This window comes from Sarcophilus harrisii, chromosome 6 (genome assembly GCF_902635505.1).
Source record: "Sarcophilus harrisii chromosome 6, mSarHar1.11, whole genome shotgun sequence".
Classification (NCBI taxonomy): Eukaryota; Metazoa; Chordata; class Mammalia; order Dasyuromorphia; family Dasyuridae; genus Sarcophilus; species Sarcophilus harrisii.
Window position 1 is genome coordinate 245,311,689 of NC_045431.1, and position 141,297 is coordinate 245,452,985.

Below are 141,297 nucleotides of genomic sequence, written 5' to 3' on the forward strand. Positions count from 1 at the left end.
CAGATGGGGAAACTGAGGCTCGGTGAGGTCGAGGGATTTTCCCAAAGTGATGATCTCTAAGGGCCCACTTCTGATATTCTATTCTGTGAGAAAGGAGAATGGAAGAAGGAAAAGGGGAGAAAACACCTGCCTCGGGGTTGTAAGAAAAGTGCCCTAGAAGCCTCCGAACACTGGAGAAATGGGGGTTATTCTTAGAAAAAAGAAAGAAATGGCATCTTCTGGACTAATTTCTCTTTTGATAATATTTTCCCCTAATTATATGTCAAAGACAATTTTTGGCATTCAGTTTTACAAGATTTGGAGTTCCAAAGTTTTCTTCCTCCCTCCGCTCTTATCTTCCAAAAACAGCAATTTGATATGGGTAACACGTGCTATCGTGTGAAGGATATTTCCGTTTAGTCACGTGTGAGAAGAAACAGATAAAAAAAAAAAACAACTCGGGCAAAAGAACAAGGTAGTGAAGTAAGTACACTTTGATCTGCTTTTAACATCCATCAGATCTTTCTCTTTTCCTTTGGACTAATTTTTTTTTTTACTAGTTTTCTATTTTCCCAGCAGTTTTTGTCGAATGGTGAATTCTTGTCCCAAAGCTGGGGTCTTTGGGTTTGTTAAACACTGGATTACTATGGTCATTGATTATTTTGGACTAATTTTTTAAAAGGTTTTTTTTGAAGCCTTTAGTTTTTTTTTTTAACAACATAATTATTTTCTGATATATTTCCCCTCAACTCCATTGAATTCTCCCTTTTAACTAAAGAAAACTGCCAGAAAACAGAATCACAAAATGCCCGTGTGTGAGAGTTGACAGTTCCCCATTCTCTTGTCCCCGACCTCTCTCAAATAAGAGCAATGAGGATCATCGGGTGTTCTCTGGGTTCTGGTTTTCTTATAGTGAGAATGGCAGGATGGAAAGGGTTACTTTCGTTCAGGAGTATGAGCTTCTGGTCGTACACAGGACATAGATGACACATTGAGAGAACCAAGAACTGGATCTTCCAAGGGAGAATCTTTAAATCCTTCCCTTTCCTCTCCCTGGTTTCTCTCCAGTTTGCACCAAAGAACACGTGCCAGTGTATGTCCCCATTGGGTAAAACCAATACGTTCACAGACAAAAATCGGCAAAGTGGTTTGGGAAGCCCTGAGGAGAAGGGGATTCAGGAAGGGACCTGATGCTCAAAGCGAGCCCTGAGAGGAGCACGGGGCTCCAGGAGGCAGAGGGGCAAGAGCTTCCAAGCCTCGGGGTGATCCAAAGGTGGGAAATGGAAAGTGGTCTCTGGGGAGCCTCCATAGAGCAGTGTACTGTGATAAAGACTGTGAAAGGGGTGCTGGAAGATCACTCTGGAGAGATACACAATCTGGCACATCCCTATATACCAGGGAGCTAATTGTCTTTGTGCCAATTCATTGACGTTTCTTGAGCACGCAGGCAATATTGGCTTGGCCGTTCTGTGGATGATGACCTTTGGAAATGAGGGGACACTGGAGGGAGGGAGGGAGATGGGCTGCTAGGGGGTATCCAGGGTCAGGGATTCACAAGCTCGGACTAGTTTCAGACACTCACTAGTGTGACCTGGACCACATGCTGGAAGGGAAGTGGTTGATGAAAGGCTCCAGGATATCATTTTGGGCAAGATAAAAGAATTGTTTGCCTGTTCCCTTGACTTGTGCAGTCTGCAAAAACCCATAACGGCTTCTCGCAGCGACTGAAATTGTGGCTGGTCACCACATTGATGAGAGTTCTGAAGTTTTTCCAAATTGCCTTTACAATATTATTATATTCTCACTTTCCTCTACATCAGTTCTTGCAAATCTTCCCAGATTTCTCTAAAGCCATCATTTTCATCATTTCTTATGGTGCAATAATTTTCAATTCTTTTCTATGACAAGTCACCTAACCCTGTTTTCCTCAGTTTACTCACCTGCAAAATGAGCCGGAGAAGGAAATGACAAACCATTCCAATGTTTTTGCCTAGAAAACCCTAATGGGGGTCACAAAGAATCAGACATGACTAAAATAACTCAACAACAACTTGTTTAAGCATTGTACTAAGTCTTGTCCTGATGGGAGGACAGATTGACAAGATTTGGCAACTACTTGGATACATGAAGTGAGGAAGAGTGAAAAGTTGGAATAACTCCAAAATTATGAACTAACTGCCAAGATGAACTAACTCAATAGAATTAGGAAACTTAGAAGGAATGGGAAGCTTAAGAGAAGAGATAATGAACAGCTTTGAGGCGAATTGAATTTTAAATGTCATAAGACACCCAGGGGGAGATTTCCAGAAGACTTTTGAGTCCGGGGGGTGAGGAGAAAACTGGCTAAGTGGATTTGAGCTCCATTTGCACAGAGATAATAATTAAACTGATTATGAGATTGTCAAGAGGGAGAGTGTTGAAGAAGAAAGGCTCTGAGACAGACCCAGATGTAGGTGTGGGAGATGAATGATGATGCTACAAAGGAGACTGAGAAGGAAGAACCCACACAATCAGGAATGTAGTCATTAAGTCCAGCCTACAGACTAACAGAATCCCCACCGTAAAATAACCCTTATTAGGGGCCATCCAGCCCCTGCCTCAAAACTTCCAAGGAAGGAGTCAGCCCAACATCATCTACTTTTTTCCTTACTTCCAACCTATTTCTGCCTCTGAGATCTTTGTCACATGAAGATGGACTTTGGAAACAAACCACTTTTCCCTAGACATTAGCGAGAAGAAATGATTTACTTAAGACCACTGGGCCAGGCAGTGGCAGGGCTGGGACCCGACCTTCCCCTTCCTTCTGTCCCAGCTCCTTCCTCTTTCCCTCCTTCCCTTCCTCTCTTTCATGTCTAGTCCTCCCAGCAAACACAGTATTTTGGTTTCATTTAAGTTTCTAGAGTGTACCCTGAATAACCAGGACCACATGCTGGAAGGGGAGTGGTTGATGAAGGGTTCCAGGATGTCATTTTGGACAAGATAAAAGAACTGTTTGTCTGTTACAGTCTGCAAAGACCCCTAAAGGCTTCTTGCAGTGAATGAAATTGTGGCTGGCAACTACATTGATGAGAATTTTTAAGTTTTCTTTTTAAGCTTTTGCAAACTGTCTTTACAATATTATTGTAAGTTCTTTTCACTTCCCTCTACATCAGTTTTTGCATGTCTTCCCAGGTTTTTCTGAAACCATCACTTATTTCTTTTGGTGCAATAGTTGCCAGTTCTTTTCTATAACAAAAAGAGCTGCGATAAATATTTTTATTTACATGAATAATCCTTTTCCTCTTTCTTTGATCTTTTTCAGAGAGTTCAAGTGACTTGCTCAAATCATCTTGCCTCCTTTTCAGGAGAAACATTATATGTATATGTGAATACTGCATCTCCTCCCTAGCACTGAGGCTCTGACACTTGCTAGCTACAGGAGCTTGTACAGGTCCTCTTTCCCTTTGCCTCAGTTGCCAAATAAGAGGATGTTGGGCTGGGTGACTCCTAAGATCCCTTCCAACCCTACAGCCTTCGGCTTTTCCAAATCTCATCCATCCTTCGGGCAACAGTCCCCACTTTACATCCTCCCCGGTGCCTATTTCAAACTCCCATGTTTCTTCTTTATATTCTTCTTTTCCTATTTAATTCTTCTCCAAGCAAAATGGGTCATGTTTGTATCTTTTCTCCCTAGAGGGACTTTGAATTCCTCAAGAAGAGCATTCATCTCATCTCTTATCTCTGGGTTTCTCCCACAGTGCTCAAGTGCTTAATAAATATTTATCTTTTGATGAACTATAAATCTCTGGCCAAGAGAGTCTAGGACAGTGGGGTCATCTGGGTACTGTGTGAATGGAGACAGTAGAAGGTCTGGCATGGGGAGGACCTAGCCATGTGAACCAAGACAGTCTCTCTTGTCATCTTCCATGTCAGTGAAAGGAGAGGGCTTGGACTAAAGACCCTTTCCAGAGCTGATCTTCCCTCCCCTCCAATTCCAAAGAACTCTCATTGTTATGAAAAAGTTTTCTAAAAACCAAAATTTGTATTGTATGGCTTATATATGTAATTGCTATGCTATTGTTTGCCTTCTTAAGGGATGGGGAAGGACTGGAAGAAGGGAGAGAGTTTGGAATCCCAAAATTTGAAAAATGAATGTTAAAAAAATGAAGCTCACATGGGCTTCTTTGCGATTCTACTTTTGGTTCTGTCCTTGGACGCCAAACAAAACTAGCCCATTTCTTCTTCTACGTGGTAGTTCTTCAAAGACTGGAAGACGGCTACCTTTGAGTCATCTCTAGGCTGGGGTCCTCTTGTTCCTTTAACCCCTCCCTCTTTCTTTGCTATGGAACCAAGGGTCTTCATCAACATGGCTGCCCTCTCCTGGAATACTAACTCTCTAGGGGATATGGTCTTCAGAGGTCCTCCTCTAAGCCCAAGCCCAAAGGAGACACCATGTTCTCCCTTTTATTGGGGGAAACCTTAAGACAAGAGGGTCCCGTGGAGAGAAGCTCATTGTTTGAGGTTCTAGGCTCTGGAGATTTCTCCATCCAAACCCCAATGGGATGGAGGGGTGGGGGATAGAAGGAGTCTGGTAAGGGAACCAACCCCAGCATTTTATCTTGGATTTGCTATTATTTATGCCAGGAAGACTTTGTCTCCTCTCATACCCGTTATGGGGAATTTGCACCGTGGGGTCGTGAAGGTTTCCTAGGGTTGGCAGCCAGCCCTATTAGAAATGAGCCCAGTCCCCCCCCCCACCATGGTGGCAGCTGAGGTGCTAGGGTCTCCGGTATCATTCCAGAGTCAGAAAAGGGAGAAGGCAAGGTGAGGGGCACCTTTCTGTCTCCCGTTCCTGCTGGGGAATCTCCTGAACTTGGCAGCTCTGAGCTAAAGCGGATCGGGCATCTTCACCACGTCCCATGATGGAGGAGGAGGGGGGCAGCCTACCTAGGGAAGGGGGGCTGACCCGGGGCAGAAATGGAGCAGACTGAAGCTTCCGGATCCACTGTGGTGCGGGGAGCGAGATGGGGAAGTCAAGGGTCCAAAAAACCAAAGAACAAAGGGGAGAAGTGAGGAGATGGAAGGAGACAGCTGGGTTTTGGGGGCCAGGGCCCAGGACTTAGAGTTTATACTTGGAATAAACTAAGTTACACAGCTCTTCAAGCTCTTTACCACCCTTCCCATTTCTTCCGATATTCGGACGGGGCTTCCTCACCAACCAACACAAGGGGCACTGAGTGGGGCCAGCCTCTTGTGCGTGGTCAGTCAGGGATCTGCCGTTTCTGTCTTGTTTTCAAAAATCACCGCTTCGTAAGGTGGAGGAGGGGAAGCCGGCTCAGCAGGGTACTCTGGGGGCGCTATGTCCATGGGGAAGTTGGCCATCATCTAAGGAAGATAGGAGACGAGGAGTGAATCACGGCTCCCATTCATGGGTGGGGATGCCATGGAGGGGAAGAAAGCAGATGGGGATGGAGGATCGGTGATTTAGAGCTGGTGGTACTGCCGAGGCCGGCTGCTCCAACCATTCCTTTTACAGAATAGGAAACTGAGGCCCAGGGATAGTGGGGGAATTGCTCAAGATTACGTGTCTCAGAGGGAAGGATTTGAACTCAGGTCCTTGTTTTTCTAAAAATCAGAACTATTCCATAGTAGAACGGATTCTCCCTCACAAGATGTCTTCCAACAGACACTGGGATGTTGACTCAATCAACCAATTGGCAAACATGAACTAAGTAGGCTAGATAAGTAGACTAGCTAAGACAACTAACTTGTAGAAAGGATTCTTGTTCAGGTACAAATTGGACTGATATCACAGAAAAGGAAACTGAGGTTCAAAACCCCACAGGTAATAAATAAGTAGCAGAGCTAGAATTGGAACTCAGGCCCTCTGCCCAGAGATGGAGGTTCTTTCTACTATGTGGTGCTTCCCTCAAGAGGACAGAATTCTCCTTCAAATTCTGCCACCGATGAGAAGCCTAATCTTGGGCAAGCAGCCTAATCTTCTGTCCCCTGAACCTCTGTTTTCTTCTTTGTGAAATGAGGAAACTGGACCGGATGGCCACAGTTACTCCGGAGGGAGCCCTTGAGGTGATGTTAGGAATTACTGACACTGAGTTTCTTCAGGCTTGGAAGGCGTCTGTGAGTCAGTGTCTCTGTCCCCAGGGCTTTCCTTCCATCTTCCTCCCAATTATCTCCTGTCAAGTCTTCCATCCCTAAAGTAAACATGACACTCGAACCCAGAGCATCTGTCTAGAGGGCTACCGAAGTAATCAGTGATTTGGGGTCATGGTATTGAGGGAAGGATAGTTCTAGTCTTTTTTGGACAAGGTGTGATAGGTCTAGAACTGAAGTTATCATACTTATCAGATCTAGAACTGCCAAAGTTATCGTAGATCTAGAACTGAAAGGGACCTCAGAGGTCACTGAATCGACCCTCTCCTTTTACAGACGAAGAAGCGGAGGCAGACAGGGTATGTGAATTGTCCAGAGTCACATTGCTAGTAAATCAAATGGGATCACAGATCTAACCTTAGAGTACTCTATCGATACTAGTTATTCTTCTTTCTTTCTTTCTTTCTTTCTTTCTTTCTTTCTTTCTTTCTTTCTTTCTTTCTTTCTTTCTTTCTTTCTTTCTTTCTTTCCTTCCTTCCTTCCTTCCTTCCTTCCTTCCTTCCTTCCTTCCTTCCTTCCTTCCTTCCTTCCTTCCTTCCTTCCTCTAGTAATTGGGGTTAAATGACTTTCCCAGGGTCCCACAGTTAGGAAGTGTTAAGTATCTGAGGTCAGATTTGAACTCAGGTCCTCCTGACTTAAGAGCTGGTGCTCCATCCACTGCACCACCCAGCTGCCCCCATTACTGTTAATTCAGGGCTAGCTATGATTATTGTTGTCTAAGGTGGGACTTGAATCTACATCTTCTGCCTCTCTTTCCCGTTCCTTACCCCCTGGGCCCCAGGATACCTCCCATTACACCCTTAGCCCTGCTGGCTTTTTGTTTGCAGTTTCCCATCACAAACTTTCCATGTTTCCCCCCCCCACACAATCTCCCGTGGAATCCTGCTTCAGGGGCCCTCACCTTCGATGACAGGTTGGTCCTGTACAACAAAGTCATGGCGCAGATTAGTGTGATGAACTCAAGGCTCGAGCAGATCAGCAATCCGAATTCAAGCCTCTGCAGGTGCACCTGCAACGAGAAGCAGCAGCCTTGCTCTCCTTCCTAGGGACCTCCCAAGTGCTCCCCCACATAACTCCAAGGGTGATGTCGTGGAGGTCGGTGTCACCCCCTTTCCTGGATGAAAAAACTGAGGCAAGGAGGTGACTTGGCCAGGATCACACAGGCAGCCCATCTTGGGGTTCCCGCCTTTCTGAGAGGTAGCATCTGGGTCTGCCGGACGCCAGCGGCACAGCTGTGACCCACCCCAGGAGGGGTTCAGTCACAAAGGGAGGACATGGCTCAGTGCTCTTACACCTGGGGAGGTAGGGACGCAGAGAAGCAGGAACTCTTCCTGCCTATTTTGGTTCCATGGAACGTTTCTAAGGAAAATTAAGCAAATCCTAGCGAATTCTCCCAAAGGGACGTGGAGCAGAACATCTTTTCTTGCTGGCTCATCTTTGTCAAGGATTCGGGGTCCCCATATGGCTTTGCTCTTGGTTTGTGAGTGTTTGCTCGTTGATAAAAAGTGGAGGGAGTTTAAGGCAGGCTACAGGCTAGCCAGTCGGGACTCCCCAGAAGCCCCAAACTCGTACCGAGCTCATGAGACAAAGGGTCTTGCTGCTGGTTATCACGGTGGTCAGACCTAGAACTGTCTAAGCTGTCACAGACCCATCACAGACAGGGTGACGAAGCACATGGCCAGGGGACTGAGCCGAGCTCCTGAGGGTGCTGGGGAAGAGTCGGGAGGGCAGCTGAGAAACCGAGGGAGTGCACTCACCGTGGCCGTGGGATAGGGCCTCCAGATGGGGAAGTCAAAGGGACATTCCCAGAATAAATCCTTCAGGAAAACAAAGAGCCCACCCAGTGTGCAGAAGCAGCCAATGGCGTTCACAGTCATGGTCAAGATCTTCTGCAGGGGAAAAATCAAGGGAGCCGACGTTAGGAAGTCGGAGGTGGACCTTGGCTTCTGCTCCAGGTCCTGCCTGGATCCTTAGTCCCTGGTCTATAGAGGGAAGGTGTTGGGCCAAGAGATCCCTGAGGTCTCTCCCAGCTCTGCCGGCCCTGACAGCCTCAGCCTCAGATCCTCAGCTACTGAAATCTCCTTTTCCAAGATGATGGGCCTGGCAGCTCCTGTGATGGGTGAGGGGAAAAGGGCAAGTCTCAGCATCCCTAAACTCTGTGTTCACCGATTCCTGGCCCCGTGCTCCTAGCCAACTCATCGATGGTCCAGATGAGTTTGGGCCCCTTGGAAGGTGTTCGGCAAACCGGAACCCCTTCACGAGCACACGGCCTGCTCGGGGCTTGGATTTACCCGGAGACCCCGCAGAAAAATGGAAATTACCTTCCCTCTCCCCAAAAGAGTGCACTCTCCAGCCTGCTTTACCACCTCTGTTGGGGGGACCCTCCAGGGCTGAGCCCTGCTGCAAGGACCATAAAGACAAAAAGCCCCAGTCTTCATTTAGACCTTGCCACTTTAGGGGGGCCAGGTCCCTCACTTTTCCACAAGGACACAGGAAGGGGAGGCCGGGTCCTGAGATGCCCAGGGGACCCGCCATATTCTTTAGGGTTTTGCCCAGGGCACTTTCCTCAGGCAAGACAGACAGTGGTCTGGTGGACTGGCGCCTCTGGCCTCCTTCCACTCTGCCCATTTTAGGGAACTGGACCCAGGAAGGAGGCAAAGCTGAAGCAAACCAAACAATTTCTGGGCCAGACTAAATAGAGGAGATCTTCCTGTACTCTGTGGCCACTTGGGACTCATCCTTTTTTGGAAATCCTTTCTGAGCATCACCACCGCTCTGGGACTGGGAAGGAACTCACCAGCTTCCTGTGCCTTTCCACGATGATCAATAAGATTCCTGAACAGAAGAACTGTGGACAACGTTGGAAATCAGAAGAGAAGTCATCAGAGATTGTAGGGCTGAACTTGTCCCTCTCCACCCCGGGGACAGAGCCTGGGGCCACGTCAGCTGTAAGGCTGCATTGCCATTGGCTCTATGTATCCCCCCAGACTGGGAGAGACCCCAATGGCAAGCCCCCTGGATTTGGATTAGAGCTCTGCTTCTCCCTTTGCTCCATAAATCTAGTCACTCGTGGTGACTGGGATCCCCTTTAGTAGAACTGGAAATAAACCAGCATTTGCCCAGAATTCACCAGAGAAGACTCCATGGTTCATTTGCCTTACAGTTTCTCCCATGGTATAACTCTTTTTTGGGTAGCATGGGCAAGATGTCTGCTTGGCAACACTAGGATGCAGATTTAAGCATAACTAATGTATTAATAATAATTGAATGAAAGTTTAACAATGTGAAGCTCCACAGTGAAATGATTCAAGGGCTGGGCTAGCTGGTGATCCCTGGGCACTTCAAGTCATTATTCATGTTCTCTCTAAAATTATAAATTACGAAAAAGTTGCTGATCCGCCTCCACAAAGGGAATTTTCACATTAAAAATGAAATCGAAGCCCCCTCTGCTCTTCTTCACGCAGGTCCCTTGGACACAGGAGTAGAGAGATAACAGGATATAAGTACCACCTATTTCCCCCCACCCCCACTCTTTCATTTTACAGAAGAGGAAACAGCCAGCCGGCCCTTCCCTCCAGAGCACTCACTAAGCATCCTCCCCAGAATGGGTACCCAGACTTTATCGCAACTACATGAAGATTTTTCCCAGCAGTTGCCAAGTAGATTCCTGTGAAAATGTGGAAGAAGGCGTTCATGATCTGAAAGGCCTGGGGACAAAGAAAGGGACAGTCAGCGCGACGTTTGCAAGGGGACTAAGGAGTCTGAACCGATAACTATGAGACGTAACAAGATGCAGTCCTGTCTGAGAGGAAGTCCTGGGGTCCCAGAGATCCTTATTTACTCTTCTCTCCCTACTGGCTCATTGAAACAAGTCACATTGACTAGGAAAACATATAGCAGATTGGATCTTCTGCCAATCCTCCGTGCCCTGCGTCCAACCCATCCAGTTCTTGTTGAGAAGGAACATCCTCTCAAGGGGTCTTTAAGTCTCCTTGGAAGATATCTGCCACTTCTGAAGGCATCTGTCTCGAGACTGGACGCCTCTGATTTTGGGAAGTTGGTCTTCACCTTAAGCCGAGACCTACCTCCTGTACTACCTGGACTACCCTCTAGAGCCAAGTGGGGTGAGGGTGCTCTTTCATGGGACCCCCTCTGAAGTTTGGAAGATAGCTCTTGGCTTCCCCTCAGCCTACCCCTTGTTAGGATCCCTTTCCCTCAGCTGAAACCTACTGCTCTGTTCTAAGAATTATATATATATATATATATATATATATATATAACATACATATAATATTACATATATTATATAACACACATATAATTATATACAATATAATAATATATAAATATAATTATATTTTGTATATAATCATATATATTCTATATAACATGATATATTGAATATAAGAATATCAAAGATATGAGATGATAAAGAAAGCCAATTATAGCAAAATACGGTGATTAACTTTTTTTAAAGCCAGATTCCTGGAGCGCAGGTTAAGAACCCTCAAGCATTCTGACTTCTGGACTAACTACTGTCATTCCCCAAGGAATGGTACGGTCCCCCAGGAATCATCACCAGAAGAAAACGTTACTTACTCCCAGCTGTACGAGGAGCCCTGACTTCCTCCATGTTCCTCTAAGGAGGGATCCAGAGTAAGGGATCCCCAGCGCCGGCTTCTGATCCAGGACTCTCTGTGTTTGGTGTATCAGGTCCGCAGGGACCACCAGGCCTCTGCTGTCACCAGTAGCCACGTAAAAGTTCTCTCCGGCAGCTGCCATTGTCCTGGGGCCCCGGATGCTGCTCTACTCTGGGGAAGAAATCCAATTAGTGCTCGCTATCCTTCTGAGGGCCAAGACTGCATTTGGGATGTGAATTAGAATTAGAATAGAATTAATGCTGAAGTCTTATCCTTTTATACCAAGGGTTGTATGAAGAACTTCCAGCTCTTACAGTAGTTTTTGCTTGTGCCTGATGTGTGTGTGTGTGTGTGTGTGTGTGTGTGTGTGTGTGTGGAGGGTCAACTCCAATTCAAATGGACTCCAGTCCTGACCCTGTTCTGGGGAAAAATCTGGAAAAAGACATTGGAGCATTTTCAGCAGAAATAATCATAATAATCAAAATAATCAGAAAAAATCATAGCCTCTAGGGAGCTTCTAGAAATGTATTTCTTTTGTTTTTTCCTTTTTCAATTTGTTTCTGGTTATACATGTATATTAACTTTTTATTAAGGTTTTTTATTTTCAAAACATGTGCATGAATAATTTTCAGCATTCACCCTTCCATAATCTTGTGTTTAAAATTTTTCCCTCCCTTTCCCCCATTCCCTCCCCTAGATGGCAAGTAATCTATGTTAAACATGTGCAGTTCTTCTATACATATTTCTACAATTATCATGCTGCATAGACATATCAGATCAAAAAGGAAAAAAAATGAGAAAGAAAATAAAATGCAAGCAAACAACAACAAAAAGAGTGAGAATGTTATGTTGTGATCCACCCTTAGTTCCCACAGTCTTTCTCTGGATTTAGATGGCTCTCTTCATCATGAGATCATCGGAACTGGCCTGAATCATCTCATTGTTGAAAAGAGCCACATCCATCAGAATTGATCATTGTATAGTCTTGTTGTTGCCATGCATAATGATCTGGTTCTACTCAATAAACTTAGCATCATTTCCTGAAAGTCTTCCTAGGTCTTTCTGAAATTATCCTGCTGATCCTTTCTTGTAGAACATTAATATTCCATAACATTCATACACCATAACTTATTCAACTGTTCTCCAGCTGTTGGGCATCCCCTCAAGTTTCCAGTTTCTGGCCATTCCAAAAAAGAGCTGCCACAAACATTTTTGCACATGTGGGTCCCTTTCCCTCCTTTATGATCTCTTTGGGGATATAAACCCAGTAGAAACACTGCTGGGTAAAAGGATATGTATGTGTATGTATGTATATATATATATATATATATATATATATATATATGCTTTTTAAATACACATTGTTTTTATGAATCATGTTGGGAGAGAAAAATCAGAACAAAAGGAAAAAAACATGAGAGAGAAAAGAATAACAGGAAAAAAGTGAGCATAGCAAGTGTAGATTTACATTCAATCTCCATAGTTCTTTTTCTGGATGCAGATGGCATTTTCTGTCCAAAATCTGTTGGGATTGCTTTGGATCACTGAACCACTGGGAAGAACCAAGTCTGTCGTAGCTGATCACACATTTTTGCTGTTACTGTGTACAATGTATTCCTGGTTCTGCCTGTTTCTCTCAGCATCAGTTCATGTAAATCTTTCCAGACCTTTCTAAAATCACCTTATTTTTTAAATAGAATAATAATATTCCATTTCCAATTGATGGCCATCCACTCCTTTTCCAGTTCTCTGCTACCACATAAAGATCTGCAACAAACATTTTTGCTGATATGGATCCTTTTCTCTCCTTTATGATTTCCTTGGGATACGGAGCCAGTAGGAACACTGCTGGATCAAAGGGTATGCACAGTTTTATAGCGTTTGGGGCATTGTTCCAAATTGTTCTCCAGAATGTTTGATCATTTTACAATTGCACCAACAATGCATCAGTGTCCCAGTTTTCCCACATCTCCTCCAATATTCATCATTATCTTTTCCTGTCATTTTAGTCAGTCTGAGAGATGTAAGGGGGTACTTCAGAGTTGTTTTGATTTTCATTAGAGCATTTTTATATGACTATAGATGGCTTTAATTTCGACACGTGAAAACTATTCATATCCTTTGACCATTTATCAATTGGGTAATGACTTGTATAATATGTTTCTTTTATAAGGGGAAAAACTGCCCCATTCTAGAGAGTTCTCAGGAACTCCATCCTGAGAAAGGGAGGACAACCCTGTCAAAATGAACCTCACTCCATTTGTTGAGCAGTAGCTCAGAAAGACTACTCCCCAACTCCACGATGATTTGGTCAATTTGCAGCAACTTTGAAAATAATCTTTTCCCTACTGGGGCAAGAATTGGTGTCAGCTCAATATGGAGTTAGGAAGACTGCTTTTGTCAGTTGGATCTTCTGTGGGAGGAAGACAACCGCTGGTAAGACTTTATATTGTCTGGATGGGCTGGTTTGGTGTGCTGTATTTGCAAACAGATAGTGCTTTTGTTGATTGATCATTTAAAGATATCCAGACATAGGAGAGACAGCCCCGCCAAGTCCCCAGCTCCTTGCTGTGTCTGGTTTTTCAGTCATGTCTGAGTCTCTGTGACCCCTTTTGGGAGTTTTCTTGGCAAGACACTGGAGTGGTTTGCCATTTCTTTCTTCAGCTCATTTTACAGATGAGGAAACTGAGGCACACAGGGTTAGGATCACTCAGTTACTAAGTGTCTGAAGCTGGATTTGGAGTCAAGAAGTTATATCTAGGTGCTACCTCTCTGCCTGGCATAGAGTCTAAAGCAAACAGGTTGCTTCCTTGGCCACCTGAAGAATGCCTTTTGAAGCATCATGGGGCATTCAGGTCTTGTAGTAAGGAAGCCTTGGGTTCAAAATCCAACTCTGATATCTTACTCTAAAGACATAGAAGAAATAACTCATCTCTCTGGATGATAGTTTCCTTATCTGCAAAACAGAGATAATCTTGCCAGTGAGATTCTATTTATTTTATAGGAAGGCATAATGAAGTTCAAGGATTAATCTTTTTTTCTTTATAATAAAACAAGTAAACAGAATAAGAAAAAAAAGAATAGAAAAGGAATACAAAACAAAATAAAACATTGCCATATTCCCAGCAGAACATTAGGGAGGATTCAAAACCAACAAATTACCAGCTCAAGAAGATATATATATATAATATGTGTATATATATATATATATATATATAATTATATTGATGAATGCCTATTTTTCTTTATTTCCTTGTAAGCTGTTCTTTTTTTTTTCTGTGCTGCTCAGCTTATTTACTTTATTCTTTCCCTTCCTTTCATCCCCTTTGCCTCCACGCAAAGAAAAGATATATTTATGTATACATATATGTAAAAGTTATGTTTATGTATATATGTCTACACTTCCCAATACATATACACATATATCTTTTCTCTTAAAGAATTAATCTTATAAAGTGTTTTGCATCCCTTAAAGAGTTTTAAAAGCATTATTATTATTTCATGTGAGGAAATAAGAATCATAGAATTTGAACTGGAAAAGACCATGGAGAGCTAGTTCAGCCCCTTCACTGAACAGCAGAGAATGAAGAACTTGGGTCTCTTGAGACTCAGATCTCTTCATTGTACCAGCAGGAAACTGGTGTATTTGGGGTTGAGGTGAGTATAGTGAGTGTGCAGCTTGAAGAGGGATGGACTAAAGAGTTTTAGTCTTGAAGGCATCAGTAATTCAGGGGGACCCTCGGTGATCTCCTTCAGACAGGAGTAACATGCTCCCTTGGGGAATCATGGAAGGAGCTTCGGACTGGGACCTGAGACTAGGTTTGAAGCTACTCGAGTCACTATCGCCTCTTCCCCAGAGCCTTAGTTCCTTTATCTGTAGAAGACCCTGCTGTGGGACCAGAGCACTTTGTAAATATGATGGTCAGTATACCCCTCATCATCCTCAGACCGTGACTTAGGACTGCCCCAACATGCAGGAGATGGAGGCGACTGAGGCAGGAAGACCATGCAGAAAGCCCAGACAACGATTGCAGTGAGAGCTACTGTGAGCAGACTGAATGCAAATCCCAGCTACGTCCTGGACCCCTACTGACACCCCGGCCCACGGGCCCTGAGGAGACCACCATGAAGCCATCCCTTGGAGTTTTGAAAAGGGGCTACTCACTTGGCTGGCAGGTTGCTCTGCTCTCAGGCGTTCTTCTCCCTCCTCTTGCCTGCTGAAATCAAAACAAGAAGGACTTTGGATCCTCCTCAGTTATAACTTTTGATTACGGTGCTGTACCAAAGTCCCCTTTGGTATAAATTACTCTGGGTGATCATCCAGCAGCATCACTTCTGTCTCCTTATCCTTATCTGGTGACGTTTCTCTCTCTAGATCAGATTGGATAGGAAAGCTCCCTTGGATTCTGGAGGGTGTGAGTAGGTTTGAGGGAGGAACCGTGGGATATCAGGACCTTATAGACTGATGATGTCTTGTTTACTTTTTTTTTTTCATTTTTAATCCCTTCAATATCTTTTTCTCCTCTTATTGCTATGGCTATCATTTCCAGTACAATATTGAATAATAATGGTGATCGTAGACATCCTTGTTTCACCCCTGGTCTTATTGGGACGGCTTCTAGCTTATCCCCATTACAGATAATGCTTGCTGATTCTTTAAAAATTATTTTTGTATTATACCCCAAAGAGATCATAAAGAAGGGAAAGGGACCTGTATGTGCACGAATGTTTGTGGCAGCCCTCTTTGTAGTGGCCAGAAACTGGAACCTGAGTGGATGCCCATCAGTTGGAAAATGACTGAATAAATTGTGGTTTATGAATATTATTGTTCTGTAAGAAATGACCCAACAGGATAATTTCAGAAAGGCCTGGAGAGACTGACAGGAACTGATGCTGAGGGAAATGAGCAGGACCAGGAGATCATGATATACTTCAACAACAATACTAGATGATGACCAGTTCTGATGGACCTGGCCATCCTCAGCAATGAGATCAACCAAATCATTTCTAATGGAGCAGTAATGAACTGAACCAGCTACGCCCAGAGAAAGAACTCTGGGTGATGACTAAAAACCATTACATTGAATTCCCAATCCCTATATTTATGCCCACCTGCATTTTTGATTTCCTTCACAGGCTCATTGTACAATATTTCAGAGTCTGATTCTTTTTGTACAGCAAAATAACGGTTTGGTCATGTATACTTATTGTGTATCTAATTTATACTTTAATATACTTAACATCTACTGGTCATCCTGCCATCTGGGGGAGGGGGTAGGGGGGTAAGAGGTGAAAAATTGGAACAAGAGGTTTGGCAATTGTTAACGCTGTAAAGTTACCCATGCATATAACCTGGAAATAAAAGGCTATTAAAAAAAAATTTTTTTTTTGTAAAATATACTTTATTTTTATTTCTAGTTTATTTCCTATTAGAATGTAGGTCCCTTTTCAGCTCTGAGCAAAATATGTACTGGTTGCTTAAGTAACAGCCCACTTCTTTTCTTACTTTATGGTGTGTGTGAGGTGGTTAGTGCAGACATTCTCCAATACCCATCTTATAGATGAGAAAGCCGAGGTTTAGAGTCACCTAACTATTAAGTACTAGAATTAGGACTAGAATTCAGGTCTTCTGGCTTCAAGTTGTTTATTCTTGCTGAGTGTTTTGCCTGCTGCCTACTCTGGGTCAGAGCCAACACATGCTTGTTGCTTTATTAGCTGTGGGATCCGATCCCCAATATCTGCCCCCAGCTCTGTTTCTAACACATCGCCCCTCATCTCCCTCATCCTGTAGGAGCCTAGATTCAGATTTAGATTTCTAAGGTTATTTCTACTCATTTTACGGATGAGGAGCCCAGAGAGGGATTCGCCAGCCAGCGTGGGATTTGCACCCGGCTCTCTGACATTAATACCAAGTCTTCTATCCATTCCATCCAGAAGAAAATGCCTTTGTCGGAGACGGTGACAAGGAGGGACTTTGCTAAGCTCCCAGTGGGGACCCCTGCATCCAGCAGGGCTAGCTAGCCCGACTTAAGCTTCCTCTCTGCGATCTGGCAGCAGAAAGCCCCCCAGGAGCTATTAGTGACTATTGCCAAGAAAGCAATTATCTCCTACTGTTGGTGTATTTTGTTATACTTATAAACCTTCTGCGACAGAGAGCATGGGCTTCTGCTTTACATCCGTGGAAAGGAGACCACAGAATTTGGAAGGGATATAACCCCCAGAGATCACCCAGTCGAGTTCCCTCATTATTTGGATGACAGTACTGGCAGGCCACAACAGGGTGAGCAAGTCTTATTATCTTTTATTTATCTATCTATCTCTCTATTTATTCGTTTGTTTATTCATTCATGCATTTATTTATAATACACATTGCTTTATGAGTCATGCTGGGAGAGAAAATCAGAGCAAAAGGGAAAAACCATGGGAGAGAAAAGAAAACAGAAAAAAAAAAAGTGAACAGAGCATGTGTTGATTTCTATTCAGTGTCATAGTTTTGTTTTGTTTTTTTCTGGTTGCAGATGCCATTTTCCGTCCAAGGTCTATTGGGATTACTTTGGATCACCGAGAAGAACCGAGCCTTTCATAGTTTATCATCACACGTTCCTGCTGTTACTATGAACAGTATATTCCTGGTTCTGCTTGTTTCGCTCAGCGTCAGTTCATGTAAACCTTTCCAGACCTTTCTAATCAGCTTGTTCATCATTTTTTATAGAATAATATTCCATGACCTTCACGTACCACAGCTTGTTCAGCCATTCCCCAATTGATGGGCATCCATTCATTTTCCAATTCTTTGAACTGCTACAGATATTTTTCCACATGTGGCTCCTTTTCCCTCCTTTATGATTCCTTTGGGATTCAGGGAGTCTGTTATTATAAATGCAATTAATAACTTGATGTTGTGAAATAATGTTGTTCTTCAAACTGGAGAGATTTTCAAGACCCTTTAAATTTTTTTCTTTTATTTTCTTCTCTAGCTGATATAATTTTAAGAAGTTTTTTGTTCCTTCCCCTCTGATTGGGCATCTGAAAGATACTCCTTTTCAGATATTCTTATTGTCTTTAAAGACACAAGTAGACTAAGAGAAATAATAGGTAACACAGTACCTACTATGAGCTAAACACTATAAAATCTTGAAGCAGTCCTGGGAGAGAGGTGAAGTTATCCCCATTTTACAGATGGGGAAACTGAGACCAGCAAGTGCTCAGGGTCACATAGCTCATGAATATCTGAGGCCAGATTTAATGCATGTCTTCCCGAGGCCAGGCCCCGTGCTTTATTCACTGTACTATCTCGTTAGCATTTTCTCCAAAGACCAATTGGTTGTTCCAGTAGCTGGCCAGTGAATGAGGAGAACTGATTTTTTATTATGGCAGCCAGATGGCTCAGTGAATGGAGCATTGGACCTGGAACCAGGAAGAGCTGAATTCAAATCTGACTTTTCTCAGCCTCAGCTTCCTCATCTGTAAAATGGGGGTATTAATAACACCTGCCTCCCAGGATTGTTGTGAGGATCAAATGGGATCTTATTTGTAAAGTGATTTGTAAACCTTCAAACACTATATAAATGCATTTGTTGTTGTTATTGCTAATACTATTACCACTAACTCCTCTGCAGCTTTCCCAAAGAGACTCTTTATCAGTTTCTATCTTCCAGAAGCCTGAGGGTCCCAGACCGAGTAATCAGTACTGCTCTGGATGGTGGGAGCAGAGGGAATAGAGGCTGATGGGGGTTAAGAAGGTCTAGAGTACTTGTCATTATCTGAGAAATGGGAGAGTAAAGCCATGTTCTCCCAAGGAGAACAGAAGAAATTGGGACAACTGGGTGGTACAGTGGACCCAAGCCAGCCCCAGACACTGTAGGATCTGGGAAGTCCCTTCACCAGTTTTGTCTCAGTTTCCTCATCTGTAAAATGAGCTGGAGAAGGAAATAGCAGATCATCCCAGGATCTTTTCCAAGAGAACCCCAAAGGACTTGGACACAACTGAACAACAATCCCATTGTGAGATCTGAGCTCACAGTTTGAGGGCTTGAAGGAGCTTAGAGGGTTTTGTTTTACAGAAGAGGGAAAACAAGGCCGAAATGTGAGTTAATTAAGCTCTCACAGGCAGTGAGCCACAGAGGCAGCATTTGAACTCAGTCCCGATTCCAAGTCTCCATTCGGCTCTGCAGAATCCGAGTTCTAGTCACTGTTTGAGAGATCCGAGCCCCGGGTGTTCCATGGCCACACTCCAGGCCTTCTGCATTCGGGTCTAGGTTCTTTTCTCATCGTAGCAGCCAGGCTCCTCCTCAGGCCGACCGCCTGCCCACCGCCCGAGTCGTGGACCGCGAGATGTAGGACCTCATCAGCCAGAGCACAGAAGTGACTTCTCAGGGCAGGTAGGTGGTAAGCGACCCACGGAGGCAGGGGTTGGATCTCAGGCCCGGATTCCAGAGGTAACGCTCTTTCTTCCTTTTATTAAAATTGTATTTTCTCCCTCATTTAGCAGGTGTTTTATTTTCTCTTCCCCACAAAGAAATAAAGCCCTAGTAACAAACAGGCATTGTCGGGGGAAAAAAATCTGTTCTTGTGTAACTGAGAGTGAACTGGAAGGGACCTTGAGATCATGTGTCTGGCCCTGCCGTTTTACAACTGGGGAAACTGAGTCACAGGGCAGGGATGTGATGCTACATAAATGGGTCAGTGGATATCTAGACCATGTCCCACTTAACTCGACTTCGAAATCCAGTATTCCTTGTTTTATGTCTTCCCTCAAATCATCAAGTTCATGCTCAGGGTGAGTCGCTATCAGTGCTCTCCTAGAAGTGGGATCCTTGGAGGTTCTCCTTGGAGACGAGGCGGCCATTCGTCAGGGCTGTGAGAGTGGAAGGTTCGCCATCCAGGGAGATAAACTTCCACGAGAAATTCCAACTTTAGAGAACATGGGGGTCCTTTCTGGTCCTCCTGGACACCCCGAGTCTCCTTTCCCAGGAGGGCCAGCCCTTCCCCCTTCCCCCCCGCTAGCTGGCAAGGAGCTTTCCTTTCAGCGGGCTTCCTGGCCCAGGCTGTCCTGCCCAGCCCAGATTGAGGGACTGGGGGCTGGGAAGCTAAATCAGAACCAAAGGGACTGCTCGGGTCAGTCAGCGCCGGAGGCAGCGGGACCACGGAAAGGGTGACGGATTTTGGAGGCAGCCGCCGGAGAGAGGAGCTTATTTCTAGTTTCCTCCACATTGAAGTCCCGTCACGCTAACCCAGGAGCTGAGGAAACCAGTCAGATGAGGAGCCCAGTCAGGTTAGGGCCTCTGTCCCTAGAGGTCACTGAGAAGGAAGACCAGGGGAGGGAAAGGAACGGGGATGTCCGTGGGAGAAAGGCGAGGGTCAGGGAGAAGGTCCGGGGGGCAGGGAGCGCTGGAGAGACTCCCACTGGCCGGGTGGCTGCGGTCCAAGGTCTCCCCCTCACGCCTCCGGCTGGCAGGGCGAAGGCCGGCGACCCCGGAGCTTATGTGCCATGGAGAGTCACATGCCATGTGACTGCCATGGGAGGGGGAGGAAGGAGGGAGAAGCTGGGATGATGGCCCCGGGCTGGCTGACGGTAATTCTGGTCACGGCTGGGAGTTCCTGTCACTGATACAGGGACGTGCAGACACAGACAGACACACAGCGCCCTCGCACCCGCCAGCAGCCAGGACTGGCCTGCGAGGGCCCCGGCCCAGCTGCCCGAGCCGGACCGTGCTGGTGCCCTGCCACCCCGGGCCTGTCAGGGAGCTTCCCAGTCACCCCGGGCCTCTGGCTCTTCCTTTGTCCGAGCTCTTCAGAGCAGGGTCCGGATCCCGAGGGGAAACTCTCTCTGGAGAAGATCTAGTTTAACCTCCCGCGCTCTTTCCCATTTCACAGAAGGGAAAACCGAGGCTCGGAGAGAGGAAGTCGCTCGCCCGCCACCGAACAAGTTTTATTTCTCAGACTGGGGACACGGGGCCGGGGCAGGAGCGGTTCCTCCGGGGCTGGAGGAGGATCAGGCTGTGCGAGGCGCGCTGTGAGGGTCTCCCAGGGGCCCAGCGCAGCATCGGCCGCCAGAAACAGGGCGCGGCTGGGGAGGGGAGGGAGGAGGCGGGACGGGGGCGGACCGGAAGCCGGGGGGTCCTGGGGTGACTCGCGCTCCCGGAACTCCGGGCGGAGGAACCTTGGGGCCAGAGGACGCCAGCCTTGGTGCAGCGCCCGAGCCCCTCAAAGCTTCTCACGGCGCCGACTCGTGGGTCCCGCCTTGTAATGGGGAACCCGAGGCTGGGAGAGCCTCCCCGACAGCTGCAGGCCTGGGGGCAGGTTCTGGTCTCGGCGTCTGATTCTGAGGCCGCGCTGCGCGCCCCAAGCGGAGATGCCCTGGAGGGGGGGGGGTCAAAGGGGGGGGCGCTTAGCCTGGGGGAGGTCAGAGAGTTCGGGTCCCAGAGTGTCAAAGCCGGGCCGCGGAGCCACGGCAGGGATGAGCCGGACAGGGCCTTCCTTCCCAGCCACCGTACTGGAGACAAACTGGACAGGACCTTCCGAGCCACCGTATGGGGAAAAGGGGACAGGGCCTTCCGAGCCACCATCCGGGGGATGAGCCGGACAGGGCCTTCCGAGCCACCGTAGTGGGGAAAAGGGGACAGGGCCTTCGGAGCCACCGTCCTGGGGGACGAGACGGACAGGGCCTTCCGAGCCACCGTACGGGCATGAGCCGGACAGGGCCTTCCGAGCCACCGTAGTGGGGAAAAGGGGACAGGGCCTTCGGAGCCACCGTCCTGGGGGACGAGACGGACAGGGCCTTCCGAGCCACCGTACGGGCATGAGCCGGACAGGGCCTTCCGAGCCACCGTAGTGGGGATAAGGGGACAGGGCCTTCCGAGCCACCGTACGGGGATGAGCGGGACAGGACTTCCAAGTCACTGTAGTGGGGATAAGGGGCAGGGCCTTCCGAGCCACCGTCCTGGGGGATGAGCCATTATATGGGAGATGAGCCGGACAGGACTTTCCCAGGTAGCTACAGAAGCTCTTCTCTGAACCATCCGTTCCTTTCAGAGGAGGGATCGGGGTCCAATAATCCGCCCCGGATTTTATTAAGCTGGATTGGCGGCTGCAGGGCTGGGACCTTGGAAGCCCCGGAGCCCCGGGCGGAATCACGTGACTCCTCCCCCCCCCCCCCCCCCGGGAGTCTCTAGGGAAAGGAGTGACTGGAGGAGCAGGACGCCGGTCCCGGCCCCCGGGGAGGCCCTTGCCCTCCCAACGGGGACCTCGGCCCCGGGCCTGCTGAGCGGGGGGCCGGGGAGGAGGGCCGGGGGCTTCTCCGGGCTGGGGGGGGGGCGGCGCCTACTGGGGCCTTGAGGTGTAGGCCACGTTGTCGTAGGCGGGGGGCGGGGTGGCGGCCGGGCTGGGGATGTTGAAGTCGGTGCTGAAGGCGCTGGGCAGGAAAACCATGGACCGCTGGAAGGGGGAAAATACGTCAGAGCGCCTTCCCGGGAGTCAGCCGGGCTCCCCTGGGGCCACGGGCTCACGCCGAAACCGAGGGGTTGGAGTCCCAGCCGACCTTGTACCAGATGGGGAAACTGAGGCACAGAGAGCCCCCCCCCCCCCAGGCCCTCCCCCGAGACCTGCTGGTCCTCCCTGACTGCAAGTCCGGGCTGTGCCCCGGGAGGACTTTTTTCCCTTTTCCCCCTTTCCCCACCCCTTCTTTTCTCTGTCCTCCCACCCTTTTTTCTCTTTTTCTCCCTTCTTTCTTCCTTTTCTTTCTTTCTTCTCTCTCCTCCCCCTCTTTTCTCTCTCCTTTTTTCTCTCTCCCTCCTCCCCCCTTTTCTCTCTCCTCCCCTTCTCTTCTCTCCCCTTTTCTTTCTTTCTTTTCTTCCCTCCTCCCTTTTTCTTCTTCTTCTCCCCTACCCCCTTCTCTCTCTCTCCCCCCTTTCTCTCTCCCTTTTCTTTCTTTCTTTCTGTCTCTCACCCTCCCCCCCCTCTCTGTTTCTCTCTCTCTCTCTCTCTCCCCTTCTCTTTCTCTCTCCCTTTTCTTTCTTTCTCTCTCTCCCCCCCCCTCTGTTTCTCTCTCTCTCTCACTCCCCTTCTCTCTCTCTCCCTTCTTTTTTTCCCCTTTTTTTTCTTTCTCTGTCTCTACCCCCTTGCCCTTCCCCTTCTCCCCTTTTGTTTTCCCTTTCCGTGTCTCCGTCCCTTATCCCTTCTCCTTTTTTTGTTTCTGTATCTGTTCCTCTGTCCATCTCCCTCCCTCCTCTCTCGCATCCAGCCCCCCTAAAACACCGATTTGAGGACTGAGCACTTTCCCACACCAGGCCCCGCGTTAGTCTCTGGGAATCTGAAAATAAAAAGGTTTAAGAATCGCGAGCTTTCATTGTGGGCTGGAGAAGCAACCCCGGGCACGGATAAACCGGGCACATCTGCCTGTTTGGGCCACACAGGACTTCCCGCAAGGCATTTTTTACAAAAATCCCATAAAAGGGGACCCTTTGGGGCCGGAGGGGACCAGGAGGTCGGGGGGGCCAAGGGGATCAAGGAGATTGGGGACCAGCTACTGATGCCGAATGTCAGCAGCGCACACCCGGCCCACTGGATCTTCCCCCACGTGATGAAGGCCCTAAGGGCAACGGAAGGCCCGTTTCACGGGGAGGAACACTGAGGCTGAGAGATGCCATGGCCGGCCCACAGCCACACTCATCTGAAGGGCATTTGAAGCCAGGTCTTGCCTGATTCTAAATCCAGAAAGGAACTTTTTGTTAAGTGTAAACTGATTGAGGCCAAAGTGACTGGGATCCCCTGTCCCACGTCCCGTTGGGGATTGGGGGGCCCCCATGTTCAACCCCTGAAACAGTTCCCCTTTTTTGGCGAAGGGCCTTGGGGGCCCCTGGGGGGATGGGGAAAGGGGAAAGGGGGCCCCTGAAAGAGTTCTGACCCCAACGGGGGGGTTTGCCAAGGGGGAAGCGTAAGAGAATGAGACTTGGGGGGATGAGCCTGAGGGTGGGAACCTGGCCATGAACCCCGCCAGCAGAGTCTGGGGGGAAGGAAGTTTTCCGAGCTTTTATTTGGATGCCTTCGACCATTTGTTTCTCATTTGTTTAGAGAAAGTAGAAGAGACCACTTGGCGTAATAGGAAGAACACTGGGTTTTGAGGAAGAGGAAGAGGGTTCCAATCCTGGCTGTGGTTCTTATGGCGCCTCCCCCCCTCCCCCCCATGGGTCTTTGCTGAGTCGCTGGGATGGTTGTTTGAGTTTTCAATTTAAAAGTGCATCGTTGGACTCCATGGTCTCTGGGATCTCCCTGCTCCGGGCGCAGCAGAGACGCCATCCAGAGCCCAGGCCTGTCCCTGAACGCTGCCTCCCTGGAGTCCTTCTGGCCACCAGGTGGGGCTCACATCCCAGGGGCGTTTCTCCTGGCCACTGCAGCTGTCCCGAAGGAAGGGGCAGGAATTGTCCCAGAGTGCCCTCTGCCCCAAAGCCCGACAGACCCCCAAAGGGCTGGAGGACTCACTGTATTGGTGCTGGAACGGGTCGCCTGGCACCCGAAATAGGTGGCAATGACAGCAATGAAGAACTCCAGGATGGTGAAGATGGTGAGCACGGCCAGGTAACCCCGGCCCACGTCCTGCAAACGCAGAGCCACGGTCACTAAAACCGTTAAGTCAAAGGTGGTTCGGAACTGTGAGGAGCCCTAGAACTTAGCATGTGGAGTGTCAGAGCTGGCGGGGGCCTTAGAACATGAGATAAAGTGTCAGAGCTGGTGGGGATGTTAGAACAGAACATGCAGTGTCAGAGCTGGCAGGGGCCGTAGAACACGAAATAAAAGTGTCAGAGCTGGCGGGGATGTTAGAACGTAGAACATTGGATGTCCACAGCTGGGAGGAACCTTAGAATGTAGAACATTATAGCTGGAAGGAACCTTCAAACACAGAATATGATACTTCAGAGCTAAAATCTCAGGATTGGCAGGGACCTCATCTCCTGCCCCTTACAATGGCCATTTAGCACCTGTGGAGATCCCCAATGGCTGGGCCACCTCCACGTGCAGTCATCTGGAGCAGAAGGCAGCCTCCTCCGACCCCCCCACCCCCACCCCCCTGACCGGAGGCAGCAAGAGCACAGGGAAAGTTTCGGATCCCTTTCTCTCCAGGCCTTTTTATACTATAAGGGCCCCAAACTCCAACTGGACCACACAAAAGCTTGCGTTTCCAGCCTATTTGGGTAGCCTGCTGAACGTGGAGTCAGGAAGACCTGAATTCAAAGCCTTCCTCAGACACTCAGTAGCTGTGTGAGGCTGGGCAGGTCAGTTAATTTCTTTCAGCCTCAGTTTCCTCATCTGTAAAATGGGGCTAACAGTAGCACCCAGATCCCAGGGTGGTCGCAAGGACTGAAGTCCCCCGGGTAAAGGGCTCTGCAAACCTGAGAGCGCCTTATAAACACCGACTGTTGTCATTATTCGCTCACCTGCCCCTGGAGCCCTCGCCTAGTGTGGGAGCCGGGGCCGGGAAAGGAGAGAGAAATTGGGGGCGAGGAAAGCTGCCTGCCAGTCGTCCATAACCCAAATCCCACCTCCCCGGCACCGGCAAATTACAAATAGATCAATATGAGAAGGTTAAGGAAGGAGAGAGCTTTTAGGGCTGAAGTTGGGGCAAAGGCTTCTGGGAGGAGGTGGCAGCCGAGGCTGGACCTTGGAGGTCAACAAAGGGATGTGGGAGTGTTCTCGGTGAAGGGGAAGGAAAAGGGAAGGAGACAGGAGGGGGAGGGTGGAGGATATCCCGAGACAACTTCTGAGTCTTCGCTCAGAAAGGCTCGCACAGCTTTCCTGCGGAGCGGGTTCTTTTGGGGTGGGGAATGAGTCCCCAAGGTTCTAGCTCTGATAGATTACATTCTGGGTTAGAAGGTTCCTAATCTGTAATGTTGTGTGTTCTACATTATCAGGCTCCTCACAGCTATGGGCATCCTGTACTCTGTCTTCTAACATCCCTCCCACTTCTGCCATTCTGTGTTCTAGGGTCCTTCTCAGCTCTGCCATTCCATGTTCTCTATGTCCCAACACTGACTGGAGGTAGGGTGTTTGTGTGTGTGTGTGTGTGTGTGTGTGTGTGTGTGTGTTTGCATCCCAGGCCCAGGGCTTTCAGGATTCAGGCCTCCCGGTTTCGCTTGGCCACTCACTCACCCAGTTAGTCACCCCAAAGTCCATCAGCAGGATGGCCGTGGCAGCAAAGGAAGCGATGATGTTGAGGATGTTCATCCCCAGGCTGCTTTTGACCTGAAGGGGAGAGAAGTGATGAGGGGCCTCTCTCTGGGACCCAGAAGGAGTCCTGTGGCCCTCACTGAGCTCCTCGAGCCCCCCAAGAAAGGCCAAGCTGCCTGGGCAGGGCCTCGCTTTCCAGGCAATGTCCGTCCCTCAGCCACATGCCCTGCTCCATCATCTCCCACTTCTGGCACTGTCCGTTGCTGCCCCCTCCGGGCCCGCCTTCAATGTCCCCCTCCAGGCCCGCCCTCGGTGCCCCCTCTAGGCCCCTCTGGGCACTCACCAGACAGCTGGTATGATGCTTCTCTGCAGCCACCGAGAGGGATCCAGAGATGATGAACTAGGTGAGGAAGAGGGGAGCACTCACCATGGGGCAGAGACCAAGTTCCAGAATGGGCAAGTGGGGCCCCAGGCTCCCCTAAGCAGCCGTGCCCAGCCCCAGAGCCCTGTAGGAGGGCACCTTCCCAGGGCTGGGGGCTCTTCTGCTGCCGGGTCCCCTTTATCTTCTCCTGTTTCCCCTTCTCTCTCAGGCCTGGAGCAATGCCCTTGGGCCAGAGGCTCCAGGGCCCCTCCCTGGGTCCCCCAGGTCCCCCAGCTCTTCCTGAGGATGAAAGGACACTGAGCCAGACAGAAGGAGACCAGAACAGTCCTGGCTTCTCCACTTACGAGGGAACAATGCCCAGAGAGATCCTCAAACATGTCCAAGCTGCCACAGTGAGGGGAGACTTGAACCCAGGACTTTTGACTCCAAATACAGGATTTTCTGTGTTTTTGTAGAGTTTTGCAGCCCTGAAAGGGGCTGTGACTCAGATGGAGTGGGGGCGGGGGTGCAGGGACTCCCCTGGGTCTCTCAGGTAGGGACGGCTGCCCTTCTTGTGCCGCAATGTTGGCTCTCCATGTGCATTAAAGTCCTGCCTGCTTAGGGGTAATTTGGTGATGGGGCTGGAGCGGGACCTTAGGGGGAGACGACCCAGCCCAGTCCCCCGGCCTCTCTCCTGTACTCACACACACTCCTCCCCAGAAGGGGATCCCTCCGTCCACGAACAACATGCCCACGTAGCCCCTCCGGAACATCAGCAGGACGCTGCCGAAGCTGATGTAGATGAGGCCGATCAGGATCTGGACCGTCTGCAGGGAGCCCGGGGGGCAGCGGAGTCAGGGAGGTCCGACCTCCAGCCCTGGGCTCTGGGGGCCTGGCCTTGCAGCTTCCTTCCTCCAGCGGCCCTTCTGGGCCCAGACTCAATTCAACGAGTGTGTGTGAGTGTGAGAGTGTGAGTGAGTGTGTGTGAGTGAGTGTGAATGAGTGAGTATGTGTGAATGTATGTGTGAGTGTGTGTAAGTGTGCGTATGAGTGAGTGTGTGTGAGTGAGAGTGTGTGTGTGTGAATGAGTATGTGTGTGAATGTATGTGTGAGTGTGAGTGAGGGTGAATGAGTGATTTTGTGTGTGTGAATGTGAGTGTGTGAGTGTGTGTAAGTGTGTGTGAGAGTGAGTGTGTGTAAGTGTGTGTGTGAATGCGTGTGAGTGAGTGTGTGTGTGTGTGTGAATGAGTGAGTATGTGTGTGAATGTATGTGTGAGTGAGTTTGTGTGTGTGTGAGTGAGTGTGAGAGTGTGTGAGTGAGGGTGAATGAGTGATTGTGTGTGAATGTGAGTATGTGTGAGTGTGTGAGTGTGTGTGAGAGTGAGTGTGTGTAAGTGTGTGTGTGAATGCGTGTGAGTGTGTGTGTGTGTGAGTGTGTGTAATGGGGGCTGTGGTTTGGAGGTGAGGGGGTCTAGCTTGGGACCTTTACTCTCGCCACAGACTTTCTGAGTGGCAGATTTGGATCGCTGCCAGCCCTTCTCTCCCCAGAGTGAGGTCAGAGTGTGAAGGGCAGGGGTGCGGGGCAGGGGGAGCAGAAGGCGCCAGGGCCGCTCCTGGACAGAAGGGCTTTGTGTGGAGGAGGCTGGAGATTTTATGTGTTTGGCCCCAGGAGGAAGAATCAGCCCCGAAGGAGGGGAGTTCTAAGCAGCCGGGGGAGGCGATGTCAGGAAAGAGGCCCCTCCACCTGCTTTCTGGAAGTGGAATGGGCTCCCTCAGAAGGCAGCGACCCCCCCCCCCCAGGGTCTACAAGTGGGGGCTGGGCACCTACATCAGGGATCTCTGGTGAACTTCTGGTTGAGATGTGGGCTAGAATCACTCTGAGCTCTGGCCAGCTCTGAGATCCTTGATGCTCTTTCTTCCCGGAGCTTCCCTCAATCCCTGCCCCCCCCCCGAAAGCACCTCCTTTCACCCCCCATCACCCAAAGCAGACCCCAAGGGGGCTCACCCCTAAGGCCTTGGGCTCCCCGTTCAGGAAGGTTTCTGCGGGTAGAAGTCTCTGAGGAGGCACGTTTCCGGGAGGCTGTGAGCCCAATGGTGGGTCCTCAAACTGCAGAGTCCCCGGAGACTGGCACAGGGTCCTGGGCAGCATGGCTGGGCCCGGCTGGATTCCGCTGGCGTTGTTGGGGGGGATGACCACAAACACCCCATTGGTGGCCGGGGTTGAGGTCATGGTGGCCAGAGAGGCTGGAAAAGAGAGGATCATATCGGAGAGGGACCTTTCCCCTGGGGATGGAGGTAGTGTGTTGGAGAAGGAGCCCTGCCCCCAGTGCCCTCGACCACCTCATCCCTGAGGGCATTGAGAGCCCAAAGGCTCCTGGAGCTCAATGAAGGAGCCCCTTCCTTACACAGAGGAGCAAACTTTGGCCCAGCTCTAAAACTTACTCATTTTTGTAAAAAGCTTATTATGAGAACGTGGTCTCATTCCCCGCCTAATTCACTTGAGGACCTACTGTGAAATGGCCTTTCCTGCTCTTGAAGACGGCCCTGGAGCACTTGAATCCAGCCGGGCCCTCCCAAAGTGAGCCACAGAGACTGACTGAGCTCCTGAGTCTCAGCAGCAACGCACTTTGGAGACTGGGAATTTTTTTTTGGCTATCGCCCATTATTCCACCTCTGACTAACAATTTCCCACCTGTTTTCCTCTCAATTTTCCCTCGTTTTTCTCCCTATCCTTGTGTGGGTCAGTCACCAGCCATGAGCGGAATTCACCCCGACTTCCACATCCTATTCTCTCTTTCCTATTTTCTTTAATCCTTCCCCACCAGAGTCCCCGGCCAGCCCAGTTTCTTTTCTGTGCCCACTTTAATTCCTGTTCCCAAATGAATAAGCTGCCCTTTCTCTCACACTCTGCCATTATTGGCCCTCCCTGATCCTCCATGATGGTATCTCCGCCCCACCACTGGCTTTCCTTCCCACCATGGCCCTCCATGAGGAGTCAGAATACTCCTTACTCTCCACAGCTACTCCCAGGATCTCCTGGGAGTATATTTTCCTCTTTATAAATTCATTCAAAAATTATTAATCCTTTAAAAGATCAAAGCAATCCGGATACTGTTGGCTGTTGTATCCCATCCCTAGATTCATTCTCCCTCCTTTCTCAAGGAGTCCAGCCCCATCCTCACCAGCTTCCTCTCCTGTCCTTCCATTAATTAGAGGATTTCTGCAACTCCCTAGCCTCTGAGTTCTTCAGCTTCCTTAAATCCCGTGACACTCTACTCCAGCTACAGAAAGATGTTCACCCACTAGTTCTCCTCATCATTCCATCGCTTCCAGTGACTTATCCCTTCTAAACCCATCTGTGTCCTCAGCAAGAACTTTCTTTTTTCTTTTTTCCCCCAAGGCAATTGGGGTTAAGTGACTGGCCCAGGGTCACACAGCTAGTAAGTATTAAGTACTGGGACCCAATTTGAACTCAGGTCCTCCTGACTTCAGAGCTCTATCCCCTGCACCACCCAGCTGCCCTTCTCAGCAAGAACTTTGATCCCTTTGCCCCTTAGTATTTTCTCAGCTCTTTATCCTTGCTCGAACTTCCCCTTTTTTATGTTTTTTATCTTATCATTAGCCAATCCTTTCCCTTAAGAATCTTATCACTGATTACCCCTGTCAGACCTCAGCCCTGGTTTACAACTGGGGGAAATCTCACCACTGTGCTCCCTGAGTACATTCTAAATTCCCTGGGTCCATCTCCAGCTGGGCCTTCGCTGTGGCAACGCAATCCTTTTATTCTTCCCTAATTCCTTAATTTCCTAATTCCTTAGAGTTGCTACGTGGTGCGGTGGATAGAGTGCTGGACATGAAGTCAGGAAAACTCATCCTTCTGAGTTCAAATCTGCTCTCAGACACTTACTAGCTGTGTGACTCTTGGCAAGCCATTTAACCCCGTTTATCTCAGTTTCCCTATCTGTAAAATGAATTAGAGAAGGGGATGGTCAGCCACTCCAGCATCTTTGCCAACAAAACAAAACAAAAAGAACCAAAAAAACCCAACCCACTGAATGGGGTCACAAAGAGTCAGACATGCTCGAACAACTGATCAACAACAAACATTATCTTGAGCCCCACAAAACCTTTTTCAACCTCTTCTCTCCTTGAGATGCAGACCCCCAACTCCCATCTCTCTCATCTGATTTTTGACAAATGAAGGGAGTGGGGCAGAGATGGGAAGAAGAGAGAATAAATGCTTGTTAATTTAAAAAAAGAGAAATTGGGGTCATTCTACATGAGCTTCCTCTTCTCCTTTTCTCTTTATCTCAGATCCCTTATCACTGACCCCAACTCTTCAATGAAATAGCCTTTCTTCCCACCAAAGCCATTTCCTTTATATTTGTTCTTAATACTATCATGACATCCACTCGTCTTCTCTAGCAATCTACAACCTCCATCATCTTCACTGTCTGTCTCCATTTCTCTCTCATTCTCCCTCTCTCCCTTTCTTTCCTTCCATCCTCTCTCTCTCCCCCTTCCTTTCCCCTCTCTCCTTCCCTTTTTCTCTCCTTCCTTCCCCCCTTTTTCCCTCCTTTCTTCTCCCTCTCTCCTTCTCTCCGTCTCTCTCTCTCATCTCTGTCTTTCTCTCTCAGTCTCTCTCTTTCCCTCTCCCCACTTTTTCATCTCCTCCCTCTCTTCCTCCTCACCCTTACTTCTCTAGGTTCCTTCACATTTCTTCCCATCTTCACTAGACTCCGTCCTCTTGGATTACTGGCCTATATCTTTTCTCTCAGTCAGTCAAATTCCCGGAAAAAGCTATTTATACTCTTTCTCTTTCTCTTTCTCTCACCCCCTCTAAAGCCTCTTGCAATCTGGTTTCCAAGCTTATCACTTAACTGAAACAGCTTTATCCAAGGCCATCTGTCATGGCTTAATTGCCAAGTCTCTTAATTTTTTGATCTTTATCCTTCTTAGGTAACCTGTTACATTTGACATATTCAATCACTCCCTCTTCCTGGTTTCTGTCTCCTCTGTCTCCTTTGTTGGTTCAGCAGTCAGATCCACTGTCTCCTCTGTCTCCTTTGTTGGTTCAGCAGTCAGATCCAGCTCCTAAATTGTGTTTCCCCCACCCCACAAAGCTCTGCCCTAGACTTTCTTTTTTCTCTCTCCATATTTTATCTTGGCGACTTCATCAGTTGCTATAGATTTAATTATCACCTCTGTATAGGGATGGTAGCTAGATGGCTCAGTGGAGAGATTGCTGGACCAGGAGTCAAACAGACCTGAGTTCAATTATGGCTTCAGATACTTACCTGAACAAATCACTCACCCTCTATTTCTGGAGAAGAAAATGGCAAATCTTTCCAGTATCCTTACTAAGAGAACCTCATGAACATTATCCTCATGAAGAATAAAATCCAATTATCCAGAACTATATATCTCTTTCTTGCGCTTCAGTCCTTTATTTCCCCTTAGATATTCCAATTTGTATCTCTTGGAGATTCTTGAAACTAAATGTATCCAAAATAATGCTTATGATCTCTCTCCTTTCTTCAGAACTTCCCTATTCTCCTTTTTCATCTCTTTCCTCTCTTCCTGGCAATGGCACCACCATCTTTCCAGCTTCTTGGATTCCCAATCTCACCATTATCCCCAATTCCTCACTCTCCCTCATCCGACATCTGACATCCGACATCAAGTTAGATGCTCAATCCCACTGTTTCTTGCTTTGTGATATCTCTAGCATCCGACCTCTTGTCTCTACTCACACTCTACTTACATCTTGGTTCAGGCCCTTGTCCCTTCTTGTTTAGATTATTTATTACTCTCCCGGTCTTAAGTCTCTTATCATTCTTGTATATTCTACAATGACCAAAGTGATTTTCTTTAATTCTTCCCCACCCAAGTCCCCCTCCATCCCGGTTCTTTTTCTGTGCCCACTGTAATTCCTATTCCTTAATGAATAAACTGCCTTCATCCTGAACCTTTCTCTCACACTCCGTCATTATTAGCCCTCCATGATCCTCCATCACTTTTACTCAGTAAACTCTAGTGATCTCCTCTTGCATCGAAGATAAAACATAAATGCTTCCATTTAACTTTTAAAACCCAATCTCATTGATCAAACTCATTGGCCATTACTCTCCCTCCCACATTTTGTGATGTGACTAATTGTCTCAATTTCTCTTTGCTTTTTCCATGGCTATCCCAGTTGCCTTAGAATGTCCTCCCTTCTCACTGTTACCTCAATGAAACTCTCTCCCTTCAAGACACTGCTCAACTATTGCCTTCTACAGGAAGTACAGGGAGACTTTCTTGATCCCCCAGAAGCTAATGCCATCTTTTCCAAACTATCTTGTATGAAATTATTTAGTTTTTAGTCTCTTTATACTTATTCTGTGCATGCTTACACAGATCCTGATTGCCTTCCCTATTAGGTCCTTGTGAGTTTGTTTTTAAGTTTTAAAATTTATTTTAAACTTAAATACAAAATACAAAAAGAAAAAAAAATTGCCTAGTACACAGCAGAACGTGAGAGGATTCAATCTTTCAATGTCAAGAAAACCTACATAATAAATAATACCCATTTTTTCTAAAACTGATTGCTTTGCTTCATTGTTTTTCTTTTGTTCTCTGCTATGCCCTTTTTACTTTATTTTTCCTTTCCCACCTCAAATAAGTGTAGACATGTCCATACACAGCTATCGATAAGCATACACGTATATACTCATAGACACTCACACCCATATATGTAAGATCATATTATGCTTATTTTCACTTGTCATCCATTTCTCTGGGGGCAAATAGAATCCTCCATCATAAGTCCAAGCCCTTCCATGTTTTTCTAGCACCTCATATTTCCTACACCACAGCATTATTCCAATCCAATCACATTCTAGCTAAAAGGATGTCTGAAAGTCCCCCCCCCCATTTTCTGCATTTTTTCTAATTTTCGTTGCATAAGTTTTATTTATATGAGACATTTTAAAATCCTTTTTTATTGAAGTTCTTTTTATTTTCTAAACATATGCAAGGATAATTTTTTCAACATTGACCTTTGAAAAACTTTGTTCCAAAATTTCCCCTCTTTCCCCCTCCCCTAAAGAGCATGTAACCCAATCCATGTTAAACATAGTAAAGCATATGTTAAATCCAATATAGACATACATATATATAATTATCTTGCTTCACAAGAAAAAGCAGATCAAAAAATAAAAAAAAATGAGAAAGAAAATAAAATTCAGGCAAACCACAACAAAAAGTGAAAATATTATGTGGTAATCCCTACTCAGTTCCCACAGTGCTCTCTCTGGGTGTAGATGGCTCTCTTCATCACAAGATCATTGGAACAGGTCTGAATCATCTCATTATACAAAAAATTTCAATTTAAAATAATAAAAATAACCCATTTTATACTTCATCAATGCTCTCACCTTACAATGTAGTTTAAGGTCTGACACCTTAATCTACTTCCTTTACATAATTTCCCCCTGGTTCTTTGGAGTTTTTTTACCTTTTTGTTCTTCTAAATGAATATCGTTAATATTTTTTTTATTCGATGAGAGAGTTTATTATGAGATTGTTTCATGTGTCATCTCTATATCTCTAGTACCTAGGACAGTGCCTGGTGACAAACAAGTGTTTGTCGATTATGTGCCTGATGTTATAAAAGTGCAAGTGCTTTGGATGGATCTTTTGCTGGGAATGTGGGTCATGGGATGATGGCGGACCCAGGGCCTGTTGTGAGCCAGTTATGTAAACATGGCAAGGTTGAAGCAGTGTGCTGAGAGAGGAAGTCTCCTCATCTGTAAAAGGGATGGTCATCAAGTGAGGAACTTGCCTTATCAACTAAGTCTCTGAGATCAGATCTCGAGGCTCTAGGCCAGACTGCAGTTCCCATTTATTAGTATCATTATCATCATCATTATTGTCAGGGAATCTGGGTTCAAATCCTGGCTCTTCCTCACTGTGTAAGCTTGGAAAAATCTCTATTCCATATGATGTCAAAAGTCTGAATAAAAGAAAATAATAAATATGAATCCCGAGAAATTGGATCATCTGTCCTGTCTGGGCAGCTTTTAGCTCCCTGACAATGTGGCAATGTTGGATGCAGTGACCTGCAAAGCCCCACTTCTGAAGAGTGAGCCCACCATATAGGACCAGGGAGTTCACTGAGATTCATCCCACACCAACTGTAGAACGGACATCAATAACAGTTGATGCCTTGGCTATTTTTTGCAGCATTTATAACCTGAAAAAAGCATTTCCACATCTGTTATCTCCTTTGATGCCTCGGTTTATTTTTTGGTATAACCAGAGGACTGAACTAGAGAGTCTCATATGGTTATGATATTTCTGTTGACTTGTCTCTTAGCTGGTGGATAAAGTGCTGGAAAAACCTGAGTTCAATTCTTGCGTCTGATACGTGTGAGTTGTATGATCCTGGCCAAATGGTTTGACTCCTTTGGGCTTCAGTTTATAAACTGAGAGAGTTGGCCCAGATGCCTAGCTCTCCATCTAAAATCTAAGATTCAATATCCTAAGGTACCTCCCAGCTCTAACATTCCCTGTTCTAACATCCTTCCCAGCTTTGACGTTCCTTATCTAAGATCCTTCTCAGATCTCAAGTTCCCTCTTTTAAGATCCCTTCCAACTCTAACAAATTCAAGCTCCTGCCCCAATTCTAACATTCCACATCCTAAGTTACCTCCCAGCTCCAACATTCCCTGTTCTAAGATTGCTTCCCACCTTGGACTTTCTATATTCTAACGTTTCTTTCCACCTTCCATCTTTGTTTTAAAATTACTTCCAAGATCTGGATCAAACAAAAATAACATTTATGAAGCGCTTTGCAAATCTTGAAGCACTCTATAAATTATTGATGCTTATTATAAGAGCATTAGGAATGATCTATGTCCTCAGGTTCCAAGGTTCCTGCCAGCTCCAACATTCTCTCTTCTCCAGTTCCTTCCTAAGATCCCCCAACTCTAGTATTTAGGGTCCAGGTGGCAACATGTGATTGGTGGCTCAAGACAATGGTTGAAGAGCTATCATGGGCCACCCGGGGTAAGCGCCCAGGGAGTGGTTTTATGAGAACTGGGCTGAAGATGTCCTCTCCAGGCATAGCCTTTCCAAGCTGGATTCTGTCTTAGAGCAGATCCTTATTCGTGAAGGAAAGAAAGAAGGGAGGGGAGGGAGCAATGCCCTAGTTCACAGGTTGTTACTAACTTGGGAGGTGTGACCAGAGAGGGAGAGAGGCTGTGAAATCACAGCTTGCTTTGCTGACACATCTGCCAGAAGGCTCTTCAGAGCCCAAGAGAGGGGACTATGGGGGTCTCACTTGCTCCTTCCAAGCACTCAAGCTCTCCATCTGTTAAGGGGTCTAAGAACCTTGAGTCCAGCAGAGCTGCCCTATAGTCTCTAAACTTGCATTCAGGAAGACCACAGCTGGACCCCTTCATCACTTCCTTGCTTCTCGGAGGTCCTTCTCTGCAAAATGGTCATTACAACAGGGCTCACTTCCCAGAGCTGTTGAGAGGCTCCATTGAGAGGATGTGTGGAAAACACTTGGTAAATCTTAAAAGGGTCCAACAAAAAAGGGAGCTCTCATTTTGGGAGATTAAAAGCCTTCTGAAGAATTTCAAATCAATTCACCAAAGCTTTATGGGAAGAGCCCGTGTTAGGAAAGAAAAGGAAAGGAATCTTGACTAAAGAGATCTTTGGACAAGATGTGAAACATGGCGACCAAGGTGTGAGATATGGCGACTACTGATAGCTGCTGGACCAATGGTGGCTAAGATCTCAAAGTCTAACCTGGATTTCACTCCTTCCCATAGTGTGCAAACTTGGTTCACTTAGCAAGCTCTGGCTTCCTTACTTCTCAGTGAAATGAGCATTCTTCCTCCTCTCTGGGGTGGCCCGAGTTAGGAAGGGGAAATCTACCTCCCCTCTGCGCTTTGTCCTCCTTCCCTCAAACCCCAAATATCCTCCTGGAGGAGGGGATCTGACACACTTACTCTCATTCATTTGCTGCACTTCACAGGGTAAAGTTGTTGCTTTCCTTTCCATAAAAAGTAAAAATTAGAACACAGCAGGAAATGTGGACCCATTGGCAGCCTGGTCATTCTTGGAATCATGCTTTTAAGTGCATGAAATAAAATATATGGGATTGCTTTTTTGTAATTAAAGTTTTTTATTTTTCAAAACATCTGCGTGGACAATTCGTTAACATTATCCCTTGCAAAACCCTGTGTTCCAATTTCCACCCCTTTCCCCACTCCCTCTCCTAGATGGCATGTAGTCCAATATATATTAAACATGGTAAAAATATATGTTAAATCCAATATATGCAAATAAATATATGGGATTTCATTCACAATTGTGATGAAATAAAGATGCCTTTTTTACCTCCCATCTACATTTATGGACTGGATTGGTTCTGACAGGCAGTGTTATGTTCCAATGAGTCCCCCAGTGCCTCTGATTCTAGGGTGTTGTGGGAATTTGTATATTTAACAGCAGAGTTTCAATCTGGGCTTTCTCTTTCCTTGAAATGTACAGCAAGGCTAGCCAAGGCTTGTTCCCCAGGATTTATGGGTATCATTCAAAGGGTGGGACTTTAGATCCCAGAATGTCAGCCCTTTGAGGGTCCCATAGGAAGCGGGAGGGCTCTTAGGAAACAGAGCCCAACGCTGGAGCTGGGAGGGATCTCAGGACAGAGAATTTCAGAGCTGGGAGGCTCCTTCTTCACTGAGACAGAAATTGAAGTAAGGAGAAGGGCAGCAGCCCATTATCCCATGGTTTCACAGCAAGTTTGTGGCAGACACCTCAACTGTCCCCGAGCACTGCTCTTCTCTTTGGGGGAGCTGCCCGGCTGGCAGTTGACTAATTCCGACACCATTTCCCAACCCTCACCTCCCGGGTGGGAGAGTAGCCTCCACCCGTTCCCTAAGATGATGGGATATACCGTCCCTCCAAAGAAGGCAGAGCTCCCCCAGCTCCCTCATCAGGCTGTTACCAGAAGGGGTTCTTTGAGGGTTGGGTTCCGGCCTAGCATCCAGGCAGATGTCCCCCATCCATTCCTTCCCGTGTCTTCCTCCTTATCCTCCACAAACCTCTTTACTCTCCACCATTCCAATATGCAGAAGCAGCCCCCTTTCTAGCTCGATCCCCAGCCAACACTAACTCTGAGGACATCCCCAGATCCCAAGAGAGCTTCTGGGGGGTGGGGGCTAACCCGTTAGTTAGCCAGACAAAGGATCCCTCTTCCTTATCACCCGGGTCCCCCAATTAGTCCATCTCCCTAAAGAAATATCCAAAAAATTGGGTACTCACAGGGCTCTCCGATGATCCCTGACTGCTTCCTCTGCCGCCTCTCTACACTTCTATTCAGTCTCAGCTTAGAGTTCACACATATTCATGTGAAATGCTTTTTATTAGTGTGTGGCTTGAAAATTGGTTCAAGTTGTGATTTTGCCCACTTTTCTCCTTTCCTCCAGCTTCCTGGGAAGTTAAAATAAACCCAAACCACTTTCTTGGTTTAGTGAGGAGGTGGTGAGGTGCAGTGGGTAGAGTCCTGAGGTTAGGGTCAGGAGGAACTGAGGGTTAGACCCTGCCACTGCCCCTTACTAGTCAGGAGACTCCTAGGCAAGTATGTCCATCAGTTTGAGTCTTCATTTTCCCACCTAGAAAATGGCAACATTCATGGTACTTCTTAATGTTATCATGGAACTCTAGTCAGATGGGCAACAACCATTTATTAAGTGCTTCCTGTATGCCGTGTGCTATTCTAAGCTCCAGAGTCACAAACAAAAGCAGAGAAATCTGTTCCTTCCTTCAAGGAACTTATGGTGGGAAGGGGTGTGCATGTGGGTGCTGGTGGTGGAAGGAAGTACCTACAGGAGAGCTGATGTTAAAGTTCAGAGGGACAGAAATGTAGATAGGAAAGGAAAATCCATTGGGGAAAATGGCACCTTGGAACCCAGCTGGAGACCAAGAGGATACCAGCTCACCCAAGAACAATCTGTCTTATTATTAATTAGTAGTAGCAACAATCTCCTCATCTTTTTTCATGGAATAACCGTATTTCATAAGAATAGTTTTAAGACAAGCTAAGATGATGTGGATATGTTAATAAGGTGGCTCAGATAAAAGTTAGTTGAACCCCCAGCAAAATCCTATAAAAATAAGGGCATCAGCCCCACAGCACTGATTGGCTGCAGCTCCATGCTGCCTGAGTGCTCCTAATCCTGATCCATGGTTATATGGGCCCCTCCCCACTCTGGTCCCCACACTGCCTCTCCCTCTCTCCATCACCCCATCTCCCAGCCCCATGGCTTAACCCTCTGTACTCCACCCCATATCCTCCATCAGTACTTTCTGTATCTTATAAAAGTGTCATTAAACATTAATCCCCATTTGCTTCCACTGTGATCTTTCTCAGCAAGAATACCAAGAACCAAGCTTGTCTGCTTGAGGGACTCCTTTAGAGTTTCATTCTCTTAGTCACAATTAATCATCCCATAAATTAATGACTAATTCAGCAATCACTTAACAGAGTTCGTTATTCACACTAATAAACACCCAGCCATGAGATTATTATTTATCATCTGGAGGCTCACTGAGAACGTGGCCCAGGGAGCAAACACTCTCTCGACACTCTGGAGTTTGTCCTGAACCAGATTAAAATGTAATCAGGAAATATTTAATAAAATAAATAAAACCACAGTAAAACAGAAGTCGATATCCTTAGGTGTACTTTAATCATCCCTAGATCTATTTAAGCTTGCCATCATTGACTGGGAACATCTTTGGGGAATAATGATGGGCTAACATTTATATAGCACTTTAAGGAACACTTTTCATTTGCCTCATTTGATCTAATTTGACGCCTCCAAATAATCCAAATAGGCTAAAAAGGATGATAAATCTACATCAGTGGAAATGCTAATCTCTTTATCTCTATCTATCCACATATCTTTTTGATTTTTCTTTGTTCTTATATAGTTTTGAATGGTTCCAGAAAGTCTGTATTTTGAAAGCTTTCCAGCCATGTAGTGTGGAGATCGCCAGTATCTGGTTTGATGACAGGTAGTCAAGAAAGAGTCTTCTCATGTTTTTATGGATCAATGTTATGCATGAGTGACCATGGTCAAAAATTCAATCTGTGATGATTCTCCAACTCAAAGATTGTTTATTGATTTAATTACCAAGGACATTGTTGGATTTGTGTATATAACGCCCAGGGGTTTCACATTGATTATCATGATTATGATTTTTAGGGAAAAGACAAAAGGTATTTGACGATGCTTCCTGAGAGTCAAGAAAGAGTTAAGAGATCATGAGATGTTGATGAGATCCTGACTTGGGTGTTGGAAGAATTGTCCTAAAGCGACGTTTGGTGCGTCCGCTGGCAGAATTAGAAACTCCCCTCTCATGTGTCTAAGTTCTTTGTGGTTAACTTCCAAGAGAAATTATCAGTGTAATGGTAGTAATAATAATATTAATAATAACAACAGAATAAAAGCCTTTGGGGAGAGAAAAAAGGGAAGAGGGAGAAGAGGACAGAGAGGAACAAAGGAAAAAATGGGAGGGAGAGAGACAGAGACAGAGAGAGATACAGAGACACACACAGACACAGATACAGAGATAGGGATAAAGAGAAAGGAAAAAAGAGAGACATAGAGACTGAGACAGAGAGAAAAAGATAGAGATAACCATAGAGAGATAGAGACACAGATTGAGAGAGAGAGAGAGAGAGAGAGAGAGAGAGAGAGAGAGAGAGAGAGAAAGGGAAAGAGACAGAGAGACCGAGGCAGAGCAAGAAAAATAGAGAGGAGAGAAACAGGGATAGCAAAAGACAGACAGACAGAGAGAGAGAGAGAGAGAAAAAGCAGCGAGAGGGACAGACAGAGAGAGACAGACACACACAGAGGGACAGAAACAGGGATAGGGATAAAGAGACAGAAAGAGAGAAAGGGAAAGAGAGACAGAGACTGAGACAGAGCAACAGAAACAGAAAGACAGAGACAGACACAGAGAGAGAGAGAGATAGAAAAAGTAGAGAGAGGGACAGAGACAGACAAACACACACACACACACAGAGAGAGAGAGAGAGAGAGAGAGAGAGAGAGATAAAGAGACAGAGAGAGAAAGAAAGGGAAAGAGAGACAGAAACTAAGACAGAGCAACAGAAACAGAAAGAGATAGAAAAAGACAGAGACAGTCACACAGATAGATAAAAAAAAGTAGAAAAACAGAGAGACAGAGGCAGAGAGAGATAGATCCAGAGACCGAGATAGGGAAAAAGAGACAGAGAAAGAGAGACAAGACACATACACACACAGAGACAGAGAACCACACACAGAGGGAGACAGAGAGGGACAGAGAGACAGATGGAGGTGAGACAGAGAGCTGGCAATGGCTATGCGACCTTGGTTTCTTCTATAATGTGAATTACTCCAAAGAGATGGCCCTTGGAGGCCCAAGCCTAACAGAACTAAGGTGATCCCTGGGGGAAGGGGCAGATAGGGTCAGGGTCCTCCTCTGGGAGGAAGGTGGATCCTGCTGAGTCAGCGTCCAAATCCTTATGCCCTTGGTTGGGTCCCAGTGTCAGGCACCTGCCGAGCCCTCTGTCTCTCCCAACGTAAATCCTGGGAATATTCCCCCGAAGGTAAATCCTGGGAATATTCCCCCGAAGGTAAATCCTGGGAATATTCCCCCGAAGATAAATCTTGGGAATATTCCCCCGAAGGTAAATCCTGGGAATATTCCCCCGAAGGTAAATCCTGGGAATATTCCCCCAAAGATAAATCTTGGGAATATTCCCCCGAAGGTAAATCCTGGGAATATTCCCCCGAAGGTAAATCCTGGGAATATTCCCCTGAATGTAAATCCTGGTTATATTCCTCCGAATGTAAACTCTTGGAATATTCCCTCGAATGTAAATCCTGGGAATATTCCCCCAAAGGTAAATTTTGGGAATATTCTCCTGGATTTAAGCCCTGGGGACCTCCTCCCAAAGATAAGTCCTGGAGACCTCCTTGAGGACATAAACCCTGGGGAACTCCTTGAGGACATAAGCCCTGGGGACCTCCTCTCTGTAAACCCTGGGGACCTCGTCCCTGTAAACCCTGGGGACCCCCTCCCGGAGATAAGCCCTGGGGACCTCCTGGACGTAAGCCCTGGGGACCTCCTCCCTGTAAGCCCTGGGGACCTCCTCCCTGTAAGCCCTGGGGACCTCCTGGACGTAAGCCCTGGGGACCTCCTCCCTGTAAACCCTGGGGACCCCCTCCCGGAGATAAGCCCTGGGGACCTCCTGGACGTAAGCCCTGGGGACCTCCCCTGTAAGCCCTGGGGACCTCTTCCTGGACGTAAGCCCTGGGGACCTCCTGGACGTAAGCCTTGGGGACCTCGTCCCTGTAAGCCCTGGGGACCTCCTGGACGTAAGCCCTGGGGACCTCCTCCCTGTAAGCCCTGGGGACCCCCTCCCGGAGATAAGCCCTGGGGACCTCCTCTCTGTAAGCCCTGGGGACCTCCTCCCTGTAAACCCTGGGGACCCCCTCCCGGAGGTAAGCCCTGGGGACCTCCTGGACATAAGCCCTGGGGACCTTGTCCCTGTAAGCCCTGGGGACCCCCTCCCGGAGATTGGCCGCTTTGCTGCAGGTTGCTGGCCGTGGTTCTGCTCACGTTTAACCAGTTTGGAAAGATCTTAGCGGTCTGAAAGGGAAAGGACACGTGGTTACCATTGCCCTCTTCCTCAGGCAGGGGAAGGAGGGGTTGGGGTGGGCTAAGGGGAGGGGGAGGGAACGAGGAGCGGCATTCTGGAGTCCTTGGACTTCTGGGCTCTTCTCCTATGAAGGGCCACACACATTTATCTCTGCACTTTAAAGCCCGACAAAGCTCTCATTGGAGCCTCACAACAACCGCATAGGGCAGAGTGCAGGTATTATTATTATTCTCCCCATTTCACAGATGGGATAACTGAGGCTCCGAGGGGTTAAATGATTTCCTATATTGTTGAAGGTGGGATTTGAACTCAAGTCGCCGTGCTGTTCTCCTTTCTTCTCTCCTCCAGACTAACCCACCCAGACATCCTGCAGCCGTATCTGCCCCCGCTACTCACCCACTCCTTCCACTCGGTGGTCTTAAAACCAAAGTAAGAAGCTATACAGGTGATCAGACATTCCAAGAGACTGAAGAGGAGGAGGACGCCTGAGATAAGGTCATTCATGTTCTAGATCCAGAGAGGAAAAAGAAAAGGCTTTCTCAGCTTCATCTGCCCACATGGCAGAAATCGAACCTTTCTGGGCCTCAGTTTTCCCAACTGCAAAATAAAGAGGCTGGGCTATATGACCTCTGAGGTCCCCTCCAACTTAAACTGCTTTGAGCGGAGGTTGTGGATTCCCATTTTACTCTATGGTGAGCTCCTGGAGGTTAGAAACTTTCATTCAAATTTCGTATTTCTCCCAGGACCCTCCATAATGCATTCAGTTGCTTAACAGATTTTTTTCCCCCAACACTGAAATTTCTATTTATTCTATGGATTTTTGGGGGCATAATCTGTGAGGTCCAAGCATTATTCTTCCCATTTTGTGATGAAGACACTGAAATCGAGAGGAAGGGAAATGATCTACCCCCAGCCAGAGAGCTGGTAAAAGACAATGAGAAAGCTCTGACTGGATTCTTCCTGACTGTAAGTTTAATGTTTTTCCCACTATGTTATTCTATCTCTCAAAAGGGTACAGAAAGATCTCTTCTCCTTCCTCCTGAGTATTCTCCAGACAGAATTTGTTAATGTAAGTATCTTGATATCAACAAAATGCCTTCTTATTTGTTTTTTAACTCTTTTTTTGAAAGCTTCTGGTAGGCTAGACCAGGATAGTGGTTTCCAAACTTTTTTGATGATGTATCCCTTAAGTAAAAAAAAGTGGGCATGCAACACCAGTGTTTATATGTTTACTTATTTAGCCAACATACCCAGTATTTATATCTATATAATTTACATGCATATAGCACTTTTGCAAAGTGTTTCATATTACTTCTGAGAAGATGCTAATTTTATCTCCATTTTACAGATGAGAAAACTGAGGCTAAGAGACTCATTTGAGCTCAGGTCTTCCTGATTCCAAGTTCAAGACTTTATCCAACATACCCCTTAGCTGATCATAAATTGTATATATGTTAAGTTATACTAATGATTATATACATTATAACAAAAGTCAATATTCAAAAAGTATGAGATATCTTGTGCAGCAAAATAACTGTGTGGCCATGTATCATATATTGTATTTAACATCTACTTTAACATATTTAACATGTATTGGTCAACCTGTCATCTGGGGGAGGGGGTGGGAGGAAGGAGGGGAAAAATTGGAACAAAAGGTTTGGCAATTGTCAACGCTGAAAAATTACCCAGGCATATATCTTGTAAATAAAAAAGCTATAGTAAAAGCTAAATAAATTTTAAAAAGCTAAAAATAAAAGCTAAAATAAAAAAATAAAAGTATGAGAAAAAGGCCAAATAATATGTGAGGACGGAGTCAATATGTAGTCACTGGGGCTTACTGGGTAGGGAAGTGACATGGTCAGACCTGCCTTTTAGACCCGTTTGGTAGCTCTGCAGGGGATGGATTGAAGAAGGGAGATACTTGAGGCAGGAAAACCAGGGAGAAGGCATTGTCATAGAACAGGAACAAGAGAATGGTGACCTGGACTGGCTTTAGGAGTTAGACAGAAGGGGAGGGATTCAAGAAATTCTGCTAATTGATTGAATAAGTAGGGTCAAGGAGAGTAGGGAGTCATGGGCAATGTCAATCATTGTCCATACCTGAGTTATTGGAAGGACTTTGGAAAGAAGTTGGGTTTTGAATGAAAGGTGATGAATTCTTTTTGAGACATGTTAATTTAGGAGAAGCCTCATGGCTTAGTAAATAGAGCACTGAGTGCAGATTTAGGAAGAATTGATGTTGAAGTTTGGCTTTAGATCCTTACTAAAAGTGGGTGGTCCTGGACAAGTCCCTTAAACTCTGTTTGTCTGTTTCCTCATCTGTAAAATGGGGATTAAAAAAGGACCTAAATCTCCAAGTTGTGAAATTTAAATAAGACTTAAAATGGTGTTTGGCACATAATAAGCACTCTACAAATGTTGTCGTATGATTAAGAGACTAGAAGTTCAGAATGTTCAATAAGCAATTGGAGTAGTTTCAGGTTAGGGGTGGATAGACAGATTAAGAAGTTATCTAGATATGAGGCAGCGAGGTGGTGCAGTGGACAGAGCACCAGCTCTGAAGTCAGGAGGACCCAAGTTCAAATCAGGTCTCAGACACTTAACACTACCCTAGGCACAATTGGTAACCCCAACTGCCTCAGAGGAAAAAGTTATCTATATAAAGATAATAATTAAATGTAGAGAAGTTGATGAGGTTACCCAATAAGGAAATGTACAGAAAAAGGAAAAGACAGAGCAGAGATCTGGGGGAGTACATTCAATTATTGCTTCAAGTGGGTGGAACATGATCCATATTCCCACCTTTTGCCTGGTTGATCACAAACTCCTGGAGATCCATCCATGACCTCCTGGGAGTCACCTTAAAGTCTTCGTCTTTGGAAAACACTAGCATAGACACTCACCTTCCCTCCCTTCCGTAATAAGTCCATTATAAGCAATAATATCCCACTAATAGTGATTACGACTCTGACGATATTCATTCCCAAATGGCCTCTCACCTGAAAGAGAAATAAAAGCATCAGCTGTTTGGGTTGAGTAATAATCAACATTTATAAGACACATCAAAAGCTGCTGGGACTTCATGAGAATTCTCATTTTGTCGATAGGGAAATGGGGGCTCTAGGCACGTGAAATTGTGTCCACAATTCCACGGCTAGTAAATAGCAAGATTTGAATCCAGATCGGTTTACAGGTTCCACATCCTATAGCTGTCATATCAACTTAGGACTTGAAAGTACCTTAGAAAGTCTGGTCCAATTTTATCTTCCTGATAAGAAGAGAGATTTCTTGTAAGTGTTCAAGTAACTATAAAAACCTGATTTTCACACAATCCTGGGCACTGCCAAGGAAGGAGATGGGACTCCTAATTGACGGAATATTGAAGCCAAAGGAACACTGGGAGCCTGTGGCAGGGGTGCAGTCAGAGCTCCATCAGGCAAGAAGGACTTTTGAATAATTGCTTTCTCGGGAGGGAATATTGTTAATATGCCTCCTGTGGAAATTGGAGTAGTCCAGAGTTAGAAAAGATTTCAGAGGTTCCCAACTTCAAGCTGTACCAGGACAGAAATTGGTTCTTTAGCAACCCCAATGGATAGGCGTTTAGCTTCTGCTTGAACACTTTCAGCTATCTGAAGGCAGCCTGTTTAGACACCTTGTAAAAATTCACTAGACCATGACTTGTTATTTCCTGGAGTCTGCCATAATTCACATGGATTTGGGGCAGGAGAAAGGATTTATTTCCTTCTCTCCCCACCAGCTAATTAAAAACAGAAGATGAAAGAGAAATAACAGATAAGCTAATGAATTACAAAGTCCTGGGCACAACATATTATCCCTTTACTCTCTGTTCTCAGATTGAATTATAAGGGAAGCTTGGCCATTGACTAGGAAAAAAAATCCCCCTCTCCCCTTTTAAAAGTCCAGTCTACCAAGCCTTTGTCAGTCAAACAGTCCAAGAGGTCTAGGCTTTTGAGGAATAGGACCTCCTGTACCCCATAAAATGAATTTTTTGGGGGAGAGGAGGTTTTCCCTTACCCCCTTCCTATTGGTCATGGCATTGTGCTGGAGGAAGAGGAGACGCATGTCACTGAGGAATAGTGGGGAAGGAAATAGAGACATATGGTTGGATGGTAATGGCTGTTGTCCTTGTTCTCAAAGAGAACCAAATGACGTTAGTACGTTGGAGTTGAGTTACATGTGTCCGACTGCAGCTGAACAGACCCATTTGAGCTTGGAATGCTCTGCCATGGGTCGGACATGAGTCTCCAGTTAAACCAGAAACAGAAAAGAAGCAGTTTTGAGGAACAAAAGTTTTGCTGAAAGAGGGGAAAGCTAAATATGGATTCAGAAGAGAACCAACCCAGAGAACCCAGCTGAATAGTCCACTGGGTAAAGACACTTCCCCAAGGAGGGAAGCATCTTAGTCTCTGAGGTTATTGATGCCTCCTAGAACACAGTGTCCATCCATCCTTCTCCATAGTAACTCCCAGAGGACAATTCAATGAATGGCCATCTTGGACACCATCAGACATTGCCAAAAATACTGGAAAGAAGAGATGGTTTTATCTAGAAGGCTACATGGATCCTGAGGAAGTTCATCAAATTGAACTCTTCATACGTGAGACTGGTAACTTACCATGCATGGTATTGGTTCTTTTTTAGCTAATATTGAGAGAAATCCAGAAGCAAGGAACTGTAAGTTAAAAAAAAAAAGACAACCATTTATGCCATGAAGAACCCCAAACATTTTTCTTAACTAGATCCTCTGGTTGGATTATGGTTCTTTTCCTATACTTTAAGTTTCTTAATAGGCCTCCCACAACTTGGTACTTCTCTCCCTTGCCAAGCTGACCTTGAAATATACTCCTTTATACCTAGGGCAGCTATGTGGTACAGTGGGTAGAGCACTAGTCTTCCAGACTCATCTTTCTGACTTCAAATCTGGCTCAGACACTACTTGGGTGACTCTGGATAAACTGAGCTGGAGAAGGAAATGGCAGAGCTCTTTACTATCTATGCCAAGAAAACCCTAAGTGGGCTCACTAAGATTTGGATATGACTGAACAACACCAACATTTACTATGCTCCAGTTAAAAGAGTAGGGTTTTTTTCCCAGGTCAGTGCCTTTGCTCAGGCTGTGCCTTCCTCTTAGAATCCTTTTCCTGACACCTTTTCCTGACAAAGGGCTTTCTGCCCTTTGAAATCTTTCTCATGTATCTAGGCCCAACTCAAGCAACCCTACCTTTAGGGTGCAGACTCTCCAACAAGAGAGCACAGCACTTCATTCTCCCTCTTAATTTCTCCTTGTTCCATTCTCTTTTTTTTTCCTTAACGGCATTGCACAATGCTGGACTATTGTAATCTGTTTAATTTTGTTATCTTCTATTTGATTCTATACTGCTTTGGTTATTATATATTTTTCATCTAGCAGAGCATATTTTAACATAGAATCAATTTCCTAACTTTTCTTATAAAGTTAGGCAGAGGGCAGAGACCATGTCTCAATACATGAAAAAGGAGTGAAGGAACTACAATCAGAAATCTTGTGTTTGGATCCTGCCTCTGACACTAACTGTGTAACTCTGGGATCATTTAACTGCTATGTATCCCAGTTAACTTCACTGGACTTATCTCCTAAGTTATAGAAAGACCACCAAAAATGAGTTGATGATGATAAAAATCAGAATTATTCCTAGACTTATTTTGGTTTATGATTCAAGAGAGTCTGTTTCAAGGAGTGGACCTGAGAAAAGGGATTTGGGTGTTGGAAAGTATAATATAAAGGTAAACTGATAATTGAATTGGGTTGAAATATTACCTCCTTATTCAAATCTCATTCTCATTTTTTTCAAATGATTTTCAAGCAGGACAAGTCACTAGCCTGCTATTATTCTTTCATATTCAAAATTCACTGGACTATCAGAAGGGACAAAATAACAGCTTCTTTTGGTCCTTGATGAAAAGTATGAGGATTTATATTCACTCTCTTTAGGGTCACTGAAAGCATCCTTGCAGCAACCCCAGCAGAAGATAGATGATAGGTATTTCTTTCTGTTCCCACGAGAGGTTGATGTCTCTTGCTAGATCTCTATATATTGAGAGATCTTTTGTTCCAAGTAGCTTTAGGATTATGAGTATTTGACATGACAAGACCTATTAAAATGGTGTGGACTTTTTTTTTTCAGTTTAAATGGATCAGGGATAATTCCTATTAATTGTGGTCAATAGTATATTCTGTGACAGGAGTCCAAATCCAGTATAGTTTCTTGGTTGTTTTTTTCCAGCATATTTTAATATTTTTTATTTATAATGGGTATAAGAGTAGGGTGGGGATTGTCGTCCATTAGTCTATGGAAGATAATGAGCTTCTGATCATAATTCTGGCCATCAGGTCATGTCATGCTAGGTATTCAGGAGATACTAAATTTCTCTTGCTTACAATTATGTTGTTACACACTTTATACTGTTTCCTTCTGCAGTATTAGCTCAGCCATATCTCCTCTAGGTATTCCTAGAAGTTGCTGGATGTTAAAGATGGATGCTTCCTAGTTTCAGGCAGAAATCTCCTAGAGTACTTCTCTTTGGTTCAAAGAGATTTTCCCTGACCTTGGGGTTGGTGGAAGGGCTACCTTGAATTTATGAGCTATTGTGGGAAGAGAAGAACCTAGGGAATAGGGAATAGGAAAGACTCAGCAGCAATATAGCAGGAGAGGGGTTGTAGCCATGAGGTTTCCAGGATAGGAACTTGGATCCAGGGTATATACAGCTCCATATACAAGTGCATAAAGTATACTGAGGTGTATCCCACCTTGCTGAAAGCAGTATGGGTTGCAGATCTAAAGGAGGAGTCTCCATTTTCCTTTTCCCTTTTCCTGCTCTCTCTTCCTTTTTCCTAGGATTAGGGAAACTTCTGCTGCTGTAAAAGTTTGTTTGCCTTTTTATGCTTAAATATGTACTTTGCATCTTAATCCAATAATTGTGATTGAGCTGTTAGCCACTTACATTGCTAAAATATGTGGGATATTGGATGGGCAGGGGACTAGAAACACTGTTTATCAGCCTATGAAGAGAAATTTAGACTGCAGCATTTTTTCCAAAGTGAAATCTCTGGGTGGGAGCTCAGAACTAGTTAAATGAATTATTGATTCATTTTTACAACCTCCCAGAGCAGAGAGAAATTATTTTTTTTAAGGTTTCTTTAAGGAAATGAGATAGTAAAGGTGAGAAGCTGATTGTCCTGGTTGACATGAAGAAAGGATCCTCCATTCCCTCTCAAGTAGCTGGGTGCAAAGAGCACCACGCTGGGAGTCAGGAAAACTCATCTTACCCTAAGTTCAAATGTAGTCTCAGATACCAGTGTGACTGTGGGCACATTATTTTACCACGTTTGCCTCATTTTCCTCATCTGTCAAATGAACTGGAGAAGAAAATGGGAAACCACTCTAAAATTTTGGTAAATAAAACCCCAAAGTGGGATCACAAAGAATCAGGCATGATTGAAAATGACTGAACCACAATTGTTCTTTTTGATCTTGATTTGTGTTTTCATCGGAATTGAAAACTCCCAACAAGGAAACTCCTTCTATCAGTGCTAATTAGTGAATTATTCTGTAATTTCTTATCGTAGAGAATTGCAGAGAGGTGGGACTTGCTAAAGATTCTACAACCAGTATATCAGAGGTGGAACTTCAAATCTTTATTGTTGATCCCAAAGCTGCTTGTTTATTTACTAGGACATATTGATTTCATTAAAACATAATGATGAATATTATTAAGGTATATGATGAACGATGATGATACTGAGGGCTAGTTCTTAGGATTTCCATCTTAGAGGAGTAGAAGCAGAGGAACATATAGAGATAACTTGATGCCATTCTCTAGGTGTGTAAAATGATGCTATTCTTCCCACTTCCACCTTTTCCTCCTTTTTCTATTCCATCTTCTCCTTTTTCCCCTTCCTCTTCCTCCTTCTGCTTACCTTCCTCTTGGTCTTTTTTTCATTGTTTCCCTTTCTCTTCCTCCACTGGCCCAGGCCACCCCCTGAAGACCACACGGCTTTGTTCTACTTACACACAATCCTCCCCAGAATGGATATCCCGTAAAAAAGAGTAGTCTGGATGGTAAATAATAGACACCAAGGCCAAAGAAGATATGTATCAGGCCAATCATGATTTGTACAGCCTGTAGGGAGAGAAGAGGGCATTAGACAAGAGTGAGATTAATTCTGATCTAGAGGGATTTGGGATCATGACTAAAGAAATCTCTCTTCTTTCCAATGGAATCATGAGGAATAGAGAAAAGCTACCTTCTTCTAACAGTCAGGACTGCCCAGGACAAGGGAAATCCTGGTCCTTATGTGGTAGAGGGAATGAACAAAGACTCCAAAGAGGTCATAGGGTTAGCCCTTTTAGAGCTGGAAGGGACCTCAGATTTCATCCAGTCTCATCTTCTCTTTTACAGAGAAGGAAATTGAGGCAACTGAGAAATTAAGTGACCTATGCCAGACATTGCAATTTTGTTGGAATTGGGAGATATGTACTGGAGTTCTGGTTGAATCCCTTACTCTTAGTTGTGTGAGACCTTGGGCAAAACTCTAAATCTCTGTGAACCTCAGTTTCCTCATCCTGAAAGGGGGATAAGCAGTACTTGTATTACTGACCACACAGGGTTTTTCATGGTGAACATATTTTTTTTTTTGTAAAAAGATAATTAAAATAAACAAGCATTCATTTTCTCTTTCTCCTACCTCACCCCACACTGCACATGAAAAAGAAAAGTCATAAACAACATGTATAATATATCAGTATGATGTATACAATCATTTTCTGGATGGTCCACGTCCAAAAATATATGCCTCATCCTGCATCCTGAGTCCATCATCTCCATCAGGAGCTAGTTCACATTCTTTATCATTAATGATGGAATCCTGGTTGGCCATCGTATGGATCAGAGTTCTAAAGTCTTTCAAAGATATTTTTCTTTATAATATTTTTGTATAAATTATTTCCTGGTTCTACAGTAGTAGTGCTGCTATCTATCTATCTATCTATGTAATATATAGATATATATTAAACACATCAATCGTTTCTTCCTTTCTTTGATATCTTTGGGAACAAAGGACTATATCTATTATAGCTGGATCATAATAATATATGCAGTTTATTGACTTTGGGGCATAGCTCCAAATTGCTTTCCAGATTGGCTGGACCAAGTCATATGTCCATCAATAGAGCATTATCGTGTCTGTTTTCTCATAACCCGTTCACCTTTCGTCAACGTTACCAATGTAAAGGTTGTGAGGTGGAAACTCAGAGCTGCTTGAATTTATATTTTTCAAAATGATTAGTGATTGGAGTATTTTTTCACATGCTTATTAATAGCTTGAAAATTTGGAAACTTCTAGTTGTATCCTTTGGTATTTCTATCAATTGGAGATTGACTCATATATTTAAGTTAGTTCCTTATATATCTTAGAAATGAGAACTTTATCAGAGAAACATGCCACAGAGATGTTTTTTTCTCCCAGTTAACTATCTCCTTGATGAAAGAGTTTTGTAAAGCTCAAAGTGTTAAAGAAATGTCGATTATTATTGTTGTTGTTGCAAAGTATAGTGGATAAGAGTTCAAGTCCCGTTTTCAATATATACTGACAATTTGACTCTAAAGGACAAGTCATTGTCTATTCCACTCTGTTACTTCCTAAAGATTTCACCCATAAATTATTGATTTGCATTGGTGAAGTTTCTGTTCTATGAGATTCCCAAATGGATAAAATTGATAAAACCTTTTCTTTTTCCTCTCTGGATCTTAATGTTTTAAGCCAGTCAAGAAAAGTGTTCCACGACCTGCCATCTGGCTCTTAAGTTTTAGAAATTATCCCATTGATGGGCGCAGTGTCCAATCACCTGGAATCCTCTTTCACCATTTCTCTGGTGGCCTGGAGGAATTCTGGATCATAGCATTTTGAGTTAGAAGGGACCTTAGGGATCAGCTAGACCAATCTCCCCTTAAGAATCTACTTGACATTTATTAGAGAGATTGGATCATTGGCTCAGGGTCCCATAATTAGTCAGTGGCAGAACTGGGAGGAGCTGAGACTTTGACCTTGATTTCAAGTCCTGGCTTTTCTGATAGGGTGTGAAGTGATGTGGATATAGGACATGTAGGGAGTTAATCAGTAAGTTCATAAAATCACAGCTTTAGAACCACAAGGGTCACAGGTTGGCACATTGTAAATGCATAATAAATGCTTGTTGACTGATTGATTGACATCAGTCTTTCCTCCTTTTTTTTCCTTTTTTTGAGGCACTTTCAGAGATCAGAGCCCTGAGAACTGACCCTACTCCTGCCTGGGAGAGCCTCCCACATTTTTATAGGACCCCAAGGACCAACTGACCACACCCCCTTCCCCCCCCAAGTCAAAGAGATGACAGGATCCAGGCAGGACCTTTCAGAATTTCCTTGCTAAGTCCCTGGGCCCCAGTACTAAAGGGACAGATTCAAAGCCATGCATGATCTCCAGATGCAAAACGTTGAGGTTTTACCCCACATCCTGCAAATTGACAAAATTTCATCATCGTATTGGAGGGGTTACGGAATGACAGGTACATTGTTGGTGGATATGCAAAATGGTCCAACCATTGTGAAAAGCAATTTGGAATGATGCAAATAAAGTGATTGAAATTTCTATTCTCTTTGAACCAAATTGCTTTCCAACAGGATTGTTTTGATTCATGTTTCACAGGGATTATGTCTCCTATGTGGGAGGGTTGATTAAATTTGTATATTTGTGATTATACCTTCTGAAACAAATATTCCTTTGTAAAGAAAAAAATACACAGGTATACTTGGAAAGGGCTTTTCTGGAGTTTAGAATCAAAAGATCTCTAGCACCCAATTTCTCCCTGATGTCCCCTCTGCAAATTTCCCCTCTTCCTTTATCCAGATGCAACTTTCAGCCCCTTTTAGGAGAAAAAAAACCCCTCAAAACCATACTCACCCCGAAAGAGTTGATCTCCTCATTTACGAATTTCTTGACATCAAATTTAGAAAAGTCTACAAACGAAAAGGACTGATAGGATTGATTCATAGTGTGTGTGGCTTCTGGGTTAAGCACAGTGGGATTCTGGTTCACCATGGGTGAGTTCTGTAGGTTGGTTGTTCCTGTCACATTCATAGCCGCCATTGGTGAATGTTGGAAATTCGCCATTGCCACGGGATCCTGGATCACCATGGAAGGACTTTGAAGCTCTGTGGGTGCATTTGTCAAGTCTGACATGCCAGGGGGATTCTGGAGCACCATCTGTGGACCATTGAGCTCCATGGATGCCTTCGGTGAGTTTGGGGTGCCTTTGACATGTTGCATCACACTTACGGGGAGCTGTAAGTCTGTCACCCCTGGGGCTTGTTCATAGCCTCTGAAAACCACAGGTTGATTGGTCTGGGTAGCGTTTGCATTGTCTGAGATGACAACCATAGGAGTTCCATTAACAGCAAAGCCTGGGGATGCCATGTTATTACCGATTTCTGAAAGGGACAAATTAAGGAAATACATTTTCCTCTTGGAGAAGATTTGATTTCTTTTGATTTCTAGCATCTTCATTAAGAGACAAAGGTGCTGGGCCTAACTTACCTCCCCTCCAAAGGAGTACACAAACCCAAATATCCCTGCAATTCGATTGATTCAATTCTGTTCTACAAACATTGATTGACTGTCTACGTGGGGCTAGGCGAATCAAGAAACCCTGAGTTCAAGTGTGGTCTTAGATTCTTATTAGCTTCATGATTGTGGGGCAAGTCTCTTACTCTCTTCCAGCCTCACTTCTCTGAAAAATGGGGATAATTATAGAACTTTATAGAATAAAATGAGTTTTTTTGTAAAATACTTTATAAAATCTTAAAGTGACATAAATATGAATGACTATTGTAACTCATGTACTATTTCTGTGCTAATTGGTCCTATTCTTGTGGAGTTTCCATCAGATAAAGTCAACAAGTATTTATTAAACACTTACTATCTGTGATGTGTTTGGTATCTGCAGTCAGGGAGACTCATTGTCATAAGTTCAAATCTAGCCTTATTAGTTGAATGACCGTGGGCAACAAAGCCTTGTTTCCCCAGTTTCCTCTTTTGTAAAATGAGCTGGAGAAAGAAATGGCCAAGCACTCCACTATCTCTGCTAAGAAAACTCCAAGTCTCAAACTTGGACACAACTGAATAACAACAACAATGATTTAAATGCTTTAAATACAACTCCTGTCCTATTCCCTCCGTTCAATCCTGCTTTTTAAAACTTATAAATCATGGAAATAGAATTAAAAAAAGAGAAGGAGGTTTCCTTAGTGTGATGTCTCTGGTTTGCAGGAAACGCTGAGAAGATGATCAGGATGAAATCGATTTTACTTTATAGAGACAGAGAGCTCCGGCTCATAAGGGGTAGGTGATTTGCCCAAGATCACACAGAGAGAAGAAATGAAAGTGCTGGGAATGAGAGACAGGCTTTTTGTTTCCCAGCCTACCATCTACACTGGCTCCATTCTAGAAACCCTCATTTCTCCTTTTACTAAAATAATGGAGGTGATTAGAGAAGTTACATCCTAACTTCAAATACCATGTCCCCTCCATTCTGTATGTTCTGCAAATTGTTTACACATCTGCTGCTTTTATCTGGGCTAATTAAGTTCTCAGAGTCAAGGTCTAGAAACAGTGGGCTACATTTCATTAACTCTTTGGGGGTAATTCCATAGACTCCACTTTCTGGGACATAGAAAAAGGAGTATATAACGTATGTGTGTGTGCATGGTGCAGCTGCAGGTCTGTTTGCACATCTGGATTCTATATTTGTGCCTGCATGTTTGCAAGTGTTTGGCTAGAGGGTTTGTGTGTCTGCATGTACCTGTGTGTGTGTGTAAGTGTGGATGCCTTTGATACGTATTAACTTATTCTTCTCCAACTTTAATTGCAACTCAGCCGATCGTAACTCACTTCTCAATGAGCAAAATATGGCCCAGATAATTGACCAATCAATAAATATTGATTACTATTGATAGTAATAACTAACTTTTCTGTAGCAATTTGAAGTTGGGAGTTTGTTGTTGAGATTATTTCTAGAAATGTATGGAAATGTTCATCCTCCACCCAGCTGTCAAATAGTCTTCTAAAGCACCGATCACATCACCCAGCTCCCTCCTATCCCTACCCCATGAAAGCATTATCAAGCATTTACCAGTTTTAGGCAGGGGCAGGGTCCTCAAAGCTATGATGCTATGCTTTTAAATACCCTCCACATTTTCTGAGCTGGAAATGCACTCTTGGACTGGATTAGAAGCCAGAGCTGTTCATATTATCCAGGTTCTCTTGACACGAAATCCCAGAATTCTGTGAGTTCTATATTTATCTTCTTGTTATTCATAGGATTGAGAGGCAGCATAAATGACATTGGATTTGTAGTTAGGAAGACCTGGATCCAAATCTCATTGCTGACTATTGATGTGACAGTGGTTAAATTTCCTTATCTATAAAATGAGGGGAGTGGGACTGGAGCTTTCAGCTCTAAACTGAAATGATGAAATATATCCTTTCCCTTCAGTTTACAAAAGGAGAAACAAATAGAGCCCTAGCTTTGGGAGAGGACTTGTCAGGAATATCCAGTAAATACAGAGTCCGGAATTTGCATCCAGGTTGTCTGACTCTATAGCTATGATTTTTCCCAGGAAATAAGCCATGATTATTGTTGTTGCTGTTTGTTATTTTTTATCTTTCCAATACAGAGGGTTAGAGTGATGGAATCTCTTGATTAGAACCCAGTCAAATGCAACAAAGCCTTTCCTCCTTAAAACCTTTAAGGGATCATTCGGGTTCTCATCTCTTCCCCCTGAGACTCAGAGCATCCCCCCTGTTCTTTGCCATCCTTTGTATCCGAAGATGACCAAAAGGACATCACTATGTCAGAGTCAAGTTACCGTGTGCCCGACCAATATGAGCTCAAAAGATTCTGCCACAGGTCGGACACAAATAGTCCCATGAACGTTGGGAGCAGAGTCTCTGATTTTGCGAATGTCACGTTTCTTTTGAGCTAATTCAGGTCTGCTTTGCCCCTAGAGCACAGCCCCTTCTCTGATAAGGGGACGCCATGCTGGGCGGTCCTGTGCCAGGGTCTCCCGTGTCATACTATCAATTCTCATCTCCTCCCCCTGAGACTTAGAGCATCTCCCTGTACCCAGTCCTTGGATTACCACCTAGCAGAAAGAATGAGGTTGTATAGACTCACCACCCTGCTCCAGCTATCGCCGCTCAGGTCTGGCACCCTAGGGGCTCTGTGGGCTTCTGCAACCCTGACCCAGAAGCTCAGAGTAACAGGGCAAAAAAATGAAATATCTCCTGAAATTACAAAGTCCTCTCAATGGTTTCGTTTTTTGTCAATAAACTCCTTATCGAATTTTACTGTTAGCTTTCTTTCACTTTTTAGAGCCTTGATAGACAGATGGGGTTTGGGTCAATAGTTAATGTTTAGACCCATTATTAGATTGGGATTACTTAGAAGTAGGAATGTCTCTCTGTAGCAGAAGGTACAATTTGAAGGTAGTCCAAATGATATTGTCAGATTCCTTCCAACCATTATCAGTTATAATAATATTTTTAGCTACCATCTACATAGTACTTTAAAGTTTACAAAGCACTTTACACATCCCATTGATCACAGCATCCCTAGAAGAGAGGAGCTATTATTAGTCTCCATTTTATAGAGGTAAAGTGACTTGCCCAGGATCACACAGCTAGTGAATGACTGAAACTGCATTTGAACTCAGAGTTTCCTGACTCTAGGTCCAGCATTCTATCCATTATGCCACTTGTCTCTGTTCCCCTCAAGCTTTCCCTCATCCTCTAAGAGAAAAGAATATATAGAGAGAGCTGAATGGAATCTCAAAACTCATCTGGTCATTTTACAGATGAGGAAACTGAGGACCCCCAGGACTTAAATGATCTATTCAAGATCACGCTAGTAGTTAGTAGAAAGCCGCAACTTCTTTTTTTTTCCTCCTCAGTAATATTTTATATAGTTTCCAAAACTCATTTTTGTAAGATTTTGAGTTTCAAATTTCTCTTCCTCCTTTACCTCTCCCCTCCCCAAGATAGCAAGCAATGTAATACAATATTTATCATAGTGTACAAGAAAAATCTAGACACAAAAAAGGAAAAAAAAACACAGGAAAGAAAAAGCAAACAAACAGAAATGGTGAAAATACTTTGCTTCAATCCATATTCACTCTTCACAGCTCTCTTTCTGGATGCAAATGGTACTTTTCATCCCAAGTCTACTTGAATCACTGCATTGCTGAGAAGAGCCAAGTCCATTCTTTGGCTCTTTTCCACAAAGAGGGGTTTCAGACCATAGACTTGTGATGGAGAGAGCCACATGAACCCAGGGAGAGCACTATAGGGACTGAATGGATCATAACATGATAATTGCATTTTTTTGTTATTGTTGTTTGCGTGTTTATTTTTCTTTCTCATTTCTTTCCCTTTTTGAGCTGATTTTTTTTTTTTGTGCAGCATGATAATTGTGGAAATACGTATAGAAGAATTGCACATGTTTAATGTATATTGGATTATTTGCTGTCTAAGGGAGGAATTGGAGGAAGGGAGGGAGAAAAATTTGGAGCACAGGTTTTGCAAGGATAAATGTTGAAAACTATCTTTGCATATAATTTGAAAATAAAAAGCTATTGTTAAAAAAGAGCCAAGCCCAACACAATTAATCATTACATATATATAATTTATATATATGTGTGTGTGTATATGAATGAGGTTCATTTTAAAAATATATAGAGAACTGAAGTCAAATTTATAAGAATACAAATCATTCCCCAATTGATAAATGGTAAAAGGATATGAACAATTTTCAGATGAAGAAACTAAAGCCATCTATAGTCATATGAAAAAAATACTCTAAATAACTATTGATTAGAAAAATGAAAATTAAGACAACTCTGAGGTGCCATCTCACACCTCAAGATCTCAAGAAAAGATAAAGATAAATGTTAGAAGGGATGTGGGAAAACTGGAACATTGGTGCATTGCTGGAGTTATGAAACGATACAACATTCTGGAGAGCAATTTGGAACCCTGACTGTGCCCGAAAGGCTATAAAACTGTGCATACCCTTTGATCTAGCAGTGTCACTCTTGGGTCTGTATTCCAAAGAGATCATAAAAGAGGGAAAATGACCCCACACCATCTGCAAAAATGCTTGTAGCAGCTCTTTTTGCAGTGGCAAGGAATTGGAAAATGAGTGGATGCTCTTCAGTTGGGGAATGGCTGAGTAAGTTATGATCTATGAAAGTAATGGAATATTATTGTTGTATAAAGAATAGGCGATTTCAGAAAGTCCTGAAAAGATTTACATGAACTGATGCTTACCAAAAAAAGCAGGACAAAGAATACATTGTACATAGTAACAGCAAGACTGTGTGATGATCAACTATGATAGACATGATTCTTCTCAGTGGTTCAGTGATCAAAGGCAATGCCAATAAACTTTGGGAGAGGGAATTATGGAGACTGAATATAAATCAGCATATGTTATGTTCACTTTTTTTGTTTTCTTTTTTTTCCATGTTTTTTCCCCTTTTATTCTGATTTTTTTCTCCCAACATGATTCATGAGGAAATGTGTTAAAAAAATTAATGAATGTACATGTGTAACCAAAAAAATAATGTTGTCTTAATGTGCATCAAAAGAAAATAAAAATAAATTTCAAAAAAGAAACAAGGTCTTTATCAGAAATATTGGCTGTAAAAATTGTTTCCCAGATTTTTCCTTTCCTTCTAATTTTGGCTGCATTAGTTTTATTCATGCAAATCTTTTTTTAATTTAATGTAATCAAAATTATCCATTTTGCATTTTGTAATGTTCTCTATTTTTCTCTGGCCACAAATTATTCCCTTCTCCACAGATTGACAGACAGACTATCCCTTGCTCTACTAATTTGCTTATATATGATTTTATCTTGGAATAGGGTGTGAGATATTGGTGAATGTCTAATTTTTACCATACTATTTTCCGATTTCCCTGACAAATTTTATCATATAATGAGTTTCTATTCCAGAAGCTGGAGTTATTGGGTTTATCAAACATTAGATTACTCTAGGCATTGACTATTGTGTCTTGTGAAACTAACCTGTTCCATTGATCAACTTCTCTTAGCCAGTACCAAATGATTTTGATGATTGCTGCTTTATAATATAGTTTTCGATCTGGTAGGCCTCAGCCATCTTCCTTTGTATTTTTTCTATTAATTCCCTTGAAATTCTTTTTGCTAATATTTTATTTAGGATTTTAGCATCAATATTCATTAGGGAGATTGGTCTGTAATTTTCCTTCTCTGTTTTGAACCTACTGTCCTTGAAATTCTTGACCTTTTGTTCTTTTAGATGTTATTTTTTTTCTAACAAAGAGCCACAATTTGAACTAAATTCAGCTTTCTCCCCACTGTCCTATGTTTCTTTTGAGTGTGAATTTGAATCCCAACTCTGCTGTTGACTCACTGTGTGACAATGGTAGTCACTAATCTCTCACAGACTTGATTTCCTCATTTGTAATATAGGGAGAAGAAGAGCACTTACTTCATTTTTTTTTTGGGGGGGGGAAGAACCCATGAAATAATATGTGTTATGAAGTGCTTTGTGAACCATAGATCATTATATGACTATTAACAATTATTAACTTTTATTTCCATAGGACCTTAAAGTTTACTTTAAGTAAACTTTAAGGTTTACAGAATGGTCTCTGGGAGCTAGGAATTAGCCTAGATAGCTTCGTTTCTCTTCCTTGTATCTTGGGGACATTTGGAGGGGATGTCGGATGTAAGGCTTAATATAAATGCAACTGAAGTTCTTTAGAAGCATTGGAGCCAGAGTTCTATGGGGACAGTGGGTGCCTCACACAGAGGGGGCTGTATGAGGGTCTTGTTCATAGGATGATAGATGTGAATTTGAAGGGAACCCCAAATGGCTTCCAGCTTAGAACCTCCAATTTAGATCATGAGTTGACATCTGAAGGAGGTTCATGACTTCCCACGCTGCCACAGGTCATAAGTGATAGGGCTGGACTAGAATGAAAGGCATCTGACCCCAAATCCAGAACTCATTTTTCTGTACCATACAGAGGACAGAGATTAGTCTAGTTTGGCTGGAGCCTTGAATGCATAAGGCTGAGAGAAGAGGATGAGACAGTGGGGGGAAGGTGGGCCTGGAGCCAGATTGTATTCACTCACCAATAGGGAAATTCCTCTAGATGCAAAAATGTTTATAGCAGTCCTTTTTGTGGTGGCCAGGAGATCATTGTACACGGCAACAACAAGATTATACGATGATCAATTCTGATGGACGTGGCCCTCTTCAACAATGAGATTAATCAAACCAGTTCCAACTGTTCAGTGATGAAGAGAGCCATCTACACCCAGAGAGGACTATGGGAACTGAATGTGGACCACAACAGAGCATTTTCACACTTTCTGTTGATGTTTGCTTGCATTTTGTTTTCCTTCTCAGGTTTTTTTCTTTCTAGATCAGATTTTTCTTGTACAGCAAAATAACTATATAAATATGTACACATATATTGGATTTAACATATATTTTAACATATTTAACATGTATTGGACTAACTGCCTTCTAGGGGAGAGGGTTGGGGGAAGAAGGGAAAAATTTAAAACAGAAAGTTTTGCAAGGATCAATGTTGGAAAAATTACCCATGTGTATGCTTTGTAAATAAAAAGCTTTAATAAAAAAATAGATTGAGATTATTTTTTTTTTTTACCATGAAGGGATTCGGTTTATAAGATGCCTCTAGAAAAGGGCATTCAAAATTCTGCTATTCTACACAGACAGAGCCCCATACTTTTTTCACTCCAAGAAAGCCACTTATCTTTCCTCATCCTCAGTTTTTCTGGCTGAAAAGTCAAGACAACATGTCTTAGAGTGTGAAAATCTCTGCTGCCCTTTGAAGAGGGGCGGCTACTCTGGTGTTTTCTGGGAAAAAATAGATGCCCATCAACTAGGGAATTTCTAAATACACTGTGGTACTTGAGTGTCATGTGCTGAAAGAAATTATGGATATGCTAAGTACGGAGAAAACCTAAGGACTGCCATGGAATGAAATAAAGGAAGCCCAGAAAAACAGTGCACACAATGACTTCTACAGTGTAAGTGGCTGGAAAACCAATGATAGGGCAAGTGAAATTGAATGGCACAGAATTATAATGGCTGAAGAAGAGACAGAAGAAGGTCTTTCCTCTTCCCTTCTTGGTAGAGGTGGAGGCTATTGATATAGAACACTATGTATCATGACAGATGACCCCCTTTTTGGGGGATACATTAGTTTTGTCAAACTATTTAAAAAATACTATTGCTATATATTTAAAATACTACATTTTGTGTAGAGTTAGGGTTAATGCCATAACTTTTCCCAGAATCCCTTACTTTAGTGTCATCCCATTAACCAAGAATTTTTTAAAAGAAAAAAAATATTAAGTGGAAGGAAAGGGAAAAACCAAGAAGAAATGATCAAATCATTGAAAAAAAACCTGATATACTGTTACACACTGATGATCTATTCTTTCCTCCATATGTACGAAGGAAAAATAGTTTCTCTTTCTCTTTCTTTTAAAATTCTTTATTATAAGGGATTAGTTTCTGGGAGACAGAGGAAGTGGAGGAAAGGGAGGAATACATTTGGAAGTTATGTAATGTAAAAGGATATTAATAACGGTTTTTAAACCAGAAAATACATAATAAATAAATCATTTTTGAGCTAAAAACAAAAGAAGAAAAAATTTCCCAGAGATCATGTCTCAAATCAGCGTTTTGCACATGCAAACTGTCCCGACCTGGAAAGGCCTGCCCTCAAGGTGACTTGGAGTCATTTTCTCATTTTAAGACGTGGAGGATTTGCACAAGGATTTAATGGGAAAGGAGAGTGAGTGAGGGCTGCCCATGAATCTATTCAGTCTTCAATCATCTTTGATTCTTGGTCTAAGGGTCAAACTGAGGTACCACAGCCAGGACACTCTTGGGTGTAGGCAGCTTTTATCCATCACCAAGAAGGATGGAAATGGATTAAGAAGATTCAGGAGACCTGGGAAGGTATCATTTTTTCCCCTGGGAAAAGTTCCTCCTTGGACTGGATTATGGTTGACCATTGACGACAGTCAAGGGGGGCCTAGATGCAATTTGAGGGATGATCATTGGATTTACTATGGGAACCGGGGGAACAGTTGCAGCTCCAACCACCTGAAATTAAGAGAAAGAAGGGATGATGATGATCTCCTTCACTCCCTGGGACTTTCTTATAGTTCCTTGCAAGGGCAGGAAGAGTAGATGTCATTGACTCGTGAGACTGGAAGAATCCCAGGACTCACCTGGTTGGACTGGAAGCAGACTATGAGGCATCCAGAATGAGAGGAAATGCAGGTGATGACCAACTCCAGGATAGAAAAGAGAAGCAATGTGGATGAGATCCCCTTTCCTGAGGGCTGAAAACAGAAAAAATAGGGAGCGTCCTCTCTGGAGGGACTCAGGACGGTGACTTTTGTCTCCAGAGAGACAAGTGTTAGTTCTCTCTGGCTGCTCTCTGCAGTGTAAGGGCAATACGGCAGCTTGAAGGGTAGTGGGGGTAATGGATGGTGCTGGGCTCAGGAGTGGAGTGGACCCCCCCCAAGGCTGCTGGGTTACAGGGAAACCTAGAGACTCACCACTATATAATAGGAGGTGTGGGGGGAGATGGGGTAATGATCAGGATAGAGGCTCAGCTCCATGATGAAGAAGATGATACCTATGATTGAGAAGATGGCACTGATGATGTTCATTCCCACGCTCCTGCTCATCTGAAAGATACAATGGGGCGTGGGAACTGCTGAGTGTGGAAGAAGAGGTGTGTGTGAGTGTGAGTGTGTGTGAATGTGTCATTGTATGTGTGTGTGTGTCAGTGTGTGTGTCAGTGTGTGTTTGTGTGAGAGTATGTGTGTGTGTGTGTCAGTGTGTATGTGTCAGTGTGAGTGTGTTTGTGTGAGAGTATGTGTGTGAGTGTGTGTGTGTTTGTGTGAGAGTGTGAGTGTGTGTGTGTCAGTGTGAGTGTATTGTGTATGTGTGTGAGTATGTGAGTGTGAGTGTGTGTGTGAGTGTGTGTTTGTGTGTGTTTGAACCAGCCCAGATGGGAAATGGAGCAGGTCAGAACATGTGTAAGAACAAGTGGGTGCACATGAACTTTCCCAAATACTCACAAAGCACACACACACATACACACATACACACACACACACACACACACACTAATATATTCATATACATATTTTACACAGGTGATTGACTGAAAGTTTGTTACGCGCCCTTTGTGTGCCAGGAACTGTGCCCGGTGAGTGGATGTCTGCCCACGGTAGCCCCCCTCCCTGTCCACAGCCCCCCCCTTTGGGCCCACACATCCGATGTCCAGCTTTTGCAAGCAGTCGGAATGATCCTCAGGCAGTCTCCGGTCGGTAGGACTTACTATGCAGTAAGTGGCAGATGCCTTCTGGGATAGCACAGAGAGGGTTCCGGAAATGATAAACTGGCACAAAAGAAAGAAGGTGCGTTAGCCGGAGAGCAGCTGGCTCCCCCTTTTGAAACCCCCCCTGGGTCCAATGGTGCAGGACTAGGGGGTCATCTCTATGACAGTCCTTTCTCTTCACCCACCCTCGGTCCCTTAGCATACAGGACCTAGAGAGATGGGCAGTCCGCTGCCCTCCCTCCTGCATTTCCTTCCTTCTCCAGGGGAAGCTGTTTTAAATTCCATCCCACTCTTCGTGACTCCATTTGGAATTTTCTTTTTGGAGATACCAGGGTGGTTCTCCACTTCCTATATCCATTTTATAGATGAGGAAACCGAGGGAAAGGGGGTGAAGTGACTTGCCCAGGATCCCACAGCTAGGCAGTATCCGAGACTGGATTAGAACTCAGAAAATGATGATTCTTCTTGACTTCAGGTCCAGCACTCCACCCACTGGGCCATCCTGCAGCCAGGGATAAGTAGGGGACTTCATTCCTTAAGTATCCCCTCCCTGGCTACTCCTTGCCTACCCTTTCCCTACCATGGCAAAGGGAGTTATATTTGTGCCCCAAACATCTACTTGGTCTTTGAGCTCACGCTCTGTCTGCTTTGGGGCATTTGGGAACATCTGGAGGAATGATTAGCTTCTTTTTTTTAATCCAGATGTTCTTATAGATATCAGGGTCACCTCTTTAGTTACTCATTTTCCTTTTCAGTTCTTTCCTCTTCTCTGCCCAAGACTTGAGACCACTATCAGAGAGTCTCCCCTTAATCCTGGTTCTATCACTTATTACTGGATGACCTTGGATATTAAACTTACAGTTTCCTCAAAAGATTAAATGAACTCTAACTTAATCCTTTCAGCTCTAAATCCATTAAGCTATAGCCTCGCTCTTTATCCCTACTCCATATTTCTTCTTTCTTTCTTTTTTTTTTTTAATTAAACCTTTTTATTTTTAGAATATATATATGGATAATCTTCAACATTTACCCTTACAAAATCTTGTGTTCTAATTTTTTCCCTCCTTTCACCCCCCAACCCCTCCCCTGGCTGGCAAGTAATCCGATACACGTTAAACATCCTACTCCATGTTTCCTTCCCATTTATTCCTGGCTGGTTTCCCTCTAAAGTCATAGTTAGTGCCGCTGATAATTAGGACCAGTAATACTGGACCTTGACTGGGAAGCTTGAGGAGTCACACTGGGACAGAGGGAGGAGCAAATAGATTCAGCACCCAATGTGTGAGCTTGGCTGGAAGAGGCCGAATGCAAGGTGGGGAAATGTCTGGACTGGACGTGCTCTGAAGGCAGTCACTGTGTTCTATTTGATCTCCAGATTCCCAGTATCTCTTGCAGTGCTAAATGCTATAAAACATGTACCGATTGAAATTTTATCATGTAATAAAAAGAGGAAAAGTTAAGGATGGAAAAGGAGAAGGAAAAAGGGAGAGAGGCAGGGATGAAGAGAGAAATGAAGAAGGAAGGATGGAGGCTGAGATGAGAAAGGACGTCAGCTCCATTCAGCAAATGTTTATTAAATTGTGCAGGGCAGGATGTTGTGCTGGCTCTGCAGATACACAGATAATTATGCTTCTTTAAACATTTCCTTTCTCCTTATGGTAGCCTGAGATGTGTCTGGAATTCCCCCTCTATTCTTTCCCTCATTAACTTTTTGTTTTTTTTTTTAGCAAGAAAATTGACGTTAAATAACTTGTTCAGGGTCACACAGCTAGTAACTGTTAAGTGTCTGAAGTCCTCCCGATTCCAGAGCCAGTAGATTTCTATCAACTGAGTCAATTAGCTGAGCCCTCATTAATTTTTTTTTTCTGTGTTTTCTAGTTTTTTGGTAGGGGTTTACTAGTATACAATTTTTGCACATGACAATGATTTTCATTTACAAGAATACTTTGAATATGTTGATCATCGTTAACAGCAACAACAATTAATAGCAATAGTTAATAGCAATCTACTTACTGAAATTCCTCCCCAGTAGGGATACCCTCCGAAAAAAGAGATTGAAGTGTATCCCCTGATTACTGTAGTCACTAGAACAGTTCCAAAGCCAATGTGCAGCAGTCCAATTATGATCTGGATGGCCTGTCAGGGGAGAACACAACTGAGACACATTTCATTCAGATGAATTTAACCTCTTAGATCTTGGTTGATCTTCCCCCCCAAAACCATTTGCCACTAACTTTCAACAAACACAGAATTTTGTGGGGGAAGGAATCTCTGAACTCTTGTGTTCTTCAACTTCCTTTCCACCTTTCCCACTGACTTTTAATGTGGGTTTATTTAAGGAGGTTTGGTTGTGTTTAAACATTACTTTTTGAGCCCTTTTATTCTTACTAGTTTCTTTGTCTCTGAAAGGAAGGTTGTCCTTTCTTGGAATCCCTTAAAAGAAATGGTACCAATTTAATAAACATTAATTAAGCATATATTCAGTCTTATTATCTCTCCAGGAGATTATCTTGTATTTACAGTTTGTATCTGCTATTCTGTCTGGTTTCTACTTCATGGAACAAGATGCCCCTCCAAAAATTAACTCTTCACTTCTAATCTCATCATGATGCTGCCAACTCAAGCCTTGACACCATGTCCCTCAACCTCTCCCCAGATCCTAGAGCTGGAAGGTATAGTATCAATTCCTCTAAAGCTTTCCTTTATGGGAGGCAGATAATGGGCTTTCAGTTCATTCACTTTACAGCTGCTTTTCTGCCTGGTCTTAACTCCATGGAAAGAGATGCATTCAACGTATCTCTTGATGCCTCCACCTTACTTTCCCACATCCCTTTGCATGATTTAGTAAACTCATTGAGAGTAGAAGACTTTCTTTTTCTTATTTGTATCATCAGCCCTTAGTACAGTACCTAGCACATAATAGGCACTTAATAAGTGCTTTTTGTTCCTTCATGGATCACTGTCTTGTTTTGGGAGGGTTTGTGCAGCTCAATGAAAGTCTGGAAATTATGGCTTTCAGAGGTACCTACGATGGACAAGTCATTGGGTAGAGTTCTGACAAAAAGTGATCCACCGGAGAAGAAAGGAAGTAGCCAACCACTCCAGTGTCTTTGCCAACAAACCTCCATGGGCAGTACTAATACGATAAAAGAAATGATATTGGAAGATGAATCACTCATATTGGAAGGTGTCTAGTTCGCTCCTGAGGAAGAGGATAGATTAACTACACGTAGCTCTTCCTGTGACTCAGATCATGAGCTTCTTATTGCAAAATTCAGACAAGCAGGGAAAAATAATCAGACTATCTAGCTTTGATCTGGATAACATCCCTTATGAATATAAAGTAGAGGTGATAAATAGATATCTGATAGGTAAAGAGCTTGAAGAACTCCTGGATAGAGGTTTGCAATATTGCATAGAGAACAGCAACAAAAATACATTCCAAAGGAAGAGAAGAGCAAGAAAACAAAATGGCATCTGATAAGGCTTTAGAAGTAGCTGAGAAAAGAAAGAAAGTAAAAAGTAAAGGAGATTGGGAAAGCTATACCCAACTAAATGCAGAATTTATTTTCTTAAATGAGCTATGCAAAGAAATAGAAGAAAACAAGAGAATCGGGAAAACAAGAGATCTCTTCAAGAAAATCAGAGATTTCAAGGAACATCTCCTACAAAAAAAGGCACAATAAAAGATGAAAAATGTAGGGATGTAAAACAAATTTGTGTGAATGACAACAAAATGTGGCAAGTCCTCAAGAAGATGGGAGTAGCAGACCCTCTTACTTGTTTCCTGAGGAACCCTTATGTGCCTGAAAAGGAATATGGGACAATTGATCGGATTAGGATCAAAAAAGGAGCATGATAAAACTGTATATTGTCACCTTATTTAACTTATATGCAGATAACATCATGTGAAATGCCAGGCTGGATGAATGAAGACATGAATTAAGATTGCTGAGAGGAAAATGAACAATCTATAGACAACATCACTCTGATGGTATAAAATGAAGAAAAATTAAGAAGTCTCTTGATGAGGGAGAAAGAGAAGAGCATAAAAGCTTACTTGAAGCTTAACATCAAAACCCAACAATAACAAAAACAAATCTAAGATCTTGGCAACTGATTCCACCACTTCCTGGCAAATAGAGGGAGAAAAAAATGGAAGCAGTATCAGATTTTATATTCTTGAATACAGAGATTACTGTAGATAAGAAATTAAAAGATGTTTGCTCCTTGGAAGGAAAGCTATGACAAATTTGGACAGCACACTAAAAAAAAAGCAGACCACCTTGCATCCATATAGTCAAAGCTTTGGTTTTCCAGTAGTAATTTAGGCTGTGAGAGTTGGAATATAAGGAAAGCTGAGCACCATAGAACTGATGCTTTGAGAGTCCCTTGTTCAGCTCTTGGGAGCCAAGGGAGTCAAACAATCTATACTTAAAGGAATTAATTCAGGCTATTTATTGGGAGGTCAAATACTGAAGTGGAAGCTCAAGTACTTTGGCCACAAAAAGAGAAGCCAGAACTCATTGGAAAAGAACCTGATGTTGGGAAAGATTGAAGACTAAAGGAAAAGGGGAAGGCAGAGGATGAGATGGATAGAAAGTGTTATGGAAATAATGATTGTGAATTTGGAGAGAATTTAGGAGGTAGTAAATGAAAGAAGGGCCTGGCCCTCAAATGGCCTCAATGGCCCTCAAAGTCATGAAGAGCTGGATAACAACTTGAATGACTCAACTATAAAACAACAACAAATTGAATATTGTCACTTTATTGTTAAACACCTCTTCCTCAAATAATCAATTAAGAAGCATTTATTTAAAACTCTATTGGGCACTGGGAATACAAAGACAAAAATTAAACAATCTTTATCGTGAAGGAGTTTATCTTCTATAAATAAAGATAATGTGTATATACAAATATTTGAAAAATTACTATAAGGTAATTTTGTAAGTGAGTCACTAGAAGCTGGGAAGACCAAGAAATGACATAGGAAGTGGAGCTTGGGCTGAGCTTTGATAAAAATTAAGGATTCTTAGAGGTGGAATTGGGGAGAAAGTGCATTTTGGGCAGGTGCATATGCAAAGGCATAAAGGTAGTTACTGATCTACAATCAGATATCCCGGAGAATGAAGTCAAGTGGTAGTCAATTTAGGGAGACTATACAGAATATGAAGGGAGTAATATAGAATAAGTCTGAAAAGGTAGGTTGTAACCAGAACACGAAAGGCTTTGAATGCCAAACAAAGAAGTCTGTATTTGATCCTAGAGGCTGTCAAAATATTTTGGAGGTACTGTTTCCCAGAACTAAGGCCAAACAAGCTATCTAGGCCCTGAACTTGGCATTGAAATAGACCTTTGCCCTCTTGGTGATATCACTTCTTGGCAAAGTGTTTTGCTTGCATCAGCACCAGGTGTTCCCTGAGGAATTTATCTCTAGGCCCCGGAGCTTTCACACAATCACAATCCCTGTTCTCTGTAACTTCGTGCTACGGGACTCCTGTTCCTGTCACAGAACTCTGGTTCTGTACTTAGCAGAGTAATTAAGATCCCCAAGATTTGAGCCAATGACTGTTTCCATGGGAATGCCATCTAGACGTTGTTCCAAGAAATGCCAACCAGAAGAACTATCTCAAGACCTAAGAACGATTATGTTGTGGTCCAATTCATCAGCCCTATTTGTGTCTGACCTGTGCTAGAGTATACCCAGCTCATATTGTTCTGATCAGTCACAGTTGGACACACTGTAATTGGATTCTGACATAGTGATATCATTTCGATAACAAAGAAGAGCTAACCAACTAATCAACCAATGTAAGTGTCCCCAGCCTCAGCAGCATTCAGTCCTCCCTCTTAGGAGGTGTATGGGGAGGGACTTCCACTTGCAAATTCTGTTTTCCTCACTCAGAAATTAATTGAATTTCTTTTGTATCCTGAGTTTCCTGCTCTGACCTGCTCTGGTCACCCACACAGGTTAGAGGCTGGTTCTGGTTTGGTTGACATGGTTTATTGAGCAAGGGAATGACGTAAGAAGACTTTTACTTTAAGAATATCAATTCAACAGTTATAGGGATGATAGATTGAAGAGGGCTGAAACTGCATACAATACACTGAATTTGCAGGTTAAATAGGTAAAGATTACTAAGAGATCTGGACTCATTTCTCTGGAAAAGGGCAGCTGGGGCAGCTAGTTAGGCGCAGTGGCTAGAGCACCAGCCCTGAAGTCAGGAGGACCTGATTTCAAATCCCACCTCAGACACTTAAACACTTTCTAGCTGTGTGACCCTGGACAAGTCACTTAACCCCAATTGCCTCAGGGAAAAAATGGGCAACCAAACAGCATCAGGGAATTTCCCCTCCTGGTCTGAGGAACTCCCCTAACATTTATAAGACAAGGGTTGTCCCCTCCAAAGGGAAGTCACCCTTCAATTATTGGTTGAAACCAACAAGCTCCTGCTGGACCTTGAAACATTCATCAGGACCCAAACTTCCTACACCTGGCTAAGTGGGCCACAGCATTCCCCCTGCAATCAGCCACCTGTGCAGAAATGAACAAAAGCCCTCCTGGGGCCCATTCTTGTTAGGAGGCTACTGCAACTGCCTGGATGAAGAGAAAAAAGGTGGATGGAGTTAAGAAATGTTATGGAAGTGAGACTTATAAGACTTGAAAACTAATTGAACAAAATGATGAGGGAGAGTTTGGGGCTGAAAATGACTCTTCAGCCTCTCAGTAAACCTTCTACTAATTGGTTTCTTAATTAACATAAGAAGGAGGAAATTGGAGTAGTTCACTAAGAATGTACTCAGAGGAGTAGTTCTCTCTCACTAGAATTTTTCAAGCAATTTTTCTTTTCAAGAAAGAAAGACTTTCAAGCAAGTCTTTCAAGCTGAAAGACTTATTCTTGGGGTCACTGTAAGGGGACTATTCCCCCAGGTCTGGGCTCCACCAGACGGTTTGGAGTTCCATTCCACCTCTGAGATTCTGGTATCCTGCTATTCCTTTGCCTGCTGATTGATGGAGCAGTCTCAGCAACAGGCATATGCCTGCAGGCCATCTGTAACACACGCGCGCGCGCGCACACACACACACACACACAGAGCTTCTATCACAAATGCTACATTACTCACTCTTAAATTCCCAGATGAGCTGCCCATCAGTAGGAGTCAAATCACTGACCCATGTGCCTGTTTTTTGAATGCTCCAAATTATCAATAGTGTGCATTTATTGATGACTACCAAGTGGTGCCAGAATACACAGATTGCTGGCTTGGAATCAATAAGCCATCTTCTTGAGTTCAATTCTGGTGGCAGACAACTACTACCTGTGTGACTTTGTACAAGTCATTTAACTCTGCCCAGAATCCTCATCTTTAAAGTGTTCCAGGGAAGGAAATGGCAAACCACTCCAATATCTTTGGCAAGAAAACCCAAATGGGAACAACTGAACTAAAACAACTGAAAAAGAAAAATGACACGTGAATTCATTGATATTCAAAGAGAAATTCAGCTTACCCCTAATACTTTGCTTTCTTTCCAGATTTTCTGTACTGTATCCTCCTCCCTATATGGTGAGATCATTTGGATTTGGTACCCATTATGTAGATGAACTGGAGGTTGATTATCAGAGTATGGAGGTGCAGGAAGTGGCACAAAAGAGATAGTTCTGGAAGGAGGCACCACGAACACGCTGTTCTGGTCAGGGTTTGATGAGGTCATCGTATTAATTTCTGGAAAAATACAGGAATGATCGTTTTGTTCAGGGAGAAATGAAATGGGTCACCAATTTAAAGAGTATTTGACCTGTAGGGATAATTCTGTGATTAATGGATACCTGAAATTTGTTAGAGACTTGCTTGTATTATATTTTAATTGGGAAGACAGCCAGGGCATATAAAAATAGATACAACATAAATATAAATATCCATATGTTGCTATCTAGCTATACAAATCAATGAAATACAAAGTAATTCAAGATGGGGAAAGCGGCAGAAAAAGCTTCATGTAGAAGATACTATTTGAGCTGCAGCTTAAAGGGAGAGATGAACTCTATGGGCTGGAGGTAAAGATGAAGTGCATTCCAGGCATGGAAGGTAGGAGATAAGAGCTTGTCTTTGAGGGGTAGAGGGAGCCCAGTCAATTATGTGAGAAGATGAATGATGTCCAGTGAAGATGGAAAGGTAGGTCGCGCTCAGTTTGTGTGGGATTTTAAAAGGTAAGCAACAAAATTTATGTTTTAGAGACAATAGGGAGCCTGTGCATGTGGTTGAGTAGAAGAGACCACTTTCTAGCTATGCTGTATAGGTAATTCCTTTTGGATATGGAAGGCTACCGAGATGCCTTCTGGCTCTGGTATTCTACCAGATATTAGCTTTCAAGCAAATCCTAAATTGACTAAAGAAGTTTAAATCCCATTTGTGCTGCACATATCTGCTATTTGTTTGATTTTTGGGTAAATTTCTGACCTTTCCTGGATTTATTTCAGGGATTCAACTAGATGACCTTTGAGTTCCTTTCCAGCTCTGCATCTGTGATCTGCTTCTTTTTCAGCCTCTTGGCCAGAATTGATTTCATCTCTTTCCTCTAAATCACTAATAGCCTCAGTCAGCCTGGACATTTATCTCGTTCTCTTTCTCCATTTTAAGCAGACAGGTTGAGTAACCTTTGTCCTCTGTGTTAGTGGAATAGGGCATGACCAGTTATAGAAATGAAACTTGGCTCGAAATAAAAAGAAGCAGGTGGAAAAACTGTTAACGTGTTAATATTTCTCTTCATGGGAGAAGAAGGGGAAGGCTTAATGAGAAAACCAAAAAAATTTGTTCCCAATGACCCTAGCATCTCCCTTTCTTAATCCCAATGAAATTGGAAACCCTAGCCTGGCTTGCCATTAGAACAGGAAAAAAACCTCACATTTTAGAGTACTCATTTCATTAAGCAGAGACTTCATAAGTAAGGTGATTTGCTGCCAGTCTCAAGAGTAGTCATCAGTGATTCAGTGCTAACCTGGATGGCGGTCTCCAGTGTAGTGCCTCCAGGATCTTTATTTGGTCCTTTTAATCAATGACCTTGATATGGTTATCTCTGCTATGCTTAATTAGATTTACCGACGATTCAATTATTATAGGAATAAAGCCCACATTGTGTGTGACTCAGTTGATATCTAATAGGTTCTCGATAGGAAAAAATATTCCCATTTTAGAGTACTCATTTCATTAAGCAGAGCCTTCATAGGCTTAAACTGTCTAATAAGAAGAAATGAAATGGGGATAAATGTAAAGTCTGGGACTTAGGTATAAATAGTTAATTTCACCTATATAAGAAGAGAGAAGTATTATGAGACATGGTTTCTTTTGAAAAAATCTCCAGGGAGTTTTAGCAGAGGGCAAATACTAGATGAGGCAATAGCTTCATCAAGAGGGCTGATATCCCAGACTAAGGACTTTTAAAGGGACATAGCATCCAGAATTAACAGTCTTACTGCCTCTGCCCTATCAGACCTCATCTGGATTCTGGTATTCAGGTTCTGGGTCTATAGTTTAAGAACGATATTAATAAATTGGAGGCGTATCTAGAAGAGAGCCACCAGCTTGGGGAAGGTCCTTGAGATTATGTGACTGAATTTAGCTTCCCTTTCTAGGTCTAGCTTGCAAGAATAATTAAACTAGGAAGCTAGAATCTTCAAACTGAGGGATGAATTAGTCCAAATCCCTCATTTTGGAGTCGAGAAACTGGGGACCATAGGGAGGAGGTAGCCTAGTTAAGGGAACATAGAGAGTTAGAGAAAGAATCGACCTCTGGGGTTCCAGATCTGGACACTCTTTAATCCCATTTCATTTCCTTTTGCATTTGCTTCATTTAATATCTGGTTTGGTAAATTCATTTACTTCACCAGATCCCAGGCAGTGTCCGATAGGTGCCCAAATGATCTGTCTATGGTTTCTTATGGGCCTGATCTACTAGGGAAGAGGATGAGGCAAGAACTTCGCCATGACCGTCACCACCACTACCACCATTATCATCCTCTTCTTGGCCGCCATTACCTTGATCGTGCACAGAAATCATGGTTAGATCAAATACTCACTGTGTTCCATCACTGTCAAGTGCTCTCCCCTTTCCTTCCCCTGCTCTGGGTCTCCCTCACTCCTCCACTGTGTTTACTGAAACAAACTTTCAACATCTGAACATTACCTTGGATGCCGCACAGAAATCATGGTTAGATCAAATACTCACTGTATTTATCACTGCTAGCTGCTTTCTCTCTTCCCTCGCCTGCTCTGGGTCTCCTTCACTATCTCCAGGGTGTATTTACTGAATAGCTCACAAAGAGCTTGGGTGGTTACTGAAAATCCAAAGTCTACTTTCCTTTTCCTCTGCTCTTGGCAACCTGCCACTCATATCCTACCCATATGCCTTTACCCATATATGCCTCAAATCAATATATACACATAAAATAACAAGTTAATAAAAATAAAAGTGGAGGTTCTGGGAAGAAGCAGCCAATCCATGGGAGAGGAGGAGGAAGGGGCAGAAAGTGTTTCCACTCCAGGGTGGAGCAATCTTTTAGGGATCAGTTTCTATATTGGGGATGACAAAGTTCTGGAACAAGGCAAGGAATCCAGCCTTCAGAGGAATGAAGACCAAGAAGAAATGATCCCTCTTCCCAAGGAATTAATAATTCATCTGTGGGAATGTAAACTTGTAGTTGACCTTGGTGTGGGAGACTGGGATGAAAGTCGGGGGCCTGGCCCACTTTCGGACTTTTCTTCAGCCTTTTGGCTTAAATACCTCCCTTCTTCCATACAGGAAAGCTGAGAAAGTGCATGAGGGATTCCTGCTCCATCCCTTTATCCTATTATCTTGTACTTGACATCCCACTTGCAAAATATAGAATTTAAAAATTTTTAATCTAAAATTTAAAAAAAATGTTTTCAACATTTACTTGTATATTTTATTTCTACTTATTTTCCTCCCTCCTTCCCTCCTCTCCGCCCTCCCCAAGAGAGCAATCAATCTGATATAGTTACATAGAATTCCTAGTACTCCAGGTAGTCTGTGATCACATCTCTAGATGCACCTTCTTTGGTGCAGATGGCAACCTGTCTTTTCTTGTCCGTGTTTTCCAATACATCTTTTGTGGAGGATATTAACACCACAGCACTGGAGCTAGAAGGGACTTCAGGGACCATTTGGTCTGACCCTCTTCATTTTCAGATTGTTGGAATCTTTACAAAGTGTTAAACCATTAGAATTGATAGAAACAATAATTATCTAATTTAGCATGGTTCAATATGATTGATTTGATCTTAGAAGGAGACATTTTGGGCCAGAACTTGAAACAAGGTACTAAGTACAACTGATAGACAATAATGCTTGTGTTCACACCTCCCTTGAAGTTCTTAGGGCCAGAGAGAACTCTGGGAGATAACCCAGAATCCCATTCTCTCTAGGAGGAGTTGTTAACCTTTGGGAGATCATATATATAGAGGAAGCTCTTAGAGCTGAGAAGAATTTCTCCAGAACATTGGCTGGGGTCGGAGAGGAGCACTCTGGGAGGAAGCCCACAAGCCCTCTCTTTGAGGCAAGAGAGATACATTGCATCTTCCAACTTGGTGCTGGCTGGAGGCTGAAGAAAGCAGAGGCAGAAGCCAAGGACAAAGCTGGAACCAAGCAGAGAGATAGGCCTGAGCTAACCGGGCTAATTTGGAAGGAGAAATAAACGTTTGCATTTTTACCAGCTGGCTGCGATTTTTGGGTGATTATTTACTTGTAACAGAGACTAAGGCTGCCTCCAGAAAACCTCCCCAAGAAACCTTCTCCCCCAGAGAGAACTATTATATTTTAAAGAACAAAAACACCAACATCAGATAAGAAAGCAAAGACCTCAGGGGATTATGTCTTTCCCAAGCTCACACACACAGTAAGATTTGAATCCTGGTTCGGTGGTCTTGGGAGCCAGTTCTCTTCCCAGCATGCTATTATGCTTTCCTTTAGATCTTTTTTGTATTTCCTGGATACTAATGGTGCTCTCAGGCTGTTCACATGCCCCGTGACTGGCCTAAATTCTTTTCCAACCATCCATTCCCTTGATATCCCCTTATGGCACTTTTTGTACACAATTCACCTTGCCTACATAGTGCTATCTTTTGAAATCCATCCTATGTCTCTCTGTTGTCCCTTACAGTCCCCTGTAACTTCTATTTGTCAGTTGTTATGGTTCGCAGCCATCCAGCATTACAATGTTAAGAGTGGGATTTTGTGTCAGGGACAAATCAAGTTTGTGAGAAGCAACACGTCATTTCTTAAAAATCAGCCATTTCCTTTCTTCTTTGACTGAGCTCTGAAGTTCAAATGATCACAAGCAAAAGCCTATTGAAAAAGAAAAATCGTGGGGTAGCTGGGTGGCACAGTGGATAAGCACCAGCTGTGAAGTCAGGAGGACCTGAGTTCAAATTTGGTCTCAGACACTTAACATTTCCTAGTCATGTGAACCTGAGCAAGTCACTTAACCCTGATTGCCTCAGCAAAAAAAAAAAAAAAAAAAAATCTATTAAGTCACATGGAATCTGGAGTTGAGACCTATTTTCAAATCCTGGTTCTGTTATGATCCCTGAGATCATAGGAAAGTGACTTCTTTTTCTTTATCTTCTTCTCTAGTTCTCCACTCCCATTCATTCTCCTCTTGCTCCCCTTCCCTCTCTACTTTCCTGGTCCCTTTTCCCTTCTTTCCCCTTTCTACTTCTCTTTTCCCTTCCATTCCTCCTCTCCTCTTAGGAAGATGATTTCATGTACATGAATCTCTATCTGACCCTGAGAGATAATCCAATACATCCATTGTCTTTCTGGAATAATTTTATTATAGCTTTTTATTGACAAAATATATGCATAGGTAATTTATCAACATTGATGCTTGCAAAAACTTCTGTTCCAACTTTTCCCCTCCTTCCCTCCAACTCCTCCCCTAGATGGCAAGTAATCCAATACATGTTAAATATGTTAAAGCATATGTTCAATACAAGTATACATATTTATACAGTTATCTTGCTATACAAGAAAAATCGGATCTAGAAAGGAAAAAAAAACCTGAGAAGGAAAACAAAATGCAAGCAAACAATAACAGAGTGAAAATACTACGTTGTGGTCCAAACTCAGTTGGGAATAATTTTTTAAAAGATTAAGGATCCTAAATCCATTATATAGAAGTCATTATTGGTAGATTTGCATGTTGAGTTAATGATTTCAGCTTTAATTCTGGAGACTTATAAGGTAGTCCATTTATTGTGGATTTCAGAATTCCCTTAATCAAGCATTAATAAGTGTTCTTGAAGTGTTGGGATATATCCTAGGTGCTGATAATTCATATGATTTATCATTGTCATTAAACAAAGCCACCATCTTTCTTTTGGCAGGATTCAAGCAGGAGTTTGAATTTCAAGGCTTATGAGATTACAGCCCCCCAGATGCTAAGAGGACTGTGTTAGATTCAACAACAGCTGGTAGAAACTAGATTTTTATCCCTTTTTCTGCAGGGTCATATACTCCCCATCATGAGACCTTTGGAACTAATAGTGGTTTTGATTGTTGTTTTCACTTGTTTTTCAGGGTTATGTCATCGTAGTCATAAATAGGATTTTCCTGGTTTTTATTTCTCTTGGCACAGGTTCACACAAATGTTCCCATATCTGATTTCCTTAAGCTTTTCATTCAATAGGATACCACAATTTGATATAATTGATAGACATACTTTCTTCCTCCTTTTTGCTACTATGAAAAGTACCACTTTTTGTCACTGATCTCCTTGGGATACTCGTATGCCCATTTGCTTCCATCTATTGCTAGTAGCATTAAATTTACTGGATCTGAGGGTGTGAATACTTTAGAAAATCTCTCTTCATAATTACAAATTGTTTCCCAAAAACAGTTTGTAGCCTCTAAAAGCAAATTTTCATATGTGTATTTCCACAAGAAAATAATTTTGGTGGGTAGGGTTTTATAACAGGGTTATTGAAAACATTATTTCTATGTTATCAATTTGAGGATATGAGATGATTTCTTAGGTTTAATTTCATTAATAGTAATGTGGAGAATTTATCACATAACTCTTTAGATTTTGCATTTCTTTTTGAAAATTGTTCAGATTCTTTTAACATTGGGGAATTACATAGGATTGGGGTTTCCTCCTTCTCATTTCTTAGCTTCTTTTCATATTCTAGCTGCATTTTATTTAGGCAAAAGTTTTTAAATTTTCTTTTATAATCTACAAAATATCTTGTTGGGTAATTCTCCCCTAATTATAATTGTAAAAGCTGGACTCTTCCCTTTTCATTAAAAATAAAGACCCTTTAATATTCCAATCACTTTTCCATCTGAAGTTTTTTAACACATATGGTTAACATGTCAATCTAAGTTTATTTATTTTTGCCAAAGTACTTTCCAGTTTTCCAGGCAACTTTTATTGAATATTGAGTTCTTCCCCCATTATTTTGTATCATTGAATTTATTCAACATTGGGCTAATGGGCTAGTTATGCTTTGCTTATCTAATTTATTCTACTGATATTTTATTAATAGAATAATAATATATAATCTATATATATTATAGAAAATAATGGAATATAGTAGATATAAATCTATTCTAATTAAGGATGAATAATTCTAATTATTCTAATTTTTAAAATGAGGAAACTGAGGTCTGAAAGATGAAAAGTGACTTACCCATGGGCACCCACCTAGTCAGGACCAGAGAGACAGGAACTGAATCAAGAGCCACCTGATTCCATGTCCAGCTCTCTAGCCAAATCAGGTGTAGATATGGGCAGGATGGAATGAAAGCTGCCTTACCTTCATTCAGATTCTTCCCTGAACCAACCTAAGGGAGTCATTTAGAACCACAGAGCACTTACCAATACGCACTGAGATTCTAATTCTAATCTGATTCTAATTTGGGCAGAATGAGGTGGCTCAGTGGATAGGGTCCTGGTGTAAAACTGGAATTGAAATCTGTTTTCAGACACTTACTGGCTGTGTGACCCCGGGGACATCTCTCCTCAGTTTCCTCATTTGCCAAAAAATGGGGTTGATAATAGCAGCACCTGCCTCCCAGGGTTGTTGTGAGGATCAGTGGAGATGATTGTAAAAAGCTTAGCATAATGCCTGGCCCATAGGAAATGATATATTACTGTTATTATCGATCATCCATCTTTTGTCCATTAAGAATTAATAAAAAAAAAAGCAAACTGAAAATTCTGGAAATATGGTGGAAGAGGTTGGTAAATTTCAAGCTCTCCAGATTTCCCCCACAAATAGAACAAATTTGTGTCTCAGGCAAATATATCCTGGTGAAGAATCAAGAAGTTTTGGGGCAGAACAGGGGTCCTCTTGACAATCTGAGGTGATCTGAAGAAAGAACCTAAGCTGGGAATTAACCTGCCTGAAGTACAAACAGGTCTAGAAACATGCAGTGGGGACCTTTCGGGCCTGGAGTCTCGAACCCCAGAGACCGTCTCCTCTGGGACTATTTGTGTTGTCTGGGTCTGAATCTGCGAAGACTAAGGGAGCCTTGGCTGACTGGGAACACCAGGCCCATTTGGGCTGCAGGGATGTGGCCCAGGATGAGAAGGAACCAGAACACTGGGAGTGCAGAGGCAGAGGGGGCAGGGACACTGCTGGCTGTGAGGAGCTCTTGATTTAGGGTTCCTGGTCAGAGGGAAGAATTAAAGTGAAGCCATCCCACTATTGAAACATGGGAACAGGAAAAACCAAGGTTTATCTCCAGAGGACAACACTAAAGTAAAAAAAGCTTCTATCTAAAGAGTCATATGAAATGGCTCTCTGCCTAGAGAGAATTTATAGAATTCAAAAAAGAATTTAAAATCAAATGAGATATATTAAGGAAAAACTTTTAAAGCATCCAAGAAAAACAAGAAGATTATGAAAAAAAGTTTACCAATTAGAAAAGGAGGTTAAAAAGTCTCAAAAATGAAAATAACTCTTTGGAAATTAGAATTGTGCAAGGGGAAGCCAGTGAAGCTATGAGAGACCAAAAAATAACAAAATTGATTATGAAGAATGGAAAAAAAAATAGAACAGAATGTGAGACATAAGAAAACGACAGATCTGGAGAACAGATCAAGAAGAGAAAATATAAGAATAATGGGACTGTCTAAAAGTTGTGAGCAAAAAATGGACCTTGATACGATAATGCAAGAAATAATCCAAGAAAATTGTCCTGAAGTAATAGAATTTGAGGGAAAGTAAAAATAGGAAAAACCCACCAATCGCCACCTCTGTGAGATCCTTTGTGCAAAACACATAGCAGCATTATTGCCAAATTTCCAAACTCCCAGATCAAAGAGAAAATTTTGCAGTAAACAAGGGGGAAAAAAACGCTATGCTAAAATTACATATGCTAAAATTACAATTAGAATTGTACAGGAGTCATCAGCAGCCAAAATAAAAGACATCAGGTCCTGGAATCATATCTACCAACAATCAAAACAACTAGGCATGTGGCCAAAAATATCATATCCAGCAAAATTATCTCTAATATTGGACAAGAAAAAAAATATATATTCAATGAACTTGGAGATTTTCAGGACTTTAGATCAATGAAACCTGAACTTAATAGAAAATCTAATATATAAAAGCCAATATCAAAGATCAATTTCAAGGAACTCAATGTGGATAAATTGTTTTTCTTTAAGATGGAAAATGTATAACATGTTTAAGATAGAAAATAATAGGGCAGCTCAAAATAAAGATTAGGACAGAGTTAAGGTAAAAATAGTAATGTCATATAAATCAGGTACAGAGGAAGAATAGACACAGAGGTATTAGAGGGGAGAAGAGGGCTTGTAGTTCTGAAAATCTATTCACATCAGGAATGGTTTAAATAAGCACCCTCCAAAATCTATAAAGAACTAAGGGGAGAGGGATGGGTGGATGGGGAAGCAAAGGTGTGGGAAGAAGACAAAGGAGGGATCCATAGGTGGGGGAAAGTTAAGTAATAGGAAGACAAGTTGGGAGCAGAATTAAAGCAGGGATAAGAAAGATATGTGTGTATGTAATCTATATATCTATATATGTATATATAAATATATCCTTTCTTAACCTTAGCCTGCCTGGAGGTCATGGGGGATAAAAGGGGGGGGGGAAGAATAAAGTAAAAAAGATGCACAGCAAAGAACAAAAGAATAATTTATAGGGAAGCAAACACACTCATGAATATAATTTCTTCTACTAATCTATCTACCCATCTATCCTTTCTTGATCTGGTAATTCATTGTTATATATTTTGAATCCTCCCTGATATTCTGCTGGGCATATGACAATGTCCTTTTGTTTCATTTTGTTTTTCTTTTTCCTCACTATTTCTTTAAATAAATTTGAAAAAAGAAGCAAACTGTCTTCATTTCACTTTTATTTAAGAAACAGGGGAAAAAAATTAGAAAACACTGTGCACGTTTTCAAACGCTTGCCCATTCTCAGCTTTCCAGTCATTCTTTATTGGGGATTCTCAATGGTTTTCTTTGCTTTTAAATGGGGGCTGGATATTCACAATGAGCTGTGAGTCACCTGACGACCCTTGTCCACGAGCCTTGAGCAAGGGTGCTTGCTATTTTGTCCGCTCAGTGGGAAGCGCAAAGTAGCCCGGGATTGGGAGGCCATGCACACCGTCCCAGAAGGACGCCTTCCTTCGCCCCAGCCGAGTCTTCAGTGACATCCTTGTTGTCCTTTCTGGATTTGGCTCCAACCTGGACACCTGGGAGCTGGGTCTGGGAGGGCAGGAAAAGTGAACATCATATCCTCCCCCAAACACCCCCACCATTGTCTCAATGATAGCCCAGTTACATAAGCAGGAGATGGCATAAGACAATGAAGCGACTTGCTAGACCCGAGTTGGAGAATCTGAGGTTGAACTGGAAGGTGCTTTAGAGGTCATTTAGCTTAATCCTTTCATTTTATAGAGGAGGAAACTGAGGCAGAGAGAAATTCAGTGACTTCACAGGATAACCCATCTGGTCTCATTTGATTCTCCACTAGTGACAGCTGGGGATACAAAGCTAGGCCCAGTGACTCTTGGGTTAGACCCCCTTCCTTTGCACTACCCTGCCTCCCACCTAGCTGTGTTGCCTCTGTCAAGTCCTTTCAGTAGCAGAACGTCAGTTTTTACCTCCCAAAAACGTGAGAGAAGTTAAATAATTTCCAGGGTCCCTTCTGACTCTGCCTAGGATCCTTTAAGAACTCAAATCAAAGCATTTTCCCCACATCCACCTAGTAAATGTACCAATTATTCCCTTTTTTGGGAGAAATTGAGGCTCATGAGAAATGACTGATTTAAGGTCATACAATCAGGAAACCTTAAAATCTTAATTAGAACTTAGGTCTCCTGACTCCACTTCCAAACTTGCTTTTTTGGGCAGAAGCCAAAATAGCCACTGTACAAGGGAGGACTCAATCCTCCAGCTTATTCTTCCTTCTGCTTTCCATAATACAGAGGATATAAGACTCACACTCTGGGCTTTTTTAGTGAAGGGTCAGGAGGGGATAGAAAGCCCCTCCCTCTCTTTGCAAGAAATGGCCCCTGCTTGCATGTGTCAGCTAGAGTAGTGGCCTTCCTGGGGGAGTGTGGTCCGGGATTTCTGGTAAAACTGCTCCTGCTTTTGGTTTCTTTCCCAGTTGTTTTAGCTGTGTCTGACGTTTGGGGACCCCATTTGGGGTTTTCTTGGCAATAATACATTTGCTGCTCCTTGCTCAGGGGGCTACCTTCTTTTCCCAAGAAGCCTTTCCTGATTCTTCCCTTTCTCCTAGGGCATCTCCACAAATTCTCTATGTCCCTGACATAGCCACAATCATACCCCAAACTCCGGTCAAGTTTTTTGTTGTTTTTGTCTGTCTTTATATTCCTGGGACCTGGCAGACTAGCCTGGCCTAACGCATAGCTGGCACGTAACAAATCTTGTGATATTAAATTGAATTGACCCTTGTGAAGTAAATCATCAATATTCTTTTATAAATGAGGAAACTGAGGCTCGAAGCTCTTCAGTGACTTCTTGACCAATTGCATTTGTTACCTAAGAACCTTTGGAAATAGCAAACTTTAGCACCCTAGGAATTTTCTGGGATTCCCTTTTACAGATCAGTGGAAAGGGGAATAAATAGGAGGAAGGTGGTTCTGTGTGAACTTTCTGGCTTCTTGAGTTTCTCCCACTGCGCACCTGAGTGGTGTAACCTCTCATGGGACCTCCAAGCTCTGACATCCCATAGAAGAGGGGAGTCTAGAGGTACGGCTTCATGAGTCTGCCTTTGAAAGAGCTTTGGCAGAATACCAATCCCCTCTGCTTTCTCCCCTTTTGTTGCTTTACCCTACAAAGAAGGAGCTTTGACCTTTTCTATTCCCCTGCCTCCCCCCAATCTTACTTGCAGAGAGAAAGGAGACATTTGTTCAAAAAGACGGGCGATACATGGCTCTGTGGTTCCATCTGAGGATGATCCATGAGATGACCACATACACGATGGTGTAGAAGAACAGATAATTGGAAAGTAATTTAATAGAGCTCTAAAAAGTGAAAAGAACACATTTCTTGTTAGTATCTCGAGTGCTGAGGGCAGCCCACTGGCAAGGCTAATAGACCTGGAAGGGATCTTGGCCAAAAAAAGTCTCATTTCTCAGACCCAAAGGGGAGCCAAGCGGGGAGCCAAGGGGGAGTCAGTGGGAACTAAGGGGAAGCCAATGACTGGCCAATGGGGAGTCAACAGAACTAATGGGAAGCATGGCTGGACAGCTTTCCAGCACCACTGCAGCGTTCACACGAGGTCAGCCCTTTGCCGGTCACTACCACTTGTCTTTTGATATGTTTATGTTTCATTTCCCATACTAGACCTTTAGCTAAGGGGAGAAGGGTTTGAGCCTCTGTGTCCCTCTACATGAAAGAGTCATGAAAAGAATTCATTAAAGATTAATCCCCTAATTTTACGGATGGGAAAACTAAGACCAAGGGAAGTTCAATTATCTTCCTTAAGATCATACGAGTAGTGAAAGACACAGAGAGAAAATGAACAAGACTTTATTAAGCACCTTTGACGAGGCAAACCAATGCTTTTTCTACTGTGCCATGCCAGCTCACCAGAGGACTTGGGATTTCTTAGATCCCAGGTCAAAGGGCGGAAGCCTCCTCCTCCCCCCAATCCTCAAGGGCATCTTTCCCAAATCCCTTACTTTATTGCTGAGGAAACAGTCCAGCTAGTATCCAATACGGGACTGAATTCAGACCCAGCAGTCTATTCACTGTGGCACCACCCAGGTACTGTTTACCCTTTCTCTTCCTCGCAAAAGATGGAGGTGGGATTATCAAATTTTGCAGGGGCAAGAGGATGGAATCCTGATGGAAAACTGGGCCAAGGGGATAGGATTATAAGGGATGAATGTGGAATTTTCAACTTGGGTACAAACAACTAACTTTGCAAGGAGGCAATTTGTCTGGAAAAAAAGAGCCAGGGATCCTAATGGCCTCTAAGCAGAATAGGAGTGTCAGTTATGTGTTATGGCATAGAATGCAACCTCTAGCCATCTTAGAAGGAACTGTCCAGGACTCATCAAGCACCCCTTCTATGTGGGAACTTCCCCTTCCTCTCTTCCCCTGCCCCCATTCTTCTTAACTCCCTTACATTTTTTCCTCTACATACTTATATGTGGACATGGCATCTGTCCTGATAGAATGGAAGCTCCATGAGAGGAGGAGCATGTTTGGGGGTTCAGACCTTCACCCGCAAACAAAGTTTATCTGATAAGACTCCTCAGACCAGAATATTAGGGTACCCCATTTGTAGAAGGATTTTGATTAAGTGGAGTGAGTGACCATCATCGGGATTCCGAAAGCTCTGAAGGTCATACTATAGGGGGATCCGTAGAAGGAACCAGGAATGTTTTTGTTAGACTCAGGGTTTGGGTGGGGGGGAAGATAGTTTCATCAAAGGCTAGTCCATACAAGAGGGAGCAGACTCCAGGACAGAGCTGAGAGTAATGGGTTCGAGTTCCCAAGGGCAATGTGGAAACTCAGCTCTCAGAATCCCAGTGGCCCCAGTGGTTCATTTTTTTTTTTTTGCATTGGGGTCCACTGAAGGCACTGGTTTTACTTTGTCATTATCACTCCCAGAAGTGAGCTCTGCTCAGCCTCAAATGGACCTGGATCCTCAGGAAAGAAGGGGAGCCCAGAACTCTTGAGTAACCAGAGGCAATCAGAGCCACCACGCCTTCAGAAATGGAGGTCTGACCATTGAACCAGGCTACTTACTTCAGACCAACTGTACCGCAGAACCTCAGACTGATAACTAAGAAACTCAATAATTAATGTTATCAGCCCGTAGAGGGAAAAAACGATGCCGATGACGTTAATCCCCACCGTGATCTTTGCCTGAAATGAACATAACAGAAACCGGAGTTAGCCACCGCAGCCCAGGAGCTTTGAGGAAGGTGCTGTCCAGCACTTTCAGCAACAGCCGGTGCCTTTTAGTGGAAGAAACGCTCCCTTCTCCAGGATTTCCCACGGGTGAGGAGGGGTCTTTTCCCACAAATGCCCTGGGGTGTATCCCCCCAACACACACACAAAAGGAGCTCAGAGCCAGGGGAAAGGGGCTTTTTAAAGACAAACATCTGGACTTACCAGGGAAAGCCGGCGCTTCCTTTCCGTAACTATGGCAAAGATTCCCGAAATGATGTTCTGGGTAGAAAAAACAGCAGCATGTACACACACACATACACACACACACACACACACACACACACACAGAGAGAGAGAGAGAATGGTTACATGTGTCCTCTGTAGGTTTTCCTTCTGCACTTTCTTTGCCAATGGCAGCCCACTAAAAGATTCACAGAATTCTATGGAGAGATGGGCTCCCCTCTGCTTTTCCAGGAGACATATGGCATTCTAGGTGGAAAGAGCAGGAGCGGCCAGGATGTGGCATGGGAAGAACACAATGCAAAAGTCATAGGATTGTAGTCATTTAAGCCAACTCCATCTGACAGAGATGAATGGTGAAAGGAGAAAAGGACCATCTATCAAGTATTATAAGGGACCCTTCAGAGGCTGTCTCATTTTTCACTAGAGGACCCAAGGTCCAGGTCTCAGAAATGTCACATCCCCATTAAGTCTCCTAGCTGGCCAGGCATTGTGCAAGGCTCTAGGATTCAGAGAAAAAATCCTCCCCAAAGCAATCCATTCCTGCCCTCCAGGAGCTTACATTCAAAGATAAAGCAGCCACAGGGGCTGCAGTTAGGGCTGAGTCATTTAAAGTATTTAAGCCTGGTGCTGATTCCCTCTTGCAGGCTGGGGATGTATCCTATCCCTTTCCCCAGCGTTATTTGCCATAGCAACCAAAAAGAATAGTTTGGTTTGGTTTTTATAATGTAGGGCAGCTTCATCAGGTGCATGGAAGGGGAAGAGTTCCCAATGTAGATTCAGTGGGCCTAGTTGCAAATCCCAGATCAACCTGTATGGACTAGACCTTCTTAGCTTCCGAGATGACTCCCTATCACCCTTTGTATCCTCCCTGACAAGCAGTCATTCAGCACTGACTTCAAGACTTCACAAACGAGCAACTTTATCTCCAGATGCAGCCTGTCCCATTTTTTCAGATATCTTTCAATATTCGGAAGTTCTTCCTGACCTCGAGTATGAATTTTCCTGTACCCATTATTCATAGTTTTGTCAAGGAGAACAAATCTAGTCCCTCTTTTATGGGGGCCTGCTATAGATTTCCCCCTAAAGACAGGACCCTTATGGTCTAAGCAAGCATCTGTCAATTACAGCAAGGACTTGGGTTACTCACAATAGGTGCTGCAATTAATGGATATTTTAAATTAAAAATAAAAGTTTTGTAATTCATAGGAGACTCGGGAAATTGCATCATTTTGATAAAGGACCACAGGCTGCCCAAGAGAAGGTGAAATATGCCGATGTTGATTTGGAGAGTCTGTGGAGAAAGAATGATATCAGTCAGGATCAGAAAGTCAGATCTGGGAGAGGGAGAGGGGAAGGAGAGGAGAGAAAGGGAGAGAGAGAGAGAGGAGAAAGAGAGGGAGAAGAACAGGAAGAGGGAAAGGGAGACAGAAAGAGACAGACAGAAAGAGAGAGAAACAGTGACAGACACACACACACAAAGAGACAGAGAGACAGAGAGGGACAGAGACAGAAAGATACACAGAGAGAAGATACTCCAAGAATGGATGAGGAGGGGTCAGTTGATTTCACGGGGCTCACTGTGAGGACTGGGTTTTTTATAAGGGAAATGGGCTCCACTGCAACGTTGGAGGACTGTTTACCAAGGATGTTGTCCCTGGAGTAACTGATTAGTGCTGCCTGGTCCTGAAGGCCCTCCTGGCTCAAAGATTCTGTCTCCCCCTATCCCTTCATACTTGTTTTTTAGGATGTGGAAAGGGCACAGTTCATGAAGGAAAAACTCATTGTTCCCCAAGATCTCATCAGCCCCCTCTCAGTGTCCTCTGATCCCAAACCCCCATTTCAAGAGAGTCCAACTCAGGACTTCTCTGAGATATTTCTGATTTCTCTATTTTGCCCTAGGATGGGGAGTTGTTCCTGCCCCATTCCCCCCTTTTCAGGTTCAGGTTCAGGTTTTGTGAATAGCCTTTCCTCATTAGATCTAAAGCTGGGACTGTTCTCCCCTCCATCCTGTTTGTAGGATTTGTAGCTAAATGTATAAAAGTAAAAGAGTTCCAAAGGAAGCCAATACACCTATCAAATATATACAAGTGTTTATGAACACACACACACACACACACACATATATATATATATACACATATACTTGATAGCTGTGCTTATATATTTTAATATAGATTTGGCAGTGTATGTGTATACATACATACATATATGTCTATATATGGGGATATGTGTGTGTATATATATATAGATATATAGATATCTCCACATATTTTTAAAGGTATACACACACATATATAGAGTGAGATATAGATAAGCAAGGTCATAGATTCCAGGTTAAGGAACCTTGGTCTAGTTATCTCCAAGTTTCTATCTCTAAAAACTTATTTTCTAAGATTTTTCTTTTGCTACACACTTCCCCCCCCCCCCAATGCAGCATTTAGCACAGGGCCTGGCACCTATCAGGGTTTTTGTTTGCTGACTGTTAACTATTAATGCTTCTAATTCTGTCAGCCCCAGGTTCTTCAGTTATAAGATGGAGATAATAGCATCTCTTGTCTAGAAACTGTCATGAGGATAAAACATTTGTAAATATTTGTAAAGCCAGCAGAGTTCCTGGGACCTAATAGGGGTTTAATCAATGCTGGCTCCCTTCCCTCTTTTCCCCCACTAACAACCAGTTGCCATGCTAAGCACTGACAGACAGAAGCGCATCTTTCCCATCCTCAAGGAGCTCAGTCTATGGGAAGAGACGATACAAGCACACCATTATATACAAGTGATGGGGAGGGAGAAGAACACTAGCTCTCAGAGACTGCTGGGAAGGCTGACATTGGGGTTATGTCCATTCCTTGAGATCCTGAAGGGGAACAGCTCAGTGGCTTCAATCAAAAGATTCATTCTGGATTGTGTATCCTCATCTGCAGAAAGAGGTAGCTGAGTAGGGATGAGGGCAGGATGTGTTTTGTATGTTCCTGATCCTTGGGCAATCTGGTAAAGTCTATGAACTCTTCACACAGAATTATGTTTTAAATAAATAAAAGTAAAATACATAGAGTTCCAAAAGAATCCAATAAACTTATATATATATATATATGCATATATATATGCTATATATGTGTGTGTGTGCATGAATACATCTATACACATATGTGTATATATAATGCCTATATTTGATATTTATATATTTTATTTATATTTTTAATTTATTTTATTAATATTTGATATTTTAATCTAGATTTGGCAGTATATATATATACATATATAAACATATTTTTGCATATATACATATGTGTATATATATATATATATATACACATACACATTCAGATAGAAAGAGGCATAGACTTATATAAAGCAAGGTCATCCACTCAGTTAAGAAATCTTGGACTAGTAGTCTCCAAGTTTCTAAAAACTTATTTTCTAAGATTTTCCTTTGGTTACCCATTGGCCCTCCCCCCTCCCACGATTAATGACATATTAAAATCAATCTCTTTTCCAACATATTTTTCCCCCTGGGAAGAGGGATCTCAGTTCTTACTTTCTTTTCCAAATACACAATCCAACCATGACAGTTCTTTCCAAGATGATAAAATCCCAACAGGTTTGCCTGCCTGCTTTTCTATAGCTGTACGTATATATCACAACATGTACATATTTCTTTATACACATATTTAAACACATGTATATATTCACACATATGGGCACTGTATATATTTATATATGTGTGTGTATGTCTTGTCTATTTTATTCACAGGCTGTAAAAGAAGTTTCACATTTTTATTGGTCAGTCAGGGGCACTGGGCACTATAAATGCTTTTTGAAGTCAGAAACATTTAGGAGACCCTGACTCTGTTCCTCCCCAAAGCTCCCCCATCCTCAATCCTGGGCACCATCATCATAAGATCTTAGTTCTTACCCCCAAAACTCGGATTTCTTCTCTCATACAGAGATAGTCATAGACTTCCATTTAATCTGGGAAGCAAGAAAGACAGGAGAGAAGGACAGTGATTGAAATGAAATAATCTATCTGAGGTTCTTCATTAAATCAAAACCAGTAAAGCTTATTTTAAATTAAGATTTTGCCAGATATTATATACAGAATAAGTTCCTCCCTCATTTTTTCCCCAAAGAAACAGTTTTAACTTTCAACTGAACTGATGTATTGTATAAATGGAATAAATGTATTGAATTCTAGACAATTCAAAACAAAATACTGAGAATTCTATTGCTGCAGTTCATTTCCATTCCTCAATTTTCACCACCTTTTACTCCCTGAAAATTAGCTTTTCTGCTAACCTTTTCTGCTGACCCATCCTTGGCCAAAACCTAAAGTCTTCCCTAAATAGTGACTTTTGCAGCCCCACCCCTCAAAAAACCAGTTTCTTACACCTAGGGGTTTAAGAAATGCTTTTTGAATGGAATAAAATGTTTATTATTGATCTCACTTTCACTTGTGGCTCCTTCTGCAAACCTTTGGCGATCTTTGTTAGCCCTTTCTCACAGTTACATGGTGACTGCGACTGACCTATTGCATTTTGTCTTATAGTCATCCTTGTTGGTTTCTTGCCTCCTTAACTAGACTGTAAACCCCATGAGAGCAGGGACAAAGTTGTCTTATTTAAACATTTCTTCGGGTGCTTGGTCCTGTAGGAGCTCTATACAGACTAGGCACTTAAGCTATTGTGTCAAAAAGTCTATTATCTTTCTTTTTCTGGGATTGATAGTAAAGTCCTTGAAGGCAGGGACTATTTCATTTTTGTATCTCCAGGTACTTAATATTTGCATGCTTGATTTCCTGATGCTGCTTGTTGTTGTTTTTATTATTTTTGTTCTTCCTCTTCCTCTTCTCATTCTTGTTCTTCTTGTTTTCCCTCTTGTACTTGTGTTCCTGTTCTTATTCTTGTTTTTCTTCCTTTTCTTGTTCTTTTAGTTGTTCTTGCTCTTCTTCTTGTTCTTTTCCTTTTGTTTTTGTTGTTCCTATTCTTGTAGTTCTTGTTCTTCTTCCTCTTCTTGTTTTTGTTTTTCCTCTTATATTTGTGTTCCTGTTCTTATTCTTGTTATTCTTCCTTTTCTTGTTCTTGTTTTTCCTTTTGTTCTTGTTGTTCCTATTCTTGTAGTTCTTGTTCTTCTTCCTCTTGTTGTTTTCTTATTATTCTTATTTTTCTTCTTGTTCTTGTTCCTGTTATTCCTGTTTTTTCTCATTGTTCTTGTTGTTCTTGTGCTTATTCTTGTTTTTCCTCTTATTGTTGTTGTTCTAGTTGTTTTTGTTGTTCTTGGTCTTCCCATCTTCTTCTTGTTTTATGCATCTTCTTGTTCTTTCTCTACTTGTTGTTTTTCCTATTGTTCTTGTTGTTCCTGTCTCATTCTTATTCTTGTTTTTTCTTGTTATTATTATTATTTGTTCTTATTCTTGTTCTTCTTCCTCTTTTTATTGTTCTAGTTGTTCCTGTTGTTGTTGTTCCTCTTCTTCCTCCTCTTGTTGTTTTTGTTCTTGTACTTCTTGTTCATATTGTTGTTCTTCCTCTTCTCGTTTTCTTGTCCTCCTCTTCCTCCTTCTCCCTCGTTTCCTCACTTACTTGGGAGCTGTGAGCAGGGCCCAGGAGAGTCATGGTTCTCAAACTCTTTTCTCTTTCTTTTGACTACTTTGGGATTTCTTTCTCTCTCACACACACATGCTACCTTCTAACCAAATGAGCCTCCTCCATGTTCCCTAACAGCAGAAGGAAGAGAAAGTACCTCCTAGGGGCCAGGCACTGGGCTAAGTGCCTCTAAAAACTATCCTCATTCAATCATCACACCTCTGTAAGGCAGGTGCTGTTACCACCACCATTCTACAGTTGAGGAAATTGGGGCAGATAAGGGTGACTGGGTGGTGCAATGGATAGCGCACTGGGCCTGGAATCAGGAAGTCCTCAATCCAAATTCAGCCACTTCTAAGCTGTGTGACTCTGAACAAGTCACTTCACTCTGCCTCAGTTTCCTCATCTATACAATGAGCCTGAAGGAGGAGATGGCAAAATCACTCCATGGTTTTTGCCAAGAATATTCCCAATGGGGTCATGAGGAGTCGGACATGACTGAAAGCGAGTGAACAAGAGACAGTGATTAAGTGACTTGCTCAGTCCAGCAGCTAGTAAAGGTCTGCCTTTGAACTTGGGTCTTTCTAACTTCAGTCCCCAAACTTTGTGCCTTTAGGTGCCACCTAGTGGTCACTGTGCAATCTCCCACCTCTGCCTTTGCCCTATTCCTGCAAAGCCCTCCCTACCTGAGAGGTTTCCTGACTCCCAGGTTCCTTCAGGAAGGTGGGTGGGAAAGTGGAGGGTTATGGGGGAGAGGGGAGGGATTGGCCTTTGTCAAAACACTGTCCAGCTCCAGGTGGGCACCGAGGAGGCATTTAAATGACTTCTGTTGAATCACAGCGGGCATTTGAGCCGAAATTCACTTCCAATCACCAAGTCCCAATTTTATCTGAGCAGAAAAAACTATTGCCACATCACAGAACTCAGGTATCGCAAGGCAGCTCCTGTCCATGAACACGAGACACATCTAGATAGCTGAAGGCAGTTCTCCTGCCCCCTGCTCCCCACCCCAAACTTAAACACGTCCAGTTCATGCACTGCCTCCCCGATAACATGTGCTTCTAATTTCCTTTAGAACTGCACCTGAGGGAACGAACACTCAGTAGGACTTGCATTGGTAAAGTCAAAGCAGTTGAGCATCCATGGTGCAGTTTGTACTCTTATAGGAATCACTGGGGCACTCACAGGGGAAGAGACTTGCCCAAGGTCTCTAAGCCAGCATGTGCCTGAGGCAGGAAGCATCCCCAGGACTGATTACCCACAATACTATCATACTGAGGTGTCCCATATAGGCAAGCATCACAAATTAATTCCGATTAATTAGAGAGTAAGGTAGGGAAAATTCGAAATGAGATTCCAGAATAATAAACACTCACTACTGAAAAGGGAATGTGGTTTTCTTCCTTTTAAGGGTGACTGCAATCTGCAATAGCCAGTATTACCTAGAAAAGCAGATCTCTTAGAAGGCAGCAGACAAGTCTCTGATGTAATTAATTCCCTGGGGAGGTGTTCCCTATTTCAATCAAATCATGGTGCAGCAAACAACAAACAAACAAACGAATGAATGAATGAATGGATAGAAAAAAACACCAGAAATGAAGAAGACAAAGATTTGTTTCTTTTAAAAAGCCCCCAAATGAATGACTTTGGGTATCCAAGGAAATAATCAGACTGTAGCTGGGGTTAAATTGCTTAATGGCGATCAGGAGTCTAGCAAATTTAGAAAATGGATTCCAGAGCATTCTAGACTCAAAAGAGCCTGTCTGAAGATTGCACTCCCCCCCAGGGGTCTTTCAATTCAAAGCCAATCTCAAAATTGATCACATCATGTCCAACAGAATTTGTAATGTGACAGGGCAGAAAGGTGAAGGAAGCTCGCTCAAATCCATAATTATCAGAAGCTTAGTGAGATGCCGCCTTCCTGAACAATCCATACCTACCACTTTGGGCCTAGACGAGCACAGGGAAGGAAAAGCTGCTTCTTCTCCTTTGGGTCTCCGGGACCCCCAAGCATCCAAGCCCGATGGAGGCTGCTTCAGTCAAAAGCAAGAAAGAGTTGGAAGGGGTTCCTTCAATCGGTTCCACTTCCCAACCTTCCCTTCAGGAATCCTCAAAAACTGGGACCTCCAAAGAAAGACAGATGAGCCTGTAAGAAGAGGGGATTTGGAATTCGAGGACAGACTAGATAACTGGGGGGCTCCAGAAGAAGCTTGTGATCTGGCAGCCAGCTAGGTTACCCTCTGTTTCAGGGAGAACTGGGACATGAGCTGTGTGACCGTCCCTACCGTCCCAGCCCAACCCTAAATATTGTGATCCTGTCCAAGAGACAAAATGATGAGATGGATGAAGAAGGTGGAAGCCCTGAGTTCGAATTCGGTCTCCTACTTAAAACAGCTGTGTGACCTCAGGCAAGTCACAACCTCCGTGGGTCTCAGTTTCCACGTCTGTAAAATGAGGGGGTGGACCGTGCTGCCCCAGGACTATTGGGGGAAACACTGGGAGCGGGATGGGGGGGGACCACAGAAGCTCAGAAGCAGGGTTAGCAGGAATTTGAGGCGCCCCCGGCCACGGGCTCTCCCTCTTAGTCCAGGGGTAGAAAGTTCCTCGGGGAAAAGCCTGGTGGGGGAGTTAACGCCGCCCCACTAACCAACCGCCACTGTCTCCCCATACAAAGTCCCGCAGGAATCCCCAGGGCGCAGGGAGAGCGCGAGCGTTTCCCTCGTGGGGCTGCGGGGTGTGTGTGGGGGTCCGCCGAGCTAAGAGCGCTCAGCCGCTGCCAGGTCGGGGGAGGTGAGCGATGCAGGGAGCCCCCTGCGCCGCCCCTCCCCTTCCCGCGGTCCCCCCCCCCCCCAGCCCAGGCAGGGACACGGACACACTCGTCTGGGGGCTTTTCCCCGCAGTCCCGCATCGTGGAGTTAGCAGCGGGCTCGGACTGAAGAGCGGCGGTCGCCTGAGGGCTGAGGGCTCCAGCTCCATCTCTTACAGTCCCGGTGGCTTCTGGCTTTTAATTTTCCCATCTGAAAAATTCAGGGTGTTCAACTTCTGAGCTTGTTTCAAGGTCTAAAATCCGTTCAAGCGGATCCCTTTGCTTGGCCAGAGAAGAGGAGATCGGATCAGTAAGAACCCGAAGGAGACGCTCTCCTCGAGCCCTCTCTGCCCGGGACCCCCGTCCCCAGGCCCTGGCTCGGAGGGACCCGGCTCTTCAGGGGCGTCCTCAGGCTCCCTAGCTAACCCCACTTTGATCACGTTTATCACCCCCCTCCTCTAGGGGACTTCTCTGCCTCCTACTTCAACTAGGAAAGGTCCCTTCCCTTTCTTCCCACGTTCTGCATAGATCCTCATAACCTGGCTCCTGACCTTGTTATTCCACCAGAACTGCTCCCAAAGTTGCTGATGACCTTTTAGATGTCAGATCCCACGGGCTTTTCGGAATCTTCATTCTCCAAGATCTCTCTGCCGTCATCGCCCTCTCCTTCTCCATACTCTTCTTTCACTCACCCCTCTCCCCCCTGGTTCTCCAGCTCCCTCTGACACCACCCTCTAGGTCTCCTCCAGATTACACCTTGTACAGGTGTTCCTCAAGATTGGATCCCCGGTTCTCTTCTTCCTCTTACCTACTTCACGTCGTGATCTCATCAGCTCTAAGGATTTACTTTCCATCTCTATGCTTCTCCTGCCTTTCTTGCTCTGACCTCTCTGGTTGCTTCTGACTTCACAGTTCCAACTACCTTTTAGCCACGTCAAACTGGACGTTATAAGTCCATAAATATCTTCCTCCCTCTACATTCCCTCACACCCACCTTCCCTAAACCTGTAGAAGGCAGTTGCCATCTTCCCGGTCCCAGATTCACAATCTAGGAGCAATCCCAGAGCCCTGGCTCTCTTACCATCCATATCCAAACTGGGGGAACCACCTCTGCAGCATCTCTTGTGGATGTCACCTGCAGCACTCCCTGAATACTCCCCCTCTCCTCTGACACCCCCTCCCACAGATCAGATGCTCTCACACACATACACACATACACACAGACACACACAAACTGCTGGTGGGAGGATCTTCCTGTCTCTACGATCTTCCCACTAATCTGTCCTCCATTCTGCCATCAGAGTGATTTAGTGTCTCATGTCACTCTCTCCATGTCCTCCTCCACATAAACGTCAGTGGCTCCCTATTGCCTCCAACAAAATCTCTACAGCCCTTTATAACCCAGCCCCCTCCAAGCTTCCCAGTCTTCTTACACCTTGTTTCTATCCATAGTCTTCTGTCCAGTGACCACCCTGGCCTTCTGGCTTGTTTCAAAAACAAGCTTTCCATCTCTCTGGCTATCTCCTCCTCTCCAGCTACTAACCCGACTCCTGGCTTCCTTTAGGTTCCAGCTAAAGCCCCACCTTCTACGGGAAGTCTTCCCCAAGCCGTCTTAGTTCCAGTGCCTTCCCTGCTCATTCCCAATTTACCCTGGGTAGGCTTGTTAGAATTAGCCGTTTTCATGCCGTCTCCCCATCCCATCTTGAGCATCTTGAATTCAAGCAGACTCTTTGGCCTCTTTTCATGTGTACCCCTTGCTGAGCCCAGTAAGCACTCAGACCGTCTGCTACAGTTCCTGAACTTTGTGCTCCTTTTGGTGACTCCCCAGGGCCAGGAATGTCCTCTTCCAGCTCCTCAGGGTCCTTCCCTTCTTTCTCGATTCCCAGCCCCTCTCTGCTCATTGCTCTCTCCCTCCTCCAATTAGCTTGTGTTTCCTAATGTACACAAGCTATCAGGTGCCCCAGAATACCGCAGCTCACTGACCACCCAGGTCTATTTTATTGCCTCCTCCCCATAACCTTGGCTCTCCTATTTGCTGGTATGTACTTTTTCTATTAATGGATTAAATAGTGTGCTGGAAATGTGAGTGATTTGACTGCAGAGGAAGCAGGGAATAACGCTGAGAAGAGCGAGGGCCAAGTAGTTTTGTTTTTTTCTCATGGGGGGTGGTGGTGGAGGGCCCTTTGGGTGGAAGGCAGGAAGCCTGATTCTTGCTTGGCTGACCTCAGCCAGCCCATTGCCCCAGTCTGGGCCAGGCTCGTGGACTCACCTGTAACAGGCAGAAGGGGCAGGACGGAGGGGAGAACAAAAACCACTGACTCTGGAGTTTAAGGTGTGCTGTCTTTGTGAACTCAGACCCGACTTTTCCCCTCTAAGAGATGAGAGGGCCGGCCCAGAGAACTCAAGAGGGCGCTGCAGATCTGGCTCGGCGATCCTTGCTCAGTGACTTCGAAGGGCCCTTTCAGCACCAGCTGAAGAAAGGACAGCTTCATTTGTAGTGTCAGGAATGGTGAGGTTCAGGAGTTAGGGCTGGACGGGACTTCAGAGGAGAGCAAGTCTCATCTGTGTCACTATACGAATGAGAGAACTGGAGCCCCAAGAGCTCCCAGAGCCCGTTAGGGTCAGAAGCAGACCTCGCTGACTCCATCCAGATCCAGGACGCTCCCGCTACGCCGAGAGACGCTCTGGAGAGAGCCAGAACAGGAAAGAGAGAAAGGAAGAAGACACAATTGGACAGCAATGTGAGCCCATTAACATGATTTATGTGCCTGAACCAAGGCTTCCTGGGCGACTGAACCATGTGGAGGAAGGGGAGCCCCCCAGACTGAGCCCAGATCCATGGGAAAAGCAATGAGTTGGTGGTTCTAAGACCAATAAAACAGGTGATCAAGAAATGTCAGGAAGCAGGAGCGTACAGGAGGAGACCGTCCCAACAGGAAGATCCAGCTTTGATCAGATTCCCAGCCTAGGCCATTTGGGGGCAGGTCCAGGACCAGAGCGAGGGGCTTGAGTGGAGAGAAGCCCGCCCAAGGCTTTGGGAAGGGCCCTCTTCTATCTGGAGGTTGTTGAGGACACACCAGAGTCTGGGCTGGGCACCAAGATGGTAAGCTCTGAGAATATGACACGGAGGGAAGCGTCCCCCTCTGAGCCTGGGGACTTCCTGTGTACCAGTGGAAAGATGGAAGAGTTTGCATTTCCTTCTGAAGAAGGTGCCAAGCTCTGGGCTGGGAGCGTGGGATCCCCCTGAGCTTTCTAAAAGGCCGCCTCTAGTTTCAGCTTGCTTTTTCCGTTGTCCTCCAGCTGCTCTTTCTCCTCTTCCACCTTCTTCTCCATCGACCACTCTCCATCTTCCTCTCTCTTTTTTTCTTTCTCCACTTCAACACACGGTGTCCCTTGGACGTCAGGGCCCATGTCTGTATGGATCATGTGCTTTTGCATGAGGCTATCCTAGGAAAAAAGACAAGCACCTATCAGAGAGGAGTCCAGGCAAAGAGGCGGCTGTGGTCAGTGGGGCCCCCATTCCTGGGGGTTCCAGCCAAGGCCACAGGGTGCTTGTGGGGGAAGTGTCATCCTGGACTGATGGCTGCTGACCCCCACTCTGACCCGTGGCCTGGGCTGCTGATCCCTCCTTTTCTAGAACCTGGCTCTAGTGACTTGCCTGGAATCATACAGGAACCAAAACTCTTTCTTGATTCATTTTTCTCTTCCTTTTTGCCTGCTTGTTTTGTGCTTTTTTAAGGATTGAGTTTTATTATGATCCTTTCATTTATTCAGATAAGAAAGCAGAGGCCCAGAGCTTGGGGGTGCACTGCCAGGCCTGGGACCTGTTCAGTCTTTGATGCCCCTTTCTTCCAAGACCTGGCCATCAGCTCTAGCCTCATAGGGTTCTTCTCCATTTCAGGGGGTCTGTGTGCTTAACAGTGACACCTGTATTTGCAGGGAGTTGGTTTACTTTGTGATTCTATATATTTCAGTATTATTTTTTATTTAAAGTCATAGTTCTGAGAAAAGGCACACAGATTCAAGGCTATCCAAGGAGTCCAGACCAAAAACAAAGTTCCAAAGCAAAATGATGCTGTATGAACAGTTCTGGACTTGGGGGCACAGGAGCTGGGTTCTGTCACACACTGGAAGGTCACTGCCAGCTCTAAATCTCCAGCCCCTCATTCTTGTCCAGCTCTGCTAGTAACTGGGTGACCCAACTGGTCCAGCTTTCTCTCAGGACCCCAATTTATTCATCTGCAGAGTGAGGACATTGCTTTCAGCTGTGCCTCCTGGTCCTCCCCAATCTCTTCCACCAAGTTTCTGATCCTCTAGAGCTATGGTCCCTGCCTTGGACCCAAGCCTAGGAAATGGTTGGTTAAAGAGAAATATACAGAACTAGATTTATTTGAGTTAAAGAGCTGAAGAGAAAGGCAAAAAGAAAAGGTAAGGTTGGAGAAACAGAGAGAGAGAGAGGAGAAAGTTCAGAGAGAGGAGGGAGGGAAGGAAGGAGGGGGGAAGAGAAAGACAGAGACCGAGAGAGAGAGAGACAGAGAAGACAGAGACAGAGAGACAGAGAAGACAGAGACAGAGAGAGAGAGAGAGAGAGAGAGAGAGAGAGAGAGAGAGAGAGAGAGAGAGAGAGAGAGAGAGAGATATGTCCAGACTGAAACCAGGCTCAGCCTTGAAGATGGCCTCTCCTTTGGTACCTGGAAGATCCTGGATCCCTGAGGAAAGCTCCTCCTCACCCTTCCTGCTCCCCTTAAGCAGACCGGGTGGTCTAAGCAGCCAGGGCACGTCAGCCCCACGCTGAGGATGGGAATGCTGGACAGCATGAGGAGGCAGGCACAGCCACGGCCCCTGGGAGACGATGGGAGCAGGGGGAGAAGAAGGAATGCTGGGCTCCCAATCCCACCTCTCGTGATCCCTGGCTGGGTGACCACAGACTAGGCACCTGGGTTCCCTCCTCTGAGGGCCTCAACTTGCTTCCACATCTGATCTTTACCTCATGGACACTGAAATGTAAGGGCTGGCTCTCCTGACTGATGGATCCTCCTCATCACTGAGTTTTGTGTCTTAGGATGCTACAAGGGAATCTGTTCCTTTCCTGATCCCAAGTCTGGTGGAATAAGACGCTGTGACCCAGCGCCCTTGGGCTCTAGATCTGGGGTGGCCCTCTACTCCCTAAAGAAACCTTTTGAACTTTTTAGATGTTCTGGATACCTTGGGCCCTTTTAGTCAAAAGAAGTCTATGGACCTCTGCTCCAAATCATGTCCATAACAGGCAACAAATTAAAGACAAAGAATTATAAAGGAAACCCGTTCTATCAAAATACAATTATCAAAACATATATAAAAAAACAGTTTCATGAACTCCCAGATAAAAGCCCCAGTTCTAGAGGATCTGGTTAGATGACTGTGCCTCGTCAGTATGAAACAAGGGCTAATTAGAGTCTACCTAGCAGGGTCCAGAAGCCGTGGGTTTGACCCAAGATCAATCACATTGCCTCCTTTCCTTCCCAGCCCTCAGTTTCCTCACCTGTAGAAAGAGGCAGCTGAACAACATTAGCATAAAGGTCCCAATCTCAACGTGGATTCTGTGCTCCGAGAAGGCATCCCTCTTTCCTCCTCTCTATCCTAGCACCGTGTAGTCCCAAGCAGGGAATCGGAACCATTTACTGAATGGCTGAGTTCTCTTGTCATTATCTACATTTTTCTCCACTCCAAATCTCCCACACAGGGTCTCTATGCCTTCAACTCCTTATCCTGTATGGGTCTATGCCCACAAAAAATAATGATTTCCAGATTGACCAGAGGGAACACTCACCCAATTACAGACTATGTAATAGATATAGGTAAACGTGAGGCTGAACTCCAGGAGGGAGGTGAGTAACAGAAACCCGGAAACTATCTTTCCCACAAACTGCAAAAGAAGCACAAAGGGAGAATTGGTCACAAGTCTCTTCAGGGAAGAAGCCTAGGAGGGTCAGGACAGCCTAGGAGGAAGCAGTCTAGACTGGGGCAACATGAGGGGCCTCTGGAGCTCCCAGAACCCATTGCAAAGCTCTCAGTCAGGGCCTCCACACTTCAAAAATCTGCAAAGTTTTTAAAATTGGGGCTTGAGTGTTTTATTGTCTAGTCTTAAAAAAGGGATGGAGAAAATGATACTATCTTTTACATGTTTTTTTAATTAAAGCTTTTTATTTAGAAAACGTATGCGTGGGTAATTTTTTCAACATTGACCCTGGCAAAACCTTTTGTTCCAAATTTTCCCCTCCCCGCCCCCAGCTGGCAGGTAGTCCAAAACATGTTAAATATGTTAAAATAAATGTGAAAACGATACTATTGTTCAGTCCTTTCTGACTCTCCATGACCTCACGGGGGTTTTCTTGGCAAGGACACTGGAGTGGTTTGATATTTCCTTCTCGTCATTTGACAGATGAGTAAACTGAGGCAAATAGGGTGAACTGTCTGAGATCGGATTTGAACTAAGGAAGATGAGTCTTCCTGACTCTAGGCCCCAGTAATCCATCCACTGAACCACCCAGGTATCCTATGGAGAAAGTAGTAACAATGCAGATTACGTACACTGCCTCCATTGGTTTTTGCCTGTTAAACATTTATTAGCACAACTCTGGGTCACCGGAGATACAAAGAAGATCTCTCTGGCTTTGGCCAGGAGAACAGGAGGTGATTCACCCTAATGGACCAATGAGCCATAATTCACCAACATCGATGTGAACCAGAGAAGCAGCAGAACACAATAACTTGCCTAACTTTTACAAATCACTTGACTCAGTTCGTTCAGTCTTCACAACAGTGAACAACACACAGCCACCTGGTGGAGGTGGGTCCTATCGGGCCCCACACACACTCCAATGGTGTCATGCAGAGCTGGATAAGAGTGGAAAACCCAAAGCAGAGGGGACAGTCTGGTCCCCCCAGATTCTGAGGCAGGGTGTTTCTTGTTGGCACCTGCAGCCCCACTGCACGCTGACTCGACCACACTCACCTTTGAGATGAGGAGGGAGAGCAGTCACAGAAAAGTCTAAGGGAACCCTGAAATCCTTTCCCGTGGTCCCGCCTCAAAGTCAGGGTGGGAGAGCCTGGAGTAGATGGTAGCTCCAGGCAAGGTAACCTTTGGCTCCCTGAGTGAGTGTCCTCCCTCAACCAGCCGGCACTGCGAGCTGCAGAACTGTGGGCAAGTCACAGCACCCCCTACCTCCACTCCCTCATTTGTAAAAGGGGCCCTAACAGCCCCTCTCTGTCATGAGGGTCACAGGTGACCATAACTGTGGAGCGCATCACGAGGAGATGCTACAGAAATGCTGGCTCTCATGGGGGCTATGGGCACAATTCCTGAATCTTCTGCCTTGAAGCCAGGGCTCTGTCTACTATTGTGACAGAGCTACTATTAGTGAAGGGAGCTGGCATGGGGGCAATGCCTGTGGCACACATGCATCAGTCAGTCCCTCCACCACTCCACTGGGGGTTTTCTTGGTGGAGACATTGGAGGGGTTCGCCATTTCCTTCTCCAGCTCATTTGACAGATGAGGAATCTGAGGCAAGGAGGGTCAAGTGACATGCCCAGGGTTACACAGCTAGGAAGTGCCCGAGGCCAGATTTGAGCTCAAGACACTTTGAGTATTTCCCATGTCCCCAAAACTTCTTAAACTGCGGACCCTGTGGGATCACCAAAAATACCAAGTATTCCACCAAGGCTTAATTCTTTCATGCCCATCTCATCGGTCTGCAAATTTGCTTTCATCTTTAATAAATGGTAAAATCATATGTATACCAAAGAGTGTCTAAAAATCAATTTCTTTGTGATTTATTCTCAGTAAACATCTGACTTGCATGCTGCTCTGATGTGTTTATATACCTGGGTCACATACAAGTTTCTGGGTTGAAAAGGGGCTGCGAGCAGCAAAAGCTTCAGAGGCTGCGCCCACGTGGCTCAGCCCAAGCTGGCAATGCAGACCTTGCTGTCCCCATTCGGGGACCAGAGGAGGAATGCCATGAAAAGCCATCATGGGACCACTGGGGGGCCCCACAAAAAGCAGGCTGGGACTCAGAGTGACCAGAGTTCAAATCCTGCCTCAGACACATCCCTGGGACCCTCTCTCAACCTCAGTGTGCCTCAGGTTTCTCATTTGTGAAGTGAGGGGTAATGGCAGCACTTCCTGCATTAACATGGGTAAAGTGCTTTGCAACCCTTAAAGCAATCTCCTCTGGGTCTCTGAACCCATCAGAGAGGCTGGGCCAAGCAGGCTTGCAGCCTCGCTCTTCAGGGGCCAGGAACTGTCTTGTGCATCCCAGGTACTCTGCATAGCATTGTGCACATGGTGGGCACCGAGGCACTCCCCACAGAACTGTGCACATGGTGGGCATCGAGGCACTCCACACAGGGCCGGGCACATGGGCACCAAGGCACTCTGCACAGGGCCTGGCAGCTAGGAATCTCCTCTGGAATCCCTGGTAACTGACTGATCAGTAAGTGTCCTCTCCCTTCCCCGTTCCTGTGGGCAGCCTCCTCTGCCAAGCTTGGCTCTCATTTGGAAACACTGACCTTCCTGCAGTGGGAGCTGTAGTTACTTACAGCTATTGACATGTTTTTATAGGACATCTCCGATTTCATACACAGCTCAGTGATTATGAGAATGATTCCAAGTAATGCCACCAAAGCACTCACAACATTTCCAAAGAAAGCCAGCTTTCTCTGCAAAGGAATGGGCATGTTGAATTAGTGAGTAAGGAGGCAGTTTGGGGGCAAATGCTCTGGTTTTCTGTCAGGGACTCTGGTGCCTAAACTTCATGCAGTTTCTTTTCCTTTCCAGTCTCCAACGTCAATGGGGCTCCCACCTCCTCGTCCTGGAGACACCTGGGAATACCAGTGGATTTGGGGCCAGAATTCCTGGGTTTTTATCCTGACTCTGCCCTGTGCTACATGGGTGAGTTTTGGCAAACTGCTTGATCCCTCTCTGGGCCTAACCACCCCATTATTCTTCAAGTGTCTTCTAATTCTAGAATCTATCAGATTAAGACTCGATTTAGTTGTTAATTCCTCTGAGAAAAAATTAAAGGACTGGATTAGACCAGAGTCCCTTAATCGGAGGTTCACAGGACTGCAGGGGATTGTGAGCTGAGATGGGAAGAGAAAATAATATCAAGGAAATTAAGGATTTCTATTATGATTGATGTGAGGAAGAGTCAGCAAGCTTCACCAGATTGTTAGTAAGGTTCAAGAAAGGTTAAGAAGTCCTGGATTAGTTGTTCTCCAAGGTCTAGTTTACCAGAGGGAAGGAGAGAGGACTGGAGGGGAAAGGAAGAATGAGGAGGGCAGAGAAAGGGAGAGATGGGAACAGAGCAGCTGTATGGGACAAATGGAGGACAGCAGAGGATCCAGTAGCCCCCACAAAGTGCTCAAGGTCCTGAGTGGTGCCATCAGCACAGAGAACCTCCCTTGGGGCAGGATCTATGGGAGAATGTGGACAAAAATTTCCCAGGATGAAAAAGGGCAGGAAGTCCTGGGTCTTGAGTGTTCTGGGACTGGCTCTCTACTAAAGGCAGCAGTGGGAGTGTCTCCCCACCTTCCGACTTACCGACTGCACAGAGGTGTTCTTTGCTTCATTTACTGAGAGGATTCCAGACATGAAGAACTGGGTAAAAAAAAGGCACACTTGTCAATGTTTGTTGCTATGCGCGACCCCTTCCAGACTCCCTCCCCACCTGTAGAGAACTGGAAAGGCAGGACCCCAGCCAACACATAGAAGGAAGCCCCCAAGGAATACCCTCAGTAAGACCTCCAAGGAGAGGGGAGGCACCACTTCTTGAGGGACAGCTCTCATTGCTAGGGAGTATTTTTCTAATGTTAAGCCCATGCTTAACTTCCCCCTTTTGCTCCTAATTCTGTCCTCTGGGGTCCAACAGGTCAAGTTTGGCTTTGGAGTTCTGGGTTCACAACCGCCCATGGACCCTCCCCACCTTCATTTGTCTGGGCCTCAGTTTCCCTGTCTGTAAGATGCGGGGTTGGGACTTGGCCTTTGAAGCTCCTTCCAGCTGTTGCTGTCTGGGACTAAGCCAGTCTTCAGATGCCTCAACTACGCAGCGCTTGGATCCCTTCCTCATTTAAATTCTTTTCAGAAGGACAAGAACCCATTTGGCAGAATTCCCTTTCCTTTCCCCCTTGCCCAGTGCTCACTCCAGCAGGCCCAAGGGTGGCTGCTCAGGGCTCCAGCATCCAGTCGGCCGGCACCTGCCGTGACTGGGAACCTCAGGGGAAGTGGAGAAGGCCCGTGGGTGTGGCAGCGAAGGGGGATTCCTGGTGTGGGAGGCCCCTCCACCAAAGTGGACCGTGGATGACAAGGCAGTCAGAGCACTCCCAAGGGCGACACCTGATTGAGTCTGTGGTCCCTACTTGGCTTTGGGATCTCTGAAGTCACGCTTTCACCCAGGAGAGGACAGCACAAGGGGAGAGCTCACACTGAATACCTTGGGAACTCAGGCAAGTCCCGTCCCCTTCCTGGGCCTCAGTTTCCCCATCTGGCACCCCACGGTTAGTTCCCATTCTAAAGGCAATCCATGGACCTCAGTGCTCTGAGAGGACCTGGGTGGGGGAGCTGTGGAGGAGCAGCCCTTTCTCTCCTGCACATGGCAGGGGTACGTCCTTTGGGTCAAGAACCTGGAGGCGGCAGCTGTGGCCGTCACAGAGTGTCTCTCTCCAACTTGCTCATAGCATTGGCCACTTGAATTAATCAGAAAATGCTGTGGCATTTCTTGGCAACCAGATGTGAGAATGAACCATGAGCCTGGCTTTGTTGGCTGGGCACTTTAAGTCCCTTCCCATGCACTCCCCCCGGCTTTTCTGTTCCTCCTGACAACACATTCTTGCCCTTTGCAAGCTCTAGCTGAGGCGATCATGGCCCTGCCTGGTGGCCGGCTTCCAGGACTCTCTGGCTCTGCCTTCAGAGCGCAGCTCAGCAGCTCCCTCAAAGGCACAAGGTCTAGTGGGAAGAAACCCTGGGTTCAAATTCCCTCTCAGACACTTCCTATTGGGGCAAGTCCCTTTACCTCTTTTGGCCTCAATTTCCCTAACTGTAAAATGAGGGGATTGAAGTTGAAGGCCTGAGGTCCTTCCTAGGATGACCTGAAATCTTCACAATCGGGTTGCGTCCTCCACTCCCCTTGTGCGGGTTGGGTATTACTGAGCGACAGCCCGCTCTGTCCCTGGCTCTGTGTCCTTGGCTCCCAGCACAATGCTTGCACGTGACAGAGACTTCACAAATGGTTGGTGAATTGAGTTCGTTTCTGAACTCTGTGGCGCCACGAGGCAACGGGAAGACCCTCAGATTTGGAGTCAGCAGAGAAAGTCAGATCCTGACTCGAGTTTTTCCAAGTGGTATGACCAAGGGCAAATCCCTCTACTGCTCGAATCTCAGTTTCCTCATCTTAGAAATGCTCCTCTGTCATCTCCTCCCTCTGCCTTAGCAGCTGAGCTCTCTGAAGAGGTTGTCAGGAAGCCAAGCATTGGATCTGAAGATGATGGATGTGATGGTGGATATCGTGGCCCCACAGAAAAGACGACTCCAAAGGACCATCAACCTGAAGCTATCTGGGGAAACTGGGGCCCAGAGGATGAAGGGACTGGTTTGAGACTTCACGGGGTATAACCATCAAGGGCTAGATTTGAACCCAGATCTTTTGACATTGTCAGAGCAAGTGTCACTGTGCTGTGCTGCCTCCATCCTTGCAGTTTGAGTCATTTTGGTCATGAAATACTAGAAGTTTTGTGCCATGTTTTACAACGTGGGGCTTTACAAGCCCCAAACTGCCTCCTTACTCACTAATTCAACATGCCCATTCCTTTGCAGAGAAAGCTGGCTTACAAAAGAGAGGAACATTCACTGAGCACCTACAATGTGCTAGGTACTGTGTTAAGCTCTTTACAAGTAGTATCTCAGGATGTCCTACAGGAGGTGGAACTCTGTTTAGATGGAGATCATGAAGCAATTCTTTTGTGTAAAAATGGGACCTTTTTTCCCCTCTTCAACCCTCCCCTAAATTCAAAGATGTATTATGAAAGCCTTCCTTTTTTCTACACCTCATGGTAAGAGTAAGAGAAAGAGAAACAAAAAGAAAGAGAAGAAAGAGAAAGGGAGAAGAGGGGAGGACAGAGAGAGAGAAGAGGGGGGCAGAGAGAGAGGCAAACAGAGGCAGAGACAGAGAGACATAAAGAGAGAGAAAGAAGGGCAAGGAAGGGGAGAGAGAGGAGGGGGGGAAGAGAGAGAAGGGGGAGAAAAAAAGGGGGAAGAAGGGGTAGGTATATTCTACTCACACAGAATGCCCATGATGGATAATGTACTTTAAAGGTTATAGGACTATATAAGCCAAAATATCTGTTTTCTTGTTTGTTATAAAGGTTAAACAGGAAATACCACATTAATACGTGGAAGGAGCCCATCATGATCTGGACGGCCTGTTGGAAAAGAAGGCAGTCAGTATGGGAACAGCATAAGGAATGGGCTACCCTTTGGGGAATCTTGGGCATCTTCCCAAAGAAGCTGGGAAATGGGGTATTCCCATCACCCACTCACTGGGCTGGATGACCATGGATGGGCATGTCAGCAAAGTAGCAGCTGGAATTCATCTCTGGGAAACTGATCACAGAGGCTGTCCCATAGCAAAAGAGCTGAGTTCTTCCTGGAGGACTATTGGTTATTCTCCCTCCTGTTAGGCCTCAAGAGGAGAAGACCAGGAAAGCATCAAGCTTCCTTCAAAGGTTAAGGGAGGTTGTGGGTTCTGAATTCTAACACCAGGGGCATTCCTGATACCCACCCACCTACTCAATGGAGTGTCTCTTGGGGCTGAGGAGGAAATGGGCCTTACCAGTTGGTACCAGGTACAGTCCTTTGTCCACCATGGTTTTTAAACTAGGTTTTCTGCTCATTATAAACAAGGGATTCATTACAAATTGCTAATGGATTTCCCTGTAAGGGAGTGGGGAATGGACTGAGCCAGGAAAAGATCAATCTCAGCATTTAATAAATTACTGGAGAATTACTTGAAAGAATAGGATAATGGGCTAATAGACAAACTTGGATGTGAGTGACCCCACTGCAAACACAACTATCCTTTTCCATTCCACTGAGTCTCTCTGGTGTGATGGAGGAGAAAGGATTTGGAACCAGAAAGCTTGCGCTCAGACCCTCGCTTTGAACACACTGTTTTTGTGACCACACACAAAGCTCCTCAGCTTCTCTCTCCAAGAAAATAAAAGGACAGCCCTTCTAGCTCACATTCTATGCTCATCAGTGGCTGATCCTTGGCAGCCAGGGACCACTTTCCTTTAGGAAATCCAAGGTCACAGTTTTTGATTTCTTATTCAAAGTGATATGAGCAATCACTCCTGATTTCTAGGGAATCTGGTATATGGCTTCAAAAGGGAGGATACAGGCCCTTACTGAATTTGAAAATCTGTCACTGTTTTCCCAAATTTCCCAGTCAATGACCAAAAGCATCCCTAAATGGGACTTGAGATAGGATGCTGCTCAGTATTTAGGAAATTCACAGCAGCAAAGTCCTAGAATGATTCTCAAGTTTCTCTCTGAATGCTTCCAGGTGTGTACACTTCCCAGAAGGGAGCTTTGATTCTTAAATTAAAAGCAGCAACATGAGTTACAATGGAGCTATTTTTACACCAATTTTTGTACCAAATTAGAAATGGAGTAAGTTCATAAGAGCTAAAGATTAGTAAGACATCAGATCATAATGAGGCACTGTCTTCTTTAAAATTTGTTCTGTAGAGGTATCATCTCAAAAAAAGTTGAATAATTACTTTATTATATATAGATGTTTTAGTATATAACTTTATTTTTGCATTTTTGAAAGTGCCTGCTCACAAAAGCAACTCATCTCTCTTAAGAATGTATAGTTTTGAGCCTGGTTAGCCAAATTACGCAAGACTTATTATTCGATTGGCAGCTGAATGCTCTGATGACAAATGGTGGGTCACCTCAATAACCCTAGTTATTAAACTTACTTGGGAGCTGAACCCTATGAAATTAGATAAGTCCATGTTAACATGTTGGGTGTAGAACCTGGAAGATATGACATATGGACAATGGTATGGTGAAAGACAATGGTACATGCCTGTGTAGCCTGGCCAAAGAAAGGAGGACTTGCCATGACAACCAGAGGGAGGCATTTTCCCCTTGTGGGGCAGAAAGGAAGCTTCTCACAATATGGAGGATGTGAACAAACTAGACAGATCATAGACATTTTTTTTGCCTTTCAAGATTTAGTGTCTAACAGAAGGGACAGAGGACTATTTACTGAAATGTCTAGAGACAGACCAAATTATCAAGAACTTACCTCTGCCTTCAGAGAAAAAGAAGTAAAAATAGGTTTCTATTTCTTTTTGGTCTTATTGGCTCTCATGTTCTGGGTCAACTTGGCTAAAATGTCTTAGGACCTGCTTTAGGGACTGCTGAGATGTTTGGGCATTGGGTAGAGTGAGCTACTCAAAGATGGCAGGCTCTGATGCTCCTTGGACAAATCTTCATCTTTGACTTCACCAAAATACTTACCCTTCCTTAGATCCCCATACCATCCTTTTTAAATGGAGAGTCCCGATAAAGTCACACTCACCCCTAACACCAAGCTGTCCAAAAGAGAAAGGCTTTCTACAGGGAAGTGAAGCATGTTGGTACCTTGTCTGGTGGGTCCTCCAAGCAAGTCCTGAGGATACTTCTATGATCTAGTTACTGCAAAAACACCAACATGCTTTAATCAAAAGAACATAAAATAACCCCCTGGACTGTCTTCTGGGGAGCCCATCCTTCCAGGTTCAGAGGAGTGAGGATACTCTTCCAGAATTCTGGCAGAGGGCAAACAGCTCTAAGGCATATTGGGACACAAAGAAAAGAAGTCTGACTCTGGAATCAGATACGTGGGGCTTGAACCTTGATGTTACCTCTCAGGGGCCCAGTTGTCTTCTCTATTGAATAAGAATGTTGGACTCAATGCCCTTGAAAGCTGTAAGTCAATGATCCTATGATCTGCTTCTCTATCAAGATCTCAGTTTTCCCATAGGTAAAATGAAGGAGTTGGACAAAATTTTCTTTCATATTCCTTTTGGCTTTAAATTCATGTTCTTGAATTATCTAGTCATGATTTCAGTAGAACCTCAAAAAGCTGTGAGTATACACATATTTGTACTGAGTGGGATTAGAGTTATAATGATCTAAGTAGTCTTAGGGAAAAGTGTTCAATGGAACGGTAAGTAATTTTTCTTTGTGTTATATTAGGGGCTTATTATTGTCAGGATCTGTGTTATATTAGGAGACTCAGGAAGAGTTTATGAGAAATGCAGCTTAAAGGAGGGAGCGAAAGAGAAGAGAACAAGCATTTATCAAGTACCTACCGTGTACCAGGCACTGTGTTAAACATTGCAAATATTATTTCATTTAATCCTCATGACAACCTTGTAGGGTAAATGCTATTATTCATTCTATTTTACAGTGGAGGATACTGAGGCAGAAAGGTTGAGTAAACTATCCAGGTTCACAAATCAGTATGTTGATGGGCTGAAATTAAACTCAGGTCTGCATAATCTAGCTAAGGGCATCAAGAAGGCCAAATAAGGCAATGTATCAACTCCCAAAGCAGCCCATTCCACTTGGGAACAGCTTTAATTGTTGGGATGTTTTCTCCTTCCATTCAGCCTTCATTTGCCTTTTTACAACATCCACTCATTGATTCCCTATTCAAACAGAAAATATTCCCTCTATCTCTCAATAGCCCATTTAAAGAGTTATCAGTTATCTATCTTATATATATTTAGTACCCAATTGTTGGAATGAGGTCCCCTCCATTAGATTATGAGGTTCTTGAATCGTCATCTCATCCATCCCAAGCACAGGTCCTTTCCCTTCTTCAAAGCTTTTATTTCTCCTAATAGAGCTTCCTGCCACCTATTTTATTATCCTTAGATTTTCTTGCCAGTCTGAGATCATTTTGAGTTTTAGAATCACCGACCCTATCTTTATAAGATTAAAAAAAAAACTTTTATATTCAACTTCTGCTTGCTTCCATCTTTTATGTATTTCTTTTTAAAAGAGTTGGTTGAAGATTAAGTGTACAACCTCATTAATTTCTTAATACAATCCCATTTTTTTTCTCCTCCCCTCCCCTCCCCTCCCCTTCCCTCCCTCCCTCCCTCCCTCCCTCTCTCTCTCTCTCTCAGCAGTTGGGGTTAAGTGACTTGCCCACAGTCACACAGCTAGGAAGTATTAAATGTCTGAGGCTGGATTTGAACTCAGGTCCCCCTGACTTCAGGGCCGGCACTCTATCCACACCATCTATCTGCTCCCCCCCCCCGCCCCATTTTTTCTTCTCATTTGAATGGTTTCACTTTTGTATTTTCAAAATTTAATTCTAGATTATTTCCCACATTTCCTGAAATTCTCCTGTAGAGTTTTATTCCATAGGATTCTACCTATCCTGCCTTTGTACTTAAAATACTCTTTCCTCAAACCTAGAGTACATGTCAGACCCTGTTTAGATTTCCTATCTTCTATGATGAACTCTAGGAGAAAATGGTAACTTCCCTTGAGAATTTCCTTCCTTTCATTTTAAGCAACTATCTCTGCCTTATTAACTAGAATCAGATCCAGAATAGCATTTTCCCTTGTTGGTTCCTCCACTTTTTAAAGAATTATATTATCATATATAAGATGCAAGTTAAGTACTCATGAGTTGCTTTTGTCAGAGAGAAAGAGAAATGCAGACACACAATAATTCTAGCAAATGTTTGAATAACAGAAATCCTCTACCCCAACCATATTTATTTGTGCTAGGTTTGTGATCTGGTTCTTAAACTCATCATCTATTTTTTCTTTAGTCTGTAGTATACTCCAATGAAAAAAAGTTTGTTTCCTCTCCATTCACCTTCATCCAAATGATTTCCATTATGCATCTCTATTCCAATTACTGGATTTTCTCATGTGAACATACTTCCTTACTACATAATGCTCTCCTTTCCCTCCTCCCACCTTTTACTTTTCCTGAAAGTAGATATATATTATGATGTTTTGAGACCTAAGAAAGATGTAGATAAAAAGACCAAAGATGTAGAATTGAAAAGAATTTCAAAAGCAATGGAGTCTAAATTTCTCATTTTACTCACGAGAAAATTGAATCCTGGGAAATTTGTCTTGTCAAAGAGGTGGTAAGTAGCACAGTTCAGATTTGAACTGAAGACTTCCAATTTCAAATCCAACATTCTTTCCACTGGGCCACGTTGCATCTGCTTCTTTTTTTATGGACTCTGTTCAAGTAGAGTCAAATTCCCAGTAGTAAATTTAATGCTAGTAAGTCAAAAATAGCTGGGGGCTAGACTTGTAATTGCATTGGTATAAGGATCTCCCACATGAAGAAACTCCTTCTCTTATTGACTGAAACCTTTGAGACTTAATCTTACAGAAGGTCCTGAAGAACTGAGAGACTAAATGACTTGCCCAGTATCATACAGACTGTATGTGTCAGAGAAGAGAGTTGGGTTTCAGGGACAACTCTCTATATCTCATCATGCTATGTCAGGGATATCTAAGAGGGAGGTAGATAGTACAGTGAATATAGCAATGTATCTGGAGTCAGAAAGACCCAAGTTAAAATACAGCCTCATACTAGCTATATGACTCTGGGAAAGTCACTTAACTTCTTTGCCTCAATTTCCTTATCTGTAAAAAGGGAAATAGTAATAGCACTTACCTCTCAGAATTGTAAAAATAAAATTAGGTAATGTTTAAAAAGGACTTTGCTACATGGAAAATGCTATAAAAGTGCTAGCCATTTATTATAATTGTTGTTGCTGTTGTTCCTGTGTGGCAGCCCTTTTTGTAGTGGCAAGAACTTGGAAACTGAGTGGATGCCCATCAGCTGGAGAATGGCTGATTAAGTTATGGTATATGAATGTCATGCAATATTATTGTTCTGTAAGAAATGATCATCAGGATGATTTCAGAAAGGCCTGGAGAGACTTACATGAGCTGATGCTGAGTGAAATGAGCAGAATCAATAGATCATTGTGCACGGCAACAGCAAGATTATATGATAATCAATTCTGATGGATGTGGCTCTCTTCAACAATGAGATGATTCAGACCACTTCCAATGCTCTTGTGATGGAGAGAGCCATTTATACCCAGAGAGAGGACTGGAGGAACTGAGTGTGGATCACTACATAGCATTTTTACTCTTTCGGTTGTTTGCTTGAATTTTATTTTTTCTCATTTTGTTCCCTTTTTGATCTGATTTTCCTTGTGTAGCAAGTTAATTGTATAAATATGTAAAGCTATATTTTACATTGTTTAACATATGGTGTATTACTTGCCATCTGGGGGAGGGAGTGGAGGCAAGTGTGGGGGGAACTGGAACACAAGGTTTTGCAAGGGTCAATGGTGAAGAATTATCCTTGCATATGTCTTGAAAATAAAAAGCTTTAATTAAAAAAAGAGAGAGAGAACAAAGGAACAACATTCTGAAAAAAAGTAGAGTTTTCACAGTAGAAGAAAAATGATCAGATCTTAGTCTCATTGAAATAGACTCAAAGAGAAAATAACCTATATATTCAGATGAGTATAGAAAGCTATCTCACCCGCTGTGAAGCAGGAATGGAAGGTGATAAGATGATGGGGGGATGAAAAAGGGAAGGGAAAAGATTAGGAAAGACAGTGACCAGAAGCAGACTACTTCTGATGAGGGACAGGGTGAAAGAAAGGAAATGGACACAGAGAGGGAGACAAGGTCCCCGGGGGGAGGGAGAGGGAGAGAAAAAGAGGAAGAAGGAAAACATACAAGAATAACTGAAAAAATATTTCTACATCAACTTTCTCTGATCAAGGTCTCATTTCTCAATAGAAAGCTAAGTCAAATTTACAAGAACACAAATCGTTCCCCAATTGATACATGGTCAAAGCATAAGAACGGGCAGTTTCAGATGAAGAAAGCAAAGCTATGAAAAACGCTCTAACTTAATGACAAGTGTCAGAAGCCAAGTTGTGAACGGATCTAAAGGCCTAGAAAACTGTTCCTACTCTTTGACCCAACAATACTACTGCTAGGTTTCAATTCCGAAGAGATTTAAAAAAGAAACAAAGAACCCACGCAAGAAACACACTGATAGCAGCTCTTTCTGTGATGTCAAACTGAATGATGGAAATGGAATGAATGTTTTTCAATCGGGGACGGCCGAACAAGTTGTGGAACACGCACGTTATTGGGCTCCAAGCAATGACAAGCGGGATCCTCTCAGGAAAACTTAAAGGAACCGACGCAAAGTGAACGAGCAGAAGGGAGGGAATCCGGTGCACAGCAACAGCAATACTGGATCATGGTCTGCCGCTCTAGGCTCCGCTACAGCCCCAAAGGGCTTGATGACGACGAATGCTCTGCACTTCCAGGGGGATGGAGTCTGACCAAAGCTGGGATCGCCGGTGTACGGGCAGTGTCCTTACTGGGATAGCAAAAGCAGTCCCCGGTCTAGGAATACACACAGCCGCACGGGTACCCGTTAGAAGCCCACCTGCTCTGCCCACCCTCTCCCGCCTCCCTTTGCCTTTCCCAGCTGGGGGGTGGGGGGGGCTCTGACAGACAGAAGCATCAGTGGGGGGGGGGTGAAGGGCCCCGCCCCGGGCCTGGCATCTGAGCGGGCGCCCCTCGAGGGTGAGCCGCGGGCGGGGGCTGCGCCGAGGCTCCCGCCCGAACTTTCGCCTTGGGCCTTAACTTGCCTCTTTTACAGGAGGGGAGCCCGAGGCCGGAAGGGCAGGGGCTTCCCCTCGCTTACCGGGCGGTTGGGAGCGCAGGTGGGGCTCACCTGCCTCCCCATGCACTCTTCCCTCCGCGCCGTCACCGTGCGCCCCCGCCGCAACCTCCGCCCCTCGGCTCCGGGCCCACTAACCGCTGGGGTTCGCCGCGGCGTGTCCTCTCCGGTGGGGGCCGCGCCGTGCCCTGCCGGCGGCCTCGTGACTTTCCGAAGCCCCGCGGTGCGGCCCAGGGCCACGGGCAAACAGAGGCCTCTGACCGCGCAGCGGCTACTGGGAGTAAGGATGGGGAAACGGAGGGGGAGGGTCCCCATGACCGCCTTTCCGAGCATGCGCAACAGCCCAGGGCCAGCGATGTGAAAAGGCCGCGGGCCACCTTCGAAGCACACTCGCTCAACCCAGGGCCACGTGCCCCCAGAGGGCTTCGGGATGCGCCCGAGGCTGCAAGGGGTGAAGGGAATCAGGGTCGGAAAGCACTTGAAGGGCCCGTGTGACCACCTCCCAGTGAGTGCTGCAGCCCAGAGCCATAGGCAGCCAAAATGCCTCGGGGGCACGGTTCAAGTACACTGGAGCAGGGACGGGGGAATCAAAGGAGGAGGGTTCACGGGACTGCTTCTCTGAGCATGCGCACTCAGCCCAAGGCCGCCTGCAGCCGGAGGGCTTCGGGCCACTTCCCTCAACCTGAGCACTTAGCCCAAGGCCCCAGCCGCTGTGAAGAGGCCACGTGCCACCCCCCCCCCCCAGAGCATGCGCACTCAGCCCAGGGCCGCGTGCCGCTATGAAGAGGCCACGTGCCACCTTCCCGAGCAGGCGCGCTCAGCCCAGGGCCGCCTGCAGTCGGAGGGCTTCGGGCCACTTCCCTCAACCTGAGCACTTAGCCCAAGGCCCCAGACGCTGTGAAGAGGCCACGTGCCACCCCCCCCAGAGCATGCGCACTCAGCCCAGGGCCACGTGCCGCTATGAAGAGGCCACGTGCCACCCCCAGCATGCGCACTCAGCCCAAGGCCGCCTGCAGTCGGAGGGCTTCGGGCCACTTCCCTCAACCTGAGCACTTAGCCCAAGGCCCCAGACGCTGTGAAGAGGCCACGTGCCACCCCCCCCCCCAGAGCATGCGCACTCAGCCCAGGGCCACGTGCCGCTATGAAGAAGCCACGCGCCACCTTCCCGAGCAGGCGCGCTCAGCCCAGGGCCGGCTGCAGCCAAAGGGCTTCGGCACCTGCTCAGGGGCACAAGAGGTGAAGGGAGCCAGGATTGAGGAATGTATTCTGGGTGACCACTTCCCTGAGCATGGAGTCAGCCCGCACTGTGAAGAGGCCACATGCCACCCTCCTTGAGCCTGAGCACTTAGCCCAAGGCCCCGTGCTGCTGCGGAGAAGCCACGTGCCACCCTCCTTGAGCATGCGCTCTCAGCCCAGGGCTGAATGCAGCTATGAAGAGGCCACGTGTCACCCCCCCCCCCCCCCCCCCCCCCCCCCCCCCCCCCCCCGCCCCCCCCCCCTCAGGGCTTTGGGACCCGCCACGAGGGTTAAGGGAGCCAGATTCGGAAAGAGGGGCCCGATGGGAGACCGAAGGCGGAGGGTTCACGTGACCGCTTCCCTGAGCAGGCGCACAACCAGGGACCGCGTGCAGCTGTGAGGAGGCCACGTGCCACCCTCCCTGAGCACCGCCAGGCCCACGTTCTTGTGCCCAGGGGTACAAGGGATGAAAGCAGCGCGGGCCTCTCCTTTTCCGGCTCCCGAGTCCCGGCCGGAGCTCCACCTTTTCTCCTGAGCTCATGACGTGCTTCCCGTCCTTCTCCTCCTAGACCCTCGTCTCTTTGTGCGCGCTGCCCTCCTGCTTCCTGCCGGTCCCCGGGCAGAGTGGGAGGAGTCTGCCTCGGGAGACCCCTCGGGTACAGCATTGTCCTGTTTTTGGACAACCCTTTAACGTTCGCAGATGGCTTTGAAATATCAATCATCTCCCCACCCTCTCAAAACCACGGACCCCTTGCGCTGCCATAATCCCCATTTTAAAGCTGAGGAAACTGAGGTAACCGGATGGGAAGTGACTTTCCCAGGGCCATGAATCTAGTCACTATCCGAAGCTACATCTGAACTCGGTTCCTACTGGCCACCAAGGTTCAAGTCTTCCAAGGAGGTCAAAGTCCGCCGCCATCCTGACAGTAAATTACTTAACTTTGAAAGGCTACAAGTGAAAACCAAGAGGGAAAGTTGGTGCACGTTTTTCTCGTTCACAGATGATTGTTCACTCAATAGAGTCTCTGAGGCTCAAACGCAATCAATCAATCAATCAACTGGGATAATTTTTCTGCTGCTTATCTAGTTTTGACACCAAGACGTTAAACCCCCCTACGCCACCCCCAAATAGGGTCTTCTCCTGCCAGCTCCGTGTGGTCCATCTGTGGAACCACTGTTACAGGAAAGAGAACTGTTTTGAATGCTAAGTTCATTTACTTTGGCAGGACACTTTCCAGGGCTGCTCGCCTAAGTGATGAGGTTGATGCCCAGGTTGCCAGAAAGCTCCTAAGGAAAGTGTGGGAGAGAAGAAGCATTAGACTGATTATGAAACTGAAGGTCCACAGAGCAGATGGCTGATCTCATTGTGCGAGGCCTGTGAAACCTGGACAGCCTACTCACACAGGCTTCTGCTTATCAACACTTAGATGGAGGTCAGAAGAAGCTACCCAAGGATACTCTCAAGATCATCCTGAAGAACTTTGGAAGCAATTGTGTGACATGGGAGATGATGCTGAAGGACCATCCAGCACGGCATGTCTGCATCCAAGAAGCAGTTGCGGAATTGCAGCAACTCCAAAGAAACAGGAAATGTACAAATTTAGAGCCATGTCCTCCCCAAATGTCCACATGGATTCTGAGTGCCTCTCTCCCAGTTTGCATTGGTCTGATGAGCCATAGTTGGATATGCAACACCTTACTGCCAACACAGTGATGTCATTTTGGTCTTCTTTGAGAATGAAAAACAATAGCTAGCATAGAGGAAGGAGCAGGCATACTGCTGGAACCAGGAAAGAAATTGGTACAAGGTAAGTCACATTCCTTCTATTTCTAGCAAGACTTTGTCTCTTCTAGAGCAGGGCCTCTAAAACTTTTTCTACTCGAGATGCTTTTTGTTTACCTGATAAATTTTTATGTGACTCTATGAAATATATATGTGTGTATACATATATATATATATATATATAACAGGTATACAAATCAAACATTTACTGATAATAAATCAAAAAGAAACTTACTTTTAAGCAATTCTTTGGTATACATATAATTTTACCATTTATTAAAGATGAAAGCAAATTTACATCCTAATAGGATGGATGTTCTTGTTTAGTTCCACATAAAGAATTAAATCTTAGTGGAATATTTAATACCTTTTAGTGTTGCCAAATTTTTCATGATTCTCATATTCAGTTATGTAACCTCGTATAGGGTCGTGACCCACAGTTTAAGAAGCTTTGTTCTAGAGAGTAGGCACTAAATATAGTGAGTGAAGTGACTGAATCCTGGAGCAATTGCCTGCAGGTATCCCTCACCAAAACAAGTTGCATCATGTTTCACCTTCCCGTTCTGGGCAGGTCTCCTTCATATTCCAAGTAATCCTCCATTTAGTGTAGGACAAAGAAGACAGAGAAGGGAGGAAAGCTTTTGTTGGGATTGAGCTGTGAGATTCTAAGAGTAGATATTTAGAGGTTGTCATTTCTTGGGAGGTCTGCCATGGAGTGCTCCAGGATCCATCCTTGACCTTTTGCTGTTCCTTAGTCATACTAATGACTTCAATAAACCCCTGTTAGCTTCTTTGTTGTATTTGACAGGAAGCTGAAAACAATAGTTCTGGTATGAGATAAAACATGCAAAATCTTTGGATGCCTTAAAGTGTAATATAGGAGTTTACTGTTTTAATTAGCTTGTATGGAATAGGGAGAGGATCAGATTGCAAAGACCTGGAGGTGAAAGATGAGCAGGCCATTCTATATGGGATGTAGAATGGGTAGAAGGGAATAAAGTATAATAAGCCTGGATGGGTAGATGGGAGCCTTGTTGTGAAGGGATAGGGTGGGTTTAGAGTCTATCGAGAGCCACTGTAGCTTATTGTCCAGGGGAGTGACACGAACAGCATACTTGTGAGTGTGATATTAGGTGAGGGGAGGAAAACGGATGGAGGTAGAATTAACACGATGTGGCTCCAATCGTTAATGATATCACAGTAAGCCAGACACAGTAAGCAGGTTGAAGTCCTGCCTTTGACCCACACTGGCAGCTTGTTGCTGGACAATTCTGCCTGTGTGCTCTAGATAGGAAGGCCCATCCTGGAGCTCTCGGGGTGCAGAGAGTGGGAGGTGGTGGTGGAGGAGCCCTGAGAAATCTAGTACTATCTACTGGCAAAAAGAGGTGGAACACATGTCTCTAGAGTTTGAGGAGCCACAAGAACCTGAGCCATTGGTCATACAGCACAAAGTTGGCCTTGCTTTCCACTGCCCTTGCCCATTATTCAGACAGTACAGGTTTGGTGGGAAGAGAGAGCTCATAGGATTAGAGATTTAAGGTGAAAAGGAGCATCAAGTCCACCTAGTTTAGCCCGTTCATCAATGAAAAAATTGAGGCTTATAGAGACTTAGGTAAATTGGTAGAACACCAGAAAGATAAAAAAAAGGTCGCTAGAGAGATAGAAAAGGCATTTATTAAATGTTTGCTGTGAGCCAGGTATTAAGTTTTAAACACTGGGCATTAAAATCCAAACAAAGGGAAAGACTTCCCTGGCCTCAAAGATCTTTCATCTGAGTGAGGAAAAGAGCAAATAAAAAGCAGCTGGAAAAGGGGGTGGTGAGGAATCGGACACAGGCAGAAGTGTGGAGAGCCAGAGATGGCAGTAAGAGAGGGGGGAAAGAGGGTACATCAGGAACTCCACAGCCATGTTCTTAATAATAATGCTAAGATGGAGCCACAAAGGAGCCCTTAGCCACAAAGTCAGGGATTATTAATCTGAGATCCACTGATAATTTCCAGGGGTTCATGAAAACTTGGATAGGAAAAATGGTATATTTATTTTCAATAACTTCTAATCAAAACAGCATTTCTTTCAGTGATTTAAAAGTACCAGACTGCTGGCCAAGGGCTCCATGACTCAGAAATGTGTAGAGGGCCAGTATTGAATAGCAATAGTCTGGTCCAGGTATTAATTACTCTGTTGGGACGATAGATTCAAACTATCTCCCTAACATTGAATTATAAAGACATACTTGAGATAAATTTAGGATCATCTTGATGGAGAATGCATGGGCAGGAACAAGACATGTTAACTATACTATTTACCCCTTAACAATGAATTAAAGACATACTTGAGGTAAATACATTAGTGTAATAATTTCTGCTATTTACTGCTCTTTCCACAAGTACTTTGGTATTGGTAAACATTACAACTATTCGGTTGGTATTGATGAGCATCACAACTATGCTATTTATATTCTGTTAATAAGTACCTTAGTATTGATAGTTAAGGTGGATACTGAAATGTCAAAGTGTGGATTGTGCATTAACCCTGGGATATATGATGTCACCTGAAAGTAGCTGATAATAATGTAATAGTTGTTTAAAGAGTATATAAACCCCGGTCCTCAGATTAATAAATGGAGATTGCAAAGCATATCTTCTGCCTGGCCTCGGATATTCATTCACACTCTCAGTATTCCCTGGAGCTGTTACTCCAACAGAAATGAAGAAGCCTAGAAATCTGGGGGAGTGTCTGGAGGAATGTTGAAGACAGGAAGGGGTGGGAGGGCTAGGGTAGAGCAAGGTAAGACTCACTTGAAGGCTGAAGAGTTGTCTTTACTGAGTAATGGCTCCAGTGAATTTGCTTTTTGTAGTTTTGTAGACTGAGAAAAAGTCCGCCCCCTTATAAGTGCAATGTGGCAGAGTGTGTGAAGAACTGGTCTCTGGCATGGAGGACACATATGATCTCTCTGGTTCTGGGTGGCATTTGCTCTGTCAGTTATCCAGGTACCTCTAAGTTAGTGATAAGCAGAGAAGATGCTGACATGATCAGGGGAGAGCTTTCCTCATCCAGTGGCTTCTTCTACCAGTATAATCATAGGTGCAAACCCTTTCTCTATCCCTACTCAATTAACTTGAGCACCTTCACAGGAGCTCCTCTTTTGCTTCCTTCTATAGTACTTATGATGGATTCATTAGCAAATCATCATTTAGCATTCATCAAGTGCCTGATCTGGAGCTCTGATATTCTAATTTTCCTATTCCTAAGGATTATTCTTTGTGGACTGTAAAAATTATGGTTGGGAAGTTCTGGAGGGAACCCTGAGGGAGTTTGGAGGGGAAGTGAGCTATGAGTTTCTCCTTGGAATTTAACCTGGCCTCTCCAAGCTCAGAGTTTGGGGTTCTAGTATACAAATTATAGCCATAAGATAAAGTGTTCTGGATACTTGGAGGAGGTTTTTTTTTTTTTTAATGGTGAAAAGTAATTTGACAATTCTTTACTTGTATAGGTCAGTCAAATTTTTCAGAAAGTCATATATTTTTACCTGATCTAAGTCTTTAGTGGTACATTTTCTAGATTTTTTTTTTGGGGGGGGGATTTTGTGAAGGGAAGCTCGATAGTAGTGGTTCTATCACTTTGCCATCTCCACTCTATCTTAAGGTAAGATATTTTTTTAATGATGCCTGGTCATTTCTTCTGGAAAGAACTAGTAGAGCTTCCAGGGTCATCTTAAAAATTGGACTCTATGGAACCCCAGAGATTCTACTAAAAAAGTATTAGAAATAATTCATAACTTTAGCAAAGTTGCAGGATATAAAATAAATCCCCATAAATCCTCAGCATTTTTATACATCACCAACAAAATCCAACAGCAAGAGCTACAAAGAGAAATTCCATTCAAAATAATTTCAACAGATAAAATATTTAATCTATTACCAAAGGAAAGTCGAATTATATGAAAAATTACAAAAACTTTCCAAAAATAAAGCGACTTAAAACAATTGAAAAATTATGTTTGGATGGGCGAGGAATATAAAAAGATGACAATTTCCTAAACTAATCTATTTATTTAAAAGGCCAATCAGACTTCCAAGAAAATATTTAATGATCTAGAAAAATAACAAAAAATTCATATGGAATAATAAAAGGTTGAGAATCTCAAGGAATTAATGAAAAAAAAATCAAATGAAGGTCCTAGCTTAAAATCTAAAACTATATTATAAAGCAGCAGACCAAAACCATTTGGTATTGGCTAAGAAATAGATTAGTTGATCAATGGAATAGGTTAGGTTCACAAGACAGAATAGTCAACTTAGTGTTGACAAACCCAAAGATCCTAATTTTTGGGCTAAGAATTCATTATTTGACAAAAACTACTGGGATAACTGGAAATTAGTATGGCAGAAATTAGACATGGACCCACACTTAACTTAACACCATATACCAAGATAAGATCAAAATGGGTCCAATTTAGGCATAAAGAAGAGATTATAAAAAATTAGAGGAACATAGGATGTTTATTCTCAGACTTGTGGAGGAGGAAGAAATTTTGACCAAAGATGAACTAGAGATTTACTGATCACAAAATAGGAAATTTTGATTATATCAAATTAAAAAGCCTTTGTACAAACAAAATAATGCAAACAAGATTAGAAGGGAAGCAACAAACTGGGAAAACATTTCACGTTAAAGGTTTGATAAAGGCCTCATTTCCAAAATATAAGAATTGACTTAATTCATAAGAAATCAAGCCATTCTACAATTGATAAATGGTCAAAGGATATAACAGCAAATTTAGATGATGAAATTGAAAACTATTACCACTATATGAAAGAGGTTCCAAACACTATTGATCAGAGAAATGCAAATTAAGATAACTCTGAATATACTACAACCTGCGATTTTTAAGAAGGAAAAATAATGATGAATGTTGGAGGGGCTGGGGAAAACTGGGACACTGATGCATTGTTTGGAGTTGTTCAACCATTCTGAGAAACTGGAATTATGCCCAAAAAGTTATCAAACGGCATACTTTGACCCAGCAGTGCTACTTACTGGGCATACCCCAAAGAGATACTAAAGAAGGAAAGGACCTGTAAAAGCAAAATGGTTGTGGCAGCCCTGTTTGTGGTGGTAGAACCTGAAAATGAATGGATGCCTTAAAATTGAGAATGGTTGGGAAATTTGGTATATGAATGTTGTGGAAATTATTGTTCTGTAAGAAATGACCCAGGATATAAGAGGCTTGGAGACTTAATGAATGATGCTATGAAATGAGCAGAACCAGGGATCATTATATACTTTAACAATGGTCTGTATGAAGAGATTCTGATGGAAGTAAATTTCTTTGACAAAGAGACCTAATCAGTTTAATTGATCAATGATGGATAGAAGACTACACCCAAAGAAAGAACACTGGGAAATGAACAAACTGTTTGCATTTTTGTTTTTTCTTCCGTGTTATTTTACCTTCTGAACCAATTTCCTGTGCAACAAGAGAATGTGTTCTAATAATATATTGTATCTAGGATATATAAAAATATTTAAATATATAGGACTGCTTGCCACTAGGGAGGGGATGGAGGGAGAGGGGAAAATTTGAACAGAAGTGAGTAAGGAAATGTTGTAAAATTACCATGGATGGTTCTGTAATAAAAGTTATTTAATTAAAAAATAAATAAATTTTAAAAAAAGAAACAAAATTGGACTCTCTGATTGGACCTTACCTAATGAGAATCAGTAACTTCATCTCATCCATTCTCAAGTCCTGAATCATATCATGCATAACCAAGAAGGAAAAGTCAAAGGAAAGCTCACTTACCCTACTGACTTTCTTTCTTTGAAGAGTAAATTTGATGCTGCTGTGACTGAATTTGCAATGTACATGTTACCCTGAGCTTGGAAATTGGTAATTCAAGGATAATGATCTCTGGTGGCTGGCTTTTCACTTCACTTCACCTGAGGGACATGGAAAGTTGGTAAACCCAGGTTGACTTGATACGTAGGGATTGTACAAGTTTTCAGAAATTACATATGAAGCTTGATGAGTTCTTTTGGTGATTGTAATATCATCATGTCCAAGATATTGTAAAATACAAGAAAACATCATGTATTTAGAGACAAAACAAAAACTAATTTTTAGTTATCTATGCCAATACCAACACCTGATATTTTATAGCACTTTAAGATTTGCAAAGAGCTTTCTGGACATTTTTTTTTTCTATTTGATTCTCACAAGATACAGTAATTACCTTTAGTTTTCAAGATGAAGAAATTGAGACTCAGAGAAGTCATGTTTTTTGCAGGCTCATTCATCTCATTAAGAATTTATGGCAAAATTCCCATCAGTTTTTTGACTGTTTTGAATGGTATACAAAATAGGAAATACCATCCATCCAAAAATCAATTCCATATGTTTTTGGAATATAGGAATTTCTAACTTTGGATCATCTGATGAAAAGTGAAAGAGGGCCTTATGATACTTCAATATATGCCTCCTTCCAAACTGACATTAAATTTGTGACAATATTTTGGATCCAGTGATTAAACCAGCTATTACTCTTAAGTATGCTGCTTTTCACTTCTTAATGTCTCTCATCTTCTTGTCATCCTGAACACTTGAGAACAGAACTTCTGCTCTGTGTCCAGCATTGCTATGCACTTTAAGAGAATTAACTGAAATAGATAATACAATCCCTGCTCCTCCAGTTCTAAGATTCTGACATTTAAAACAGTTTGATGATGATTTTAGTAGCACTTACTTAGCAAGTCATTTATTAGAGAGTTTCTCATTTTCTTTTTAAAGGGTTATTACATGGATTCCTTTGGACTTCATGATGTGAAATCATCAATTCTTCCTATATATCTTGGGTGTGACATTTTATCTGAGATTTTAGTTCTGTCCTTTCTATCTAAAAATCATTTTGTTGGTCAGAGAAAACAAAATTTGAGTTAAGTAGCTCTCTGTGTTAGTTATCAGGTGGTGCCTGAGCTACAATTTAAAAGAAGAGGTGGACAGAAGAATGGAATGCATCTTAGAAAAGGATTGTGGCTGGTGCAAAAGTACCGAGTTGGAAGATTTTGTGAACAGTATAGAGAAGGCCAGTTGGACTGGATCACAGAGTATGAAAGTGGGGAATAAAAAAAAGTCTAGAAGGTTAGGTTGTGGCCAGGTTGTATAGGGCTGGGGATGCCCTAAACTATAATATATTATATATCTAAGGTTTAACTCCCTTTTGACCACTTTCCAAGTCTTCAGAGAGGGCACAAAATGAATAACAAAAACATTCAGTTATAAAACTGATAGCAAACCGAAAGCATAGAAGATTTACAGATAAGCCTCTACCAGACACAGAACTAAGGACTTGGAAAATGAGTTATATTGACTCAAAGGTAAGAGATAAAATTGTTTCATTTTCATTTATTAATTTATTTTGCTAAGAGGAAGTTTTTCCACAAATTTGAACTTTTTTTTAATGCCCAGTCCAACAGATATTAATTCACTAAGTTGCCACCTGCTGGGTGGTTGTTGACACATCGTTATTTTCAGTTGTGTCCCAACTCTTTGTAATCTCATTTGGATAGTTCTTGGCAAAGGTATTGGAGTGGCTTGCCATTTTCTCATTTTACAGATGAGAAAATTGATGCAGGCAGGGTCAAGTGACTAAGCTCAGCTTAGTGAGTGTCTGAGTATGTACTGAAATATCCCTGCTCCAGTGCTCTATCCACTGTGACACTTAGTTGCCTCAGTTGATACATTGGGAGTATGGGAATTAGCTGCATATTCATTTGAAATAGTCATAATTGGCTGGAAAAGAAAAGAAAAAGAGCAATATTAATATTTCCCTTTTACTCAAGTTCTCCAGACACCTCTCTCAGAAGCTTTGCTCCATCTGCTATTTAGAACTGCCCCAGGGCTGGCATTTGTTTAGCTGGGGGATTCTAATTACTTCAGCTACTCACTGAATTATTGTTCAGGAGCAGCTGAAGTATGAAATTCGAAGTCTTACTATTGATGCTTAATTCTAAGAGGGTGAAGATTACCAGCATAGCTGAAATCCCTTGGCCGGAAACCTAGGAACAAAAAGAATTGTTAGATCGTTAAATGACATATAGATACAAGGGAAGTCTAGTGATTGAACTGATAATATCTGTCTGAACTAAGAAAAAATACCTCTCTTTCGTTCTCTTCTTTTTTCTTTTCTCCTTTTTGGTACTTTTCCTTTCCTCTGCTCCCCCTCTTTTAAATAAGTAAGCTATTTCATTGCAATTCAGTATATATTTATGTAGTATCCCCATTTCTGGATATTCTCCTGCTAACCTCTCCCTTCCCAGGAGAAGGAAACCTTCTCTTAGAGGACTTTGTAGCAAGAAATAGATGAATCTTAACTGTTGAGATTTCACCTGGGCACATGTAGAGTGATACATGCATTTCACAGGGAATGTGAAGAGGGTGAAGGAGAGGCAGGTCTGGCAACATCCTCTGGGCCGGATGGAGCAGATGCCCACCCTCCTGGCACAGAAGATGTGTGGCCATGAGATGTTTGAGAGATTTTCTCCAGCAGAATTGATAAACAGTGCATCTTCTAGGATCAGCCACAAAATCTCCCTCATCTGTGTATTATTATTAAGCATCACTTTTCTTTATGTCCCAAAATGGCAATAAGCTGACTCAGAAAGTCCTTAATGAGGACCTAGGAAAGTGGAAGTACTTGATCAAAGATGAATACTTACTTTTGCCCATTTGTTTTGATCCATTATTTCATCATTAAAAAACATATCTATCAGCAGCAGAATGATGCCAACTACTATACAGAAGGCACTGACAATGTTCATTCCTAGGGTGCTTTTTACCTAAAAGTGAATTAAATAATAGATCACAACTAGCACAAATAAAGTAAAAACTTTTGAAGACTCTTATTTCCAAGCTCTGCCCTTTTCTAAAGAAAGTTTGCTTCCCAAACCAAGTGAGCATTGCACACGGCAACAACAAGATTATGTGATGATCAAGTGTGAAGGACTACTTGGTCCTTTCCAATAATGTAGTGATTCAAGGCAACTCTAACAAACTTGGAATGGAATATGCCATCTGCATCTAGAGACAGAACTGTGGAGATTGAATATAGACAGAAGCATCGTATTTCAATTTTTGTTTGTTTTCTTATGTTTTTTTTCCCCTTTTGATCTGATTTTTCTTGCACAGCATGACAAATTTGGAAATATGTTTAGAAGAATTGCACATGTTTAACCTATATCAAATTGCTTGGGGTGAGGGAGGAAAAAAAAATTAGAACACAGAATTTTGTAAAGATGAATGTTGAAAAAAAATTTGAATTTATTTAGAAAAATTAAATACCTTTGAGAAATTAAAAAAAACTTAAAGAAGGGGGAAAAATTATGGAAATTTGCTCTCTCACCATTTCCTTTGCCAAAAGGGTTATGCTGTGTTATAGTGTCTACTTGATTTCAGGTCTCTGTGGTTTTTTTTTTACGTTGTCTGTTCATAAAAATCTCTAAAGAAATATCTCTTCAAAAAACAGTATCAAATATTTTCTCATTTCTTTTTATAAAAATCTCTAAAGAAATGTCTCCCCCCAAAACAGTACTAAATATTTTCTCATTTCTTTTCTTGATTCATTGAGTCCAGACCACTAACTCTATAGAAACACAGATATGTAGGGCTCTGTAGGATACTATTCTCTATTTTTACTGGTCACAATTGTACTCCAGTATACAAGATCTTTGTTCTCTACAGCCATATGTAACTGGCATGATTTGATGCTATTGCCAATCTTGAACTTGAACTGAGATTGAGGAGCATAGATTCTTTAGAAGGAGGACGAATGAGTATCACCCACAGATCTTAAGTGAAATGCTCATACAAGAGGCCTTAGTTTCCTCTTCCTTGAAATAAGAAGTTTTGTAGTAGTTACCATCAAGAAGCAGTCAGGTTCTGAATATCTGCTCTCTGATCTGTGATCTCAGAAACTAGATCTAAAAAGTTGTTCCTTCTACAACATCCCTGGTTGCTCAGCATTTTCTCTAGAGGTAGTTTATTCTGTTTGTAAACAGTCCTGATTGTTGGAGAGATTTTAAGTCAAACCCTAGAGAAAGATGTCAGCCTAGCTGTGGAATACAAGTCCTAGCAAGTGTTATGGGAAGTATGCCATGGGTATGAAACATGAAGTGATAGTGCAGCCAGCTCTCTATTCCTGCTCTTCCGTAGCTCAATTTCATTTTTTAATTCTTTGAATAAAATTTTTATTGATATCTTTTATTTTTGTATGACCTAAATTTTGCCCTTTACCCTTTTCTTTTTCCCTTCTGAGAGCACCATCCCACATAATGGACATTATTATTATTATTTTTTTTGCTCAGGCATTTGGGGTTAAGTGACTCCTGACTTCAGAGCTGGTGCTCTATCCACCTGACCATCTAGCTGTCCCACAATTATTTTTAAAACTCAATTTTCTAAGTGCTGATTGGGAGACTGCTTTACTTGATAGACATGCTCTTTGTGAACTAGTTATCATAAACCTATTTTAAGGAAAGGATCAGAGGGTGATATAAAAGAAAGATTCTTCTTCCTATCTCCTTACCACCACAAAGTGTTTTATCTAATTGATAAACTAAAAAGTGATAAATGTATAGGCTACATTTGATCTTCCTTCTTGTTTGCAATATAAATATCTTTCTTTTTCCTATTCTCCCCACAGGAGTGATTTGCACATGGTTGAGAGGAGAATCATTGTTTTGGGACTTGTAATCTCTTTAAGTATTAATAAATAACAAATGTTTGACTTTGGAAACAGCTTAGAAACTCCAGAATATGGATGGCATGCCCAGTTGTAGTCCTGGCATTGCTAGATGAATCTCAAGGCAAGCTCCTTTCCAGCTCTTTCTTGGATGACATTCATTCCTCAATCTCTACTTCATGCCTTCTAGCTGCTCTTTGTCTGGATTTTAACAAATCTTACCCCCATGACTTAGATTTAAAAAAAAATTTTTTACTCCATGACTTCTTAGAGCCAGTCCCTATGTTCAAAATGTACTTTTCTTCTTCTTAGACTCCCAAATTTCCTTCCAAGCACGTCTTAGATGATATTTCCTTCATTAATCTTTTTTTTCTGATCCCTCTTATTGAGATATATTATTGTTTAGATAGTATCTTTCCTTAGATGGGTACATGTGGTATTTCTCCTATAGAATGTAAGCTCTTTGAGTACCAAGGCTGTTTCATTTTAGTCTTTGTTACTCTAGGCTAGCACAATATCTTGGCTATAGTAAGTGCTCAACAAATGTTTATTTAATTGAATTTATCAGTTATTGAAATCTAATATGTATTTTGCCTCACATCTTGAGGGATAAAAGTTATAAAACATCTTTCCTGACTTCCTGAAACTATATGACATTCACGTAGAAGCAGGAGACAATAGCTCAGATGGCAATGACCACATTTATACATTGGGTGGCCTTGAACATGTTCCTTAATCTGTTAAACCCTCATGAGTACAGTGGGAATGGGGATTACATTCTGGTGCTTTACTTTGGCAGGGGTGTTTCTGGATTCCTAAAATCTATGCCTGGGAATACAAGCTTTCTTAGGTTTTCCCAAGCTAGAAATGCTTTTCTTAGGATTCTGAAAAGGACCATGTGTTTACTGTTTGAACCTCAGCCTAACTTAGTTCAGAGAAGATATTCAGTAGCAAGGTCACAGATGTGAGTTTTTCAGGGTTTGTGATCAGGATTACTAGAGGCCCCAGATCCAATAGTATCACTAACCCTTGAGATGCTGAAAGATGATAGGAGTCAATGTAGTAGCAATATTTGTGCTAAATCCCTCATAGGGCTCCGGTAAAGGGATTTGGGAACCTGGAAACATTTTAGAAATGTTCATTAGTATGAGTTAATTTTATAGTTGAAAACAGAATATATATGAGAATATAACAGAGCAAGATGCAAAATGACTTGTTAACTAATTGTTAAGACAATTAGTATCCTGGCAGATTGCTATCATAACATAAAAGTCATAATAAACAGTACTATATGATCCTTCCCTGGACTTCCCTTTTGAGGTATTATGTGCTAGGGCCAAAAAGCAGAAATTTAGTCTCTTTGTCACTCTGATACCCCTTGTGTGAAGGAGTGATTCTTTCCGAGACTATAGAAATAGGTATCAACCTCAAAAGATAACATTTACCCAAGCTGAGTCTGGAAAGAAACTCAGAATTGTACAGGGAAAGGTGAAGATAAGCGTTCTAGACATGGAAGACAGCCTGCTGGAGGTGTGAGAGAGAAAGTAAGGAAGCCCTCATGATTGCATCATAAATGTGTAGAGGGAAGTGATTGGTAAGAAACTTAGAAAGATATAAAAGCAAAGGCATTTCTATTTGACCCTACTGCTGGAGTTTTTTGAGTGAGGTCAAGAATCGGGTAGGAAGTAAGGGTTTGAATAAGAATAAGGACTATGTAAGTGGAGAAAAGGGGATATATGCTATATGTGTTGGGAATGATAAATTAAGGAAAAGACATTTACTAAAAATCTTATCACGCACTGAAGACTGTGCTTGGTGCTCAGGGTACAAATATAAGAAAGAAAGGCAGCCTTTGTCCTCAAGATGTTTCTGTTCTAATGAGGGAAGATTAGACATAAAAAGGAGTTAATAACAGGGAGGGAGAAGTCACAGTTTGGAAACAGACTGGGCACTGGGCAAGATTAAGTAAGCACTCCCCACTGACTCACCCAGTCCAGGCCAGTTCCAGGGACAGGGGCCAAAGCTCTGGTGGGGTAGGGAGGAAGAGAATGAGAATGATGGCCAGGGCATAGGTATCATAGTTTGGAAACAGTGAAAGTACAAATAACAAGATTTGGTACAAGATGGGAGGATGTGGGGAGTCAAGTGATGAGGGGAAGTTGACAAAGAGGTTTTGTAGCTAGTTGACTAAGATAAGACTAATTCTTATGAGTTCCATTTTGGATATACTGACTTTCAGATTCTTAGAGGGCACCCAATTCAAAATATAAGTGCCGTGGAAGTGCAGATTATGGAATAATAAGAAATAATAGAGAAAAGTAATTTGGAACATTTTCCTCTGACAAAGTCAGTTTATTTGGGAAGAGTCAGAATTCTCTGAGTTAATTATCTCAATCTATCAGAGATCTATAATTGTGCTGCTTTGGTACTTCCTTCACTTAGATTTAAAAAAAAATATTTTTACCTCCATGACTTATTAGAACCAGTCCCTATCTTCAAAATGTAATTTTCTTCTTCTTAGACTTTCATATTTCCTTCCAAGCACGTCTTAGATGCTATTTCCTTCATTAATCTTCACTGGTTCAGGTTACCACTTTTATAGGACTTGGTAGATAATTTTAAACATTGACTATCCCTCCTAAGTTACTCTCCATGAAATGATGAACCTCTTTGAATTCAGTTGGGTTTTTTCTTTAATGATAGATATATAGTCCATAACTGGGTCTGTACTCTCAAGCCCCAGTGCTCCACACTGCCATGAAGCATCAGAGCTGGATTTGATAGAAGTCATATACTGCATTCCCAATGTCATTTCCCCCCCAAGATTTCTATTTCCTCCCAAATAATGAAATTGTCATCTTTCAAGAAGTCCTCAAATAGAGCTTTGTGACTTACCAAATAAGATGTTGGATTGCTTGCTGCTAATACTTCAAGAGATCCAGAACATATGTACTAATCAAAAAAAAAAGGCTCTTAAGAAATAGGAAGTGCTTTTACATCTCCAAGTGTGTGCTTTTCAGCATAGTTGTCTTTTTAAAAACTCATTCTCTTTTAATCCTCATTCCCCTATCTGACACAATTTTAAAAGTACCAGCATCTTGGCTTTCCATCTTTTCTCCTTGTAATTGCCCTTATTTTTTTAAATGACTTTATTGCCTTAAATATCATCTTGCCATTTTGTATCCTTAGCCCACTCCCAAGCCTTGATTGCATTTATGAAGCAACAAAGTTCTCAGAATGAAAGACTGAATATTGAAACATATCTCAAAGAGTGACCTTTAAAAGGGGTACCTTGAAGGAAAACCTGACAAATCCAATTTTGTGCCCAGGCTTTTCCACCTCCTTAAGTTTTTTAATTAACATAATAATTTATTCTAAATTACCATCAGTTGCCATCAATTAAAAAAAATCAGACTCACAGACTAGATTATAAACCCCTGAAGAATGAAGACTTTCTATTGTCTTTCCTCACTGCACAACTTCTTCCTCAAGTATGAAGCATGGTACTTTGCCTTTGGAGGGACTCAATAATCTGTGACTGATTAATTGTTTTATTCATAATACTTAGAAACCACCGAAATCTTATTTCAGTTCCTTGTTATTGTAAGGCAGTGACACCCTGAGTTCTGTGAGGCAATGTAAAGTCTGGATTGTCCTAAGGCATTTTTATTAGTGTTTGTATTCTTGAGAAACATGCTTTATGCCTGTCATTCAAGGCTCAGGAGATCACTAGACATCATGGTGTGATTGATAAAGACTTGGACAAAGAGTCCCAAACATCTGGGTTCAAATCCCAAACATCAGTGGCTAACTCACTCTCAGTTCTAAAGATGCCTTGTTAAGACCATAAAGGGCAGGGCAGGGGCTGACCTGCTTTCTAAGATATTGTGAAATCACATGATGGGATCAATATTAAGAATAATAATTATGACAATGTTAAATAATAATAATGACTACCTTTTCTTATATTGCAATAGCACTTTAAAGAAGCCAAAGGGATATATATATATATATATATATATATATAATCTTTGGCTAAATGAGAAGAGTCCTCTCATTTCGGACTTGGGTGAAGAAATTTTGGTATTAGCAACTCTTACAGCTGCTCAGTGAAGTTGTACATGGGGAGGAAGGGCTGTAGGCTGAAATTTTAAAACCTGCAGTAGTGACAGACATCTTTGGCATTTGCAGAACCCTTGGGACTTTCAAGACATTAAAAAGTGCTCTTGTTTCAATCTACTCACCGATATACCTCCCCAGAAAGGGTATCCACCAACAAAGGACAAACTGATGTAGTGATTATTGGAGATACTATGATCTACAGAAAGAAAATCTAGAATAATCCCCAAGCCGATGTGGATCAGTCCAATCATGATTTGAATAGCCTGTAGAAAGAAAACACATAAGAGTAAAAAAGTTAATATTCTTCTTTGTCAGAATCTTGAAATTATTGCTATTTGTTTTTTTTTTCAGTTGAGTTTGACTCTTTGTGACCTTATTTTGGGGTTTTCTTAGCAAATACAGCAGAGTAGTTAAACTATATTTACTTCTCCAATTCATTTTGCAGATAAAGACACTGAGGCAAATATGGTGAAGTGAGTTGCCTAGGGTCACATAGCTAGTAAGAGGCCAGATTTGAATTTAGGAATATATTACTGATTACAAGCCTAGTGTTATATCTACTGTGCTACTTAGCTGCTCTTAAATGTATGTATTTACAAGCATAGAAACATTGTGTTATTTAGATGTTCCATAGAAAGCATGATTTGTAATCCTTTCAGACACAAACAGGATTTGGAATCATTTAAAAAATGTTTAAATGGGATAATCTATGTCCCATTACTGAAGCCCTGGACTCATGTGGATCAAGATTTTTTTCCTTCTTATTTTTTATTAAAAACAATACAAAAAGGCAACCAAAACAAGCCAAAAAACCTCGGCAACTTTAAAATGTTTCATTGAATATTTTTTAAACTTCATCCTCACCATGCAGCTTCTTACCTTAATCCAAAAACCCTCTTCCTCACAACCACAACAACAAAGTTAGGCAAAACAAGACACACTCATCATAACCAAAACCAATGTAGCATCTTCACCCAAAACCTACCACTTCTACAATAAAAAGAAGGAAAATAATTTTATCATTGGTTCTTTGGAATCAAGAATTGGAATGCATTTAATCTGAATTGTGATGCCTTCATTTACTTTGTTGTAGTTATTGTAAATATTCTTCTCTTGGATCTGCTTTCTTTATTCTGTATCCATTCATATATGTTTTTCCATGTGGCTCTGAATTCTTCAGCTATCACTTCTTGCAGTAAAGTACTATTGCATTACATTTCAATGCCCTAATATCTATGCCATATTCTATTTTGTTTCTCCCTGTTTTTTTTTTTACAAGGACAAAAATGATGTTGTAAATATGTTCATAAACATGGGGTCATTCTTTCTGTTATTTGCCTTCTTGGTATATATTGCTTAGTGTTGGGGAAAGGACATTTTTTCTTTTTAGTATCCAAAATTCATTTTTGTAAGATTTTGTATTCCTAATTTCTTTCTTTCCCTTACTTCCCCTTTCCTCAAGAAAGCAAGCAATCTGATATAAATTAAACATGTACAATCTTTTAAACATGTTTTCCATATTTGTCTTATTATACAAGAAAAATCAGTGAAAAGGGAAAAAACCACAAGAAAGAAAAAGGATCCATAGTTCCCTCTCTGAATGCAGATGGCATTTTACATCCTAAGTCTCTTAGAATTGTCTTGAATCATCACACTGCTGAGAAGAGCCAAACTGTCTATTACAGTTGATCTTCACATAATCTTGTTACTTTGTACAATATTCTCTTGATTCTACTCATCATCAGTCCATGTTAAGTCTTTCTAGGCTTTTCTGAAATCAGCCTGCTTATCATTTCTTATTGAACAATAATATTCCATAACATTCATAAATCATAACTTATTTAGCCATTTCTGAATTGATAGGCATCCACTCACTTTCTAGTTCCTTGCTATTACAAAAATGACTGCTAAAAATTTTTTGCACATGTGGATTTTTCTCCTCTTTTATGATCTCTTTAGAAAACAGCCCCAGTAGAAACATTGCTGGATCAAAAGGTATACACAGTTTTATAGCCCTTTGGACATAGTTCTAAATTACTCTCCAGAATGGTTGGATCATTTCACAACTCCACTAACAATGCATTAGTATCCCAAAGCTAAACAACTTTTTATGTATCATTTCAAATTAATTTGAAGAGATGTACCAATGCACAATTTCACCAATGGTATCTTGAGTATTTGATTTACTTCCCCCTGCCATGCTTCTCTTCCCCATTGTTGGCTGTTTCTTTCATTAGCTTTGCCAATTTGATGGGCACGAGATGGGACCTCTTTGCTATTTTATTTTACATTTCTTTTATTATTAATGATTTTGGAATTTTTTAATATTAGCTGTTGATAATCTGCATTTTCCTTTTTGTACACTATTGATTCATACCCTGTGTATTGAGAAATGACTCATAATTATTAAGTGTATGTCTGATCATTATCTTTATTATCAAGCTTTCTTACATTGGACTAGAGGTAGGATGGCATAACTAATTCCAATTCTAAAAAGGCTGGGATTGAAGTATCACCTCCAACACTTACAGCTTGTATAACTATGGGCAAATTGGTTAACCTCTCTGTGCTATAGGCCAGTGGTTCTCAAAAAATCCTGGGAGTCTCGGAAACCCTTTCAGAAGGTCTACAAATTCAAAATTAGTTTTGATTTTCAATATGGTAAATATTTGTAAGTATAAAATGAAAACTCTTTGGGCAGATACTCAATAATTTTTAGTAGTATAAATATACTGAGAACAAAAGTTTAAGAACCACTGCTTTAGCCAACTCTCTAAGACTGTAAGTCACAAGGAAGGTTTCCAGCCACATTGATAAAGAAGGTTCCTTACCTGGGGGAGTCTGTATACCCAGTCCAGTTTCCTCTAAAGCTTTTATCAGAAATGTCTGACGCCAAGATTTTCTTCTCACTTAACAGCTTTTCTCCTTATTCTAAATGCATTGTTTTTTTTTTCTTTTCTTGAAAATGGTTTTTAATCATTTTTACTAATCACTTACATATTACAATTTATACATCAATTTTACAAAATTGAAATAACCTCTTTTGTCAATTATGAGCTCTTCTATCTCTTGGTTGATTATGAATTTTCCCTCTTATTAATAATCTAATAAGTGTAGCCCCAATTCCCTTTCTGTGATATGACTTTGTACATTTTATCCATTTTTGGTATTATGTTATTATATTCTAAATCCATTTTCTGGCAAACTATTATTCAATTTTCCCAGTAATTCTTATCAAATTGGAAGACCTTTCTTGTTCCTATTTTTATGCTTAATCAATTTTGAGTGGCTATGTTTATTTGCCTAGGTAATATTTATATAGCCTGTTCTACTAATGTACTTTTTAATTTTTTAACTAGTACCTCATAGTTTGATGGGTTTTTTTCCACGTATTTTGATATCTTGTAATGTTAGATCCCTTTATTCCTACATTTATTGTAATTATATTCCTTGAATTTCATGACATATTTTCCCCACCAAAGAAATTGTTATTGTTTAGTTCTACAAAGTAATCTGTTCATAATTTGATTGGTATAACACCAAATATGTAAATTAAATTGGCAGGATTGTTATTTTTATTATATTGATACTGTCAGTGAATAGTTCTTCAATTATTTAAGACTTATTTTGTTTCTGTAAAAAGTGTTTTATAGCTCTATAGCTTGGAGTATGTCTTGGGTAGATTGAGTCCAAGTTATTTTGAAAAAATTAATCATTCAGTAAACATTTACTAAGTCCTTAGTCTATTCTAGGCATTTAGAAATTATTTGAAGGGAATTAAAATATTTCTTCCTTAATTTAATTAGTAATATGCAGAAATCCTTAGCTTCTTTTTTGGGGGAGAGTTACTCTATTATATTTGTTTAAATCTGGAAGAGACATATTAAAGTTCTTCTCCCAATTATTTTCTTTTTATATAGATATCCAGAAACTAAGTTAGTTTTTCCTCTAAATTTTTAAATGCTATGCAATTTCTTTTTATCTATCTATGTATCTAATATTGATATCATTCCATTTTCTACAGTAAGAGTCTGTAACCTAGGGTTTATGAACTTGTTTCTAAAAAATAATATCTTGATAAATGAATTTCATTAGAATTGGTTTCTTTTATAAGCCTATTTACTTTATTTTCTGCATTTATGAAGGGATCCAGAAATAGTGTCAGAGTCTACAGTAGTTCAGGATATGAAACAAAGGTTACGAGCAGAGTAGACATTTAAAAAGTTCCAGATACCAAAAAAGTTAAGAATGCCTGGTCTACAATATAGTGCCTTAAAAACAGACTGTTGTTTGTCTGTGTTATCTCTTTTCTGTATTTATTTTTATTTTCTTATGTAAGATTATAATGGAATTGACTTGGATGGAATCCTTGTTTGAGAGAAATCAGATGGGGGAGGTGCCACATTATAACTTGCCTCCCAGATGGTGTGGGGTGGAGATATTGACCAATACTCCCTCCCTGCCTCAAATCCTGTAATTCTGAACCAGCAAGATGGGAGGTGCCCCAAATGACCTTTGCAGATAGAGAGCCCTGGAAGTGGTAATACTTCTATGCCGATATTGAAGTCGCCAGCTCATAGCTGAATCCCCTTGACTTGCTCATTAAAATCTTACTTTGTTTGAGTCAACTCCAAACAAAATTTAAGGTTCTGTCTGAATGATTTCTCTTGGGAGTAGTGAGAGAAGCTTCCAGAGCTGTGCTTTCAGGTTGGATTTTTTGTTTATGATTGGACTTTACCCAGTAAGAATCATAAATTTCATCTTCCAAACCCCCAACCCCTGGCCTATCAAATCATGCAAATACAAGAATGACATTCCAAATGAGAACTTACTTACCCCTAATGGCTTCCCTACTTTAAAGAGCAAACTTGATCCAGTTGTATCTGAGTTTACTTGGGTAGTACTTTGGCTCTGAGGACTATTAACATGAAGATACTGACCCACCGTGGGCTGGTTTGCCACATTTACTGGAAGTAGAGGATATGAAAATTTGGAGATTCCAGAATTACTTGGTAGGTATGGATTGGGAGGGTCTTCATGAACTCTGTCAGGCCAGGAGTAGTGAGCTGCTGAGGTCATTGCATCCAAGATACTGTAAAACACATTAAGGGATAATATATTTATGCAGGAGAGAATTAAAACAAATCTTAACTCATCTATTTCTGATTATTGATACCAGTAAAGGAGAATAGGGGAACACAGAAAGGGTGATAGTGGCCAACCCCCAAATCCTTTATATTTGATTTTGTTCAGGATCTCAAGGAATCAGGAGAGTAGTTGATTTGTATCCGTTTTAACTTTGGCTTAGTCTGATCTTGAAGAGTGGATGTCTGAATCTCCTCTAACTGATGGAGCCTACAAGGGGAGCCTAGATGGAGCTTAGACTTCTGCTAGAAATGGAGATATTCACTTTGGCACTTAAACGTTCTTGTCAGTCATCTACAAAGCAGGTAGTCTACATGTCAGTAACTGAGAGCTGATCATATTCCATTTTGATCCTTCCCTTTTAGACATATTCCTTCTGGACATCCCGATCAGTCTTTATTCTGTGGAAGGTCTGAGGATATGAGATTCTTTGTCCTTATGTCTCTAAGCCTCGCATATGAAATAGGACATTGGAGCAGGCATGAAATCATGGCTCTGCTGCTAACGTCCTAGGGAAACAACTGTATAAATGAACTGAGCAAATTCCTTCTTGTCTGTCAGAAATCAGACCCATTTATAGCTCTGAAACAAACCCTCTGGAAGCTCTGTCACAGAGCTTGTGGGTCTCGGCTTGCTTGTCTGTCAAATGAAAGTTTGGTCTAGTTGGCCTTTAAGGCCCTTTCTGCATCCCAGTCCATGATCTATGATCCCATGATCTCTTCTGAGCCTCAGTTTATTAATTTCTAAGGTTTCCTCTGATCAGTGAGTCAAGCATTTATTCAGTACTTAGTATATGTCAGGCATTGTACTAAGCACCAGAGATGCAAAGAAAGGAGAAAAAGTAGCCCCTGCTCCAAAGGAACCTATATTCTTGGGAGGTAAGAAACAATAGGTTTTTAAGTGGATGAAATACAAAGGGAACCAATTATAGTAAAATATAAAACTCCAAAACCCCAAGCTCATGCTCTCCACAGTGAGAACCCTTGCTATAAGATGATACATAAACTCAACATAATCATTAAAATTCTTCACAATCTACTTTCACACTACTTCTCCTAGTTTATTTAGTTCCCCTTCATGAAATTCAGCAGGCTAGCTTGTTCCATTTTCCTTCTGCCTTATGGCCTTTGTAAGGCTGTCCTGAGAGGGATGGGGGGTAGGATGTACCAGAATATTCCCTCTCCTTAACCCTTATTTTTTAAAGGCTCAGCTCCTTGGCCTGCTCCTAGGGGAAGCTTTGCCACAAAGCTGTTACTGCTTGCTCCCTATTCTAATGATCATACTTCTATAAACATGGGAGAAACAACCTAGAAGGATGCATAGAGAGCTGGCCTGAGGGTCAGGAGGACTGGTCTCATCTCTGTCCTGAACTGGCCATATGATTATGGAAAGTCTCTTCCTCTCCCTTGGCAAGGTTCCAGACAGCTCTTGGAGATAGAAGTTGCTTGGTAGACACAATTACTTGTTGAGAGTTCTCTATGATAATTGCTTTAAAAAATAAAGCAAAATCTAGATGTTGCCTCCGAAAGATGTGAGGATTCAAGTGTCTCTGGTTTTGTCTTTGGATCCTAGGAATTTTTACCAATCCAATCGGCATTAGTGCCAGAATGTTCCTAAGCATTCTAAGTTTTTACAAATGCCAAGGAAGTCAAGCCTGATCCCACTCACAATATTTAACTCCTTTAAAATATTTGTTGCACAAGTCAGTCCTGACTTAGAACACCCTAGATCTGACCTCAGGTGCCTGAATTCTGTGGGCTATCATCATCTCCCAGACTGACTCTGGCTGGCCCTAGAATGATATCTCCCTTAATTTAAGGGTTTGACTTGCAGGCTATTCTCTTACCATCTGCATTATTTCAGGCTTCTGATAAATTTTTTCTCTTCCATTTCCTTATGGCTAACTTCTAGGAAAGCTTTGTTTTATTCTTTCTCTGCTTTTTCTTCCCTTCCCTTCTCATCACTCACCCAGCGATCTGCTCCAGAATGGCTGTCCCTCCAAGCAAGGCTTGTCTCTGCGCTTGCCCATGCTCCTGCTCCAGCTCTTGCCCCTGCTCTAGCCCCTACCCCAGCCCCTGCTCCAGCCCCTGCCCCAGCTCCTGCCCCTGTCCCTGCCCCAGCCCTTGCCTCTGTCTCTGCCCCAGCCCTTGCCCCTTACTTGCTCCAGGCTGATTCAGAGGAAAAGTTTGAGAAAGCAATTTTGGGGCACTCACTGTTTTCTCTGCTCCCCGGATGTCCTATTTGTCTTCAAGTCCTTGTGTATCTCTGCCTCATAAGGGATTGGCATAGATTTAATAGAACATTTTTATGGTTGCAGCAAATGACTGCTTCCTGTCTCTGTGCAGGTCCAAAGTCCTTTTCTTTTTCAGTCACTGTTCTGCTCTTCTCTGCTTTCTTCTCCTTGGCGATATTGAAGAAACTCTCCTTGGGAGAAACAAATGAAGAAGTAGGAGAGAAGCCTGGGGGTTGTTGCGTGATCAGTGCTCCCATCACTGGGGGAGTTGTGAATTTGGAGGCAGGAGGACCAGGTTCAGGTTCTGGCTCTGCCGGTTTCTGCCTATGTGACTTTCCCTTTCTGGTTATTGGGTCTTTATCTGCCCAAAAAAAGGTGATTTCTGAGGACCCTCAAGATCTTATGAAATATTTAAATGGCCATCATGTGACAGAGGGATTAGGTCTGTTTTTGCTCAGAATAAAAGGTTCTATGTTATGGGTATGAGGCTAGTGGTATGTCTAGAGGAAGAAAAGGGCAAAAAGAGGGAGCTTCCTGAACTGCATGGAAACACAAGGTATGCCTAAGGTGTGGACAAGAATTTTATTATGAACTTACCACTGAGTTTTCCTTATTAAAGCAACTACTGCCACTTGTTAACTCCTTAAACTGGGGTTCTAGAGATCCCTAGAAGTAAAATGAGACTAGAGAGAAATTGTAGAAATATGTAGACTCATGTATTTTTCTATAGAACTCTATAAGTCCTGGTGTGTTTATGAGGTATGAGGTAGGTGAATTATGATCAAGGGGTTTATCTACCTACATCCTGGCACATGTGCTGTGTCTAGTTTTAGAAAACTGGGACCAGGGATAGAGGTGGTGACTGAGAGATTAAGTGATTTGCATAGGGTGGACTCAAGGAGGGAGATACTTAGGCCAGGAAACCAATTAGGAGGCTGCTGGCAGTAATCAATGAGATGTGAAGAAGTGAGGAGGATCCAAGGTTCCAACTGTGTGAAAGAAGAGAAAGTGGCAACTGCTAGAAATAGGAGGAAAGTAAGAATAGTAATATTGGGCAATGGATTAAGTGTTTGGAATAGTGGAGAGGAAGGAGTGGAGGACAACGTGAAAAAACAAAACACCGAGGCTTGCCTTAGCAAGACAAAGCCCCAACATCCTTACAGACTGCTCCAGCATGGAGTCCTTCAGGTATAAATTAAGCTCACAAAAGATTCCAGTAAAGATACAAATGTTGGGGCTAAGGGGACCCCCAAAATGTTGGGGTTCCAAACTGTCCTTGATAGGTGTATCAAAAGAATTTGCAGGTTCAGACCTATCTCCAAGGCCAGGGGCAAAGTTTATTATAATTATAATGCCAGTTAAAGAGAGCTAAGTTTCAAAAGAAGTTAGCAAAGAACCAGGAGCAGGAATATAAATTTATAGGGAAAAAAAGATAGAGAAACCAGGTGCTTCAAGTCACTGATAATGGTAGTTTTATGGCTTAGAGGTAAAGTTGAGTGGTCTGATCTGACTGTGTGTGCAAGTACACTACCTCTAGTTCTCTAGGCAAAGCTTAGGGGGTGGGGAATGGGACACCTTCCAAAGGTATGTTTTTAGACCTATGTCAAGTGGCAGCCATCCAATTTTGTTCTGCATCTGCTTAACTTTAAGCACTTCATTACTGTTGCTCATTCAAACCTCTATTGTTAGTGACCACCAGGCTGTTTATCTGACAGGCAGCAATGTTTGTGGTGTTGGTTAGGTAGAGTAAACTGGAGCAGGATAGTTTAGGGGAAGAAATATATCATTTCCAACTATATCATTCCCAAAGTCAGGTGGTCTTAGGGTTATTGCTACATCCTTCCCAAGGGCTGTATCATATCATTCCCCCCTCAGGCAAGTTTTTTTTTTATTTCTGCCACTGATCTAGTAGTCTAGTAATAAAAATTAGATTTTGTGTCTTTTTCATTCTTTATTGGGTAAATACATTATCTTCAATGTGTTTTATAATGTTATGAACAGAACCACAAGTGTTACCCAAACTCCACAACTTTATGGAATTCTTGAAGCCATAGTCTATTCTTATTTACTTAATCATCTCAGGGAGGTGATGTCAGTAACCTAGCCCAAGTTATTGGAGTTCTGTTAAGTTTCAGTTTTCTCTCTTATAAAATTAAGATAATAATTAATGTGAGGATCAAATGAGATCAAATGATTTACCGTGTGTAAAGTATTTTGCAAACTTTAAATCACTATATCTATACACACATGCACACACAGAGATATACATATATATATGTATATATATACATATATGTATATATATATATATATATGCTAGTTATTATTACTGGTTGCTGGTTGAGAACCCTAGCTTGAAGGAAGTCTTAGTCAGATGCTTTGTGGTTTGTTAGAAACCAACTTAATATTTAAAAAACAAAAGAACCTATCACTTTTTATTCTTTCTTGTGGGTCTGTTGGATAACAACTTAATTACTTCTCCTTTACTTTCAAATTTCCCCAAAGATTCTTTTATTTCCATGAATTGTCATGCCCAATTACTGACAGAGAGGTACCTGCCAATCACTGCCAGCATTTATAGCTTTGTACGTATTTGTGGGATTTGAAGATTTCTACCATTTTGTGACTTGTTGCT

At 43.1% G+C, this 141,297-nt stretch overlaps 7 protein-coding genes across 16 annotated transcripts; all 7 read right to left on the bottom strand.

Annotated features, from left to right (window-relative positions):
• Positions 1 to 5,125: 5,125 nt before the first annotated feature.
• On the bottom strand, positions 5,126 to 10,911 carry MS4A10 (membrane spanning 4-domains A10). The gene is made up of 7 exons (XM_031943660.1): positions 10,729 to 10,911; positions 9,717 to 9,836; positions 8,927 to 8,977; positions 7,887 to 8,018; positions 7,031 to 7,138; positions 6,189 to 6,207; positions 5,126 to 5,315 (listed from the first exon to the last, which is right to left on the bottom strand). Exons 1-7 carry the CDS (start codon positions 10,909 to 10,911, stop codon positions 5,224 to 5,226), a joined length of 705 nt encoding a protein of 234 aa, XP_031799520.1. The 3' UTR covers positions 5,126 to 5,223.
• Positions 10,912 to 20,975: 10,064 nt separating this feature from the next.
• Positions 20,976 to 28,522, bottom strand: MS4A15 (membrane spanning 4-domains A15). The gene is made up of 9 exons (XM_031943661.1): positions 28,298 to 28,522; positions 26,997 to 27,119; positions 26,275 to 26,331; positions 25,914 to 26,006; positions 24,249 to 24,362; positions 22,096 to 22,205; positions 21,567 to 21,711; positions 21,266 to 21,436; positions 20,976 to 21,128 (listed from the first exon to the last, which is right to left on the bottom strand). Exons 1-9 carry the CDS (start codon positions 28,520 to 28,522, stop codon positions 20,976 to 20,978), a joined length of 1,191 nt encoding a protein of 396 aa, XP_031799521.1.
• A 13,512-nt stretch (positions 28,523 to 42,034) lies between these two features.
• Positions 42,035 to 53,516, bottom strand: MS4A18 (membrane spanning 4-domains A18). The gene is made up of 5 exons (XM_031943662.1): positions 53,004 to 53,516; positions 50,075 to 50,185; positions 44,908 to 45,042; positions 42,401 to 42,511; positions 42,035 to 42,064 (listed from the first exon to the last, which is right to left on the bottom strand). Exons 1-5 carry the CDS (start codon positions 53,514 to 53,516, stop codon positions 42,035 to 42,037), a joined length of 900 nt encoding a protein of 299 aa, XP_031799522.1.
• An 8,672-nt stretch (positions 53,517 to 62,188) lies between these two features.
• On the bottom strand, positions 62,189 to 71,264 carry MS4A8 (membrane spanning 4-domains A8). Its single transcript, XM_031943663.1, has 6 exons — positions 71,056 to 71,264; positions 65,559 to 65,681; positions 63,546 to 63,605; positions 62,755 to 62,886; positions 62,422 to 62,658; positions 62,189 to 62,293 (listed from the first exon to the last, which is right to left on the bottom strand). Exons 1-6 carry the CDS (start codon positions 71,257 to 71,259, stop codon positions 62,189 to 62,191), a joined length of 861 nt encoding a protein of 286 aa, XP_031799523.1. The 5' UTR covers positions 71,260 to 71,264.
• Positions 71,265 to 80,947: 9,683 nt separating this feature from the next.
• On the bottom strand, positions 80,948 to 93,496 carry LOC116419767 (membrane-spanning 4-domains subfamily A member 6C-like). Its single transcript, XM_031941782.1, has 7 exons — positions 92,739 to 93,496; positions 89,136 to 89,191; positions 86,367 to 86,510; positions 85,199 to 85,255; positions 84,830 to 84,949; positions 82,956 to 83,094; positions 80,948 to 81,310 (listed from the first exon to the last, which is right to left on the bottom strand). The coding sequence occupies exons 2-6, from the start codon at positions 89,184 to 89,186 to the stop codon at positions 82,981 to 82,983; spliced, it is 486 nt and encodes a 161-aa protein (XP_031797642.1). The 5' UTR covers positions 89,187 to 89,191; positions 92,739 to 93,496; the 3' UTR covers positions 80,948 to 81,310; positions 82,956 to 82,980.
• Positions 93,497 to 96,346: 2,850 nt separating this feature from the next.
• On the bottom strand, positions 96,347 to 114,133 carry MS4A13 (membrane spanning 4-domains A13). 10 transcript variants are annotated; one of them, XM_031941776.1, is made up of 8 exons: positions 113,459 to 113,540; positions 112,858 to 113,124; positions 108,233 to 108,348; positions 105,921 to 106,061; positions 103,189 to 103,245; positions 102,186 to 102,305; positions 99,414 to 99,509; positions 96,347 to 97,051 (listed from the first exon to the last, which is right to left on the bottom strand). In XM_031941776.1, exons 3-8 carry the CDS (start codon positions 108,284 to 108,286, stop codon positions 96,857 to 96,859), a joined length of 663 nt encoding a protein of 220 aa, XP_031797636.1. In that variant the 5' UTR covers positions 108,287 to 108,348; positions 112,858 to 113,124; positions 113,459 to 113,540; the 3' UTR covers positions 96,347 to 96,856. The 10 variants fall into 10 exon arrangements, with proteins under 10 accessions (XP_031797636.1, XP_031797635.1, XP_031797638.1 ...); XM_031941775.1 differs by having other exon boundaries at positions 113,429 to 113,490; XM_031941778.1 differs by lacking the exon at positions 112,858 to 113,124 and having other exon boundaries at positions 113,459 to 113,522.
• Positions 114,134 to 123,827: 9,694 nt separating this feature from the next.
• Positions 123,828 to 136,374, bottom strand: MS4A12 (membrane spanning 4-domains A12). The gene is made up of 6 exons (XM_031942410.1): positions 136,121 to 136,374; positions 131,407 to 131,547; positions 130,058 to 130,114; positions 125,142 to 125,261; positions 124,371 to 124,481; positions 123,828 to 124,215 (listed from the first exon to the last, which is right to left on the bottom strand). The coding sequence occupies exons 1-6, from the start codon at positions 136,361 to 136,363 to the stop codon at positions 124,129 to 124,131; spliced, it is 759 nt and encodes a 252-aa protein (XP_031798270.1). The 5' UTR covers positions 136,364 to 136,374; the 3' UTR covers positions 123,828 to 124,128.
• Between the last annotated feature and the right edge of the window lie 4,923 nt (positions 136,375 to 141,297).

Excerpts from the sequence above, each read along its gene's own strand:
- MS4A10 (XM_031943660.1), bottom strand. The coding sequence starts at position 10,911 with ATGGCAGCTGCCGGAGAGAACTTTTACGTGGCTACTGGTGACAGCAGA. Across the intron at positions 9,837-10,728 it reads GGCTCCTCGTACAGCTGGGA|GCCTTTCAGATCATGAACGC; the intron begins GTAAGTAACGTT and ends CTTTGTCCCCAG. Across the intron at positions 8,019-8,926 it reads TGGAAAGGCACAGGAAGCTG|AAGATCTTGACCATGACTGT; the intron begins GTGAGTTCCTTC and ends TTTCCCCTGCAG.
- MS4A15 (XM_031943661.1), bottom strand. The coding sequence starts at position 28,522 with ATGACCTCAACCCCGGCCACCAATGGGGTGTTTGTGGTCATCCCCCCC. Across the intron at positions 26,007-26,274 it reads AGCATCATACCAGCTGTCTG|GTCAAAAGCAGCCTGGGGAT; the intron begins GTGAGTGCCCAG and ends TCTCCCCTTCAG. Across the intron at positions 22,206-24,248 it reads CCCGTTCCAGCACCAATACA|CGGTCCATGGTTTTCCTGCC; the intron begins GTGAGTCCTCCA and ends TCCCCCTTCCAG.
- MS4A18 (XM_031943662.1), bottom strand. The coding sequence starts at position 53,516 with ATGGCATCCCCAGGCTTTGCTGTTAATGGAACTCCTATGGTTGTCATC. Across the intron at positions 45,043-50,074 it reads CATTCTGGGGAGGATTGTGT|ACTCAACCCAAACAGCTGAT; the intron begins GTAAGTAGAACA and ends ATGTTGATTATT. Across the intron at positions 42,512-44,907 it reads TATTACGGAAGGGAGGGAAG|AACATGAATGACCTTATCTC; the intron begins GTGAGTGTCTAT and ends CTCTGGATCTAG.
- MS4A8 (XM_031943663.1), bottom strand. The coding sequence starts at position 71,259 with ATGACCTCATCAAACCCTGACCAGAACAGCGTGTTCGTGGTGCCTCCT. Across the intron at positions 65,682-71,055 it reads AAGAAAGCAAAGTATTAGGG|GCCATCCAGATCATAATTGG; the intron begins GTAAGCTGAATT and ends CTCCCCTGACAG. Across the intron at positions 62,659-62,754 it reads ACACCTCCTATTATATAGTG|CTGCCGTATTGCCCTTACAC; the intron begins GTGAGTCTCTAG and ends CTACCCTTCAAG.
- LOC116419767 (XM_031941782.1), bottom strand. The coding sequence starts at position 89,186 with ATGGAAGTCTATGACTATCTCTGTATGAGAGAAGAAATCCGAGTTTTG. Across the intron at positions 86,511-89,135 it reads AAGAAATCCGAGTTTTGGGG|ACTCTCCAAATCAACATCGG; the intron begins GTAAGAACTAAG and ends CTTTCTCCACAG. Across the intron at positions 85,256-86,366 it reads CATTAATTGCAGCACCTATT|AACATCATTTCGGGAATCTT; the intron begins GTGAGTAACCCA and ends TTTTCTACCCAG.
- MS4A13 (XM_031941772.1), bottom strand. The coding sequence starts at position 113,737 with ATGCTCGGAAAGGCGGTCATGGGGACCCTCCCCCTCCGTTTCCCCATC. Across the intron at positions 102,306-103,188 it reads AGAACACCTCTGTGCAGTCG|AGAAAGCTGGCTTTCTTTGG; the intron begins GTAAGTCGGAAG and ends ATTCCTTTGCAG. Across the intron at positions 97,052-99,413 it reads ATTACATAGTCTGTAATTGG|GATAGCCTCATGCAAAAGCA; the intron begins GTGAGTGTTCCC and ends CTTTTTTCCTAG.
- MS4A12 (XM_031942410.1), bottom strand. The coding sequence starts at position 136,363 with ATGACCTCAGCAGCTCACTACTCCTGGCCTGACAGAGTTCATGAAGAC. Across the intron at positions 131,548-136,120 it reads AAGTAGGGAAGCCATTAGGG|GCTATTCAAATCATGATTGG; the intron begins GTAAGTAAGTTC and ends TTCTTTCTACAG. Across the intron at positions 124,482-125,141 it reads ATCAAAACAAATGGGCAAAA|GTTTCCGGCCAAGGGATTTC; the intron begins GTAAGTATTCAT and ends TTTTGTTCCTAG.